General features: G+C 45.7%; 6 protein-coding genes across 6 annotated transcripts in view; 3 read left to right on the plus strand and 3 right to left on the minus strand.

The window, feature by feature from the left end:
- Positions 1-5,785: 5,785 nt before the first annotated feature.
- On the plus strand, positions 5,786-7,295 carry LOC119379041 (uncharacterized protein C2orf42-like). Its single transcript, XM_037648180.2, has one exon. It carries the CDS (start codon positions 5,827-5,829, stop codon positions 7,021-7,023), a length of 1,197 nt encoding a protein of 398 aa, XP_037504108.1. The 5' UTR covers positions 5,786-5,826; the 3' UTR covers positions 7,024-7,295.
- An 89-nt stretch (positions 7,296-7,384) lies between these two features.
- LOC119379040 (AT-rich interactive domain-containing protein 5B) lies at positions 7,385-79,962 on the plus strand. The gene is made up of 6 exons (XM_037648179.2): positions 7,385-7,776; positions 16,762-17,104; positions 27,388-27,834; positions 39,841-39,893; positions 51,391-51,488; positions 79,566-79,962. Exons 1-6 carry the CDS (start codon positions 7,516-7,518, stop codon positions 79,792-79,794), a joined length of 1,431 nt encoding a protein of 476 aa, XP_037504107.1. The 5' UTR covers positions 7,385-7,515; the 3' UTR covers positions 79,795-79,962.
- Positions 79,963-83,954: 3,992 nt separating this feature from the next.
- LOC119379042 (E3 ubiquitin-protein transferase RMND5B) lies at positions 83,955-85,483 on the minus strand. The gene is made up of 3 exons (XM_037648181.2): positions 85,128-85,483; positions 84,919-85,064; positions 83,955-84,853 (listed from the first exon to the last, which is right to left on the minus strand). The coding sequence occupies exons 1-3, from the start codon at positions 85,261-85,263 to the stop codon at positions 83,981-83,983; spliced, it is 1,155 nt and encodes a 384-aa protein (XP_037504109.1). The 5' UTR covers positions 85,264-85,483; the 3' UTR covers positions 83,955-83,980.
- A 1,432-nt stretch (positions 85,484-86,915) lies between these two features.
- On the plus strand, positions 86,916-97,560 carry LOC119379043 (ectonucleoside triphosphate diphosphohydrolase 2). The gene is made up of 7 exons (XM_037648184.2): positions 86,916-87,026; positions 94,771-95,390; positions 95,449-95,608; positions 95,665-95,868; positions 95,925-96,065; positions 96,180-96,323; positions 96,814-97,560. The coding sequence occupies exons 2-7, from the start codon at positions 94,792-94,794 to the stop codon at positions 97,258-97,260; spliced, it is 1,695 nt and encodes a 564-aa protein (XP_037504112.1). The 5' UTR covers positions 86,916-87,026; positions 94,771-94,791; the 3' UTR covers positions 97,261-97,560.
- LOC119379044 (E3 SUMO-protein ligase EGR2) lies at positions 93,018-94,611 on the minus strand. The gene has a single exon (XM_037648186.2). The coding sequence runs from the start codon at positions 94,040-94,042 to the stop codon at positions 93,101-93,103; it is 942 nt and encodes a 313-aa protein (XP_037504114.1). The 5' UTR covers positions 94,043-94,611; the 3' UTR covers positions 93,018-93,100.
- The window catches only part of LOC119379045 (uncharacterized), a 58,863-nt gene continuing 11,484 nt past the window's right edge, over positions 96,801-144,179 (minus strand). Inside the window, exons 6-8 of the mRNA XM_037648187.2 lie at positions 134,498-134,622; positions 97,699-97,818; positions 96,801-97,348 (exon numbers count right to left, since the gene is read on the minus strand). Coding sequence (XP_037504115.1) covers positions 97,257-97,348; positions 97,699-97,818; positions 134,498-134,622 — 337 coding nt within the window. The 3' untranslated portion in view covers positions 96,801-97,256. The remainder of the gene's footprint in view (positions 97,349-97,698; positions 97,819-134,497; positions 134,623-144,179) is intronic.

Below are 144,179 nucleotides of genomic sequence, written 5' to 3' on the forward strand. Positions count from 1 at the left end.
TTATCCTTGATCCCCGCTTTCTCTTTTCGCGGTGGGCAGCGCCGACCATATTCTGTTCCTTCGATTAAAATCTCTCCTTGCGGAGATTCGGACATTTACTGCAACCGATTTATGTACAATTTTCAATGAAACTGCTTAAAGACATAGTATAATTGAATATATTCTCTCCAGGCTGTAGACCGTGGTGATCGATTTGTGTTGTTATTTGTGAGAAGTGTTTCTATTTTATAATTTTATGTTTGCATTTTTCTTGTCCGCGTTTGTATTACGTTGAAACGAGGCTACGCTCGATTAAGGAAGACTTGAAGAAAAAAAAGGGTGGTGGCGATTGGGGGGGAGATATCCTAGTTGTTGCCAGGACGACTTTGTTTTTTGTCCGTGAATTACCGGGCCAGCAAAAATATTATATAGTCCTTGAAACATTAGTGAAAAAAATAATAACGCTAGTACAAATTGGTTGGTGCGACTTCCTTCCTCCCCCCCCCCCCCCCCCCCCAAAAAAAAAATGAAACCTTAACGATTTAAATTTTGCCACATAGTGACACACTGACCCGTATTGCTGCGCCCAGACTGGAAAAGGGGGAAAATGGTAGAAATAAAAATGTAGGGACTTTTTCTTTTCGCTGTCGTGCTGCTGTCTTTCTTCGCTTTGCTGACCTATATGATTTTTGGCCGGCCGCCCAACGAATAAATTCTGCAGCGCGCAACACTCGCGCGACGCCTTTCTTGCGCCAGCAGTAACAATTCTGAGCTCAGCGCTCTTGATGCGCTCCCTAGGTTTGCAAACGTCACGCGCAACGCTGTCGCAGGGACGGATTACGAAATCGGCTGCCCAGGGCCAATGGCGGACTGGTGTCCCCTCGTCCTGACTCACGGGTAGCCCTCTCTTATCCCCACATACTGTAATCTCAAAGGTCAGGGCCCGGGTGCTTTTCCTGCCTCACTATAGGTTCGTTCAATGGCTTAAAAAAAAAAAAAAAGAAACGAATGAATGAGATTAGAAGTGCGAAAATTGCGTATGTATTGGGTGAGAAATAAAGGAAAGCACAAGTTTTATATATAGTGAATATCAAAAATTAAAGCGCTAATTGTCATTATCCGGCAATCATGCCGAGCGACGAGCGCTCGCAGTGAGCCCGTTACTTTTGCCAGCGCAGTCTTTTTACAGTTCAGCATGCCAGAACGGAGACCTTCGCGGCCCAGTTGCCGTATTTTCTTTCCTTCTTCAACGGCGAGTCCGGAACTTGCATATGGGTGATGCCGCAATGGAAAATGGGTGCCCTGGCTGTGCAAACCCGCGCAGGTTGCCCTCGGTATTGCACGTGAAGCATGACATGAAGTATGCAATCACGTGACCTGCACTATAAGCTCCAGACTCCTTGTCCAAGTAAAAAAAAAATTTTTTTTTCTTGGTTCTGGAACACCCAGGTGCTCCTACGACCATGCAAAGGACACTGTCGCGGAGAAACAAAGATCGAAAAAAAAAAAAAGGTTATCGAAAATGATGATGTACCTTCCGCAAGAGCATTTTCTGCATTTACTACAAAAAGAGAGTGCGAGTGGCGCCACAACCAACGCCACCTTGAAGTTCCCGCACAAGTCACCGTGAGGTCACAGATTTTGACGGCGTACTAGGGCCAACGTAGTTCCTAGTCGGCAAAAATGAAGTGAATTATCTTCTGAGGGGGCCAGAGACTAAACATTCCAAGTTTCAGGAAATCTCGTCGAGCCAACGTGGTCAAAATGCGAAAGAACACTTTGAAATTCGTGACGTCAAGCTGACATACATTTCGGCGCGAAATTTAAAAATAAAACTTCGACCTTGATTCTATTTTTAATTAATAAACCTTTGATGGTGAAATTAACGATAGTGAATTAACGAGCATATAAATACGCATAAAATGTTGGCCAGGTATACTGCAGCCTTATAGGTCTCACTTCTTCAAGGAAGGGCAACATAAAGCCCGAGCGCCATACCTGTGGCACCTCCACCACGCATGGACTGCTTGTACGTATTTATATGTGGATCTGAGAGATGGAGGGGAGCTGGGTAAATGATGATGATAATGTAGCGGTGGCCTGCCCCTTTGCAACGGGGGAACACACCCAATGTCCTGGCCTCGAAAAAAAGAAAAACAGAATCAAAACACACGACAAAGGCAGGAGACGCGCACATAGTAGCCTATACTCGGGGACAACTTTCTGTGACAATGAAGGGAAAGCTACGGGGGCGGAGCGTCTGCACATGTACTGCTAAGCGAAGTAGTCCGGTTTGGCGCGCGTCTCGTAACGCCGTGGAAAGTGATGGCTAGCGTTGCATCCATCAAGGTACGAGTAAAAGGCGCAACTTTTTTACGCACGCAAAAACGCAAAGTGACAACGTATAAAGTAAAAGAAATACAAATATCTCGCTTGTGTGCGCTGCGTTCCGTCTCAAAAAGCTACATGTAGAAAATGAAGGAGTATTTTATATATCTCACGCAGAAAATACGGACGTGGGACTACGTTTATTAGCGGTAGGATACGTGCATTGTGGCTCTGTAGCTTTCCCTTAATTGCCACAGAAAGTTGTCCCCGAGTTTTTTCTTTTTTCTTTTTTTTTATAGGTCCTAGGTCCGTCGTACAGTTGCCCACCACTCGGAAAGTTGCTTTTTCATGACTGCCACCGAAAGTGTTAGAGTGCCTCGATGTCCTCCTCAGCGGTGGGCGAGGAGGACATCGAGACACTCTAAAAAGTGTTAAAATCACTGGAACGGGAAAAGTACCGCGACCGTCCTGCCCGCCGCCATGTCCAGCGCGGCCGAAGCTGCGGCGGCGCGGCGTCGATTTCATGTGGAGTAACGCATGTTTTACGCATTGCGTGAGCTTTTGCAGCCCCGAATGAAGCGTAGCGTTGTTCTCTAACTGATTAGGACAGAAATAACGGCAGTTTTCACTTGCCTACACGCGCGCGCACGCGTACTAACGCGATAAAGAAATGCGAACTTCTGCGAATTTGAAAGTATTATCTATCTATCTATCTATCTATCTATCTATCTATCTATCTATCTATCTATCTATCTATCTATCTATCTATCTATCTATCTATCTATCTATCTATCTATCTATCTATCTATCTATCTATCTATCTAACCACTCACGACTATGTGCTCTCCTGGCAATTTCGTTAATGGGATGTATACCAAATTTGGTGTGGCATAGCATGACTGTATGACGAATATAAACTACAGGTGGTAACATGAAAATATAATGACATGTACGGCATGATTTACATGTCACGCTCATGGTGCGCTCGCGGCCGCTTCGCTAGCTTGATACACATCAAAAGAATATGGCGGGACAAGAGTGTATGAAGAACATAAGTCACTGGTCATAACATGCAAATCATGGCAGGCATACTATGTAAAACATTATATACATGACATGGTCTCGGGGCGCTCGCGGTCGTTTAATGAAATGCATATATACCAAAATTGATATGACGGGGTATTTCTTTATGACGAACGTTAGTGACAGGTGATAACATGAAAATCATGACTTGCATGTCATGTACAGCATCACTTACTTGTCATGCTCATGGCGCACTCGCGACCTGTTCGGTAGCTTGATATACACCAAAATTGGTATACATGTAGCGCGAGGTGACTGCATGACGAACATGAATGACAGGTGGTAACGTGAAAATCATGACATGCATGGCATGTATGGCATGGTTTACATTACACTGTCTTTGTGCGCTTCCGGCCGTTTTGTTAACTGGATGTATACCAAATTTGGTATGATATGACATGGGTGCGTAACAAACATAAATTACAGGTCATGCGTTGTATATACCAGACTCTACATGCATGCATGCATGCATGACAAACATGCGATATATAGTGAACTAAATGTCATGACATGAATGACTTCATCTGCCCCAAAGACGAACAAGGCGATATATGCAAGGCTTTGCTGGCTGCTTCGCATTAGATTGATTCCCACGATGCGTGGGATCTGCCCGATTGACACAAAAGGCACAATTATAGTCACATCACGCGCTACCAGTCTTGGTGCACATCAAGCCAGCGAACCGGCCGCGGGTGCACTATGAGCATGACATGTAAATCATGCCTTACATGACATGCGTGCCATTATTTTCATGTTACCACCTGGTATTTATGTTCGTAATACAGTCACGTCACGCAATACCGATTTTGGTGCATATCAAGCCAGCGAACCGGCCGCGAGTGCACCATAGGCTTGGTATGTAAATCATGCCTTACATGACATACCACCTGGTATTTGTGTTCGCCATAGAGTCACGTCACGCAATACCGATTTTGGTGCATATCTAGCCAGCGAACCGGCCGCGAGTGCACCATGAGCATGGCATGCCAATGAAGCCTTACATGACATGCGTGCCATTATTTCCATGGTATACACACTGTTATTCATGTTCGTCATACAGTCACGTCACACAATACCAATCTGTATCAGTCAGTTTTCATGGCGCACTGATCGTTATATCCGATCCCAAAGGCGTCAATTCCCGGCAATGATATTGTGCATGAACCTTACGGCAACCACGCGAAACAAGCTGCACTAGTGCGGGGGAGACGCAAACATTCCCCGAAACAACATTTGCGAATTCTCAAGGAAACGGTTGCCTCACAAAAGCGGTTATCAGTCGTGGGAAACTGGGAACAAAATTTTCGCGCCGTATTCTGTGCAGCCACACAGCCCGTCGCTTGGCATCCTTTTTCCCGTTGGGAACAGTAAAGAGGGCTTTGCCCATTTCCCGCCGGTTGTTGCACCCAAAAGCGCAGCACCCAGGCCTTCTTCGATGCCCCGACAGGCTTGCGATGAAGTGTTCCTGCACGCCTTAAGGTCCCTAGATAAAACTTGTTTTATCTAGGGACCTTAGCACGCCTTCCTTCAAAGCGCCGTGCGTCGGCGGCCGCGAGACACTAGGCCGGGCTCGCCTCGCTAGTGTCTCGCGGCCGCCGACGCGATGGAGGATGGAGGGGCCAGAGAACACCTAGGACCTAGGGGCTTTAGGGCTTTAGCCCGGCCGTGGGCGAGCGACGAGCTGTGGCGAAGCCGCCGAAAGGGCGCGGCGGCGAAGAGAAAACGAACGCGGTACTTTTCCCGTTCCAGTGATTTGAAAGTGTGGTTTGTGAGCGTCACCTATGCGTGCGAATAGCTACTATTCCGAAGCGCGGATTGAAGTTGTTTCGGCGCCGGGAGGATGTCGCTGCGATCGCCAAGTAGCATCGGTAGCATTACTGGCATTACTTGTGCCGCCACTTGTGCAACTGCTGTTGCCGCTGTCACCATAGAGTTTCCTACAATACTTACTAGAGGGAACTCTGGCGCTAGTGTCTATGGGAGCTGCAACGCACGACGCTTCAGCCAGCATGGGAATGATGGGTAGTACACAAATTTGTCTAAACTTCGTACTTTCGGCTCCGTTTGGCTCCGCGTCGGCTGCATCCGCTTTGTCGCAAAACGAAGTTCAGCAAAAGTCAGCAGTTTCACTTCGCCACTTTAACTTCTTTAGACTCAGCGATTCAAATCTGGTCACGAAGTTCACAACGACCCATTCTTTTATCCGAAACAAAAGCCAAAACACACAATAAACAAAGCCACAAGTACGTTTGAAGCCGCAAGCACGAAGACTAGGCAAATTTGTGTACTACCCATCATTCCCATGGTAGCTGAACGACCTCAGCGCCAGAGTCCCCTCTAGTTAATTTTAGGAAACTCTATGGCTGTCACTACGCGAGGTGCGGGGCGGCGGAGTACGTGCCTTCGCGCCTTTAGCAGCCTTCAGTTGCTGCTGCAATGTCCAACATAGGAACGGTTGCATCTCGCGGGTCGCCGAGTGCAATGTCATCTCGCAAAGGGCTGTTCAGTGACCTTGGCAAGGCCACTCTTCGCGGCATTCGAAAATGTCCCAAGTGCGGCACCTACAACGGCACGCGCGGCGTGCGCTGCAAGAACAAAGCGTGCGACGCAGTGTTTCGGGAGCGTGGCGCACGCAAACGGGCGGCCGACGCTGTGCGGCTGCACGCGCCGGGCCAGCTCTACTCGGTGCGTCTGCAACGGGGTGAGGCGCGGACGTTCGTGCAGCTGTCGGCCGAAGGCAGGGCCCAGTGTGAGGGCTGCCAGGGTGCATCTGGCTGCGCGCACGTGCAGGCCGCGCTGCGATGCGTCGTGCAAGCCCAGGCGCTGCCACTGAAGGACTCGGTTGTGGAAGCCCAAGAGGAGAGCGTGCGAGATGCCATCTGGGAACTGGCTGCAACCGAGGGCCCGCCGCTCGTGCAACGTGTCTCCAAGGCAGTGTTGGTGGCGCGGAGCCGTCAGGGCGGCTTCGTGCACGTTCGAGTGAGCCCCCGCCGCGAGCTGCGCTGCGGTGATTGCGGCGGCAAGGGTGCATCGCAAAATTGTGTCCACTCGTACGCGTGCATGTGTGCGCTTACTAGCGCCGACAAACTGCGTGTTGTGGCGCCCAAGCACCCCGAACCGTCTCTCAGCTTTTTGCAGTGGTTGGCGGGCGTCACGGAGCGCATCAACCAGACGATGCGCTACGATCGACCGGGAAGGCCTGACCCGCTTGTTTTTCACGTGCCTCATCAGTTTTTTGAGTGTTTGCAGCAGCGGATATGTGGACGCCGGCAGCCTACGCGGAAGGACGGCGCCAAGTGCTCGTGGAGCATCACCAACCTTTTGCATGTGCGTCACATTTTTGAGACTCCTGACGTGCCGCTAGAGGAGAGCAGAACCTTCGTAGAGAATCGCGATGGGACTTTTGAGCCCTACGAACCTCCTTGTTTGTCCCAAGAACTGCACTCTGAAGGCGTACCAGTCATCAGACCTCTGGAACTCAAAACATTCTTGAAGGTGGGGAACCCTCCCCAATCGGTGCCGTTCATTATTGAGTGGACTCCTGACGTGCTTCCCCGTAGTCGGGTTGGCGAATTGCGTCTGAAGTTTGAGTATGGACACCTAAGAAATGGACTTATTGACATAAGGTCGTAGGAGGCACCTTGTTTCTGCGTGCTGATGCACTTTGAGGTGCAGTGAAACATTGTTGACTTTTATTTTTAATTCACCTCAGGGTAGCGTTGGTTGTGTTGCTACCATGTGCACATCTGCTGATTACAAATTCCAAGTGCACCGTTGAAAACAAACGACCGCTTAATATGTGGCGAAGTGTGTGCTGTAACTGTGCACATAATAAACTCTGTGATCATGTAGGTTCTCGTGTTTTGATTTCCTCTGCGTGCTGAAATAAAAACTTGGGTAGCGGAGACCGTTATGGTAATTACTTGGTGTGGGACGCGAAGTTCGCGCATTGGGACGTTGCCGCCATATTAGCGAGCGCAATGCACGATGGGAAGTCAATTGTGATGTTTATTCTCCATAGTTGTAGCTGCAGCGGTTGCAGTGTTTCTTTTTGATGATTAAGCTAGTGTACTACAGTGTGCTTTGCACGTTTCCGTCTGAACTTTGACGTTCAGCGCTGCGGCGATGTCGTTCGTTGGCGATCCTCGAGGACGGAGCGGCAGCTGCACGTTTTACGGCGGCTTCGAATATAAGAATCGAAGTGGTCCTGCCACCCTCTCCGTGGGCCAGTTTGTATACGTTCGGATTTCGCCCAACGACGACCCTTGCATCGCCGAGTTGCAGCTTTTGTGGAAAGACCACCAGCACAGTGCACAGTTGGCCAGTGTTCAGCTCTATTTCTTGCCCGAACAGACTCCTGACGGCAGGTTACCCCACCAGGGCCAGGTACGTCTTTGTTTTCGTGATTCTTGCTGATGCACCATGTGATGCAGTTTCGTGTAAACATTGCTTGGCAATAGTTAACGCGGCTCGTTTTGGCCGTGTAGCGCAGTACATGCCATTGCTGCACAGTCTAGAAGTGTCCGGCGAGCTGTTAATGCTAAGCTACATCGCGATTTCGAAGTTAATTTGTACCTCGCAAGCGGTACAAGTGCGTCTAAATAGAGCCGCTTGCGTCGCACGTTCGAAATGCGACTATTTCGTGTCCACTTTTCGGACACAGTTAAACAAACAAAAAAAGATCTTGTGCATTGCAGCGAGTTGCACTACTTTGTTCTCCTTGTAGAAGTAATCGCGATGCCTTGCATTTGATGTCGTTATGAAAATTTGGGACAAGTAAACATAACAAGCTGACCCATATACGAATTTCAGGTTTTGTTCATTGTTTTTAATGTAAGTACATGTATCTCTTAAGTCATTAGCTTGGATGTCACCATTGTTCGTGAGACGAAATTTTGTAGGCTTCTTTAGGTGGCGTCGTTTCATTACCTGTAATGGGCGATACGCCATCAAGGGCGTTTCGCTTCACTTTAATTAATTACTTGCATCTGCTGTTGACGTCTATCCGTTTTCATTGTGTTGTGAAATCGGACCATCGCTAGCATTAATGTTGATGGTATTAAAAATTACATTACGTTAAAAAGTAAAATTTCAGTACAAATTAACTTTGCAGCTGAATATGCGACTGAATACGTGTTATCGTTTCTTCCTTTTTTCTTTTTTTTCCCCGCACAGCGCGATTCGTATTGAAGTGTGCGCCGCCAAAATTCTTGTGCCAGAACTTGAATAATAATAATAAAAGAAGTACCGGTTCCCTGCATGTTTTCAGAAGCCAGTTCATGTCCATATCGTAGGTTATATTGCATGCAAATAAATAGGGACCCGTGGCAGTGTCGTTGTATGGCCCCTGACAAAATAAGTAAAGCTGCAGGGGTGTTGCCAGCGCAGCCTTGAGTAGTGTGGCTTAATCTCTCCATAATAACGCTGACATTTATTTTACTGAGTATCGAAGGGGGTGCGTAAAAACGGGAATCGACGCTTTTCTGATCTGCCTGCGGTTGGCTTTGTGTCACAGGGTGCTCTTGTTGCTTGTTTCGCGTTCGAAGAGCTTCTTTTTTTCCCTTCCATTGTGTTGCCTCGGCTGCAAGGGAAGGTCACTACACTTCATTACGCAAAGGGAAGAATGGCGCTTGCGTACGTTAAAATAATCGACGTGTGTCTTGGGTAGAACGTAGAAAATACACTTGTCCGAGAGAGCGGCGGAGAAAAAAAATGTCTCAATGAAACACACATGAAGGAGTTTCGGCCGGCGACGCAGTCTGCCCATGTAATTGTTTCCGTTTCTGCTGCGTCATAACGTTTATTATCGCCGGTTTATTAATGTTCCTGTATACACGGGAACACTATCGCCGATGTTTCAAGGCTGTTGCTAGGGTTACGTCCAGACGTAACTGTAGTCACCGCTATCGTTACGTCCAGACTAAAGTCCCTAGATTTTTCCCTGTTGAAGAGCAGGGAAAATCTAGGGACTCTAGTCATGTGGCTTTCCACAAACGTGAGTACATTATTTTCCTGTTGCTCAGTGAAGGCACTCTGCGCCCTTCGGGCGCGGCAACCTAATCGTGGCTTCGCCCTCGCTTCGCGAGTGCGGCCATTTCGCTAACGCTCAATGGCCGGTTGGCAGGGTCACGGTCACGCGCTACTGGCCGCTGTCGCGGCCACGCGCTGTTTAGCCCGCGCAGCCTGCCCCTTCGGGGCAGGCGGAGGTGTACGTAACCCAAGAGCCGCGTCGCGCTTCTCTGGCAACAGACTTCAGCAACACCCCAGACAAAAAAAAAAAAAAGAAAAAAAAAACCCAGCCCACCAGCAGCGAGGTTCGAACCAACGTCCTCGCAGTTCCGAGCACGACACGCTAGCCGCTGCGCCACTGAGGCCAATCGGTTGGGTAGGTCTAACGGGCTGTATTTGTATTTCCACGCTGGACGTAACTTTTAAGACTCGTTGTTCTTACGTCCAGACGTAACTGCAACGGCTCGTATCGTTACGTCTAGACGTAACGCTAGACACTGCCATGTTTCAAAGCGATGGTACACATAATTAAATGTAGGGCATATTTTTTTCTACATTTTATACCTGCTATTGTAGAGGGGAAACACCTGCGAATTTGTATTCATGAATTGAACTTTAGTCCAGGATGGTAAACATTCATGACATAATATATGCATAAGTATGGGTGACCAACCTTGGTCGTGCTGCCAATCACGTGAGCTGCAAGATAATAGTTAAGGGGCATAAAAGATCCACCGTTTTGGTGCCAGTGGAGTTTCAGATACTGAAATTCTCAACAGAACAGCATTTAGATGTTGGTATAAGTTATGCTATTCATGTGTGAACAGAACTTTCTCATGTTCAGAGAAAAAAAATTTTTTTTCAACAATATTGGCACTTCTCCCACTTCTCTGGAGGACTTCTGATAACCACACAGAAAAAAAAAAAATCTTGCTCATTAAATTGCTGTTCTGGGGCAGTCTGGGATATTTCAGTTGTTGAACCTTGCTCTCTTTATGTGCTTCCGCAGGCGTTGAAATTGGAATTGCAAAACGTTACGAGGGGTCACATTGAGACGGTCGGTTTGGTGATAAAGTTGTTTGAAAAGATGCTCTAGAATGGCAGCCTAAGCATTACAAGACGTACGAACCGGTGGGTTCTTATGCTTTCAGTCATCATCATCATCATCAGCCTGTCTACGCCCACTGCAGGGCAAAGGCCTCTCCCATGTTCGGCCAATCAACCCGGTCCTGTGCTTTCTGCGGCATCGTTATACCTACAAACTTCTTAATCTCATCTACCCACCTAATTTTCTGTCTCCCCCTCACGCATTTGCCATCTCTTGGTGCTTTCAGTCACCAACTGTTTATTTTTCCATGATGACCGCACAGGATTTGAAGAGAGTATTGGTGTAACATTCACTTTTTATGGCCCTACTGTGTGCCAGGTAATCAAACTGCAGGATCCCCTTTGCATCCCAGAAAGTGGTTGCTATAACATTTCTTTCTGTGTTCTTGGGTCTTAAATATATGGAAAAAAAGGCGGACCCAAATGCTTCCACTGCATCGACGGTTGCTTTGTTTTTGGGTCCCACTGGTAAAGCCATGGCTCATCTCTAGTCAAGGGCCATATAAGTTGGTTTGATGAATGCAAGCACAGGTGGCAGTCTTTTGTAGAGTTTCGCGGCACCCCTCATGTCAACACCTAGGACATGCTAAAGGCAATTCTTCACGATGAAGTGCTCTGCCTAGAATGAATTATAAAACTAGCTGAAGTGGTGGGTCGTCTTGCACATCCATACAGCAGCATGTAAACTTGTTTAACTAAAGCATATTCACCACTGTACACACTCATAATTCTACTCAGAATTTCCATAGCTGAACGGATTATTTGCTGAAAACATTATCACACTCTGGCACTCAAGCTTGAAATCATGGGAGAACACCACTTTTGACTAGCTCATGCAGAACAGTGGCAATACTGTCTTGGTACAACTATCTTGTTTGGTTACATGTGTCGTTGACCATGGATATAAAGAGGCCTTTTGGTTTAGTCTAGTTGTAAGACTTGGATTACCCTTTGTACTGTTTTAGATCGTGTGTAAGACGTGAAGTGTTGACATTAATGTATGAGTTCTTTTATATTATTTTGTATATTTCATATTATTTCCAGACTCCATTGTTTTCTAATGCAGCAGTTTTATGGACGAATATAGAAAATTGACCTTTTTTTTTTATAAATGTAACAACAGACCTGTTGTCTCTGAAGCACTAACTGATGCATCACCTTTGTATACCAGCGAACAAGGTTTTGCATGTGTATTAATGTTAAGGGGTCCGGCATATATACATTTGACATACCACTGATACTTTTAGCTTGCAGTTATTTCTCTTTGCATAATAGAGTAGTGAACATTGTGTGGATCAACCTTGGGTCTATCAAGGGACCTGGCTTTCATGTACCTCAGGTCTTTCCCACGTATTCACGCTCTGATCATGGGTTTCGGTACATGTTACCGGAAATCTATGTGGTTAGTATTAGGGCATTTTCTTACTTACCATTTTTGCATCACAAGGAAAAAATTTTCAGCATGTGTCAGAGGTTGTTAGTGATATTGTAAAAGTCTTCACCATTTCCACATGCACAAACTGCTAAATGCACGGAATATCTTCCGAAGATAATAATGAGTTTTAGTGGATAGCAACACTACTAAATATTTATTGAGGTTGCCCATGCTGTGTGACAAGTTTATAGTGTAAATTGGACTTGATATTCACGTCTTGATTGAATCTGGTTGATTAATAATCTGTATTGCCTCCATTTCAAATCACTCAAGTTTATGTATATCACTATATTTTGTATAACTAGGGCCAGTTATTGCTACATTCTATGTGTTCTGTTGCCACCACTACTCCTGCTTGATGTAACTTGGGGGGTGGGAACTTAGTCAAGTGGCTAGTCGCTTTTTTTCTCACCCCCTCTATTAACACTGTATTGGTGGGAATAAATTATTATTATTATTATTATTATTATTATTATTATTATTATTATTATTATTATTATTATTATTACAGTGAAACCTCGGTGATACGATCACAGCTCATACGAATTTCGGGGTGATACGAATTTTTCGTTGGTCCCGGCCAAGGCCCATTGGCCTGCAATGTAATTGAGTACGGTTGTTGCGAACCGATCTTCACCCAGCGACGTTTGATACGAACGTTCGCTACCACCCAGGTTCGAAGAGGTGCTGTCGCGGAAGACGCGCCAAACACGTGCGAGCGCGGGAACGCAAGCGTGGGCATGCGCGCCTCACCGCGAAATCGTCAGAATCTATGGTGTAAGAAAAACACTTTTCTTACAGTCACAATAAACCTTCAGAGACGCGTCACGGCCTCCGAGTGTCGCGGGTCACAACGCACCTGGTTCATTAATTAAATGCGCGCATACGGGCCGTATATTTATGAGTGCAGGTATGATTGCCGACATCTAAAAACTTAACTGACAATCATTCAAGATTGTTCCTGACGTTGCCGCAGCCCCGACAAACAATAAATGAAAATGTACGCCAGCTTTCTTTTTGTCGCATGCTAATTTTCCATGGTTTCTGGTGAAACGAATTTCGGATCATATGAATATTTTTGGTAAACCCGTGACATTCGTATCACCGAAGTTTCACTGTATTATTATTAAAAAAAGGAAATATTAAAATTGTCACCTTTAGGTATGTGAGTGCCACAATGTTGCTGTAGCTGGAACTGCAATGTCCTAGATCCTGACAGCAGTACTACGAAGTCTGACCAAAACTTGAGACCATTCCACTCGGTGAAGGTGGCGGAGCTTATGGGTGCACTCCCGTCTCTGCTCTCATCGCCGTTCTTCATAAGCGTGCTGCTCCTCAGGCGTTCTCGCAATACTTGCTACAGACAACTGTGCCTACACAGCGCCTCAACTTGACTTCCGTGGCAAAACAGATACTGACTGGTTTTTGTCACTTTAATGCATTACAGCTAGGTCGACAGCTGGGCTAGTTTGTAAGGTTCCATAATATTTAAAGCAGCGCAAATGACAGGACAAGAGGACAAGAAGTTGAAGCGCTCATTGTGTCAACTTCTTGTCCTCTTGTCCTGTTGTTTGCGCTGCTTTAAATATTAATGCATTAGTTCTTCCACCAATCCCCAGAGGGCACCAGGGGTTTTTATCAGTTTAATGCTTCAAATACAAATTTGAAGCATTCAAGGGATAAAATACCTGCCACCCTCTAAGCAGTGATGGAACTGATGCATCAATGTCGGTTCTTGCACTGCTCCCTAAAGGGCACTGTTTTTTTTTTTTCATATGGACAGCGACAAAAAAAAAAATCAAGGAGGTATGGCATATATAGCTCCACTGTAATATATATCAGATAATAATAATCACAATCTCCTGATTGTGAACATTGGGTTCTGTTTGTGCTTTATGTCAATGCCATTGTGTTGTGCCTGTCTGTTGGAATATTTGCAGCTGCATCTTGCATGTGTTGAAGGAAGCAAGAAGGAGGGAGAAGAAAACTGTCTTTAACCTGACTGACTATTCTGACAATGCCGGAATAAATTTTCAGTCTGAAACTGACTTTGAAAGCTTCAATAGTTTCTTCAGCACTTTGCAGGCTAAGGGCAACTGCAACCAATTAGGAATGTGAAGGCCTGGAATGTGTTCACAAGAGCATAGTGTGGAAAGAGAATTGTACGCTTGCCCTCATTTGATAGTTTAGAATGGTACTTTCATTGGCAGAAACATTATTCTGACTGATCATGCAGAAGCAGGCAGACTGCTTGCTTTCTGATAATGTAAGATTGCACCCATGGGTGTCACATGCGCAGTTTCCTCGCAGTGCTTCAATGCATACAGAAGTATGGGCACTTGTATTGTATCAGTGTCATGTTGGGATAAGTTGCAACCTGTGATCTCACTTACCAAGCATTCATTAAATTGTAGTTATGATGTACGTGCTCTGCGTTCTCGTCACCCAATCAAAGACTGTCTAATCCATTCATTTGACGCCAAAACCATTGTCATAAATTACACCCACCAGTTGAGTGTTAACATCAAGTCTCTCAGTTTTTTGGATTTGTGCAGAAAGGTTCACTTTCTTTGCCTGCTGCATAAGCTAACCTTCAGCAATAATTCATCACCTTACCTCTTTCCAAACCATGTACTTGATCCTGGCTGCACAGTCCCTGATGTTTCAAATACATCTTTGGACATTTGGACATACAAAAGCGTTTCATTCATCAGCACTCCCTCATGCTGTCAATTTGTGGAACAACCTTCCTGATGTCGCTGTCTACACTTTTGACTTGAAGTTTTGATCAGAGGTGACTGCTATATTTTCTTGATAATTTTTTTGTGTCAATTTGTTTACCTTGTACTAGTGCTTGTAGCTATTGTACTGCTGTTGTTTTTTACATTTTTCCAGTGATTTATTTGTAAGCACACATTTGATCTTTGCTGTAAAAGAATATTGCTTTTAATGTAATCCCGTCTTTTCCAATATCCTTCAGGTAGCTTGTCATCCTACACTTGTTGGTTTAGTGGTTTAAAGAAAGAATGGGTTAATGTTGATTAAGAAAAGAGGTGTTTGCATTCATGTGCAAACACGTTTAAATGTGTAAGCACCTATATGCTGACTCGGTGAGAAAACTGTCCATCCGAGAAAACTGCCTGCCTGACCCTGTGTCATGCAAGACGATCATCACCATAAAGAAAGTAAAACAAATTTTTTGGTGGGGTGGGGTTAGAACCCGGGCCCCCATGGTCTGAAGGTGAGTGTCTTAACCACTGGGCTAGACACCCATGCTTGCTGGATATATCTGAACCATATGAATGCGTTGTACCCGCGATACAAAAAATAATTGAAAAGCAGAACACTTGCTATGGATGCTTTGTTGAAATGCTTTGTGTTGGTGGAATAAAATCCTTCTGTAGGACGACGGGTAAAGTCAACATAGAGCATTGCACATATCAGGAAAATTCCAACTTTGAGAAAATATAATTCCAAACAACCATTTCCATGGTCATGATATGGTCCTTTCGTTGAAACCGTTCCAGAGGTTGACGAACGCTCATAAGAGCGTGAAAGACGTGCCGATGCTGACCGAAAACAGCATTCTAGGTACGGCCGCTACCTACAATAAAAGTCAACAGTTACACATCACTTGGACAACTCCCAAAAGAGATTCTGCGTGGATTCTTTTTTGCTCTTTCGTTTCGAAGGTTCTTCAGAATCAAGAAAAGCAATATGAATGTTACCACCATTTGGCCTACCTATATATTAACAATTTTTATGTCGCCAGTGTTTTGTGCAGAAAATCTTGCTGTAATAGGTGTGTAATGTTTCCCTTTTTTTTTCTGCTAAGAACCTTTGCTTTTAAAGTAGCCTTTTCTGCTTGGCAATACATTTACATGAGAATTCATTTTATGTGAATTCTTGTGGATCTTTGAAAGCAATTGAAAGTAGTGTAGCAAGGTACTTTTATTTTGTGGAAAAGACCTGCATGGTGTCTTTCTTAGTGCCTTTCCTTTTATGGGCCAGTAAACAGGCTACAAGTTTTTTTTTTTATCTCCCAAACAAGCTCACTAATTCATGCAGAAAGCCGTGGTGATCACCTTTTATGAATATCACAGCGCCGCGTAGATGCTCCATTTCGAAAAACGCTTCCCGCTCCCTTCTTCGGTGCCTGTCCAATCCTCCACGTACACGAAGGGATGTAGGCAACTTTACTTAGCACCGACTTCGTCGATTAGTCCTGTGCACTACGAAACGGCGCATTTGGCCGCACATTTACTGCGCTTCATTACTGTGCCGCTAGGGTGACCCTAGCGCTGCTCTGACACGAGTGACACGGGGAAAAAGCTTTGCTCGGTTGTTGGCTGTGGAGCGATGACGTAATCGCTGATGTCTTGTTACATTGCCGAAGTGGGAGTGGTCACAACAATGGGCTTACCGCCTCTTTGCTGCTGAGAGGGGTGGGAAGGTCGAGTGAGAAACCGAAACCAGCGTAAGCGGGTTCTTCTATATCGTGTAACTCCCTTATCACAGCACTTATTAGCAAAGTTCTTGCGGCAGCATGTTCACATCGTACAAGTGCGCAGTTATTGCTTCGTCACACATTTTGGACCACGGGGTTGTTTACTGGCCCTTTAAGACAGCTTTGACTGTCAGCCTTGTTTGGCAGCCTTGGTTATTATGCAGCAGGACATATTGATTCCAAGTAGCCAACTTGGAATTAATATATTGATATTGTTCTTGCGAGTATGATGGTATGGCTGCTGAGTTAGTTTAATGAGTTGTCATATCTTGTTAGTTTGCTGTGGAAATAGAAATATTTGATGCCTTTGCAGCATGAAGTGCTGGCAGCCTCGGAAAAAGCAGTGCTGCGCCTGGAGGACTTGGTGGGCTGCATCACAGATGAAGTGGAGTGGAGCCACGGCCTGCTGGCAGGCCCACCATCCGAGGGCACATCATCCCCAGCCGTGGTGGTTCTGTCGTATCCACGCTACTGCCGTTACCGTGCACTGCTCAAGCGCCTTGAAGGCCACTGGCCACCTGAGGGTAGCCTCGCGCTGCTCCTCGGGGCCGACCAGTTACTGTCGCGAAGTGGTGGGAGCTGCCGCCTGCTGTTCTGCCGTGACACCTTCGATCACGAGGCACTTGCACACAATGACCTCATCTGTGATCACTTGGGTGGGTACAGCAGTTCAAGAAAAGGACACAGCCAAAATGTTAAAAGTGACCATATGCAATCCAACTTGTCAACTGTGACAACGATACAATATTTATTGGTCCTGACAACTGGACTGCCATGCTGTAACTATCCACTCTCCATGACAATGGGCTTAACCCAGCTAAACAAGGAAAGAGTAATGTTTGTACAAGTTATATGTAAAAAAAAAGCTTGCTGTGTAAAGTGTATTAGTGTCCTAGTACAGTAAAATGGAACATCTTGAAAATGCACTAATATCGTAAGAAAGCCTCAACAAAATATTATGTGGAGTATGTGCATGAAGTGGCAGCATGTGAACAGAGTGGAAATACTGGGGCCATATTCTCAAACGATCGCAAAAGGCGACAATCGCATAAGTATCGCCTTCGGTGCGCGCTGATTGGCTAGTGAGCAAAACCGGAAAAGTGAGGGCGCCATCTAGTATTTCCGTCGACGTGACGGCGCTCTACGGCGCTCCTGACATGCCTGGAATAAACGAACACACCTTATCATCGGTTGGTGGTGAAGTCTAGCATTTCAGTGACATAGACGGTAGCTTCTAGTATTCAATCCTCGGTGGATGTGCGCAGCATTTTTTATGCTGAAGCTTTCAGCGAGCATTACCTCGGGGTGTTTTCAGTGCTCATTATTTGCCAGCACCTGTTTTTTTGTGGTTTGAACGTTCCAGGAACATGAACCGTGCGTTGCTCGCATGGTTTACCGCGCGCCGGCAACATGTTGAGATGTTGAGGCGATATCGCTGCGGCTGCACACTACAGCTGAACTCTCTGAGTACGCCGTGTTAAACTCTCAACGAAAATACATTTCACACAAAGTTGCATTCTTTAAGTATTGTACTGTGCATTAAAAAATTGCACAAAAAAATATTGAAAGCACTTTCAACACGTCCTATATTTCAAGCAGCTACAGCCAAGCCTGGCTACTGCGTAGAAGCCAGCATACGCTCGAAAATGCTGCACTCGGGTCGCTCTGCGCTCGTACGGTACGCTCACTCCTGTGTTGTGAGACATTCGTAACGCCAACGGCCAGTGCAACAATGAAGTCACAGGCATGTGTTCCTTCAGTTATTGAACGCATCAGATTCTACGTCGCCAAACACGATACTATCGCCTTTTGCGATCGTTTGAGGATACGGGCCCTGACACAAATAAGCAAAATATGATGAAAGCACAATACACACAAAAGGTCAGAATTAAAAAAAAAGTGCAAAAATGTAAATGAAAAGCAACCTTCAGTACCTCAAGGTCAGCTGCAACAAAGTTCTAGGCCACATAGAAAAGACTAGTTGAGGTTTGTTTATTTATTTGCACCTACTAGGCTATGACAGCTGTGGGAGATATAGTGGAATATAGCAGTTCGAGATTACAGCAAGGATTCAAACAAACCATGAAGAAAAAAAGCTTTGTAACTTAAAGGGACACTAAAGGCAAATATTAAGTCGACGTTGATTGTTGAAATAGCGGTCCAGAAACCTCGTAGCGCTGCTTTTGTGCCAAGGAAATGCTTATTTTGAAATAAAATCACGTTTTTAGTGGTCCGCATCGCGTTAGCGCGCTTCAAATCACCCGCCTGAAAATACGACTCTCATACGTCACTGCTGTCATGCCCAACGTTGCCCGCTTTTACTGCGCGGCCGCCGACACTAGTAGCAGCCGAGCGGAAGTAGCGGGACCCACAGTAGCAACAACGGCGCTGCGGCAAAGACTTGCTCGGATGGGCACATTCAAAGCCGTCACCAAGTTGCGGTTGGTCTCGTAATCCTCAGTACGAAAGTGCAGCGAGCACACACGCAGAGGTTTTGACTGTTTAGCACACTGGCGCAATGGCATGACACTAAGCCACTTCGAGCGTAAGGGTTCATTCCGCGGCACCCAGTGAAAAGACACACCGGTTTCCTTGCTGCAGCACTGGCGTTGTGCACCATTCGGGCATCCGGCAATATCACACGCATGCGGCATTTTGTCGAACTTTCTGTCAGAGCGACCTTCACGAGCGCGCAAAACACGCACGGCAGTACGCGATCCCGAAACTACCACTGAGACGGGCGAGGCACAGTTCAGCGAAAACGGAACCTTTGAACCACGCGCGCCGTTCCCCATGGCAACGCCACGGAGGTTTTGTTTTCCATGAATCAAGCGGAAACGAACAAACATCATTTTATTACGTCTTTTGATGCTCGGAATGTTCTTTTTTTACTGCTGCTAGTTTGATTACTAGTGATTTATTGTAGGCCGACTTCCCTACGTCATCGGGATCACTTCGAAAATGTCCCACTCGTGGCGCTCGTCATGTGATACATTTAGCTTAATTTCTCGGTAAGTAGGGCACTGCTGTTGATAATATTGCCATTTTAGAAGTTGTCATACATTGGGCTTTCACTCTAACATAAATTGTTATTTGCCTTTAGTGTCCCTTTAATAGAGTCTTAAAACAAACAAACAAAGAAGGCAGTAAAGGAAGCACATATGTGAAACAGAAGAATAATTGAATCAATACCATGAATGCAAAAGAGCAGAATAAAAAGAAAGGCATAAAAACATAGGTGCAAATTTACTCCAGAAATATTGTTCATAACTTTTTAGAGCGTGAAGAAACAAATCGGTGGGTAATAAGCAGATGACACCAGGTAAAGCATTCCATTTTTTAGTTATTTTATGAAAGAACTATACTTCAAGGTGGTTGTGTGTGAAAGATAGTGCTCGGGGTTAATGTCTTGGCAATAGCATATGGATGATGAAGTGGCAGTACACAGATAATGATTACATGAAGACAAAGGGTTAATATTAATAATTCAGTAGAGAAGTTTGAGTGAGTCACCATCTTTAGCATCTTTAGATGCTGACAGATGCGAAAAATTTAACGTTACTGTTGAGGGAGGAGAAGTTACAGTCAAACTGTTGATAAGCAGAGCAAATGGCCTTCTTTGGGCAGTTTGTTGATGTTGACTTGTTTATGTGGGTTTCAAACAGCTGTGCCATATTCTGAAACAAGATAGACAGTCAAACCCATATATACATTGAATGTGACAAGACTCTCAAAACAGTTCAATATATTGGTACGAATATATGAGATATAGGCCCCAAGCAGTACGCTTCACTGTGTGACAGTTCGTTACTCTATTAATATGCTTCACTGTATTACATGGCTGTGTTGCTGTGTTGCAGTGAAGCATATTAAAGACAATTTATCACTGTGGTGTGGGAAAAAAAGGCAACCTCGCTACACAAATCAGTTATGTCTTGAGATGCATGCTTTTCTCATTTTTCTTTCGTAGTATGCAGTTTTCTTCAGGTTCAATCCCTTGTTTGACAGCATCTAACAAAATAATGCTGTTTCGTGGCAGTGATGTAAAAAATGAGAATGATACTGTTAAGAGCACTTTCAGGGGTGCAACGCAGCATTGAAAGTAGCAGTGAGCATTTTCATTATACATGTAGCCAACATGAAGAAATTGCATTATGCTGAACAATGAGCCTCCAGGTCTGAAGGCAACTAACTCGCCTGCTGCTGGGGAATAGCTCGGGGCTGTATTGAGTAGGACTGTGGCATTACGATAGTCCAGGTACTGGGGTTGCCAATTCCAAAAGGAAGGCCTGTAAATTGAAGAGCTTCAGAATAGGTGCTTGGATTGTTATGGGTATGTATCAAGGAAAGTTAAATATATTTAAGGGAGAGATGGCAAGAACAAATACAGTACCGTCTCGTTAAATGGAACCTAAAGGGACCAGGAAAATATGTTCCATTTAACCCATATATGCCGAAACTCAGAAAAAATGACAAAACAAATATTTTTCTTCTCAGAAAGTGTACTTCTACCCTCAAAAGAAAGCACAAGTTCTTTATTTACTGTCAGGTAAACGCAATACTGTTTTTCAAGCCGTCCTATACATACAGGGCCCTGGGCATTAGGGGGGCTGTATGCAGGTGTGGTAAGCCTTGAAACATTTCACATGCACACCGACATTGCACTTGTTCCTCTCCATGACGTATTTCATACAGAGCACGCGTTTGCCCGGAGAAAGTGGTCGGCATTTCACGTGCACTTCTTTCTCACCATGTCTTTCACACAAAGCACGTGTTTGCCTGGAGAAAGCGGTCGGCACGTGGCAGCATGAAAAGCAAGCAATGTCTAAGCTTGCACACGTTGAGAACGAGGCCTGCTTGATGCGCTGTAGGTGGTGCTAGTCATCAGCTAAAGAAATAACGATGTTAGAGTGCATCAAGGAAGCGTCCTATATGTAGGACACTGGGCATATATTGGTTAACAGGAGTTCCATGTACTTATATACGAACAGGGGTGGAGAATTCAAGTACGACACCAATCATATTAGAGGCAGTTTTTAAATTTAATCAGCAGTTTCATTTAAGAGATTTTTGTTTTCTGAGAGTCTACTGTATTTATGTTCATGAGATCAGCGAACTGAAATGGACGTCACTGGACACTTTAAACTTGATTCCTTGATGGATCTTTTACTCCAGGCAGGAAACCAATGAAAAGGGATGGCATAGCATTTCTAGTAAGCAAAGCAGTAAATAATTCAATACTAGGCTGTAAACCAGTCAGTGATTGCATCATTTCTCTCAGAAAAAAAAAACATCCAGTACACTACACCCCAATTCAAGTACACTCCACCTCCGAAGCAAATTAGAAAAAAAAAAAGAAGAAATATATTGCCAACTGCAAGATGTTGTAGCGTAGTTAGAGCACCGCACAGGCTTAGGCCTACCTGGAAAGCCAGGCGTGGCTAAAGTAGTTTTCATGGTGGGCCCAGGCCTGAAGCGCTGGGCTCTGTGTTGGGCCTAGGTTTGAGGCTATGGGCTTGGGTCGGGCTGAGCCTGTTTGTTAATAGTATCTTCTATGGGTCCTGAAACACTTTTTCAAGTAATCATAGAATGACCTCAGTATCTGAGTGTATTGCCGCACAAATCGATTGCTGCAAAAAATTTTTTAACCCTTTCAGCCCTGGATTTTTTATTTCGGTCGGGGAATCTTTTTGTGCGTGTTTTCCTAATAGTTATGACCTCAGAAGACCAAAAACGAAAAATTGAGCCAGTGGTGCAAGTATTAATGGATTTACAGACATGACGTCAAATTAGGTCATCAGGGCTCAGCGGTTGCGAAATGAGAAAAATTGCATCTTTTTTCCTGCTATTCACTAGAGTACACAAAATGTGAACCACGTCTCATTTTTCAGTGTGATACTCATTGAAACAGTTTCGGTACGTCGATCCGAAAATGGCGCTTAGCCGCCTCAGCTGACCCGCCTCGGCGTCACCCACCACTTCGGTCAAGCTTCTTCTTCTTTGCGGCTCCCAGCTCCGCAAGCATGTCGCAATTTTGATGTCAATCGCAGTGGGGATCATTGAAGAAGTATTTTCCCAAGAATCGGCAGTTTTGGTTTCATTTCCAAGGTGCTAGGGCAAGTTTTGTGTGATGGTGTCAATTGACACCGCCAGGGCCGAAAGGGTTAATCCCTCAAGTACAAGCAGAGTTACAAGAATTTGTAGCACGCTTTGAATGCTTTTTCTCTTCTCTCATCCTGATGAGCACACTGCAAACTACACAAAGAGGGGGGAGTTAAGAAGTTACATCAGCACACGTCATGAACTTGAGCGCGTGTTATGAAATGCATTCGCTCACTTCTGGTGTGATTCTGGCGCATGCTAGTGTTGCTATTGTGTAATCTATGGAGTGCAGCACTGGCACTTGACAGCACCTCATGGCAAGACGTGCATCTGATCCAAGTGCTGCTCTTGATTTATGTCAGCTATTGGCCAATAGCTGCATTCTGCTAAATGATGAAATAGAGCTGCCTCCATCAGCTTCGAAAAAAGTGAGTATGGGCCTCGGTATGAAGAGAGGTGCTTGAGAAAGTATTTGCTTTGCGCTTCACATGTGAACTCTACATGCTGCTTATGAGTACAAAATTTGGCAGACATTTTGGAACTTAGTGGCGCCATTATCATGAACTTAAAAAATTGGTCAAGATCTGTTCTTCCACCTCCTGCTGTTCCTGCCCACGTACTCTGGCAGTCACCTATAAAGGTACAACAACGTTTGGGAGGCCTTCCCTGTTATAGGAGAAGGAAAAAGAACATTGCACAAAGCATGGGCATTGATGCACCTGTTCATATGGGGCTACACTCACATGGTGTTTGGTAAATAAGCACCCTGGGGCTGTATTCTGAGATGATTGCGAAAGGTGACAGTGTCGCCTTATTGGACATATAGCTTGAAATGTTGAATAACTGGATCAACTACTTGCCCATTACGTCATCGTTGCACTGGCCATCGGTGATTTCAAACGTCTCAGAATACAAGAGTGAGCGCACTCTACAAGCGCAGAGCAACTTGAATGTAGCATTTCCTTCTAGTGTACTGGCCTCTATGCAGTGGCTAGGCTTGGCTCTTACTTGAAATGTAAGAAATGTTGAAAGTTCTTTCAACGTTTACATAATTGTTTAAAGCGTAGTATAATTTTTTAAGAATGCATGCTTGTGTGAAAGGTATTTTTGTTGAGAGTTCGACGGCACACTTGGAGAGTTCAGCTGTGATTTGCCGTTGCAGGGACATCATCTCAGTATCTCAACATCTTGCTGGCATGCGATAAACTATGTGAGCAATGCATGGTTCTTGCTGCTGGCATGTTCAAACCACAAAGAAACACATGCTCGGTGAAAGCTTCAGTGCAAAAAAATGCTGCACCAAGGAACAATACTGAACGCTACCATCATGTAATTGAAATTCTAGTTGCTATCACTAGCCGATGATGAAAAGGTTTGTTCGTTTATTCCAGGCATGTCAAGAGCACAGTGATGCAAAATTTACATCGCTGGAAATACTAGATGGTGCAATCAACCTTCCGGTTTTGCTTACTAGCCCATCGGTGCACATCAGAGGCGACAATTTGGCAATATCTCCTTTGGCGATCATCTCGGAATGCGACCCCCGCACAATTTTCTTGCTTTGCACATAAAATTAGAAACCGAGTGCACATACAGCTGTGAAACCATGATCACTATGACATCTTGCTACATATTTCATGCACCTGTCTGCGCGATGCGTTGTTTGGGCAGAATTAAACTATTGTTACACCTTTATAAACTTCAGCGAACACAACAGTGTGCTGAGAAAAGAGAATGGGAGGTTTATCATCCTAGCAATGCACATTACAAATACACTTTCTGTTGTTGCTTGGATGCTGTGTGCCACGTGTAGCACACCAACCTTCTAAGGAGTAGCGGTGCACCGTGAAGAAGCACACTTCACTAAGCATGGGGAGCCACATTCTTCTCTGGGCATGTATATTATCACCTCGTGCCTAAAACAAGATGCGATGGATGTGCGCCATGAGAGTACATATTTTATTTGCAGCTAACTTTCAAGCAGATCAGCTAGCTTAGGAAAAAATTGCTGAAGGAACCCTTGAAGAGAACATGCTGGGTTAAAGAGTGGCCTCTGGCTTAAGGGTGGCGAATACAGGCAGCCTTAGCAACTTCTGTGGTGAACATATCTTGCCCATCTTCTTGGGACAAAAAGAGGAAGAGCAAGGTCTGCACTATTTCATGTTGTTTGCCAAGTGATGCCTCCCCTGCTTCACCTGGAAGAGGAGCTTTGTAGCTGCTGGCTGAGGGTGCTTCACCATTTTAATGACTGCCTCAGAATACAGGGTTTCCATTGAAATCTCCCACAATATTGTTTGAAGCTATGAATACAGTAACATTGAAGATACTTTCCCACAAGTTACTTGGCATGTAATATAAAAAGATAAGGACATGGTTCTTTGTTCCCCCTGCTCTCAGATGCACAGAGCAATGCACATTCATATGTGTATATGAAAAGAGCTGTGCACAGGTGCTAAATTCTTTTCTATGTTCTCATTGCAATTTCAACATTTTGTGTGTCAGTCCCTCCCTTACTTCTTTTTCTTTAACGTGTACACTTATTTCAGTGAGAATGTACAACAGTGCCATACAAAACATGGGCGCAAACTATGGGCAACATTGTTGAAAATGTTTTCAGAAAGCGATATTGCAATCGGTGTGCTCACACTTAAGTGAGTTCTTGGCTTACTGACAATACATTTTCAATTATACTTGCTTACTGATGGTTGTTAAGAACCAGCTGATGCCACTGAAGAAGATAATTGTAGAAATCAAAATGGTGTAAGAATTGAAGCTTAAGAGAGTTCGTAAGGATCCATTAAGAAGGTATTAACAGTGCATAAATGCTGTTTGCCTCTACTTGTCCAGTCCCGTTTCCTAATCGTGTATGCACTGTTAATACCTTCTTAGAAGATGGTGTGTTTGTATAGTGACTGCTGGGAATCTTTATGTTTAAAGTTCAGAACTGTTATTGGACATTTGAAATGTTGAAATTAGTTTTCCGTAGTTTTTATAGGATTGTCACACACTCCTCTTGAAAAGAAATGTTTCTGGTAACTTAGTGGAGAGAAACGGATGGCTGAATGTGTTTTACCTATATCTTTAAAAATTTTATTATTGCTTTCAACAACTGGAATTGGGAGCCGCTAGTGCTGCTGCTGTGTGCTATCACCACGAATAATTTCTGTAGTGATGTGAATGGCTGGATGGTTAATAGTGTATCTAGCATTAAAATATTGTTTTATACAATGTTCATTATAGCCATATATTATTGCATGATAATATTGACTAGAAAAAATGTTAAACCTACTTTATCATATCGAATAATTTGTTGTATCAGTCTTTAATATATTGAGGTGTTACTGTATTGCAATGTACAGTGTTGGCTGTCTCAAGCATTAACCCCTTAACTGCTTTGGACGAGCAGAGCTCGTCCTGCCCAAAGTGTCCCCAAAGTGCTTTGGACGAGCAGAGCTCGTCCTAGCGGAATAGGCACTCCCCTCTTGCGTTCAGGACAAGAGGCGCTCTTCTATAGCTTAGATTGCGTGTATTCCACCAGATGGCAGCATTTACTTGACAATTTATTTTTCTCCTGCGGAAAGAGTGTGGTTTTTGTATGAAAAGATTGCTTGCGGTGGCAGCCACCCATGCATAGCTGGCTCGTCAACACGAAAAAGAAGCTTTTCATTTTCGTCATCTTCTTCGAGTGATGATGATTCGGATACAGATGTTTATCTTGTGTCCGGAAGTGAAGACAGCAATGGCGGTGAATTGAGCATCTCCTTCGGTGATGATGAAAACAGCTCGGAAGTGAACATCGCGAGTGCTCGTCAGTGGATCCTGCGTGATGCGGACAATCCTCCTGTGAAGCCTCCTCGCTTTCCATTCTTGGCCATTCCAGACAAGACTTTCAACTTGTCATCGCCAGATGACCATATGGAATATATTCAGCAGTTTCTTCAAAAGTGCTTCATTTGCTCTCGGAAGCGAGGAGAAAACGTGAAAGAGTTGAGAAAGCAAACTCGCTTTTGATGCAGGAGCTGCAACAGGCCCCCTTGCATTATTCCGTGTTTTGATTTGACTAAGTATGTGGTACAAATATTTTTTTCAACATCGACTAGCTGCTTTTTAGTACAATCAGATTCGAAATCAGCAATAAAAAAAATGGGCACTTTTGGTTGGGAAATTTTTTTAAAAATAAAGCACATAAGGGGTTAAAAATATTGTTAGTTATATCTTCTGCATTCTTTGTCTAGCAGAAAATTAGCTGTAGCTGTTTGTGTGATAATTGCTGTGCCGCCAGTACACATCAGTTGTTATGTCTTCCTTTAACACCTCCTCCCTTTTTTTTCCCGTACAAGTTAACGCGCTAGCTCCTCAGAACATTACGTGAAGCTGATGCATGTTTTTCTGTTTACAAGTGTCCACATTTTGCTTTTTTGCATTTTCATGCAGGGGCGTAGCCAGGGGGGTGTTTCGGTTTCAGAATACTCCCCAAAATTTTCTGAATGCTGCATACCTCCCCCCCCCCTTCTCCTCACCCTCCTTTCCACTCGTATTTTTATGTAGATATTACAGTGAACAAAACAACTAACCCTTCGCATTTTTTAAAGCAGAAAAATGAGTAAGATATTACTTGTGCACAGGCTTTCTTTCTTGTTTATTTTTTGCTGGTGGTGTACGAGGCCCTTAGAAAAATATTTCTGGCTACGCCACTGTTGTTGTGTGTAGGTTGGAAAGTGCTTTGTTCAGTTGAGAAGTAGAGGGGTGACTTGGTGTGGCCGCTTTCACAAAATAACAAAAACTTATCGTAAACGTTCTTATATGAGACTTATAAATCCTGTGCATTGCTTTGCAGCTCCAGTGGAGAGGGGCCGGCAACGAAAGCGCATCCGTAAGGCTAACTCTGGATCCGAATCCTCTGAAGAAGAAAGCTCGGAGGTGACAGCTGCTCCTAGTACACCATCAAAACCTTCAGTGCATCATGGCAAAACAGCCCAAGACAAAACAGCAGATGTCAAGTTAGAGAAAGTGAAGTCAGAAAAAATGTCACTGGACAGCGTCCCAGAGGACACCCCTAAAGAAAAAACTGCGCAGGACAAAGTGCCTCTGGACAGAATGCCTCAGGGTAGGACGTCACAAGACTTGTTGCCTGACACAGTGTCACAAGAGAGGAAGCCACATGACAAAATGCTTTTGGACAAAACACGAAACGGTGCCGACGAGTTTCTACGACGCCTTTTCCAGTTCATGAAGGAACGCAACACCCCCATTCAACGTGTGCCTCATCTTGGGTTCAAACAGAGTAAGTCTTCTTTTGGTAGTCCCCTCTTTCTCTTATTTCTTTTCTTCTCTCAGTGTCAAATGTAATTGGGCCACAGACACATGTAGTATGCACAACAGAGTTCTCAAACACTACTACCTCCATACGTTTAGCAGTGTGCAGAGTATTTCTTTTATTCATTTTCTTCTAAATATGCACATTGTTTATATTTCACAGTGCAACTGATGGGCACATTTCTCCTGGAGTGTGTAATGTTCTTGTAGCATTGTTGAGGTGTGCATTTCAAGGCATATATCTTTGACCTCGGTAGTAAGAAGAAATAGATCTGCAGATATGGAATTATGATCGTTATTCTGTGTCATTATGGTTACGGCTTCAGGCTATTGATTTATTGTGTGGCACTGACATTTAATGAACAGGAGGAATAAGGGCAAATTAGGGGCTCAATTTTTGTTAGTTGCAACCCCAGGAAGCATAGGGTTTAAAAAGACTATTAAAGGAAGCATAGGCTATAAAATGTAGAGGGCAATCTGGCGCTAGTATCTGTGGGGCCTCCTTGAGTGGCACCTCAGCCACCATGGGAATGATGTACAGGCTTCAGATCTGCTTCAGATGGGTTTTGTTGTTGAGATTCTTGGTGCTTGTTTACTGAGATTTAAACAAATTGATATGAAGTTATTTCCAACTAAAATTTCCTTCATTCTTCCATATGTAAAACTTATTTCAGAAAGTTAGTGTGACCGTAAGAGTAAAGTGATGCAAGGACAAATTTTACCCCCAGGATATGGATTGCTCCACGCTTGTGTTCTAGATTTGGTGCTATGAAACGATAATTTTTTTCAAAAAAATTTTTTTTTCAATGCGCTCAAACACACCACTTTAGTGCTTTGTGCCACATTTCAACACCCACGCCGGAGAAAACCGCGCACATTGCGGCAGGATACAGCCGCTGCGCACGGAACGAAACCAAAATGGTAGAGGTAAGACTTGTAAAGAATTTGCTAACTAAGACATTCTCATCTGATGCCTGTACTTCCCATCATTCTCATGATGGTTGAACAATCGCAGTGCCAGATAGCCCTCTAGTTTTTAGTACGAAACTCTATGCCATGAAGCAAACAGACAATGAAACCAGGGAAACTGTGGGGAACAATAACTGTTTCATTTTAATAGAAATGTGAAGTAAGAAGGAAAGAAACAAAAGTGAATAAAAAGACAGCTTGCTGCAGGCCAATCCGAGCCCAGAGCTTCTGAACTATTACTGATGTTCATCCATAGTGCAACAGCAGTGGCCATTGTCCTGAACACTTTTTTGAGTATTTGTGTATGTGAACTAGGTCTTGTCAGCAAAAATAATAATGCTAAGCTTTGTCGACGAGATAGCACCGAAAGGCGAGTGTTTTTCGGTACTGTCTAGCCGAATAAATTGGTTTATATGCAGGGTGTTTTTTTAAGACAATGGAGATTTTTAATAAAATTCCTATGACAGTAAGGCTCCTGTCGTTTTCGCACATGAACTCTATGTCGAGGCAGAAATACGTTTCTGCAGCTAAAATTACATTGAAATTAACAAAAACTTCTCAATTAAGTTTTTAATTATAATTAAAAAGTTGATTAAGAAGTTCGACTTAAGGGCAGTTGTTTATATTGGAAAGTTGTAGTGCGCGCCAATTTACAGCATACTGTTTTTTAGAAATTACGAAAGTTGCACATAATTAGAAATATTCATCATTGAATTTTAAGGGGAGATGCTACCCAAAGACTTTTTTTTTTTTTAATATTCAGCTTAGAGCAATGAAACTTGCGCTATTTGTAGAGAATTTTTATGCTGATTCCAGATATGTAATTAGTTATCTTGCAAGTTGCATATTTTTTGTTCTGCACCATGACAAAAGTGTAAAACATAGGCCTTGTGCCCACCCTTTTTCGATTCTTAAACTTCTACATATTTTGACAATTGATGGCTCATATTGCTCCAATTGAACATAGAGTGACAAGAACTAACCAGAAAGTACATACAAAATATTTACTAGACGTGAAAAATTCAAACATGGGAAGTCCATACGTATTACCCAGACCCCGCTCAATGTTTAGTTGCAAGTTTTCTAATATACATTATTAATATTGAGATTTGGAGGATATAACTGCACTCCTCACACCTTGGAGAAAATGTGGGCAAAATTTCATGCAGATCCAAGCACCAGAGGTACCAATAAAAAAGAGGGGCAAGCTGAAAAAGTTGCCAAAAAGTTTGTTTTGAGAAAAACGAAGTTTAAAGTTAAAATTGAACGTTTATTTATGAAAGAGGTCGTAAAATGCGATCAAAATTGCACACGAAAGAGGTAAATTGTTCTTCTAGTAGCCACTGCTGCTAAAATGAACCAGCGCCATAAGTTTCTCCCTCACAGCTCTTTCGAACAGACTCCTTGACAAGAGATTGCTTTCTCAGTGTACGCCGATGTGCCCTTGCTTCTTCTTTAAGTTTGCCAGACATTTTTTTTCTGGAGTGCGCTGTCTCGTGATGTGCCAAGTGCTACCAGGTCAATAGACGGAAGCACACCCAGCTTCACATTGACAGCCAAGTCATTGCGCGAGCTCCTGCTGTCGTAGGTTCTGCTTGCGATCGGTCCGTCACTCGCCGCACTTATGCTGGCTTCCTCACTCGAAGCAGCTCGCCGCGACGTACACGTCGCCGAAATAATACTTTCGTAGCACTCACTGTTCTCGCATTGTAGTTCCAGAAACAACGCCTTTGCGTTTGTCAGCTGGTTCCCGGGCGCGTATTCCCGAACCGTGACACGTTGGACACACTGCACCGATCATGAGGATGTTCAATGCTGTTATGTCAGCGATAAAGGAAGACTCTTCCTCCCGTGATCTTTCTTCACCGTCGAAGAGTCCAATTTTCTTTCTGAGAGGCGCTGACATACTCAAAAGCCGTGACAAACTCGTCTGAAGCACTGGCGTGGCTGTCGCTAGGCCTCGCGGCAGCCAACGCACTTGCTCTTGGGCGAGTGTTTGGTTTCGATTTACGCCGGCGTCCTTGAAATTTGTTCACTGAGCAATACTTCACTGGCCAGTGACCGCCTTTGCTTCGACTTTCTTCGTCCATAATGAAGATAAAGACACGAGAGAAACATTGTTCAGCTGCGCAGCTCGATGAGACAAGGACCCTGCAAGTAGCTTCGCAACACACAAGGTGCGCAATTGCCAATGGCGTTTTCCGATCCGTAACACGTGATTTAAAAGCCACTCGCAGCGCTCGAAAAGCGCGGTAAAACATACTTTTTTAATTATTTCTTGCACTGCAGCAGCCCAGGAAACTGGTTATTTGGAGAGCGAGGCTTGACTGATCTCCTTGTGTGTTCTGCAGTGGTGATCGGCCGTGCGTTATCGGTCGCAAAGCGCTAGAAGACTGCACACTTTTGGTCTTTGAATAGCCACATTATGCTCTTTAGACGCAATTTTAATGCATTTCCAGTTGCGTCTTGACTTTGATTTTTTATTTTTGGAACAGTAGAGATACTAATCTTCACTAAACAGGTCAAAACGAAAAATTGATAATTTCTGAAAAAAATTGTGTTTTTCGAATCGCATCTCCCCTTAAGGCCGGTACCAAAACTGACCGTGCCCGGCGCGCAAAAAACGTGACCGCTCTGTTACATCAGACCGGAACTACACGTGACAAGGGAGTGACGAAATATGAATGAAGGCCCGTTGCGGCCATATCTTTTCGTGAAAAGCGGCAAGTCATCTCACTTGCGCCAGGGGATCGCCTTAACGTTTCGTGTGGTGTTTGGTGCTTATCTGTATCTTTTGAGCTGTGCACAAACACACACACACAAAAAACGCAATATCAACCTTTTCTTTCCCTGTGAAGCATAAAACTCGGAGATAGCCACTGCGGCGCTTCTTCTTGCAGACAGGTGAAATAGATTTTTGCGCTTGTTTATAGTTTAAGAAAGAAACAGACAAGCACCACACTTCGGATGCAAACAGTAAGCTGTTTACTTGTGTATTCCAGAATGCTTGCCAGTTTTCCTGAAGAGATTCCACTTCGGCATGCCTTGTTTTAAATTTCGTCGCTTCCTTGTCGAGGGTAGTTCTGGTCTGACGTAACAAAGTGGTTGCGTTTCCTGTGTGCCGGGCGCACTCAGTTTCGGTATCGGCCTTAAAATTCGATGAATATTTCTAATTACGTGCAAATTTCGGGATTTATCAAAAATGGGTATGCCATAAATTGGCGTGCACTACAACTTTCTAATATAAACAACTGCTCTCAAGTCAATAATTCAAAATTTAATTAATGAGTTTTTGTTAATTAATCACATCGGTGTAAGTTTAGCTGCGAAAAAGTATATCCGCCTCGACATGGAGTTCATGTGCCAAAACAAAATGAGCCTGGCTGTCAGAATTTTTTATAAATAATCTGTATTGTCTAAAAAAAAACACCCTGTATGTGTCAATGTATGCTGAGACTGCCAAAATGATGCCAGTGAGTACATCTATGATCTGTGTAAAAACATTAAATTGTGCTGTGAATTCTGCACGTTATGTCGTCTCCCAGATCGAGATCTCTAAAGCATAGATATCTCATAATGAAAGATCAGTGTGTGTGTGCATGCACGTGCGAGTGAGGGAAGGAGTGAGGGAGGGGGAGGGGCTTGAATGTAGAAGAGCCCCTAAAAAAAGCCCTTATAAGTTTATTTTGTAGCTTTGTACTATGAATGGGTGGATGACGGCTTGCCCTTTCCAGAATCCTTAAACGTTAACTAAGTGAAACATTTAAGGATTCACTCAAGGAGGACAGACTCTCTTGTAATAGTATCAGCTGTTTTATGTCTCATCTTCCTTAAATCCTACCATCACCCGCTCATACGTCTGCAGAAATAAATTGGGCTGGGTGAAAAGATCCATAAGTTTGGTAAATTTGTACTGCAAAGGGTTGCAATACTATAGTGCATCTACCAAAGAACTTGTAATGGTACAGTCAAACTCCATTACAATGAAGTAATACGTGACACAAAAATACCTTTGTTATATCCCATATTTACTTGATTTATTTTATACCTACATTTTGCCTGGGGGCATTACATTAGGGGATACAACATTAAAATTCACACTTTGTGTCAAAGTGGCACAGATCTAACCACACTGTTCATGGAGCATAATACACAGTCTGACTATTAAAAACATTTAGTGTGTTTCTTGTTACTCTCTGCTACTTGCCACTTTGCTTTAAGCTTGTGTGCTAGCGGTAGCACGTGTGTGTGTGTGTGTGTGTGTGTGTGTGTGTGTGTGTGTGTGTGTGTGTGTGTGTGTGTGTGTGTGTGTGTGTGTGTGTGTGGTGTGTGGTGTGTGTGGTGTGTGTGTGTGTGTGTGTGTGTGTGTGTGTGTGTGTGTGTGGTGTGTGTGTGTGTGTGGTGTGTGTGTGTGTGTGTGTGTGTGTGTGTGTGTGTGTGTGTGTGTGTGTGTGTGTGTGTGTGTGTGTGTGTGTGTGTGTGTGGTGTGTGTGTGTGTGTGTGTGTGTGTGTGTGTGTGTGTGTGGTGTGTGTGTGTGTGTGTGGTGTGTGTGTGTGTGTGTGTGTGTGTGTGTGTGTGTGTGTGTGTGTGTGTGTGTGTGTGTGTGTGTGTGTGTGTGTGTGTGTGTGTGTGTGTGTGTGTGTGTGTGTGTGTGTGTGTGTGTGTGTGTGTGTGTGTGTGTGTGTGTGTGTGTGGTGTGTGTGTGTGTGTGTGTGTGTGTGTGTGTGTGTGTGTGTGTGTGTGTGTGTGTGTGTGTGTGTGTGTAAGTAGGTAGGCAGAGCTTCGAACGTCTCAGCTAAATTTTGTAGCCATGCCAGATGCGTGAATCTTGCAAGGGGAGCACAAATTTGACAACACCCTCTTTTCAAATGGGGCAGTACAACAGTAAGACTGATAACTGGGAAAGTTGGTGTGCATCCATATTTAAACTTTTTTAGCGCACACAAAAGAGTGTGTCTCTATCTTTCTTGTCCTTGTCTTTTGTGCACGCTAAAAAATGTTTAAATGTGGGCAGTATAACTCTTCGGCCACCATTGACTGTTCCTTGATACCAGCTGTCAGATTTTCACAGAGAGCTGCCATTGGTCGATAGAGATTTCATGTCCAGGTAGGATGATTGGATCAGTGTGCTCCTTCCAATTTTACGAAAAATCATAGAAAAGATCAGTTATCTGAAAATGGTATCTTTGTAACCTACAGGCATTGCTGCAAGTGCTAGCCAAGTTTCTCACATCTTGGATTGCTATTTTGGCCACAATATCAATTTATATCACCAATACAAGCTATATTCTGACTGAAAAAAAAGCACAAAAAATGGACTCTTTGAATGCCATGCTGCTTTGAATGATGTATGCTGCAGCACTAGGCACACAGTTTATGCCCCTGGTGGCAACTACTGATCCAATGAAAATATTTCAATATATTGTGTTACATTTGGTTCAAAATCAGCTTTATCTCTTTTCCTTCATTTTCTTAAAACAGGCCTTTACTTACCCAGCTTGTTTGGCGCAACAATTGCTTAAGCTCTAGGATAGCTACAACTGTAACGTTTTTTTGCTGTGTGAAGCTAAATGCATAAAGCGTGCAAGTGCTTGTAGCAGATTCTTTCCTTTCTTCCTCTATAATTTTTTTATCTGCTTTTGTTTGTGATCGTTACTAACTGTACTGTAAAACTGAACTTCAGTCGCCTACTAATTGCTAATTGTTCTTGGGTTTGAAAACTGCTTGTAGCATTTCAGTCCTTATCCATTCTGCTTTCCACTCATGCATTAGACATAGCTTTCTACCCAGTTTATTATTATTGTCACTCCATGTAATAGTAATTAACATCCGTTTATCTTAATAATTATTTGAGCCACCAAAAAAAAATGATAGCATTTTGAAAATCAGTACAAAAAATACATATATATCGGTGCTTTTAAATTGATTTTGGTAAAAAAATAAACAAGACAGATCCAGGTACCGTGTCCCCCCCCCCCTTCTAACTGAATTGGCTGTAGTAGTTGGAAATGAGAGTTTAGAATTTTGATGATAATTGTGCATTTCCTTAAATAACTGTTTGCTGTCTGCTCACACTTAGCATATGCCAGCCAAATGTAAATGAAACGGAACACCATAGGGAAAGTACTATCCCACTCTTATCAAATGGAGTAACTTCCAAGCAGGTAGGAAAGAGGAACATAGGGATTATGATGCCTCTGCTAGCACAAGGTCTTTTTAAATAGATTTTTTGGTACTATAATTCTGGAAGGCATTTCACTCATTCCGAAGTATTTCTGAGATTTCAAAAATAAGGTGGGCAAGAAAAATGTAGCCCAAAGCTCCTTTAATCCAAACTGGAAAATAAATTAGCTTTAAGAAATATTTTGACGGCTTCCTCCGAAGCAGGGGGAAAAGAAAAAGAATCGCATAAGAAGTAGAGTGCCATGAACAAATAAATAGATGTTTTCAAAATTTTTAAAACACAATGTTGATAAATATACCATAAATATAATTATTAAGATGTCAGTGATGAATACAAACAAATAATTATTGCAATACAAAGATATTGAATGCTTCTTGGGTGGCTGTTAACAACATACAGTGCATCTCTACAAAAAGTATAATCTAAAAAAAAAGACTGGATGTATGCATGCTAAAAAACCCTGCCTGCACGTGTGCATGCATATATTTAAGTAGGTAAATATGGAAATTTATTTACACTTAATGTCCATTGTCCAGGCAGCTCTCTATTGCTGTCCATGAACCAGAACATGTCTCCCTCCATGCAGTCTGTTGTGCTCAATATTTCACGTTCCTTGAATCATTCTACTGCAGTTGCAAACGGATGGCGTTACACTTTGTCACTGTGCCTATACAAGTCTTAGGAGCATCAAAAATGTACAACATGATTCTGTTGTTTCTAACTTGGCATGTTAAATAATGTAGCTTTTGAATGAGCTTTCATAAGTAAAGCCTAAAAGCCACGCATGGTCATTGCTGTCTTAGGGGAAAAATTCTTTTGCAACAGTGATGTGATGACTGGCAATGCCAGTGTTGCTTATGGAAGGTTGTTGCTAATGCTGAACATGTGGTTTTGGTTTCATGTTCAGTCGTAATTCACATGCGACATTTCGAAGTGTTGTTGTGGAAGAAAATGGGTATATTAGAAACGAACAAATACTAATTATTGTGAGCTGCCTTTTTTTTTTGCTTTTAAATCAGCAGAAAGTTAGGATTTCTGGTGATAGACAATCTGTCTTCAATACATTATTTGTCCCCTAGCAGCATTGCTAGGTTGCTGCAGTCATTGGGGTAACAACTGGGGCCTCAATCATAGCTACAATTGGGGCCATAATTGGGATTAGGTGCAGGCATGCTGTCTAGCTTAATTTGAATCGTGGGGTGATGTCAATTTTAGGACTGAAATAACGAAACTTTTGCTCATAAAATTGGACCAAGTGTTTGGGATTTAATTAACAAAAGATTGAATTAGCCAAAAATCAAATTAATGAAAATATATTGTGTATTAGTGTTGACCATGTGCACCTCAAACTTGGACAGTTGTGGTATGCTGCAGTGGTGATTGATATATGCAATGGGTAATTGAAGATATAAAATCTAACCTCTAGTCACATATTGTTTGTCTGGGACCCTAAACTGCTGTTTACAGTATGCTATTTTCGTTTCAAAGTGTAACCCTCTATGGTTTAATCTGAGAGCTGTTCACTGTATTTCATGATGTACCAACCTTGTCACCAGTGCATTGTATTGAACAGAACAGAGTGCATCTCTCATTAAGTGAGTAAACAGTCCACCTGTATATATCCATGCCATTTCCCATATTATTAAGAGTGACAGCTTTGCTGGCTCCCTAGTATTGCTTTTATGAAAACAAATCTTGCCTCCCCTCTCCTGTTTTATTTAGTTCTGTCAGAGGAATGTCGTTTGTTGTACATCACAACTTTTAAAACTTTTCAAAGCATAGGCCGCTTACTTACAGATATGTAGTTTGTAAGTGAACTAGACTTGACATTTGTGTGTTATCTCATGTCAGTTTAAAACATGTCTGTTACTAGGATATAATTTATATGGCTTCATCGTTGTAGAGTAAGGTATCCTAACTACTTCTGGGAACAGCGATTGAAGTGTGGGTGTTAAGAACATTGCTACTGATACTCGAGGTCGGCTTGAAAGAGAAGAGATCACTGATACCTTTATTTCCTGTTTAGAATGTTCTTTAGGTATTGACACAATTTTTAAAATAATTTTTGACAGGTTACCCATTGCCAGAGTTTCCCAGGATAAGGCCACAAATTCCTACAAATTTGTGATAAATTGTTTTTCTACAATTACTAGGCATGAACTGTCATTGTTATGAGGCCTTCTCATTTTCTCTTACAGCAAAGATTGAAATTAACAACAAGGGCAATGTCAGTGGGCTAAATGATGATTTTTGTCATGTTTGGAATTCTAGCTAGCTACTGTATCCTCTTTAGTTGTGCAACAAGTGAACATGCACTGAGCTGCATTTGTCCGAACACTCTCTACTGACTAGCAGTAACAAGGGTTGGATGGGAAGGTGATCAATAATCTTCATTGACAGCAGGCCACCTTCACAGGTCTCGTAAGCGTATGGGGCAAGTGAAGAAAATAGAAATGCTTTAGGCGGAGTAGCATTTTCTTTGGCTTGTCAGCTAGTCAATGTAATGGTATTTCAACTTATCTATGGGGACAGATAGCATGGGATTCTTTATGATAGGCACACTGGCATACATGTTGATCTTGATGTCAGTCATTAATAATGATGGTAACCACACCAGGAACAAGTTATGTGAAGGTAAAATTGACATTCTGAAGTTGTATTTATTCCTGCTGGCTCTTTGAATAAGTTGAATGTGAGGTAGTTTCACGCGCAGACAACTGTTCAAGACTTCTTTTATAATCACAGATCTTTAAGTTCAAAATGCAGGGCTGTTTGTAGCTGTAAAGCTCTTCATGAATGCACATATTCTTTCTCATCTGTTGTTTCGGCAAGTATGTAGACAGGTTACTGACGCTAGGTGTTAGTCTTTAATTTACAGGGGCTTGCACGCTCTAGCATGCCAGCTCCTGTATGTTGAAGTAGCAGTCACTTCCCTTGATTGGTAACATGGTTACGGTTCAATCTAATTGCAGATGAGCTGGCAAAAGTAATAGCAAAAATAAAAGGATCCAATATGCCATTCACGTTTTCTTTGTACCTTGCTCCTCCTTCACTGAAAAAATCTTGTAATTGATGCTGCTCTCTCACTTTAAATAATGGCTATCGTGAAGTAGAGATCTTGGTGCTGTCTCACAATGCCTTGTAAATTGAAGATATCTTTCCTTTAGATAGCCTAAGGAGTGCATAAAAGCAATAATGCCATTTAAATACCGCATTGTTGTTTTTGCCATTGCTGTACAAGTATGTCTCATAGTTTGGATCATTTATGTAGTCTTAACTTGTAATAATGAAAAAGCTATACAGTACATGCACATGCATTGAGGTACTGCCAACAACAGCAGAATATTTTGCAGCAGAATAGCTGCAAATGAGCACTATGAGCACTCGCCGACAACTTTTCTTGGCAAAGCAGGAAAGGCTATGGGGAGGAGCTACTGCACATGTACTGCTCCGTGAAGTAGTCCGGTTCGGCGCACGTTTTGAATTTAGTTTCGGTTCGGGAACCTTTCGTATCTCCTGTGATGGCTGTTCGATTATTCGAGCGGCCATGCTCGAACAATCACATTGCATACCATTTGCTTTGTCTGCTTAGACAGCCATTTCTTAGTGAAATTCGTTGCAAGCTCCATCGGCGAGGCTTCGGAAAAGCTAGAGGGTGAACACGCCATTTTGGCTGTGAGGTGCACGTAAAAGGTGCGACGTTTTCACACGTGTAAAAATGCGAAATGACACTGTATAAGGTAAAACAAATATAAATATCTCCTTGGTGCCTGCTGCGCCTCTTTCAAACAGTGTCCTGTAGGAAATAAAGCAATGTTGTTTTGTTTAATTCTCATGCAGAAAACACGGACGCAATTGTGGGACTATATTCTTCAGCGGTAGTACACGCATAGTTTGGCTCTTTAGCCTTCTCTTCATTGCCAAGAAAAGTTATCCATGAGTGTAGTTATTTCAGTTGTCTTTTCGTGTCAGTCACTTTTTGTTAATGTTTCAGAATTCAACCTGTAGTTGTTAAACTCTGAGCTTGGAAGCAGGGCCGTAGCCAGAAATTTTTTTCGGGGGGGGTTCAACCATACTTTATGTATGTTCGTGCGTGCGTTTGTATGTGCGCGCGTATATATACGCAAGCAAAACTGAAAAATTTCGAGGGGGGTTTGAACCCCCCAACCCCCCCCCTGGCTACGTCCCTGCTTGGAAGCCATAAGCTTGCTCTCTCCCGAGTGCTGTTGATGTGGTGTGTCTTGCCAGTGATTCTGCAGTGCCATTTGGTGCAAGCTTTTTAAAGGAAAAAAATGCTAAAAAATAATAACTCAGCATACTGTAAATGCTGCTTTAAAAAAACAATGTAGAAGGATTTTATTATTTATTGTGAAGTCTGGAAAGCGTGCCAAATTGTTTTATATTAAACCACCTTGATTTTGGGAACTTTTTTTTTAATGCGTGAAATACATTTATTTTCTAGAATTGTTATTCTGTTTATGGCACTTCTAAAGAAACTGTGTGGTTTAACGTTACAGTGCTGTGCACTGGACAGTGAGGGACACAACAGCAAGAGTGGTGAGGAGTGGGGGTGAGTTTTGACTACTTGAGGCTTTCTGGTGCTCTGATACTTAGGCATACAACCATTTTGGCATTTCTGCCGCCATCGAATCGCCACCACTGTAAAAGGGGATTGAACTTGCAAAGTCATGCTCGGCAGCAGAACACCATAGCCACAGAGACACTGCGTTGTGTTTCCTTGATTTACAATGCCTCTGACTATTCATTGATTATTTGTGTTTTGCTAATGCTTATCGCCCTCCTTTTCTTTCTCTGCATAGTTGACCTCTACCATTTCTACCAGTTTTCTCAACGGCTTGGTGGTTATGAAAAGGTATGGCACCCATATTGCGATTGAAGGTTTCTGTGATTTCATTCTTCCTGTCAAAATAAGGCTTCTTTGTGACTTGGTAGCCTGAACTTTCAGTTAATGTGATGAATCCTAAGGAAAGCTGTTACGGTTTTGTCTTTTGTAGCTGACCATTGCACCTTGCGTGCTTGTTTTGCATTGTGATACAAGTGCTGTTGCTTAAAATTGCTGAATCTGTCTTTATATCCAAAGGTTGTGTGTTGATTTTGAGGGCATGCCTATTAAGGATTTAACTCTTTTCCTACTGAGGTTTTTGGCCAGAAATGATACAAAAATAGCAGTCTTTTTTTATTTGCCTAATTGATTCGACGTATGTTTGAACAACTGAAAAAAAAAAATTACGTACATTTGCAAGATCACGCTCGACTCGCCCCGTCCGTGAAGAAAACTGCCCGCTGCTAACGGCTTAACAAGCTCAATTCTGTGCAGTGCAAGTAACAATTGCAGTACAACACAGTATGTGAAATTTCGCGAAAGTGATAAGCGTCCCTGAAAGCAACAGCTGCTCGCGGCTATCACGTACTACGTCGCACACACGTACTGATCAGTTTGCGTTTTGTCTCAACTCGAGATATGCGGCGGTACATTGGCCGCCACTCGTAATTGCACCATCTGGCACGGCGGAATGGGCTTTAGAAGATAACGGCAGGCGTAATGGCAATTGAAGGTGAAGTCCCCAAGCGCCCGCATTGCAATCGGTCGAGTCCTCACAAAATGGCGGCAAGTGTGCATCATCTCTTGTTTTTGTCTGATAGCCAGAAACCTTCCAGATATCTTCCAGAACAAATTTTTCCTGGCAGGTTCTGATGACCCACTGGTAGGCAGAATTGTCTAGCCAGAGCAAAATGAACGCCGACTGGATGTGCGCCGCGCGATGAGCGGAGCAACCTGAAAACGAACGCGCTCCTGGAAAAAAATGTGGAGGAAATGATGTCTTATCGGCCATATCCACTGGGCACAATGGCGGCGTTGCTATGGTTACACGTAGTGGTGGCGGTGCTGCGCCAGCATGTGCGTTTCCGTAGGCCTTGTACTGAACCGTGGCGGACTGGAGGAGCGCCAGCCTCCATTCTTCATGCCGCATTGTTAGCTCCGCAGTGTTCCCCCAGCTGTTGTTGTAGCCATGGGGTCTGAACAAAAGTGTGGGGGACGAGTGTGCATCTATGTACTGCACTACAGATGAAGGATTTGCAATGCTCAGCGAAATACTTCAAGTGCAACAGAAAAGACATTTTTTTAAAAGCCGTTTGAAGTTTGACAGAGAGCAGCGATCAAGCAATTTGGAGAAGACACGGAGGGTACGAACGAGTAATTCGGAGAAAACACCGAGGGGACAATTGAGCAAAGCAGAGAAAGCGCGGAGGGGAGAAATTAGGCAGTGCGGAGAAGCCACTGTCGCTATGCCACGGCTGTCTGCCACTTACCACTTCACAAGTACACGAACAGGCCCTTCTTGCACACCTAAATGAGAGTTTCTGACTACAGAACGTATCATACGACCGCAGTTTCCCGTGGTGCTGAACATTGCTGCCGAATAATCGTATTTTCCGGGAACACATTACACACCGCTCCATTGAGTTATTTTTAGTTTTTGCGATTGTGAGCGTAGGAACCGGGAGATTGTAATAAGCGGGAACCTATCAACGAAGTTCTACTGTATTTCCGTGCCTATGATTCTAAGCTATTCTGCAGAGCATGTGCAAAGTAAAGTGGTGGAACTTGCACGGGTTCTTTCTCTGTTGTGCATAACATTCCATGTCCGCAATACCGTTCTGTGGTTCTCCTCAAGGTACACATGAAGTAGCACATCACTAGTTACTGCTTGTGCATTGAGATGCTAACGTATTCCTCAAGTTCTGCAATTTCACTGGCTTCAGTGAAACTGTCTTAGTGCAATACAGTGAGACTTCACTTGAACGAACTTTAGGGACCCCAGGGAAAAGTTCGTTAAAGTGAAAGTTCTCTGAACTGAAATAGCTATGTTGCAACTTGCTTTGTTGCAACTCGCGTCACCACACATCTGTTTCCATGAGAGTCCATAACGTGCCCGAAAACGATGTAACCATCCACTGCTTGCGTCAAAGCCAGTGACATCAAAAAGTGCTGCGAATTCCACAGCCTTCTCTTGAATCATGCGTCCTGAAACCGGAATGTTTCTGGATCGTCAATTCTGTAGCCATGTGGCAACAGCATTGTCTACTTTTCTGAAATATCCAGTGCACAGTCTCTTGCACGTGGGCCCGAGCTGTGCTCGTTTTAATGCGGCCGTGATTGCTTGACACTGGCTCTTAATTGTCAACAGTGACACCGTCGGGATCTCAGATGCCTTCGCAATGTTGACTTGACGCTGCCCGGAGTCCAGCCTGCGCAAAACATCCATTTTTTCGTCTAGAGACAGGCACTTCCATTTGACACTTATGATAACGAGTACGTGGTTGCACAGCTAAGGCTGCAGCTGTCACTGTGGCTGTGGCTCCGTTTATTTTAAAAAATACATTGCCAGCAGTGGCGTAGCCAGGGGGTGGCTGACCGGGCTACAGCCTCCCCCCCCCCCCCCAAATTTTTTCGTACTGTCGTGTACGGCTGACCTAAACAGCCACTTGCACCTGAAGCCATCCTGGATTTTTTTTTTTTTTCTAAAATTGCTTTCCACGGTCGAAAAGACATTTTTGTGCGAACATTGCTGATTTGACTGGCTGTCCTCGCTGCACCTATGGCGGTCCGTGTAAACTGGCTGTGCAGCGTATGACCGTCAGAAATGGCCTGCAAACGGAAGGGTAGCGCCATGGATTGCTGTTTTGTGATGCAGGGACACGCTGATTAATGGGCTCTGCTCTCCCACGCTGAGCCGTGCTACCGCGAAGGAGTAACCATTGTTGACTAGCCGGAAGCTCGGCATTAAAGGGACACTAAAGGCAGATATTAAGTCGACGTTGATTGTTGAAATAGCGGTCCAGAAACCTCGTAGTGCTACTTTTATGCCAAGGAAGTGCTTATTTTGAAATAAAATCACTTTTTAGTGGTCCACATCGCGTTAGCGCACTTCAAATCACCCGCCTGAAATCTGACTTTCATACGCCACTGCTGCCGTACCCAACATTGCCCGCCTTTACTGCGCGGCCGCCGACAATAGTAGCAGCAGAGCGAAAGTAGCGGGACCCACAGCAGCAACAACGGCCATCGAAGCCATCGAAGCTTGCCGCAATCGCCGCAATGGATGTGGACGGAGAACTTGACAACGAGACATTGGCTCGCGACGCTGGGCTCCAATTCAGCTACTTGAGCCCCAATGAACGCGGTATGCTGCTGAGGGTTCGTAGTGCCGGCATCGTTGCATGCGGCATTTTGTCGAACTTTCTGTCATAGCGACTTTCACGAGCGCGCAAAACACACGCGGCAGTACGCGATCCCGAAACTACCACTGAGACGCGACCGCGTGAGCGAAGCAGGGCGCCGGGCGAAGCGCAGTTCAGCGAAAACGGAACTTTTCGACCACGTGCGCCGTTCCCCATGGCAACGTCACAGAGGTTCTTTTTTCCATGAATTAAACGTAAAGGAACAAACAACATTTTATTACGCCTTTTGATGCACGGAAGGTTCTTTTTTTATAGCTGCTAGTTTGATTACTAGTGATTTATTGTAGGCAGACTCTCATACGTCATCAGGATCACTTCGAAAATGTCCCGCTCGTGGCGCTCATCGTGTGATACATTTAGCTTAATTTCTCGGCAAGTAGGGATCTGCTGTTGATAATACTGCCGTTTTAGAAGTTGTCATACATTGAGCTTTCACTCTGACATAAATTGTTATTTGCTTTTAGTGTCCCTTTAAGCTATAGAGACGACATTGTGAATACACCATGGCGGAGGGGGACGTCTTGAACATGAAAGGATCACATCGAGCTAGTGGAGGACCCAAAAAGGGTGTGGTCATCTTCGACAGCCGGCAAGAGAACGAAACATCCTCTTGCCCCTGTGCAGACCTCGGCGACTCGTTTTCGATAGTATCGTCATCTATTTACCTAATACACCTCACGCGCGGGCCAAAAGTACAGTACTTTGCAGTAAGCCCATTTCGTTGCTCTGAAGGACAACTTGCCAAAAAGTTGCGCCGTTAGCACACGGCACCACTCTAAGTTCCTTAGGGGGTGGCCTCCCAGATCAGCTGCGGTTTCTCAAATGAGCGCCACAAAAAAAAAGTGAGAGAAAAGAAAAAAAAAAAAAAGAGGCGCTGCTCGTTAAACTAGTGGGAGAGAAAACATTAAATAAAACCACGCTGTTGTAGTTGGGGCTTTTGTTGACGGCGCCCATTGTGCAGACTACAACGCGCCACACTATTTACAAAGAAAATGACACTGCCGGAATTCAACATGCCAGCGCTAGCAACTTGATGCGGGTGCACAGAGGGTGACGTCACTGCCTCAGCAGTGCATTTTCAGGGGGTCTGACACACTGACCTCCGCTAGGTTTGCTGGATGGCGCTTCGAGCTCTCCGGCGCACGGTCACCGGAAGTTAGAGCACTCGTCCCGGAAGTTTGGCAAATGGCCGCCGTGCAAGCGTAGCTGCTGCTATGTTTGTGCCGGTGTCGTTCGCATTTCGCCCAAAATGCCTGCTTGTTGTGCCGTAAACTGTACAGCATTAGCTAAAATTGTCGATAAAAGCTGTAACCACTTGGCGAATCAAAGTAAAAACTGTCGGTTTCCAATAGGCACCAATGTGCAGACTGGATTATTGTCCCTCAAAACTAGCAGTGTATGTGTTCATCAAGCCATAAATTTCTTCCCCTAGAGCAAAACTGTCGCCGTGGTGGATGTGTGGCTACGGGGCTTGGCTGCCAACCCGAAATGCGTGGGCTCAATCCCGGCCTCGGCGGTCACATTCGATGGAGGCGAAATGCTAGAGGTCCGTGTACTGTGCGATGTCAGTGCATGTTAGAGAACCCTAGGTGGTCGAAATTATTCGGAGCCCTTCTCTAAGCGTGATTCATTATCATACCATAGTTTCGGCTCGTAACACCTCAGAAATTATTAATCATCCAGCAAAACTTACCCTGGGTAACACTGTCGCTACGCCCTGGTTACTAATATATTTGCATAATTTTGCTTACAGTGCTGCGAAGGGTTCTAATGTATTCGTTTTTTAAAAGTTGCAACAAGAGCAAGCAGCGCAATCACAGCAGGTTATTTTTATTCTCAGCATGCATCAGTCCCGTAACCGAAACTTCTGTGCCGGTCAGCTTCTTTCGTGTTGATATCGAACTCGCTTATCGTCTTTTCGTGACCGCTGGTTGATTGTCGGCTAATTGATTTTACGACTGTTAGTTTATTGTAAGACGTGCATATTTACACCGGTCGTAGTGTCCGCTCGCCAGCGTGAATTCCATTCGAGCTGCGCCTTGAGCGCTAAAACCAAGACACAGGGGACCATTTTCTTCCTTTTCTCTCCTAAATTCTGCTTCGTATTCGCGTCGCATGTTTCTGTAGCATAGTATTTGTGGTCTGGAAGAAAATTACGTCTTCAAAAATGCAATGAGGTGTGAACTACAAGCCAAAATAAGCGCTAATCGGCGGCTGTCAAGAGCAGCAGACGACCCACTTCCGGGACGAGCCCTTAAACTTCAGGTAGCCGTGCACGCGCCCGGCCGTGAGAGCAGCAAAGCGCCATCCAGCAAACCTAGTGGAGATCAGTGGGTCTGACATAATTACATCACAGAGGGGATTAGGCGGCACCTACAGAGCCTTCGTTAAAAGGCTGCACTGTTGAGCTGTGCACTCTGTGTGCGAGAGCCAAGCACACTTTACGTTCAAAAAGTCGATGCGGGATCTGCTTTCCAAGAAAGGAACATTGCCTGGAGAGAGGTAATCCTTTGTCGTGGCGTTACTGCATATGAACGCCTTACCTGAAGATGCCCCCTTACGTGAAGGACTTTAGAGTGCCCTTGTGTCAGGGCTATAAAGCGATGAAATGACCGTGTGCCACGCAGGCTGGGAACGAAGACATCGCTCAGTTTCCATGAGAAAATCGCAGATACAGGATACATACGTCTCTTTAGATAAAAAATGTTCCAAAATACGGGTGAATTCGTGATTGTAAAAGGTCTACTCCGAATTAACAAAATAATTATTAACAAAATGACATGGACGCTTCGCCTCATATGCACTGTTGTGCTATTGCCTTGGCGGCATCGACCGTCGACGCCAGTCGCCGTTCTCCCACACTTCTCAGCGACTGGAACCAACATTTCTGAGTGGGATGGAAGAGATAAACAATAGCGTTCCGTGCACCTGCAGTGTCGCCTCTCCAACGCCGTGCAGATTCTCTCACCATTCTGGCCTTATCCCGTCCAGGTGTGACTAAGTGGGGTCAACGAGCTGCCAATTCCCCAAAAAGGGTCATCCGAGGTCCCAATCTTCAACCTCTAAGCGCTATGTCGGCAACTGGACATTGTCTGTTGAGGTTCGGGCGGGCTTTTTTATTATGCACCTACCAGTGCTGCAGGATTGGTGGAATCATGGCCACCGCATTGAGAAGAGAAAGAGGAGGTGGATCCCAACCATGTTATTTAACTCGGCGCACAGAAGAGGGCAGGTGCCTGTTCACTGAGATCGAACGATGTAAATACTTGTGCATAAAGTGGATTCTTCCATCAATTTGTCCTGCTGACTGCTCCGGGCACAATGCCCCCTCGTGTCCACACTGGTCACGCCAAGTCGCAACAGCACCTATGCACACCCCTGCACAGAACATAGCTTCGACCTAAACGATGCGACGACGTTGGCTCGGAATAGAAAGTGGGGCAAAAGAAAACTCCCGGGATCGTGGTTCATTCATCTTAAGCGATCGGCTTTCAACAACAAGTGTGGCCCCCAACCGGGAGTTCACAAGGACGTATGTTACACTGGTCGATCTCCACTTATTTGTTGCCATGCATAGGTGGCGAAACTAGACTCCCAGGAAAAGACTGCTCTGTAATCCCAACCGACGCAAGACTCACTAGCACTCTGCGGGACTGCTCGACTCCTTGGCGCTCGGGACATACCACCGTCGCCTCGTCATACGTATGCCAGCTTTTGTTTACTTTTGAACTTTTGTTTTAATTAGCCACTGTTAAGCATATGCTTTTGAACTCTTAACAAATTGCGATTCGAGCCTTTACGCGCGCGCGCGCGTGCGCTCACACACACACACACACACACACACACACACACACACACACACACACACACACACACACACACACACACACACACACACACACACACACACACACACACACACACACACACACACACACACACACACACACCGAAGGGGTCAGACTGGCGCACCGCTGGCAGAACTTATCGCGAAGGCCGCAGTAAAGCTATGCTATAGAAAGTGTGATTGTACTTGTGATCAATATGACGGGGGAGGCAATGGATGGTGTCACAAAATGTTCGTAGAACTGAAATGTGCTCTGCACTTTATTTTGTTAAGCTGAAATGCGTTAGCATCGGGTCCAGTGGCGCTTTGGCGGGAGATTTAAAAAAAAGTTCATACTACTACTGATTAGTTCGTTTAACTCACATTTGTTCAAAGGATATTTTACTGTAGTTGGAATTACAATAGTTAAAAAATTTGGCTAACAACTGAACAGCCATGAGCTAAAACACTACTGGGGACATATTTTTGCTCTCTAAAGCAAAGGTTTTCGGGGGCCATTGCCGCTGGTGAACTTGAGTGATGCTAATGACCGTGTGAAATCTATATAATGATCATTGCCATTAGATGCAGGCTAAAAAATAACATTATTGTAAATCTTCTTGCCATATGTAGCTGCTAGTACTCTGCTTTTGTTGTCTTTTTTTTTTGTTTAAAGGGCCAGTAAACAACCCCGAGGTCCAAAAATTGTAATGAAGGGAAATATGCGCACTTTTGCTATGTGAACATGCTGCCGCAATAATTTTGCGAATGCGTGCTATAATAAGGAAGTTACAGGGGTTAGAACATCCGTTTCAGCTGGTTTCAAATTTTCGCGCGGCCTCGCCACCCTTCTCCGCCACAGGGAGGGGAAGGCGTAGCCCGTCGTCGTGACTCCGCCCACTTCGGCAACGTGACTCGACGTCAGCAATTGACGTCATCGGCGAGCGGGATCAGTCGCAATGTACTTCCGCTTGCTGCAGCTCCTGGTTGTTTATTGTTTACATTGTCGCACGTGCTCCGCAACTTGACGGGCAGTTTTCGGCTTTTCGGTATTTTTGAACCTTTGTGACAGTTCACAATGCAGCAGGAATGCTTGCTTGCTTTCCAAGACGACGAAGGGGCGCGAGAAAAAAGCGTTGAGAACCCCGCTTGCCGCAAGGGCGACCCGTCCGAGCTACCGGAGATTCCCCCTTTCTCGCTTGATTTGCAGCCGACCACTGAAGAACGCTTCCTCCACATGTTGCTCATGTCGAAGGCAAACTGCGTGCAGGTGCCATGAAGTGCGGGGAACATACGCATGACAACTGCATTCTGCGCGGCCGAAACCGCATCACCGCAGGGCTAAGAAACAAGGCGCAGTTTCGTAGCGCGGGGTGGGAACAGGAACTGACGTTAACCTGGCTTAGACCAATCGACGAGCTCAGTGCTACGTCAACTCACCGATCGCCGAGTTGGCGTCACTGCGCGTACGATGAGGATTGGTCAGATGTAGGAAAGAAGCGCGGGAATTGTTTTTCGAAATGAAGGGTCTGCGCGGCGCGCAGCGCTGTAATATTCGGAAAACGTGATCGCCGCGGTCTACTGTACGAATTAGCGAACTTGTTTGGGGTGTGTAAAAAAAAAGTCGCAGCCTGTTTACGGGCCCTTTAAGGGTGAATGTGGGGCTAAAAACACGATTTTCGAGAAAAATATGCATTTTTAAATTTGAGTTGCTCTGGATGGATGGTTCATTACAGAACATGCTCACCAAGTTTGGTTGTCATCTCTACAGCAAAAAAGAATGAAAAAATTCCTTTTACTAGAGGGTGGCGCGAATTTGCTGGGGAGAGCTTCTCTGAAATGCCCCTTTCAAGACGTGGCTGCAAAGCGGGCAGGAAGCCGAACACGAAGTGAATGCCCATGTTAGATTGTTTATTTTTCGTGCTTTTTTGTCACAGAAGACCTTCTGTCGAGATTACATCAGAGGGCAAACATATAAATTAAAAAGGCACATTTTGAGCCGTGCGCCGACAGTAGAGTCTGTGGAAAACTGGAACTGAAGCTGAAATTGGCGGATACGTATCACATGACCATCCGCCGCCGCATTCGCGCCAATTCTGAGTTACTCTGGCTGTGTTTGTGTGCCACTCAGCTTTTCAAATCAAATCAAACTTTGTTTCATCTCAGCAAGGAGAAAGGGGGTGGTGGAAAAAAGCTGCATTGCTGCAGCTTTAAGCCCGGTCCCCTCTGTTACAGTTTGACAGTGTGTAGCATTGACTATAGGTACATGACATGTTAACACAAGTCAAGACAATTTGCAAGAGTCTTTGCAAAAGTATGGAAATTAAGGAAAGTGTGCAGTACAGTAACGTACATGTAGTAAGTTGAGTCTTTTTTTTTTTTGTAAATGTAACACAAAGCAACTCAGCAATATCATACAGATATACACAAAATAAATTCAGAAATGAAATGTGACATTGGAAAATCGTATTGTATGTTCATTTTCCTGGGAGTTCATTGTGATCAGCGCGTGGTCCGTTTTGTGACCAACACGTGTTGTGAGCAACATTAACAGCTCGAAAGCTGCAAAAAATTGAAGACGATTCCATGAAATTGTCACAGAAAAGTGTCATGTTGATGAGGAAGGTCGTATTTATGCAGGAAGTTACTTTGGTCAATTTTTTTGGACCATTGAAAAAAATAGCATGTTGTGAAACCTTTAAACTCATTTTGTCAGTTCGCATTTTTGGGTGGAACGAGCCTCTTAGGAAAACTATCATTTCCTTAACTGCTTCGCCAAAAGCTGCTTACAAGGTTGTTTCTGGACTGAAATTTTGTCAGGAACAAGATAAGGTACTTTCTTCATCCTTAAGTAGTTCCTAACACACAAAAAAAATATTCACTACCGTAAAATGCCGAGTAAGTGCCCCCCCCTTACAGTGAAGGATAGCCCGACCAGATTTGGAGCGCGGGGGGGGCTTGCTTGGTCCCGGACCGAAGGTCAAGATGGCGGCAAGAGAGCCGCTAAAAGTAAAAAAATGGGCATCCATGTTTCCAATGAAATGCTTTATTTATTTACTGTTTTTATTCCCCCTCGTCACTGTCAAACCATTGAAGCAGCGACTGGTTTGACCAATATACGACCGGCCACATGACAACTGAACTTCATAAACAACGTTAGATACGCATTCACTGTACTCATTCTTGTGGTTCTTATTACACAAGCGATGCTCGTCTTGAAAAAAAGTGGCCACAGGGGAGGGGGGAGGGGGGCGCTTGCTCGGTCATGGAGCTTATTTCAGGCCCCCCGAAAAAGGGAGGGGGTGCTTGCTTGAAATTTTATGGTAGTCTGACATGCAGTGACAAAGAAAAAAAAAATAATCTTAGCTTTTAGAGGGATGGCATTTTTACAGAAACATCATGAAAAATACGTGCTGGCCTTATCCTACACTACAAACTTTCTAGAGGACTTAAAAGGATAAATAACACGTACATTTTCATTATTTTTGAAATGATAATTTTTCCAAGTTAGCATAGATGATTGATCATTATAACAACTGTAGGTTTTTTTTTTGTATTCATGCTAGGGTCCTGAAAATTGGCATATGTCATAATATCAAGAAGATGAGCCATCCGTGAAATTTTCATCAAAATTAGTGCAGCAGTTCAAAAAATTGACATTTAACCCTTTTTCTTTATGATTAAATAATAGTCTACTTTCTTGTAAAACTTCCTTGTAACAAAATATTTTGTTTGTGCATGCTACTTTGGAGAAAAGTGTGCTGAAATATGTGTGTTCTTGCTCTACAAAAATTCTTTCCAGCAAAATACTCTCCATGATGTGTCGAAGTCTCTACCTTGTATGTCTTTTGGAGCTGTTCCTGTTGCAGTGAGGGATAGGTGATTGAAGGGAGCTGTAATGGCTGTCTTGTCTTGCACTTGCATTTTGCAACTTGAGTGTTAATATTTATATGTTACAGACAATCACAGTATGTAATCCTTACTCTGTGCGCATGTTTCCAATGAGTGGGGTTTTAGGAAATGCAGAGCATGAGCTAAAGGCCAAATTTTTATGTTAAATGAGTGCCATCAATCAGGCCCATGCACACATCTTTATCTGCACCTTCAATAAAATGATGACATTGAATAAAGCTTTACATTTTAAATTAGGTGCATCCTGTCTTCACTGGTGTGTAATCGATTCATATGTTTTTAGAAATGTTTGTTGTTGTATCATCATTGCACAAGGTAAACTGAATGCTGTGGTGTAAATGTTATTTTTATCATACGGTTGCTGCAGATCACGGGACGTAAGCAGTGGAAGCAGGTCTACGACCAATTGGGTGGTGACCCAAGCAGCACAAGCGCAGCAACCTGTACCCGTCGCCATTATGAAAGGTATGGTGGTCATTGTTTATTTCAAAAAAACGATTTAATACAGTTGAACCTGGATATAACGAAATTGACAAATTCCCGAAAAAAATTTGTTTTAAACAGGTTTTCATTACATGCAGTTTCAGCATGAAAATTTGGAAAAGAAATGCACAAATAAACAAAAGGGAACGAAAGGCAGGGCTCATCCAAAACATTTATTTAGTGGCAAAAAACTGCATTATTTTGCTCTATTGCTTGTTCATGAAGGATGGCAATACTGGACGTTTGTAGGGCATCAATACAACACTGCTCCGTCATCATCTAGATGATTCCGAGATTGGCCTCCAAGATAGGCTCGGCGAGTTAATTGCGGAGACCACGGTCTAGCAAATCCGTGGCGCGGCGCAAGATGGCAAAGCGCGTGACGAGTCGGTCTCCGAATATCAGTCGTTTCGGACAGTTTCCACTAGCGTCTAATCTGACAGCTCCTTGGTAGTGAAGCGCGGTGCTCCGAAAAAGAAAAAAAAATCGTGAAGCTGCACGTCGTCAGGGGCTGCTCCATGTGCGTGCAGTGAAACCACGCATGCGCACACAGCGTCAAAAACAAAGAGCGAGCGATACAGATACCACAGAATATTCAGAAAAGTGCTCTCCATATGCGGCGCGAACTCGAAGCGTAATGACACGGAACCATGCAACAAAGGATTTTTTTTTTTAGTGGCGTCACCTGCTGTCACGTTAAAGGGCCCCTAAACCACCCAGACGTCGAAATTTAGTTGTGCTGGGGAAGTTGTGCACGAGTCCACAACGAACACATAGCCGTGAAAATTTTTCGAAACGGTGCCGTAATAGTGGAGTTAGACTCGTTTGATGATCGAAATGCGGCTACCGATCCTTTCGCTCTTTCCATCGCTACCCTCCTCTCGTTGGCTGGTCTCCTCTCCCAAAGCCGCTTTGCCCTCCTCGCCAAACGCCCCTTCCAATCTCATGTGCCATACCGTCATCGCTGACGCGCTCTTCGAAACAGCATGCACTTCCGGTCGGTCGCCGCGACCGCAACTCTGTCAACTTCGTGCTTCTCGGCTAACCGCTGTTGTTGCCGTGCCGGCCCATGCTCCTATGAATCGTGCCAGTATGAACTCTGTGTTGCATGCATGCCTTCAAATGATCACCAACATGGTAGAAAACCGGAGCCAAACTCCTGAAGCAGGCGTGGGTCGTAATGGTAGTCTTCGGCAGCGAAGTGGCGTCCACAAACATGTAGAACACTGTTGCGCTTTGATTGTGCCGTAAATCTTATGCGCTCAAGCCAGGCATTTCGCAAGGTGACATCACGAGGTAGCACGTGTTGCGTCTTTTCGTTTTTCCACTCGGCGCTTTTGCAGCCAAGCACCGCACAGCGATGCGTGAAAGCCATCGCAAAACACTGTCAGATTCAGTCCGTGTAGCTTATCAGACCGCTAGGCGTGACTGTGCTGGTACGCTAGCGATTTGGCAGTCGCATTATGGCCCGCTCATGCTAGTGGCACGGCAGCTCGCAGTTTGCTGTTCTCATGCTGCCGTGCGCAAACGGTTTCGGCCACTTGATAAATTCGAGGTGGACGACAACCGCCTTTGGCAGTGCAGCCATGTTTTTCAGAGGCACGAATGCTTCGCCGGCGAGCCTCTGAAAAACGTGGCCGCAATGCCAAAAGCAGTTGCTGTCCACCTTGAATCTACCAAGTGGCCGTCGTGCGCTCTGTAACGTGTAAGCTCCAAACTGATGCTTCCATTTGCTTTAGATTCATGTCCTTAAGCTTCGACAGCAAAGTATTCGTGCCGATTCGGCGCCGTTTTTGAGAGACATAGTCAAATAATTGATGCTGTAGGCTTAGCGAGTCAAGATGGGCGCTTCCGAATGCTCGGAGGACATAGATTACACGTTTGTTAGTTGTTTCTGGTCCTCCATAGGTGGTGCTACTTGACCTGGCGCCAGCATGGGGACACTTTATTTGGTTTTATGCGATGCTTTTTTTAATGCCGGGCAGACTAAAACGCTCTATTGACTGCTGGAACCATGCCTGGCAACGACATGGACGACATCCGCACTTCTAGCATGAAAAACGCGGAGCAGAAAGCAAGTAGCTTGAAGCGTCCCGCGGCAGACGACGCGGCGCGCCATAGTCATGGCAACCGCTCCTCCGTCACTGAATGGCCACGTCGCTCTCCGGCAGACGGAGAACGGCGTGAAAGTGGGTCTCGGACCTCTTCTCCAAACAGCAAAGAACGGCTGACGTGTGCGAACGAAATCGCTTGTGCACAGCAGCCTGAGAACGTCAAACGGCAAACAGCGAGCTGCCGTGCCGCTAGCGTGAGCGGGCCCTTACGGGCCGCAGTTGCCAATTCGAAAGCGCGCACACGCGGCCAGCACGACGAAGGAACAGCAAAGCGCAGGCGGCTGCTTGCAGACTAACCAGAAGTCGTAGGTTCTTGTTCACCAATCACAGCATTGCCTGCATAGCGCATCACAAATTGAACACACGACGTCACACATGTCACTAGGGAGACCGGAAGGGCCCGGAGAGGAGAAGGAACTGTTTCTTGGAATTTGTGGTGCGCCCGTGGCTTGTAGCGCTGCCACGTGTGGCATCATTGATCGTAATGGCTTTCTGCACACGATGTGCATGTTTACTTGAAATGTATGAAAAAATATTGGAGGTGGTTTAGGGGCCCTTTAACAAGGTGCGGTTCAGAGGCCTGCAACAACCGAAGAGTGACGCTGCGTGGCGGCGCCAGCGAGCGGCTGGATGAGGGCACGCCCACGCAGGCCCGCCTGCCCGCCTTGCGCACATCCGCACGCACAAACGAGGGCTCGCTCTCGCTTCGCAGTCGCCAGGGTTTCGAGTGCACCATGCGCGACACTGCCGCTTCATGCTCTCATCGGCGGGGCAACTGCAGAAGATGCATGCGGCTCCTGCTTGTGCCAAAATGACAGAATTCGGGGCAATATCCCTACGTTGTCGGTGGCGAAAATTCGTTATATGAAGGGTGTCTTCGCTGCCACTTCGTTACATAGAGGTCACAAATACATGTCCTTCTATGGAGTAACGGTGGGGAATAGAAAAACTTCGTAATATCGAGGAATTCGTTGTATGGAGGTTCGTTATAGGCAGGTTTAACTGTGTATGTAAATGTGTGCACACTCCTGTAGTAAGCTTTTTGTTTTTCCAATCCCACACTGCTTGGTGTAATGACGTAATTCTTATCGACTCTTGCATTTCGTTCATGTTTCGGAAAACAAACCTCAGTAAACTTATTTCATCATTTAACCTGAAGTAGAATAATATTGTTACGTCTACAAAAGGTTTTATTGAGCTGCGACGTACCGGTAGACGCGAAGGTGTTGCCCAGACGCGTACCGGAGGCCTCTCTCCCTAGCCGAACGTCCTCTTCTACTCTAACCACCCTGTTTCCCACTACACAGATGCTCATACCCAAATCACGTATGTAGTAACATTTTCCTCCGCGCAAACGAAGCCCACCGGGCGAGTCAAACAGTCTCTCGAGGAACAAAGCGCTTGAAACGCGCTACATGGACAAGTTCAGTCTTTGCAGACCGTCGGCCATTTGAATGGAGACGCGCTACGCGGTAAGTTAAATCACTTAGACGGTCTGTAACAACATAAGGTCCCGCATAGTGCGCCAGCAGTTTTTCGCACAACCCGCGTTTTCTAGTTGGCATCCACAGCAACACTAGGTCACCGCGATTATATGTCACGTGTCGGCGTCGACGGTCAAAACGTGCCTTCGAGCGATCTTGCGAAGCAAGAGTGCGCAAATAAGCAAGACGTCGGGCTTCTTCTGCACGGCAGACGATCTCGGATATACAGGGATCATGGTAGTCCAAGAACGGGAAGACGGTATCGAGGGTATGACGAGGCGGCCGAGCATAGAGAAGGAAGAACGGACTGTAGCCGGTAGTTTCATGCTGTGCGGTGTTAAATGCGTAAGTGATGAAAGGTAGAACGCTGTCCCAGTTCTGGTGGTCTGATGAGACATACATAGATAGCATGTTCGTGAGAGTCCTGTTAGTTCGTTCCGTTAGACCGTTTGTTTGCGGATGATATGGTGTAGAGTGCCGAAACGTGGAAGCACACACACGAAGCATCTCTTCCACCACGTCTGCAGTGAATTGTCGCCCACGATCACTGATAACAATTTTAGGAGGTCCGTGTCGTAGAACCACAAAACGGAGCATAAATAAACATACATCGGCTGCAGTTGCCGATGGTATGGCAGCTGTCTCGCAGTACCTTGTTAAATGATCGGTGCATACGACTATCCACCGATTTCCATTAGAAGACCGCGGAAAGGGCCCAAGAAGGTCGATCCCAACTTGCTCGAATGGAGTTCTAGGGGGCGGCACAGGATGTAGTCGCCCTGAAGGAGCACTTGTAGGGCGCTTGTGACGTTGACACTCGTTGCAACTAGAGACGTAGTGTTCCGTCGTCTGGCGCATTCTTGGCCAGTAAAATCTTTCTTGAAGCCGGCTAAGAGTTTTCGCTGTGCCTAAATGACCGGACGTTGGATCATCATGCATAGCCTGCAAGACGGAAACGCGGAGACTCTTCGGAACCACGAGAAGATATCGTGAGCCGGTCGTAGCGTAGTTCTTTTTGTACACTAGCCCGTCGCGGATGCAGAAGCGAGTCGCCGATGATTGTGGTTCGGTAGCAAGGAGCTGCTGTATGGTGTCGTCCCTTTGCTGCTCAGTCCTAAAGGCATTGGTATCAGGAAATGGTAGGTCCAATGGTGCGATGTAGGTGTCGAAGTTGTCCGCGTCACAGTCCGTCGACGGGAGCGGTAATCGCGAAAGACAATCTGCATCAGCGTGACGACGACCACTTTTAAAGGAAACCGTAAAGTCGTATTCCTGTAGACGGAGTGCCCAACGCGCAAGGCGACCAGACGGGTCACGCAGATTGACCAACCAGCAGAGAGAATGATGGTCTGTGACGATGGTAAAGGGGCGTCCGTACAGGTAGGACCGGAAGCGCTGCACTGCGAAGACTACTGCGAGGCATTCTTGCTCTGTGACGGTGTAGTTACGCTCGGACTTGCTGAGCGACCGACTTGCATACGCGACGACGTGTTCTTTGGTACCTAAGCGCTGAACCAAGACGGCGCCTACACCAACACCGCTAGCGTCTGTGTGGAGTTCTGTGGGAGCCAGAGGATCGAATTGTCGAAGAATGGGATGGGACGTCAAAAGGAACTTCAACTCAGAAAAAGCGGACGTACATTCCGGTGTCCAGTCAAACCGCACGCCTTTCTGAAGCAGGCACGTGAGCGGGTGCGCGATATTGGCAAAGTTAGGAATGAATCGACGGAAGTATGAGCAAAGGCCCAAAAAACTGTGCAGTTCTTTAACCGAGTGAGGTTGCTTGAACGCCTCAACTGCGGCCGTCTTCGCGGGATCCGGTCGTATGCCTTCTTTGTCCACTAAGTGGCCAAGGACGAGTGTTTGGCGCTCCCCAAAACGACATTTCTTTGAGTTGAGCACCAAGCGTGCCTTGCTTAGGCAATCCAGCACGAGACCAAGGCGTGTGTTGTGCTCAGAGAAAGTGCGCCCGAAAATCACAACATCGTCCAAATAACACATGCAGACTTCCCACTTTAAACCACGCAGAATGTTATCCATGAAGCGCTCAAAAGTTGCAGGTGCATTGCACAGTCCGAACGGCATCACATTAAATTCAAAAAGTCCATCTGGTGTAACAAATGCCGTTTTCTCCTTGTCTTCCTCGTGCATTGGAATCTGCCAATACCCTGACCTCAAATCAACGGACGAAAAATAAGAGGCTGATGAAAGACAGTCTATAGCATCATCAATCCGTGGTAGTGGGTATACGTCTTTTTTGGTGATCGCGTTAAGGCGGCGGTAGTCAACACAAAATCGCCATGTTCCATCTTTCTTCTTGACTAGAATTACGGGAGCGGCCCACGGACTACATGATTCTTGAATGACATTTTTCTTTAGCATCTTGCAAACCTGTTCATTGATCACTGCGCGTTCCGAAGGCGACACACGGTATGGTTTCTGTCGGAGAGGTCTATGGGATGCCGTGTCTATGCGGTGCTTTATACGAGAAGCAGGGAATGATGACGGAGCCTGTAGCTGTGCGAAATCGAAAAGACCGGCATGTTCGCGCAGAATACTCACCAGTTCATTACGCTCGTTGGTGCGGAGAGACTTGTCAATCATAGCCATAATAGAGGTGTCCCTGGCGTGAAGATTATCGAAATCGGGTTTATCTGAGGAATCGCTGCTCTCTGCAAGTATGGCAAGCGAGAATACTTGATGTTGACGAATCTCGGCCAATTTGAGACCCTCCGGCAGTACCGTAGGTTCATCGGAGCAGTTGACCGCCCATAAACCAGTACACCCTTGCACAACTGACAAGGTACAGTAGGGTATTAAAACATTCTTCTTGATGCAACTGAGGTGAACAGGCTCCACGGTGGCGTCAAATGTCTCCTCGGTTGCAGGGGAACAGGCGACAGGAACACACTTGGCAGACAAGGGTGGCACAGTTGTGTCCATGGACACACAAAGGGTACTTTCCTGACAAGGCGGGTTTTCTATAAACGCAACTGGAACAGCTGAATCTACTGTCATCTCTCCTGTGCGGCAATCGACAGTGGCACCACAAAGCTTCAGGAAATCGAGTCCCAGAATTACATCATGCGTACTTTGAAAGAGAACAGCAAACTCCGCAATAAATTTCTGACAACCCAAACTAACAGCCACAGTACAGACTCCAACAGGTTGTAATACATCTCCACCAACTCCGCGAAACGTATCAGCACGGTCCCAGCGGAACATAATTTTTCGTCCAAGGAGGCGTTTAAACACAAGACTCATCACTGACACGGTTGCACCTGTGTCCACTAAGGCCATTGTTGAGACACCATCGATAAGCACAGGAACCTTGTTTTTAAGCATGCAAATTAAAGGAGGTATTTCGGTTGAAATCGAAGACTGTCCAGCGACCTCACCTCCAACGGCCGCGCCGACTAGTTTTCCGGAGGAGGCGAGGGATACCGGCGCCGAGGAGACGGTGATCGGTTGGCACGAGGGACCGGTGGTGGTGTCACACTGCGGTCGGAGGCCGGAGAACGGTTTCGTAGCGGTCTTGGTATCTCATGATATGCGCTCCCCGGGAACGTCGGGGCTCGTGCAGAGTCGGACCGATGGAATCTCGATGATCGGTCGTACCTCGGCGGCTGCTGGTAGTTGCAGTACCTGGCGATGTGGCCTTCGACGCCACGGTTGTAGCAGACTGGTAGTGGACGCTCGCCGGACCACTGCTGAGAGCGCTGTGCTGTGAAGTGTCGTCTAACCGAATGCAGTGGGCCAGCTTGCTGAACGGGAACTGCCCGCCTCTGTGGGGCGGGGCCGGAACGAAAGCGTTGGTCGTACCGCTGGTCAGACGTGAATGAGTCCTGACGTGGCCACGAAGTGCGAGCTTCGCTGATGTCCGTCACACATACCGATGGTGGCACAGGAGCTAACGGCGCCGCGTAGTAGGTTGGACAGCTAGGCGGACGATGGATGGTGTCGTCGACCAATACGTCTTGTCGCTGTAGCTCTTCGCGCACGATTGCCCGGATAGTAGCGGCGAGGTCGGCGGGCGGGCTCACGTCGACGCTGGCGACCGTTGTTACATTGGCCAGCCTACCAAATTTCGGGGCAATGCGACGAGTCTTCAACTTTTCAAATGTACGGCAGTGACGTTGGACGGCGGAGACGGAGGTGAGGTCTTCCCTACCTATCAGAAAATTGTAGACGTCTTCTGCTATACCCTTCAGGAGGTGTCCGACCCTGTCTTCTTCAGACATCTGCGGGTTCAAGATCTTACAAAGCTTCAGGACTTCCTCTATATAGGTGGTGCACGTCTCCCCAGGAGTCTGAGCTCTTTGAGCCAGCGTTCGCTCCGCGCTTTTCTTTTTCGAATCAGAGTCGCCAAAGCACTTCTTGAGTTCATCAGCAAAAAGATCCCACGTCGTTAAGAACTCTTCGTGGTTTTCGTACCACATCAGGGTGGTCTCCGTGAGAAACAGCGCGACATTTTCCAGTTGGTCGGTGGAATTCCAGCAGTTGTACCGGCTCACCCTTTTGTAATGCGTCAGCCACGCGTCTACATCTTCTCCTGCCCTGCCCGCGAACGAGCGGGGTTCAATATAGTGGTGCCGAGGAGCAGCCGGCGCTGACCTTTGCGTGGTTGAGGTTGTTGAGTCTTGACCTGCGCCGCTCTGGGCCATGACGAATGTTGTCGGCGGCAGACCGGCAAGACGACGGCTCCGGCGAAGTTCAAGCAGCTGTGGCTCCGTGGTACGTTGACGTGCTGTACCCAGCACCTCCACCACTCTGTTACGTCTACAAAAGGTTTTATTGAGCTGCGACGTACCGGTAGACGCGAAGGTGTTGCCCAGACGCGTACCGGAGGCCTCTCTCCCTAGCCGAACGTCCTCTTCTACTCTAACCACCCTGTTTCCCACTACACAGATGCTCATACCCAAATCACGTATGTAGTAACAATATTAAGACAACAGACATAAAAACCAAGGAAAGCATCAATTACTTGGTTTATTTAATTGAAGTTATAGAAACACTCAGTTAACCCTTTGAGGGTAGATTTTTCTTGCGAAATGCATCCCTCGGTGTGTATTTTTTTTATTGCTGAATTAAATTCTTCAGACAAATCTATTTAAGAAAAAAATTGTCTAAAATTTTTTTGGGTGACCGTATAGTGACAAAATAGTCCTTTTTATTGTTACGTACACATGGTTTATTAGTGAGTAACAGCAAGATAAATTCTAGAAAGAAACCTATACTAGTGTTAAGAAATTATGCATTTAAATAAACGTAACTCAGAAGGATAGACTGTTGGGCGAGTTGGTAATTCATTCTGGAAACAAATAGCACGAAAAAAACATGGGACTAGTAGAAGAAAGCAACAGGACAAGCACATCTAACAACTGTGTAGTTGTTAGATGCGCTTGTGTCTGTGTAGTTCAGAGACATACAAAAATAAGTGCACGAAGTGGCGTTAAGTGGAAACACTGGGGGAGAAAAGCCACTTTTTATCCAGTCAGCATTGTCTCGCTGTGCACGCCTTTGAGATGTCGCTCACTCGTCAACATCTGAATCTCAACTCGTAAGTAACTCCTCATATGACGGGCTGACATTTGATCCGGCAGTCGAGTGGCAATTCGGAGGAATCGCCACTAGACACTTGCGACAGAGAAACCGGCGTGCACTTCCATAGCGCAAGCAAACTGCGCAGGTGAGTGCACTGAGGAAAACTGTGTAGTTGTGAGCGCGTCCGGAAAGCAAAAGTGAATTCGAAACCTATAATAATCGTTCGTTTTATTGCCAACGTGACAGAAGTGGTTTTTGTGAGTCCCCGAAACAGGAAACGCAACCACAGCAGCATCGTTTGTGTCAGTCAGTGCCTGCACAGAAACAGGCGTAATCGCGTACGGGGAGCAATAAATGAGAGAGTAACAAATTGGTCGCCTTTTGAAAGATTCCAAACCGGAAAGCCATAAGTTTTGCCGGCACAAGCAGAAACCGGCCAATAAATGAAACCGAAACTAGCCGGCGCACCGCTGTAGTAAAGCATAAAAAAAATGGAAAGACATTGGCGCAAGAAAACAATTCCACTTATTTCCACAATGTGGCAGCACATGCCAAGCAAGAGAAATTATCGAAAAAGGCATGCGTTTTAAATATACAGGAATGATATACATGTACGTCTTGGACTGTCTTGTGGCTGTTAGTGGATAATGTACATGTACGTCTTTGACCCTCAAAGGGTTAGCAAAAAATGAAAGTGGATGAACAAACAACTTGTGATAGGTAGAATCCTAACACATGTCTATGCATTATAGGTCCAACACAGTTAAGCTACTCCGGTGCCATTTTCTTATCCTTCTATTAGGTATTTATGCATGCGTTATAGATACAACCCTGGATGTCTGAGCGAGTGCCACCACTCATGGCCATGGTAGTGAGGGGTGGTGCTAGCCATGTTTGAGTCCCTTACTTATTTGAAAATTTCAGCAGGACTCAAAATTGTTGAAAATACCATTTGTTTTGGGAGATCGCTTTACCCCTAAGCTTTCACATTTTAAATTAACAGTATTGTGCTTTCAAATGCAAGTTGCTCTTGCACTTGTTTTGGCTAATATGAACGAAAGAAACTAAATCACTGTAGTGGCCATTTTTGGTGCGGAAGGTTGCCACAACAGTTAGACAGTTCAAAATTTTAATGTGACATACTTAGCATGTTGGATGGTTTCGAGCGAGGTGTCTTTGGCCATAGGCCTTTGTTTTCTTTTATTTAAGATTAGTAGTACTTGTACTTTCTCTCTTACCTTCAGGTCCTTTGCATTCGTCTTTTTGTCCTAGTCTTTAATGCATTGTTAGCTTATTGTCTAAGGCATGTTGGCAGCCTAGTTTATGGGGATTTATGAATAAAATGATTCATTAAAGAAAAATGTCAAAATGCTTGCATGCTTATGGTGCGCGTTGATGAACCCAACTTAAAATTAGTCGGGAGTCCCCCACTAGCGCACACTTCGTAATTGAATTATGCTTTTGGCACAAAAATCCCCAGAATTTAGTATTGTTGTATAAGACTAGTTTCTTTAGTGCGTAGTAGTATGTTTTGGATTCATTAAAGCGAAATGCCAAAATGCTTGCATGCTTATGGTGCGTGTTGATGAACCCAGCTTAAAATTAGTTGGGAGTCCCCCACTAGCGCATACTTCATAATTGAACTATGCTTTTGGCAAAAAAATCCCCAGATTTGCCGCTGTATAAGTCTAGTTACTGTATTGCTGTATAAGTCTAGTTACTTTAGTGCGTAGTAGTAGGTTTCGTGTTCAACTAAAATTTGTTTTTCTTTTTACATGTCCAATCCTCTTCCTAGCATCAGTTCACAAACGCTTCTCACTTATGATTTTATTTTGGATAGGTCTGGTTGTGCTACATTTTCACATAAAATATAGGCTCATGTGGTAAATTTTTTGCCTTGTGCCAGCTCTATTTTGTGACATGGTGATATATACTCTATGGTCAGATGCTTTTCTGTAAGTGTATTGTAATGTACATGGCTAAAGCTTTATTTTGCACATTGCCAATGCTTCACCTAGTAGATTCTGCAATTTTCTTAGCCTGATGTTGTGATTTTCAATGTGCCTGTCATAAAGAATGCACTCGCAAAGAAAATAAAAATTCAGTATGTATTTTCGCACATCAGGGCGTTATTAAAATTAAATTCTTACTGATTATCAGATACTCCTACTTACTGGCAAACTTCAGCAAAGCAGCATTCACCGGCTGTTTAAAATGGAAAAATCTTATAATTATGTCAAGGGGTTTCGGACAATGTTAAGGGGGCAAGCAGACTCATCTTATTCATTTTTTATTTATTTATTTAGTGATCATGATGAAACTGCACTGTCCTGTGCAGTTTTTTCTGCTGGTTTCAAATATGTAATTACTTTTCCTGTAACTCATCTTTTTCCTGAGATACCTTAAGTTCACCCCCTATTGTTTGAGGCCTCGATAGAAAAAAAAAAGTGCTTAATTAAACACAATATTTAAGATACGGCAACATAGACTAATGACTAAAGATTGAAAGTATGCAAAAAGTTTTTCTTTTTTTTCCTTTCTTTAATATTTTACAGCAAAGTGAACTTTCCATTCTGAAAAGTAGTTCGCATCCTGTTACAATTTTGATCAGTAATTAATTAATAAGGCTCGTGCTCTAAATTCTGCTCCCAAACTTGGATTCTATAGACATACAGGTTTCCATTCCAAAAAGAATTATTGTTGTAGCTGCCCTAGCAGCCGAGATATCGAGGCCTCAAGATTGAACAGTCATAAACTTACATTTTGAAAAAAAAAAAAAAATGAATAACATACAGTTTATTCAAAAAACAACAATCGGGATGTGCATATTTTGCAATGCGGACGCTAACAGTCACCAGAAATATAATGTGAGTGCTGCTTAGCATTGTAGTGGCCCTTATTTAGTGCCAGCTGGACACTAGAGAGTAGACTGGGCCGCTTGCTGTCTGTCCTCACTCATCCATCTGATGCTTCGGAGGCTTGGTTTTGGATTGAGTTCCACCAAGATACCTAATGAGGTTCTTAATTTGTCACAATTGAACTTCATTACTGCCTTGGCATCTGTAGTTTCAACCGTAAATAGTGAAGCATGCTGTTCCTTGGATGCCAAAGCCCAAATAAATGAACAAAGGCCTTTAATTATGCCGTTGGCACATTTCTAGAAGCTCTCTTTTTGACAAGGTGCTCATAAATTGGTAGCAGAGTTTCGAACACAGGCGCTGGCAAATTATAAAGATGCCTCGAAGTAGGCTCCCCATTTTGCGGATGCTGTATTTTGGCGGCACCAAGGATCAGGGCAGTCAGAATGACATTACTGAAAAATTACCGCTTCCTGGGGTGTGAAATTTTGCAGATAGATAGAAAAGTGATTGCAGAAACAAAAGATGTAATTGAAAAAAAAAAGTGGAATCTTTTGCCACTTTTCGGTCCCAAAGACCAATCTGCCCCCTTAAGGAAAATCGAACAGATATATTCAGCAAGATGCTAATTGTATGCATAGTTTTTTTAACACAAAGCCCACAATATATAAAAAAGTAATATATTGCCTACACCATAAATTAACAGTAAAATGACTCACACACAAAAAACAAAATGGGTGAATGAGCTACTATTTTATCTACCATGCACCACCTTTAGACATCTCGCCACCCTGATATTTCTTTGTATTGAGCAAGTGCCAACAACTGTTGGGAGACTGTGAAAAAAAAAAGTGTCAGCACTTGTATTTTGTGCTACATTACTTTTCTTGCAAAAGTTATTGGTCAGCCTTGGTCAGATTGTATTTCTCATGTTGCTCAAATTGGCCAAGTGGTATTTCTCATGTTCCGTGGGTCTCTTCAGTAAAAAAAAAAGCATGCAATTAGCATATTACTGAAAACAATCCTGTTTGATGGTTCCTATAATTTACTGCAACTTCTTAATTTGTATAGTTCATAAATTACGTAATCAATCATAATTAAGAAACTGATTGTCAATAAAAAAACTTGATGGCGGATGTTTGTCTCAACTGTCAACAATCTACACTTATTACTGCCTGCATAATATGATCAGCATTTAAAAAAAAAATCCCAGTACATGTGTTTTTACTCTTGTGGCTACGACCTTTTAACTGATCCGTAAACTATGACAAGCCACACACCCAGTTTTCAAAATTGGGCTATTTAGCTAAATAAATTACTTCATTTATTTCTTCATTTTTATTTCGCTTCGTTGTTTTCTTCATCATTCCTTAATCCTACATTTATGATGATATAGACCTGGGGTTGGCAACCTTTTGAGGCGGAGTTGCGTGATGCCAACACTGTGGGGTCCGGATGGCAAATTGGAAAGCGGAGAGACGGGGGAGGGGGGGGGGGGCGGCTTGGCAGACAAAGAGAAAAAATTTCACAAATTGACAATGACATAAAAAACTGAAATATAAATCATGTTTATTTTCAGCACGCATGTCACAAGGTTGCAATCGACAAACATAGGTTACAAGCAAAAAGCCCCATTTGAAATCAAAACTTCCGTGTCTGGCTTCACATAGGAAGTGACAAGGGGAGATTGGGGGCTCTGACGCTGTGCCGGGGGCCGCAGGTTGCCGACCGCTGATCTAGACTGCTCAGCATTTCTCTTTTGTCACTTTTCCAAGTGTGAATGACTAAAAAGGCATAAATAAGGTTCTGAGATGTGCCTTTTCATAATATAAGTTTGCTTGATAGTAATGGCAGAAAGAGTGGATCAGTAATGCACTGCCTGAAAGTGCTGCCGCTTCTTTCAGGTAGGAGAAGCGACGGCACGACTAGTTTTATTGTATATAGCACTGGAGGGAGATTTTTCATATGTACACTATAATCTGCTCAGAATAGCAAGAAGGAACACCCTTTTGAGACACTCTGGTTGTATGCCTTGCGTATGTCATACGGAACAGATACTGACCCTGTGCTGAATGCACATAATTAGCATAACATGCACAGATGTCAGAGCAGGCTCTCCATGATGTCACCAAGAATCATTCACCACTCAAATGGAGCTCCATCTTGCATGGAAAAGGAATGGGCATCCTGTGTGTGTCAAGGCATTTTTATGTATTATGTGATCTGAGCATTTGGACACAATCCTGAGTTGACTTGCTCTGACACATCAGGCAAGAACGTGTGAGCTATAGTCCCTCTTTATTGTGCATTTATATGGATGCTGGAGTTATGTTTACGCCGTTGCTGCTGTTGTGCGCTGCTACTATTGATGGCACATTTGCAGCAACTGCGTGGAAGGTTAGAGGGTCCCCAGAGATGTGGAGTGCATTTGGCTACAAAGATAATGAAGCGAACTGGTTGCACTGCCAATTCATTTGCCTTGGTGAGGGAGGACAGTGTTCTGCCATGGCCAGTACATACAATGCACAAGGTGCATCATGCTGTGTTGCACCGAAACAGTGTCTTGGACCTAGTTCTCTATGTGCCCATTGTGGCTGCACTGCCTGGGGACAGCTGCTGAAGGAGAAGTGCTTCCACAGCTGTGTTGGTACACATGACACTGACTCCAGTCAGGCTGTAAATAATGCGCTTTATTGTTACACATTGCAGGTGGAATACTTAAGTCATTATTAGAAGTGTCGATTACGTTACAGATATAAACAGTTCGGCAGAGTTGTGGAAATCTTTTGTAGGTTGGGCCTCAGTACTCCCCGTCATGGTTGCCATCGTGACCTGGTCATGCGATCCATGATTGGGTAACACATTTCCATTGAGAGCAAGGTGTGTGACCAGGCTAGTTGGTATTCCATGGCGACATGAACAGCGTGTGAAACAGACAAGGATGAGTAACTGATGAGTGCTAGTCTTCGTCGGTTACTCGTCCTTGTGTGTTTCACGCACTGTTCACATCTCCATTGAGAGGTTCTGGCTGAAATATTCTGTTGGTATTTTATTGCGATAGCAGTAATATGGATAGTCTCGATAGGTTTTTGCCATTGCCGTCATGTTCCATATAAAGTCCAAATTGATAACATCAATTCTACCCGCGAGTAAAAGTGCGTGAGCAGGGGCGACGAATGCAGCTGAAGCAAAGATGAAACGAGCCCGCCATCTCCGTCGCACGCAGGGCACATGCAATAATGTCACCCTGCATGCGAGGCCTGCTGTCAATTGCTGTTCAAGCAGAGAGGAAACGCCCCTCCCGTCTTTTGTAAGGAGCATGAAAGGATGCCAGGGGAGGAAGGGGGGGCTGCATTGCTCGAGCAGCAAGCGTGAACTTTGATCATAAGGGTGTGGTCCCGGGCGCTGGTGCACGCACTATCTCGGCAGACATTACGAAATTGCTCGCATACCCTTCTACATGTCATGCTCTCATTGCCTCGTGTTGAGACAACAGACTGCACGTAAACTGCTTCTCTCCCTGGAGTGGCTGTTTAACCTTGCACCAGCATTTTACAGCGGAGCTGTTAAAGGGAAGCTGAAGCACTTTTTAACAAAAATGACTTTGGAGTGTGTAATCATAGTTTGATCCCTGCTGAATTCGAAAACCAATGTAAGAGTTCACAGAAGTGAACGCAAATAGCATTTCTTGGCAAAAAGCAGTGGCTGCAGCCGCAGGGCTTCTTGAGATGCTGAGCATGACCTTCACGATCAGTTCCATTAACGCGCTCAGCTGTAACTAGTCATGGAGGCCACGGTTGAAGATACGACAGTGCTGCATGGCTCCGCCAAAGCTATCAACAATGATGTAGTTCCGGTTAGTTCATTTCCACGCCCATACTTTCGGTGCGTTCGCGTGGGCGGAGCAAGACGAACTTTTCTTTCTCGTATTTTAAAGCTCCTGCTGCCACAACAGCGGGAAAAATTACGCCATCGTCGATATTAATGTTGGTCCTTGTTAACAACAAAGTTTTACCAAATTCTAAAACCACTTCAGCTTTCGTTTTAAAGCCAAGCTAAAATCTGCGAAGTATCACCCAGCAGACATGTTTAAACTGCGCAAAGACGACAACACATAAGAACATAGAAGCACGCACACACACGAAACGCAGAAGTATGGCATGTTGTTCGGCTAGTTGGTTCATAGATTCAGCAGACAAGTTTAAACTGCCAAGAAGGCAAACACGTAAGAACATAGAAACATGCACATACGCGATGCGCTTGGTGTGTGCATGTTTCTATGTTCTTACTGTTTTCTTCATGCAGTTTAAACTCGTCTGCTGAATCTATGAACCAACTAGCCCAACAACCTGCCATACTGAAGTATCGTCCCCAGCCTAGCGAAAAAGGGTGAGCAGGAGGGAAGAGAGTGAAGCATAGCATAGCCATGTATAGACGATTTTTCTGCAGCTGGTTTGCGCAATTAAAGTTAGAAGGCGCCATTGGCACCCGGCCTTTCAGTCCCAGAATGTGGCCTTTGGCAACGCTGCTCAGTATGTCTCCATCTGCACTGCATCGTCTGCTCGCATGTGTTGGGCAAGTAAAAGCAAGCAGATAGCAGCGCTGGAAAAAAGTCAATATGGTGGCACCTGTGGATGCGGTTTCCCTCCGCCTCGAATTTATGACGTCGTAGTCGTGCACTATGTAGCCCGTAAGTTCGAAACTTACGCTTTTATTTGGTTTACATTTCCATCCTGAAGCTTCGAGAGCAATGCATTCGTTGGTATTTTGCAGTGTTTCCCTGATCTGCTCTAAAATCCTCGGAGACAAGGCTTAGCAAGCGTGGCTAAATAAACACAGCTGATCTCAATAACAAAGACAAAACATACCTAACGCTTTGTCCCCAGTGTGAGATGACACAAAGCGATAGCCAATTTCACCGTTTATTTATTGATGTCAGGACAGTGGGCAAGCAGCAAGCGCAAGTTTGGATCGAAGTTGGCGGTTGCATCTGCATGGGTGCTGCCACGTTGATTTGTAACCACAGCTACTGGCGGTTGCTGATACAACAATTAAAGTAGAATAAACATATCACTTATTGCTTTGGCGTAGTATGTGCCAAACAAATGAAAATGTCTCAGCGTCGTCAACTTTTAGCGATTAAATATTGAACTATGTTTTGCTGCTCAAGCATGTGACTCGCTTACACCGTGCTGCAACCAGCTTGTGTGGTACGGCCACGGCCACTTCACTGGCCGAAGGCCAGTTACGATCACGTGATCAAACATGGCTGTGCCCGTGTGCCGCTGCGGAAAATTGTCTATAGTATAGTATAGCAAGAAGGTGGGAAAGGGAAGTAAGGGTGAGGAGGATGGCGAGGGTAAAGAATAGCATAGCCATGTATACTATAGTATAACAAGGGGTGGGAAAGGCAAGTGAGGGTGATGAGGAGGGAAAGGTAGAGAGAAGGTACAGCATAGTATAGCGGAGGCGAGTGGAGGAGGGAGGCTATTTGGCGGTTGGGGACATGCTGATGGTCTAGTGGAGAGGAGGTTCCTTCAGTGCTAAACCATGTCCACGTTTGCCTAGCTTGCATCACATTGCATTTCATCAGTGAGGCTTCGCCTCAGCTCCTCTGTACATTGGCCTTTACGATGTTAAGTCAGTTATAGCCAGTCGTAAAATGTAGAGTTCTGCAAGATCAGATCCAAAAGAATTAGCTACTAGCCTTACTTCGTATAACATTACAATTTGTTGCTGTTGCATTCATTGCTTCGCCCTTGCGGCAAAACTGTGATGTTTTTACTTATTTCATGTGAACACATGCGTCCGCTAATTGAGAACTACAGGAAAGATTGGATCCAGTTTCCCAAGAAATGCAATAACTCGGCTGAAATCAAAAGAACTGCTCATTATTATGAATTATCTACAGTAGATTTTCACTTCTCATCGAGACAAACCATTCAGTGATGCACACATGTATGTGAGAAGGGTGCCCGAGAAATCCGACGCCCCATTTCTTCTGAATTCCAACTTTTCCTTTATCCCTTCACTCTCTTGCCAGTGTTCCTGATGGGCATGTTCCTCCCAGCAGCTCACCTTCTGTGCACTTGGCATACCACTCCCCCCCGCCCCCCACACACACACACCAAGAAAAGTTCTGTCTGCATGGTAAATTTACATTCTTAAGCCATGAACTGAAAACAAAACATTCTTATATGCAAAGTTGTGGAAAGTTCATAGGTGTGGCTGGAGCCGACAAAAGTGAAAAATGATTTGATTAGCTGGTTTCCACTCTTATGTCAATGTCATGGAAAACAAAGAAGGATTTATTTACAAATGGGAGAACTTTCCTTGGGAGTCGCTCCACAGTTGAATTCACATTCCCAGCCTAGTGGGCTAAGAGAGGCAGCAGCAACTTCCTTAACAATATTTTGCAAAGCTTCTCAGTGTGAACATAGTCATTTCTTCCATACATCAATTGTTGACACTGTGCGAAGTGTGGAAACAATGCTGACATCAGGAGGCGGCACAGTTTGCTGCCTTTTCTGATCTCATCTGCTTCCATACATATCAGAGACCTGTCGCTTGGCTCTCACTTGCTTCCTTTGGCTGACAGTCTTAGAGATATTCTTCAATAGCACTTCTTGACGCTGTAGGTCGCAAGGGGACTCCTATCTTACAGTCGAGTTTTTTCTGGCATTTGTGTCATAAAGCGGCGCACAACAGTTTCGCGGCATCATACCGCATGAAAGAGGTTGGCTGCCACATATGTGCACTCCAGAGAGCCCTAGCCAAGCATGGGAAACACGAACCAAACTTGCTCACACACAAATGCGCATAAAAAAAGCATGATGCGAATGCATAAATCACAAAGCAAACATGTTCTGGCAGGAAACGGCATCCACCTCGTGTCTTCAAACAGCATAGGTCGGCAAACTCACTCACGAGTCGACTTACTCAGACTCACTTAGGCTCAGATCGAGGTCTGAGTCTGAGTGAGCCTGGGTGAGTAATAGTTTGGTGAGTTTGAGTCCGGGTGAGTTCAGTTGAGACAAATTTTGGTGAGTCTGAGTCCGAGTGAGCCCTACGCACAAAATATATGTCTTGAGCGAGTCTGAGTGAGCTCCAAATTTTTTTGCCGACCTATGGTGATAACTGCTCAACTTCAGCATTACTATCAGCCTTATGACGGCTCACGTTGATACTCACTTCTACTCATTGATACTTCAACGCACTAGCGTTCATACGCCAGCTCAATATTTATTGATCAGAGGTGTGCATTCAGACATACTTGACTGCACACCAAGAGAGTGTATTTTCTCGGGTATAACACGCACAAAATATACAGAAAATTTGGAACTAAACTTAGGATGCGAGTTATATGCGAATTTCGGTGTGCAAGTTGGCTTCACGGCACACCTCCACGGTAATGCAAGGAAGACGGCTTTGTGTCAGTACGCGGGCATATTTTTCCTTTCTCCTGCGGTTTGTGGTGGGGGGTGCCAGTTATATGCAGGGGCGGGTTATACACAGAAAAATATGATATTCAGACTACCCTCGGAGTGTGCCGAGCGTACAGTGCCAAGTGTTCAGCGCCGTGAACGAACATGCCTACGCCTTGCTGGAGGCCAACTAAAAACAAAGTACTGAAGCTCCGAACTACCATAGTGATAAGCGAACGACAGCAGGAAAGCCGTAATGCTTCGTGCTGTTTTATGACTTTAGGGCCTTTAATCTTCTGCTGTATTATCTGCGTACCCTTGGCACTTATTCGATATCGATGATCGCGACGATAGCGACCGCAGTTTCGTGCGCGGTTGCGGCAAACGGTAGTTCAGTTTTCAATCTGTGCGTGCTGGCCGTGCACGTGCCTTCATAACTGCGTCATTGCTATCTGTGATCGCGTCTACTATGGTTTTGTCCACAACGTTGCAGCAAGCAGCATTGCTTTGAGTCGGTGCGCATTGGATGCATGTGTACTTTCGTGGTCGCCCATGATCCCATTGACACGACTGTATTTGTGTTCACAGCGGTTGTGGTAGTATGTAGTTACGCTTGGATAGGTGCACGCTTGCTGCATGTGTGCCTTCACAATGCTGTAGTTGTCATTCACAATCGCAGGGCTAGTGACGACAAGCAGTACTTCTGTTTTGAGCGCTACATCAAAACCATGGCGGGAGTTCTTGAAGAATGATTCTACCGTGGCCTGCACGCGCGCGTCAAACCTACTGGCAGCATCATAGTGGATGGACGATCTCTCGCCGAGCATCTCAAAGGCGAAAAATTACCAGGATGTGTTTGTGGTGGCAGAAGCATGTCTCCAACGAAGACACGGATCTTGCGATGCGGCCTCACAACTTTGGAAGTCATGAGCCAAAGAAAAATTGTCGAGTTAATTGCTAGCAGAATTTCGTGGCAATTCTCCTTTTCTTTCCTTATGTGGTAGCACTCACGAAGACTTCGTTGAAGTGGAAGTATCCAGGAAAAGTATTCAATGTACTGAGACATTTTTCGCATTGTTTTCTATGGGTGCCGACGGGGAATCGAAAATTATTTGTTGTGGCGGAAATTTTGTTGTAGCGGAGTTCGTTATAGCGGGATTCGACTGTATCAAGAAAACAATAAACTGATGTCTGTTACATGAATACACCTTCATTTTCTTTAATAATACATAAATCCAGTACACTTATTTTGCTTGAGAGCAGTGTAAAAGCCACAATTTTCATAATCCTGTGACTTTGTTGACAATGTGACTGCAGCGCCATGTTTGATTAGCCCGAAACGTGCTCTGTATCCCTCCCTATTATGTACCGCCACTACCAACACCATGCGCACTTGATTGGTTTCTTCGCTGGTAAAATGTCCGGCAACTCATCATTTGTCCATGGTGATGTAGCAAACGAGTTTTATGCCAGCATGCGGACTGTGGCTGAAAGCTCTTCATCTTCAACAGCTTCCGCAATGTTTGAGTTTTGTGATATTGCGTGCTCATTGCCTTAAGTTGACTAAGCTGCTGAGTGCCGGATCCATAGTCACTAACTGATGAAGATAGCGAGGTCTAGTGGTTATGGCACTCAACTGCTGACCCAAAGGTCGCGGGATCGAATCCCGGACGTGGCGGCTGCATTTTCTATGTTACCAGTGTGAATGGATACTCTAACTGGTAAGATTTTAATTGCACTGAAGGAAATGGGTGCCATAAAAAGTGGTTGTAAGTTCCATTAATACAGTAAGCACACCAGCTGCTGAGCTGCTGTGTGCACGCACTGGTTTTATTCGAAGGGGCAGCAAATGGTAGGCTTATCTGATATTAACCAGTAGATATTAGGTAATGTCAAGCATTACCTAATATTTAGTGGGCATGGGCTAACACCGACTAATTTCATGCACCATCGAGATGCTACACCTGCAATACTACTAGTAGCACTCCTGCCTGGCAGGAGTTGCCAGATGCTAGCGAGCTAACAAGCAAATAATCATCACAAAAGAAGCCCAAGAAAAAGCAGCACAGCTTTCGCGAATTTTCCCATTCTTGAAAATATTTCTAATTATAATAAAAAATGTCCCTCATATACCAAGAGGAGTTGAAAAAATCGCTTTAAATATTTTGAACAGCAAAAATATGCACAACTATGAATGAAATAATGTATTTACTTTTTAAAATTGTCTCTAAGGTAGTCTCCACTCGGTTGAATGCACATTTGCCAGTGCATGATTAACGTTACTTGTTGGTTCCCCCAACGTATGTTTGACTTCAACACTCAACTACACAAAGTCGTCGACAAATGTGCTATTGGTGAACATGATCATCACTGAAATAACTATATTTTCTGGAAAAATGCAAACAAGCCCAAAAAACGCTACAAGCAACTGGAAAATTCTACAAGCGACTCGGTGAAAAAATAAGCCCAAATCCACTCATTATAAGCGGAACTGGCAACTCTGGGAGTTGCCTTGCATTGTATGTCGCGTCAACACCTCACAGCTGCACATAAAACACAGTTCGAGGAGTGCAAAGACAACGCTGAATGTCGCTATGCTTTTCACCCTACGAGCGGAATTGCCCCATGCCCCCTTATTTTTTCTTCCATACTTTGTCTGCACTCCAGCTGATTAAGGTGGTAGTCGGCTATCCCCTTCAGGTGCTGTGTGCCCAGTGCTCATGGAATGAAATGCAGTGTGAAAACGTTTTAAGTATAACAACTGATACACACAGTTGCTTGAGATAACCACATCATGCTGCTACGCATCTGGCCACTACTAAAGGTGATGTGGGCCCTGATGTAAGTGTACAAGCCAATATTACACCTATGTGACACATTTATGCAAAGTGAAAACAAAAATATGTGTGTTAGATAGCCCTAAATAGATTGGTTTCATTCCGTCAGTGCTGTACAAAACTAGATAGCGCATCAAAAGCACCAATAAACGTTATTTTAAAACTTATACTTAATCAAATAATTGCACTTTGACCTGTGCTGCAAACTTGAATAATATGTGGAATGTGTTTTAGTAAGACCACCTGGAGAGTAGGTGGCTGTGCTTTTTGCATTGTTTTACATCGGGCATATTTTTCATGAAGCTGGATAGGTGCTATGCAAGTATGCCAGGCATGAAATAGCTGATATTCTCGTATGTGATATTCTAGTAATGTAGATAGATCTTGCATGGAGTCCACATTCTGTAAACTTGATGAAATTCACTGAGGAACTGAAAATCCCTAATGGGTTGTTCTGTGTTTGCATGATTTTCACTATTCCTATGATAGAGGTGTGCTGAAACAAAATTTTCAGTGGACAGGTTTAATTGGCACCTGGAGAAGTTATTTGCAAAATTGCATCACTGCCATGCCTTTTCCAGTAAGTTCAGAGCACATTTTAGCAATAAATTTTGAAAGTGATGGGATTAAAGTTTTATGTTGAGTGGCTTGTCTTAAACATTGATTGTTCCTAATTCTGAGCAAACATGTGCCCTCAAGTCTCAGATTAAAATCGTAATTAGAATAATTTCATGGTTTAATCAGTTACACTGCCATAAAAACCCGAGTAAGCGTCCCCCTCCTTTTTTCGAGTGATTTGAAATATGCGCCAATGACAGCAAGCGCCCCTCACCCTCACCTCCCGCCATTTTCACTGTTTTATACACTGTTTTGGAAACAGTGAATGCATGCGTACTGAATGGAGCATTTCATTAGAAGCACGGGTGTGCATTTTTTATTCTTAGGGGCTCTTCCACCGCCATTTTAAATTTTGATCCGCGATTGAGCAAGGGCCCGCCCCCCCTCCAAATCTTGTCGGATTATCTTTCACCGTAGGGGGGGCGCTTGCTCAGGATTTTACGGTATGTCATTTTTGTACAAGTAATGTCCACCTCTGCAATGTGCAAGAATTTTCGTATGCGCTTAAGTAATTTTAAAAAAAAAGTAAACATTTTGTATCCTGATAAGGAACGATTTTCTCAAGCGCGTTCTCTTCATACAGAGGCCCATCCTCACTCTCTCCGGTTGGCGGGGCGCCTGCTGTTTGGTGTTAAACAACAGATAGCATCCTATTGCCCAATAGCTGACATAAATTAAGGGCGGTGTTTGGATCAGATGCGCTCCCTGTCATGAGATACTGCCCCGTGCTGGCACTGTGCTCTTTATAGTGTACTGACATTACACAGTAGTCGCACTTGTGCGCGGAATAATCACAGCGGGAGAGAGCGGTAGCATTTCATTACACGTGCTGAAAGCGATGAAGCGCACTGACGTTACTTCTTTCACATATGCTATCCCTCCCTGCGTAGGTTCCAGTGCGCTCGTCAGGAAGAGAGAAGAGATGCAGTGCTTAAAGCATGCGACATATCCTTGAAACTCCAGTCGTTCTTGACGAATGCGGGAAATTTTTGTGGCAATCGATTCGCGAGACAATAAACTCTGATACTGAGGTCATTTGATGATTACTTGGAAAAGGGGTTCAGGACCCCTTTTTAAAGGGGCCATGAACCACTTTTCCAAGTAATGATCTAATGACCTCAGTATGGGAGTTTACTGCCTTCCGAATCGATTGCCGCAAAAATTTCTCGAATCCGGCAAGAACGAGCGGGGTTAATGGGGTTTGGCGCACGGTCTCAGTGCTTTTCTCTCTTTTCTCGTCCCAACGAGCGCACTGGAAGCTACACAGGGAGGGATGGCACCGGGGAAAGAAGTTACGTCAGCGCGCGTCGTGAAACGTGATCACTCTCCGGCTGTGATTCACGTGGCGAGTGTGGCTACTGTGTAAAGTTAGCAGACTGAGGAGTGCGGCACCGACAAGTGATGGCACCCCGTGGCAAGAAGCGCATCTGATCAGAACGCCGCTCTCGATTTGTGTCGGCTATCAGCCAATGAGGATGCTATGTCCTTTGTGACGCGGAGAAGCACGCGACATCAAGCGGCAGGCGCTCCGCCCAATGACGAAAGTGAGAACCGGTCTCTGAAAAGAGGGCGCCTGAGAAAACAGCAACTTCGCGCTCCACTTGCAGCCTTTACGCGGCGCACACGACTGCAGTAATTGGTTGAGCAGTTCATAGCCGTGTCAGCTTTCTGCAGGATGTGTTTTTTCAACAAGCCTAAGGGGTGCTTATGACCCCTTTAAAAGAGTTTGCATAGCGTACAGTGAGCCATCTGTCATGTGGTTTAGGCGGCATATGTTTGTATTTTTGTCCAGGAACTTTGTCTTGTGTTGTTTTCAATTTTTGACTGCCACTGAGGCCACATTGGCCTCAGTGAGGTCGCTTTCAGGCTCTCGGAATGCGACATTCTATACAATCGTAAGCTTATCCCGAAGCTCCATAGTATACAGTCAATACTGGTATGCATGCTTGTTTTGGTCTATATTTGTGTGCTTGCTGTAAAAGGTCGCTGGGCTGCACTAAATGTAACTGGCTTAAGCTTTAGTTCATCGACTTTAGCTTGTTGTATTAGATTCATGCACAGCACCATATGTGAACATTTTGTTCAAGGCCTGTTTTCACAAAGCACGGACTATAATGTTCTTGATGGTGTTTGTTGTGAAAAAGTAAAAGCATCTGGGCTGCATTATGTTCTCGTGGCAAATTGGATAAGAAATGTTTGCGACGGCATGGTACCAATACTTGAAAAATTGGGCCATTTCAATGGGATACTAACAATAAGGCCACTACGTGCACCTACCAAGTTAAACACTGACCAATAGAGCTGGTTTGCTTGCAGATTATGGGATGCGCATTGTGTGCTTATGTCTATTATAGTTTCTTCTTTTTCAATAAACTTCGAGTTGTCAGTTCAGTGTCTTGTTCGTTAGCTCGCTTCATCCTTGTTCTTTGTGCTGCCGCCCATCATGAACCTTAAACAACTTGCCCAACTCACTGCTCTTCTGAACGGTACAGGAGTTGAAAGGCCATGTGGATAATCGGCACATATTTGAATGGGTACCTAGGCACCATGGTGTATGTAACCACCTGCTTGCTCATGCAGCTCACACCAGTATAGGCCACCATTGATCCTGTTGGGAATGTGGCATCTGCTTCTGCATTGTTATGGTTGAAGGCACCAGATGGTGAAGAGATCAGATTTCGGAGGCGGCCAGTGGGTTTATTGTGCCGAAGGTGAATAAGTGCCATCGTGACAGAAGGTAAGGCACGCGGACACGGACACGAAAGAAGAGAATGCGACAACTGAAACAATGGCTCTTTCATGAACTTGCTTTCATGATGAATCCCTACTAGCTATCTCAACTTTCTGTCGTTGGAAGGGTGTCTACCGAAGATGGCAAGATGGAAACTGGGCTGTCCATGTATGCCACCAAGTTAGCAGCAGGTTGCAGGCTTGTGTACAAGGCATTGATGGATCGAAGGGTACTTATTAAGCTTTCGAACGAATAATTGCACAGACTTATGTAATAACTACCACAGGTAAAGTCATCGGAGTTCATGAGTCTCTGTGATGGCAGCGTTATTTACCGCATCAGTTATGGATCTCAGCAGTGCTGGCCTGAGACAACTGCTCGACTTCTCAACCAACTGCCTTTGAACCTATTTCTCTCGTAAAGCAACTTTATACAGATAAGTATTGAAGCAGCCGAAATTGGCAGCACCAATGTTGCCGAAAAAGTTGTTTTAGTATACAAACAGTGATGCTGGTCAAATAATGTTTAATAAGTGCATATGCATCCCTGAAAACGCTTGGGGCGAGCTTTTGAAAAAAATGTAGGGGTGTGCAAATATTTGAACTTTCGATCGAATATTTTTCGAAGTGTTTGCTATTCGATTCGCAGCGGAATTTCACTATTTGAAGCGTTCGAACTTCTGGCTTATAACAACGGAAAATAAATATAACGACGATTAATCGGCGTGCAGCGTGCTTGGTATTGCGTTTTGGGGCGCCGACGTGCGAAACTGCAAGCCGCTTCCGCCGGTGCTCCGAGGTGACGTCCGAGCGGTCGCTGCGCGACGAGCTTGGCCGGGGGGGTCCACTACCGATGTGTAAAATACCCACCCATGTTTCCGAGGAGCCAGCGGGCGATGCGATTCGTTGCTTGCGACGAAATACATTGCAGCTTCTTCGCTTTCGCATGTCCGCTAGCGTGATGTTCTTGCCCGCAAAGTTCGGATTCGTCTGATACTCCGGCACCGTGAGCGGAGTTAGGCCAAGCCACGAGTCCGAGCAGTAAGCTCGGCCGCGGTACCCGATTTTTCAAAGTATATACGTCAAGCACGATCGCGAGTACAAAGAGTCGTCCCGCGATGGTCTTCGTCGCGAGGTGCGAAGTGCTGATAAGCAGAACAGTCGGTCACGTCTGTAGTGTTCGTGACGAGCGCGGCGCACTATCGTAATCTGATGCTTGAGCTTCCGCTTGCAGCTGCCAAACTAAAGCTTAATTATAATTGAAATGATCGTCGACCCGTCAACACAGAGTGCGAACGCGTCACTAAGTAACGCGATTTTAGACAGCCGTGACCTCGCGACACGCAAGCAGCAGACGACGCTCTCCCGCAGCGAGGATCGGACCAATGGCGAGGCATGCTGGACCAACATGGCGGATGCAGCCAATCGAAGGCCTCGAAACGAACTTCAAAGATTTGCTTTTTGTACACTAGTTTCTGAATGGAGGATTTAGCAGAAGCGGGAAATTTGAAGACAGAGAAATGTTCTTTCCGACGAACCCAAAATGGTGGTGCCCGGTTTCGCCGTTGCGGAGCTATAATTTTTTTTAACACAGTTTTTTTTTGCGATTTCCGCAATAATTTTCGCCGTCTTCGCAAGCACAACAAAGTTTTTACCGCACTTCTTCGTAGTTTTCAGTGAAGATATTTTGGAATAAAAAAAGGGCTACAAAACTGAAAATGTGATTTTCAAAAAATGTATTTTTTTTTGTTATTTTTCGCGATACGAAAGCTGCATGCCCCCTTACGAATAAATCCGTCCTTTGACCGTGTTTTTGACTTGTAATTGTTCCTGTCTTGTAACAATATACATGGGGATTCTCTCAACTTTTTTCTGTAATTTCACTTCGAATTATTAGAAAAATATTCGAGAAGTATTCGAAAATTATTCAATTCGATTCGCACTCAAACTTTATTATTCGAATTCACTTCGCACCCAAAATTTTGCTACTTACACAGCTCTAAAAAAATTTATACCATATCCTCCCTTTCACCCTCTTTGGTGGTTCTGTTGGCAAAATCTTAAAAACATCAATTTTCACAGGTTAGTGGGCAAGGAAATACTTGTATACAATTGGTATTGGTACTACCGACATATCATCAACATTATCACATCATGGAGCACAGCAAGATATGCAACAATTATGCTAGGTATGGCGATATTAAGAAAAGGTTACTTAGAGTGTTGTGAGCATTTCTCGTGACTGCTGCAGCAGTTACAAGAACAGAGTGAGCCAATTTATTATGGCATGACACATCACCCTTGCGACTACAAAAACTGGTTCGTAGAAACACTGTGAAATCTTTAGGCAATTGCAATGCTTGCCAGTATTTACCCTGCGGTGTAGACTTTCGTTTATCATGAAAAACCAATATCACTTGACTCAGAAATTGTGCGTGCATTCCATTCAGACTCCTGCTGCCGTTTGAGCTGCACCTGCGAGGTGAGGATCGGCCACCATGCTGGCGGCTGGACGAGGCGCCCTCAGACTGCCAAGTGCTGGACCTGAGCATGCGACGCGAGGCACCGACGCCACCCCAGTGCCTCGACTTGCGTGTTCACCGGCGGGGCGATGAGAACTGTGGTGCACTGCAGGGCAGCCCGCTCTACTCTGTGTATCGCCTTGAAGATGCGTGGTAGCCTACCAGTGCAACGCCACCTGTTTAAGGCTGGTGGCGCCTTCACTCCCCTTCCGTTCCACCCCTCCCACCGCCACAAAAACAGATGCAACGATGGCACATCCCAGCAAGCCTCAGGGGGCACAGATATGCCATGCTTTCTAAATAAATGGTTTTTCTGCAGATCATATGCATTTGTAACAGATGCAATGGCTACAAATATGTTCAGGAAAGTACACAGCCAAGGAATCAGCAATGCATGGTGTTGTCACTTGCAGGCTAAGGTGAGCCAAAATGGTGATGTCGCATGGTTAACAATTAAGGTGATTGAATCCATTGTTTATGGTACCTTTGAAAATAGTTAAGCATGCTTGTTGTTGTGTACTGAGAGTAAACGTAAAAACAGTGGCCAACAGAACCTGGATTCCCATTATATATTTTGACATTTGTATGTTTGTTTTTTAGCCACCATGTTTCACTGGCTTAAACTGTTACATGCATTATTGGCGCAAGCTATACCTTCATGCATTCTTGAATGTTACTGGGATTGTGTTTGTATGGATTTTCATACATACACATACATACAAATTAAATATTTCCAGCCTTGAAATATTTACAGTACATTATAAATCTTTCAGGACACCCAGCAATTGCGCTGGAATGCATGATGATGTGTACATACTACCCATTGCTTTCAGACCTTTTCATAGTTAATTGGGAAACCATCTTCATCTTGAGTATGAAGTAGGGTGCCTGTAAAACTGGTTTCGTCTAATGGTTGCACTTGACACTTGAAACAATTTACATAGACTTTATCGAGATCACCGTGTTGTCTCAGGTGATGAAAATCTGGTGGAGTCTGCCCACGAGTGCTGCAAGACGACAGTAAAATCCGAGAGGTAGTATCAGTGCCTTAGCCCTTGGATCTCCTTGCCAGTAACAAATTCTAGCCCTAAACAAGATACTCCAGCCTTGACATAAGACGTTAAGGCAAACAGGTATATGCACACCTGCTGAAGTAGGTGTTCGGTCCTTCCCCTCTCTCTCTCTCACCCTTCCTTTTTTCCCCTCACTGTACTAGTTGAAATAGGCATGTAGTGCTTGCAAGAAAAGTGAAGCTTTTGAAAAACTCTTTCACTAATTAGTGCGCTGTTAAAATTGTCAGTCCTTAACTGTGGTTCTCTTACCTTGTATGCTGTCAGTCATTTGTTGTATATTGACGTTACTCTTGTTTATAATTCCTTACCCTAGAAGACAAATGATTTGAAGAGGGAGTTAATTGCAAATCAGGAAATCAAAGGTAGGAACTGAAGTGAAACAGTGAATCAGTTTAGACTTATAAATTTATATTTGTTGAGCACTTTATTGTTGTTAATTCGATCATTATACATTTATTAAAACAGAAAATGAAGGTCAATGTTTTGTTTTTAAACTTCACACCAATATCCTTGCACATGAGTTGTCAGCGTGATGATCATGAATTAAGAGGTGCTTTTAAAGCGCAGCTCTTAGGCGCCCGCTCCTGCGTTAACCATCAGCGTGCTTCGTCCCTCGTTGTAACCGAGCGAACAAGCACATTGAAAGATGAAACAGTGAAGAGGAGCGCCTCGTGTTTGTCTCCGCCAATCAGAGTTCAGAATTCAGTTGCGTGTCATGACATTTTGTTTTGTTCCGATTCCACCAGATGGCCCTGCCCTCCGCGCGTCTCTCTAGAACTTTTTCTTAACGAAGCAGTGCGTGCTTTGAAACCTTTAGATGAAAAGGCATACTACTTAATGTACGTTTATGCATTGTGCCCACCTTTCACTCAAACACACGACAATCATTCTTGTAATGTTCAGTAATTTAACGGCTACGTTACTTGTGCGAAAATGCACACAAGTTATGCTGTTGGGATTTACGTTGTCTGGTAAACTGAAAAACATGCATACAGCTGTGCTCAAGTTTTGCATTAGGGCATGTCAAAATCATCGGTAATCTTTTTTTCATATTTTAGCCAAATTTGCTCAATAGAGTGTCCTGAAACTTAACATTTCAATTCTGCAGCACCTTTAAGGGGCAATGTGCAGTACTCGCGCATTGAAAGGCGACAGGAAAACATTTAGTATATCGACAAGATGGCAAGTTGGGCTAGTTGGTAGACTGGTATGTGCTCTTGCTCGAGATAACCGTGTCATATTGCTACGAATCTGGCCACTAAAAGTGATGGTGGCTCTGATGTAAGTGTAGGAGCCAATATTACGCCAATGGGACACATGAACTGATGATGGTGGTAATGAAAGCACAGGCACTACTTTGCCACAAATTGTCATGTTTCAATCCACAAGGACTGTCCTTCACTCTTGCCAATCAAGGGCTACGTAGGCCCTAGTAGACGCCATCAAAATCTATTACGTCACGACGAATTGGTGCACGACCTTCAAGGTGGTGTTGTCACTTGCATTTTCTTTGTTTTCTGGCTTACCAAGCATCTTCTCACGTCAAGAGTGGTGCTTTTCATATTGTCAATGGTCCAATGGAGGCAAAAATGTTTCAGGCCCATGTACTTAGATTTAGGTGCACGTTAAAGAACCCTAGGTGGTCAAAATTTTTGGAGCCCTCCACTACGGCGTTTCCCATAATCATATCGTGGTTTTGGGATGTTAAACCCGAGATATTATTATTGTGAATGGGCAATTTACAAATACTAGAAAAATTGTTTTTTTTTGTTGCCCTGTTGGTTGACATTGAACTCAAGAGGGGATGAAAAAAGAGGTCAAGTATTTAAGCAGCTGTACAGTGATCACGAATTAAATCTAGGATATTGCACATACTTTCAGTTTCTGTCATATTGGCATAATTTCGACTTGGAACACTTAAATGAGAACCAACATTACCTTTAGTGGCCAGATTCGTCGAGACATGATGCAGTTATCTCGAGCAGTTGCGCATACCAGTTTTTATACTAAAAGTTTTGATGTCACATCTCTATTTGTGAGCACTATACATGCCAAACAGTTGTCTACCCACCGGAAAAGTGCAGCCACTCCAACTCCACCCTAAAGATTTAGGCTTATTGTACTTGGGACACTTGCCACACAGTGCAACATTTGCCTTTATGCCTATGGTGCATGCTAAAGATAATTTGCTTCCAGGTTCTCTATACAAGCACAGTTGTTGGTGTCGAAGAGAGGTGATATGGCCAATGTCGTCTTCACACCTCTATGTGGCACATATTTTTTTTCATGCAAATCTGAGAATTGAGCCAGCGGTTTGGGATAGTGCTTTTTCACTGACATACTGCAAGCATTTGCAAGGAGCAAAGTGTTGTCTAAATGCAGGCTACCAATAATAAGCTTGTAGCCTAGTGGAGAGAACCACCACCTGGCATCTGCAGGGAAATTGGCTTAATAGTTAACTAGGCACTCCAAGCCAGCGATGTAGCAAGAAATTTATTTTGAAGGCATCCAACGCCCTTTCACGTAGATTTATGCACATGTTTGTATGTGTCACACTGGGGGGGGGGGGGGGGCTATGTTTAGCGAATTGCTTTTTTCCTGGCAATAATTTTATCTGATTGAATGGTATTCAGTCTGACTACCAACCAACTACCAGTACAGCATTTGGTATGACACTAAGGGACGCGTTAATGGTGCTTGCCAAAGCTTTGCTACAAGATAGGTGAAACTGACAAGGCACAATGCAGCTACAAGAGACTCGAAGACCAACACATACAGGCACATCATAGTTAACTTAACAGAAACACCACAAAGTATTACAGATAACTGAAACAAAAAGGCTATGTATACATAATGCACTCGCACCAAATTTCATATAGAGCAGCATTTGGGGCCTTGTATCAAAAATATGGCTCACTGCACAACCTTTTCCACAGTAAGCGAAGAGAATTCAGAAAAATGCATGGTAGGTTCAGCATACAAGAAAAGAAACAAAAATGTACTGCCAAATTAAAGTTTGCCTGGAAAGCATAAAATTGTGCAAAAGGAATGTGAGCAAGAAAACGGTCTAACTTTTCCAGTTAAGTCAAACATGCCAAAATGGAAAATGTTGCATGTATTTTGACTGCAAAATTTCATGCCATCACAGCACATTATGAACAATTTCACAGCACAGTGCGCCAGAATCTTTTATGGGGGGGGGGGGGGGGGATTATTTATCGGAGAGCCATCGATCAGCCACGAGGAGTAGGTAGATAGTTTATTTCACACTCAGAAATGAATAAGCCGGGCATCTGACGGGTTCTGCTCCACAGGGCAGTAGGGACACTTGAGCTTGCTGCCACTGGCCAGCTTGTGAAGGGCATCACGCGAAATAACGTGGCCGCAGACGAGCCTCATGGGTGGGTTGGCGTCGCTGCTCTGCTGGCGCAGTATGGGGCAGGCGAACACGGAGTGGAACTGACAGCCCAGTCGGATCTCGATGGGGAGCTCGTCGCGCGTGCTCCACACGCCGGCCACCTGGCGCTGCATCATGACCTGCTTGATGTTGAGCAGCGCAGGCAGGGCCAGGCTGCCCGCCTCGACGCATACCGCCAGTGGGCTGCGCACCGACAGGCCAAGAAGCGCGCACGCGTCGCGCGTGAACGCCTCGCACGTATCGCTCCAGAGTGCTGGCTCGAGCAGAAAGGCGTACGGCGATCGCGCCAGGCCGCCGGGCACCCGTAGAAATGCTAGGCTACCCATCAACACTTGCAAATCGCGTTCGTGTTGCCGTGCTAACGGCGCGAGATGCGCGCGGGCGTACGCGATTGCCTCGGCCGCCGCTCCGCGCTGCAGCAGCCCCACAAGGTGAAGACGGTGCAGCTGGAAGTGCAGGGCCGTGCCCTGAAGTTCGTGCTGTGCCACCCAGGCCAGCGCGGGTCCCAGATCGCGCCGCTTCAGCGCGTCGAGGACGTTGTTGAGCTCGGCAAATGGCTCCTTCTGGGCAGACTCGAGACGTGCCTCGCGCGACAGCTCTTCGGCGATGTCCAGCATGCCCTGACGCAGCAGGTGCTCCGCGATCACCTGGTTGAGCGCCGCCCTCTTGTCGCTCCCATCGAACACCTCCTCGCTGCTTGTGGCCCAGAAGTCGGGCACGAAGTTCTGCAAATGTAACGTGCACCCCAGTAAAGTAACGCCGCCGTAAATGTAAACCTAAACTGACTCACCTTGTCTATGGCTTTGCCAACTTTAGACACGGTTCCGTGCAAATCTCGGTGCTCTGTCGCCAGCGAACTGCTCAGGTCCTTTATTTTCTGAGCGCACTGCGTGAGGGCTATGCCATGCGAAGTCGTCACGTCAGCGTCTGCTGGTACTGCGCAAAATCAAAACAAAGACGTTGCCACCGTTTCAAAAGCGACAGCCAAGAGGTACTCACCTTCGCCGAGCTCTCGGTACATTTCTTGTACGTAGGCTATCAACTCACTCAGCGTGGTTTTCGTGTGTTCGCTTAGAGTGCCAAATTTACTAAGAACTTTGTCGATCTCACGTTCAACAGCTAAGCACGACTCCATCGTGACTCAGTAGAGAGGTGTTGTTGAACGCAGTGCTTTTGCTACTCTGTGTCTGCGCCGATGACCGTAACCGAACTATACACACTGCGTTGCCATTCTTTTAAAAGCTCCAGGAGTGCACCTGCAAAGACATTGCAGACATCACGACACAAAACTTTTGACCCAAGGCTCGATACGATAGTTACAAGTTTACAGCATTTACAGTCCCTGACCAGCTGACTTGTCGATGTCGATTGCAGCGGCCTGGCTTTACACAACCCACAGTAGCGTAAACACAAGTATTGAAAAATATGCACATATTAGCTTGCTTAAACGACAGTCAAAACGTGAGTTTTATATATGTATAGTTACTTTTCTGCTTACTAAAATGTTATTTTGTGCTTTTTGATTCGCAGCTAATTATACCTGCAAACGGCGTGCGGCTTCTTGGACGGTATTGGATTGCAAGCGCGCAAATTTCGCGCAGCTGGCCAACAGCAAGGGAATCTTGGCACCTTGAGTGCATTTTTTTCCTTGTTGACCTTGTAAGATATTTTATTATTTAATTTTGTGCTTCTAGTAGCACAAACGTTTTCGGGGCCTATGCACATGTTGCACAGCTTCTTGAATCGCTGCACTAGCTGTAAACAGTGCAGGTGCCGCCTCGGTATCTGCAGCAAGCACCCGAATCGCACAAATTAATGGTAAGCGTTCTCTTTTATCTTGCTCATCGTGTTGTTGTACTCGCAACGTGACTGCATTAATCTCGTCTGGCCTTCAAGAGAGGTCAGAGATCGATTGTATGAGATGCGAGTGGTTTCCCGGTTGCGTAAACAGCTCCGAGACGTGTGAGAGCTTTCGGTGCGGGTAGTCACCCAGGAGACTTTGCTGCTGCAGCGCCGGCGCGCATAGGTACGTACTGCTGCCGCATCGTGTCTGGTGGGCGGCCCGCATTTTGGGGGAACTTTAAAACGTGCGGCAGTTAAACGCTTTTATTGCCGTTGAAACCGCTGCAGATTGCATCCAAAGTTCGGTATCATTAGTTGATATTCGTGTTAAATGACTATATACTGGGTCTTGTTTTTGGTTTAGGTTAGTTACGAATCGCTAATGACATATTTCATCAGTGAAATCGTCAAATAGTTATGTGAACAAGCTCAAGGCGGATCGCGTTTTGCGCCGTGATTTTAACGTGCACAAAAAGACTGCGTGGTGACCTCCGATTTAATAGAATCGTTCGCCGAATGCAGTACGGCGAAGTGAGGGGAGTTAATGCGTACTTGAGCGAGTTGTGAATATCACTAGCAGAACAATAAACGGCGATAACTCGTTGTAATAGCATGTAGCTAGGGGAGGGAGTTTCTCGAGAAACTATTTATTGCCTAGAGCAGCCTACACGGTTGCCTTTCGAAGTGGATGTCTTGCTCTGGAATATCTCAAACCAAAGTGTATATGTCGTTCAGCTCATCTATGTAAACAAAATATTTCGTTTGCCCTCCCCCCCCCCCCTTTTTTACTCTCGAAAATGCAGTCTACGATGGTTTTGGTCATTAACCGCACATTGTTATCAGCGCCAATGCTGTAATATGCTATTCGGTTTCAGACGCAACCCCGAATACATGCTTCAGTGTAACCGCGCCTCTAGAGCCTCTGATTACCCGAAGGAGGCGGGGCATCGTTGGGCCGCGTCAGATTTGTCGTGCGCTCGGCAGATTTATCTGGTCGTCGCTCCGGCCCATCGCGTCAGTTCTGCGCGTTTTAAAGCAGTCGACGTGGAGGACTTAGTAAGTACTGGCCTTGCATTTCTGAGATTTGCGTGCTGACTCGCGACTGCCTTTGATGTGTACTCTCGTGTTAGCCATGTAACGAAACATTTACGAACTGAGCGACTGTTTGCGTATGCAATTGGAGCGCCCAGTAGCTCTCTAAATTAAACGATGAGCGCGAACTCTCCATGTAATGTGATTCTGTTTAGCATAAATTGAACGCAGGCGCAGAAACACTAAAAGCGAGCGTTTCTGATGCGGGGCCCATGCTTCAGTTCGTTGCGGAAAGGCAGTGATCTAGCCATATTCAGGGAAAAAAAAAAAAAAAAAGGGAAAAAATATGTGCCCTCTGTTCTGATTATTAAAAGAGCAATCCGCACTGCTGCGTAATTCACATCCTGTGCATTTTTTTCGAGCGTAGGTTCTGCGCAAGTATAGCTGGCTTGACGTTTTCCTTCTTTACTTGCCCCCAACTGTTCTGGAATGCGAGAACGTAAACACTCATTCGCAGCGGCCGCGCCCTTAGCATAGCTTTCCCTACATTATTCTGACGCAGAGCCGTGCGTGTCACTAGAGATTGGAAGTCCGCCGAATTTAATTAAGCTTCCAGCCAACCTTAATTAAGTTTCTGAGCTTTAGTGCTAGCATGCGCGGGCGGAGTAGTCTATACAGAGATATTTTCCGGTGACTCTAGAGTAGTCTGAGTAGTCTAGAGTCGCTGGAAAAATTTTGACTCTAAAGTAGTCTAGATTAGTCTACGCTGCGGCGCCCTTTTTTGTCGCAATGCAGCGTTAAAGATGCTTTTCACAGCTTTTGTAGCAGGGGCGTAGCCAGAAATTTTTTTCGGGGGGGGGGGGGGGGTTCGACCATACTTTCTGTATGTTCGTGCGTGCGTTTGTATGTGTGCGTGTAAATATACGCAAGCAAAATTGAAAATTTTCGGGGGAGGTTAATCCCCCCCGCCCCCGCCCCCCCTGGCTACGCCCCTGTTTTGTAGCACAGTCAGACCGCTGCTAAATGTGTTGTCCATGTTCTGCTTTTCAGCAGCGGTGATGTTTTTAGTCCATTCATGGCACATAGGGTTGGAGGCACGTTTTCGTGGCGCATAACTGGTAACTGAAAAAAAAGGTAAAAGAAAGAAAAACGCAGCTCGTTTGAGCGACTTTCCATAATCACCACCAAATTTCTAGCGAAGCTGTTGCAATAAGAAACGGTTGCCTCAGTCGCATACGCTTAAAAAACCTTGCTCGCATATAACACTCTCTAGCACTTGTTGAAACTATTTTACGACGACGCTAATTCATCTACGCAACTTTTACTTCGCGCTACAACGTTGACCATTGTGTTTCCCACCCCTGTTTGCATTTTTTTTTACAAGTTTAATCGGTTGCGTTTGGAGTTCTCTCAAGGCCGCGGCGTCCATTATGCGTTGTTCGCAAAGCACACCTATTATAACGTTCCGGATCGCTTGCTTGCATAATTTACGGCTAAAACCGTTATTCTCCCATCCATTTTCCCCTTTGCCTGCACGTCACGCATTACCTGGTCCTTACATTTGCCAAACATAAAGAAGATGCTTCGTTTAGGGACTCCATTCTAACCTCTAATGCATGGTAACAAAGAAAAAAAAAACGAGGGTTTTAATCAGTATTTCTAACTCTCCCAATTAAATCAGAAATGTTACAATTTCGCGAGGCATTGTACTTAAAGAGACACTAAAGAGAAAAACTATTTTTCTCGCATACAATCACCGCACTTGCCGCGAGAACGCTTGGTACATGCAAAGAGAAACTGAGGGTGGCGACGCCACCTTGAAATTCCCGCATTAAACGCCGTGCCGTCATGAATTTTCCTTGTCGGTAAAAATGAAGTACATTGTCCTCCGAGGCGGGCAGATACTTAGCATACCAAGTTTCAGGAAATTTTGTTGAGCCAATATTACCAGCATACGAAAAAAAAAAAATACCTTTAAAATCCGTGACGTCACCTGCGGAGATTACGGCGCGAAATTTAAAAGTGGTACTTTGACCTGGATTTTCTCTTCCTTTAATAAACCTATGGTGGTGAAATTAACGGCAGTATAGTTTTCAGAGTATATTTTATCAGTTAAACTGATCAGTTGTCTCACTTTAGGATCCCTTTAAGGTGGCCCATATTTCTACAAAATGTAAATATCTTGTAATATGAACGTTTGGAAACGTAGCGGGACACTTTCGGACACATTATTATTATTATTATTATTATTATTATTATTATTATTATTATTATTATTATTATTATTATTATTATTATTGCTAAAGCTGTATTTAATACAGAGGCATTTAACTTCGCGCACATATTTGTACCATAGTAAGCCAGCCATTTTTGTTAAGTTTAATCTCGAGGGTATTTTATTTTAATTTTGCCCCCACGTGCGCCGCTCGTAAAGCTCAATGATTCATATCTACTCTCTTACAGCGTTGGAATACGTATTTATTTATTTATTTATTTATTTATTTATTTATTTATTTAAAAGTACCTTACAGGCCCCTGGAGGCATTGAGTAAGGGGGTAATGCAAGAAAATGTTACACTTGAACAGTGTACAAAATGAATGGGTATAAATACATGAGACAGCAAAAAAAAATGTTACAGTAACATATGCGGGAACGTAGTGATCTTTACGTTATGCAATAAAGAGAGGCAAGGAAAAAATACACTTTCAATCACGACAGCGCATTCACACAACAAAATGTGGCACATTAAAATACGAGCAATGTAATAAAGAACGCGACATAACTTGGCTATTACAAAAAGACACTTAACGTAAAATTGCTCACAAATAACAATAGGACTATGAAAAGAACAATGTAATAGGTATGGTGTCAAGCATTATTTTAACAAATGCGTGGTAAGTAGATGCTTGAAGTTGTCTTTTGGTTACTTACGGAAGCTATAGGTGCTAGGAAGGTCGTTCCACAGGCGAATGGCTCTTGGAAGAGCGGAATAGTTAAATGAATTAGTCTTCCCATAAATGCGCATGAAATTAAACTGATTGTATGAACGTTGTGACCTATATTGTCTTATATATGGGCTTTGATAAAGCTATACAATTTGAATTTTGCCTGCGCATAATCAGTATAACGTGCCTCTTATTTCCGCCAAATGGAAGTCCCATCTCGACCACTGGGGAACATAGCGAAAAATTGGCTTCTCACACGAACACACGACAAAGGAATTTGTGTGTGTGAGTTACGTGGCTTTTGTTTTCCTTGCTTTTTCTTCTCCCTTGGGCAATCATGAAGATTCACATATATAACATGTCTGAGTGAATAGGGTGAGGGGGCGGGGTGTTCAAGTCTGCCGGAACTTCGGGATGGTACGGGGAGCAATTTTTTCAATGACATAAAACTACCATTTCTCTGAATATTAGGGAAAGAACGGCACTTTAGCCTGATGAATGAGTGCGCATGTGAAATTCTGTAGCACTTTTATGCAGGACAGTCGGTGATCTATAATCGCTGTCTGCATGCTTGAAAGAGGCGCTACGCTGGAAGAAGTATTCGTGTCTGTCAATCATCACTCTTATACTTGTCTCACAGTAGGCGCGACTCGTAATAGTGAAGACGACAGTCTTTCTTTCTACCCGCCGCGGTTGTCTAGTGGTCAAGGTGCTCGACTGCTGACCAGCTGGTCGCGGGATCGAATCCCGCCCGCGGCGGCCGCGTTTTAGATGGAGGCGAAAATGCTTGAGGCCCGTGTACTTAGATTTAGGTGCACGTTAAAGAACGCCAGGAGGTCGAAATTTCCGGAGCCCTCCACTACGACGTCTCTCATAATCATATGGTGGTTTGGGGGCGTTAAATCCCAACAATTATTATTATCTCTTTCTTTTTTTTTTTTGTGCGTGTGTGTATGTCTTTGTGCGCTGTTGAAAACGTAGCAGCGAAAGAAAAGCATTGTATCAAAAGTGCTCGTCAAAAGGGAAACATCCCTGTCAGTCGCAGCGCTAAAACGAGGCAGGTGCTGTGATTTTATGGTGCGCTGCGGTGTAGTCGCCCTGACCTGGGCCGTGTGCAGCCGGAAAGCGCACAGCTGTTCCGAGCAGTCCCCCTGAAGTATCGGACAAACGCTTGCGCCAGTGCTTATTCGCGGTGGGATCGAATTTACGACGCAGGGCAGCAGACTTTTCTCACCGTTCGGATACTGGGTAATTGGCATGTTTCTTCACTTCCTTGCGCAATATGTGGAACTTGAAACGTGAAAATGTCATTTACGACATTCTGCTGAAGAAAAATTAATATAAAAAAATATTCCTCCTTAGATGCTTCGGCTCCAAGCAGCCGCGCTTGTAACTAACTGGAACGTATCAGAACGAAATGTTCTATTCGTGCGCATGTGACTGCTTTGCGTATCAGCTTTTGTTTTTGGTTGCAAAAAAAGCAGACACTGCAAGAAAACGCGGGGTCGACTGTATCGGCAGTTTCGATGCCCCACCCCTCTATTTTTATTATCGCTGTTATTGTGGTTGTTGAAAGATTGTAGTGAACGACTGTAGATGATCTCTCGACCATCAGTAATTTATGGTTAGTCCTCTGGCTGTCTGGTTCAGTGCCCTGGTTGAAATATGAATGACGTAAGGTTTGAATCCACGGCCTGGACCGCAGGGCGCCTTGTCCAGCACTGTGCGGTCGCAGCCGAGGATCGGATTCCGCGTTAACTCACCTTGTTGCGTGTTGTTAACGCTCGTCAGTTCCATCGCCGCTGCCAGTTGGTGCTTCGTGTACACCGCTCATCCTGTCGAATGTCGTTTCACCTCTCAGCAGCGCACACGCGAAAACAAGCGCGCGCGGAGAGGACGTCACCGCCGCAATCTGCTCCTGTCGCTCGCTTAATTTTCGTTTTCTCCCTAGGTAACCTCAGAAATAACTCCATTAAGTGTCGGTTTATGATGGTGGAAGAAAAATTTTGGTCACGGCAACGTCTAATCGCGGTCGGTTGCTGCGCGACACTTGCGCAAATCCACATCTGGCGAGCGCTTGCCCTGTGAGTCATGGCTCCACAATGTTACCCAACTGGTACAGCGAAACGTGCCAGATGAAAGTTCGCTGCATGATTTACTGGCGGACGTCGCGAGTTTCGTCGAAAAGTGCCAACTAAAAGTGGCACTTTTCGTCGAAATGCGCGCATGAATTTTTCTTACGACCAAATTAACGGGGCATTTCTTAATGAACCGGATGTCAAATTCGTCAACCTGGTTAGTGTTCCGAGCGTACCAAGAGCTCGGTGCCGATTGCGCAGGAAGATTTCGATCAACCACCTCTTACCTCCATTGTGTTTCAGGATAACATAAACATGAAACCGAGTATTTTCATAAAATTAACCGGAACCGTTCTTGCCGCTTTTGAGTCTAAGACGAGGGATTATGGCAGCAAATTTTCACGAAAGCGTAGCATTCCCACCACCACCGGCACATAGGTCGCTGGTGATGAGATTGCCAAGAATAATCAGATTTCCGCAAACAAAGCTCCAAGCTCGCGGAGAGGCGATGTATGTCAAGCACACGGAGAAAAGCAGCAAGTGCACCTGCAGCGCAAACGTCGCGATGAATTCGCAGCTGCGAATGCGTCGCAAGCAGCAGCGAACGCGCGTCGTTATGCGAACATTCGCGCATAGCGGAGCGCTAGAAGCCACTAGGCGCAGCACCCCCCCCCCCCTTCCATCCCGCCGCCACTTCGATCACCTGTTGCGCGCGCGCGCGCTGTGCCTTGCAGCCACCTGTTCGCCGATTTCTGGCGTTCGCGCAGTGGTTGGCGCCGGTGTTCGTGCGAAGACGAACGTTTCCGGGCCCTTCCATGACCTGACATGGTCGCCAGCGTTCCTAGGCGCCGTAGGTCCGGGCCATGGGTGTTCGCGCGACCAGGTGGCGAACAGGTGGCTGTCGCGCGAAGAACGGGGCTGGGCGTTTCACCCCGGCGCGGTCACCAGGTGGTGCGCCGAAGTTCGCGCCTCAGCGAGGGACAGCCGAGAGTCGATGCGCACTGTTTTATTCGGGGAGATGAGAGATGGGGTCGGGTTATGTACAGAGCACTATGTACAGGGGTGGCGCGGCGTTCACGGGTGGTCCTCCTTCTTGAGCCGATGCTTGAGATGCACTTTCCCGTGTCGTTTTCGCTCGTCGGAGCGCGCGAACTTTCGGCCGCACGCATCGCAGGTGAAGGGCTTTTCGCCCGTGTGAGTCCGAATGTGCGTGTTGAGGTGGTCGGATCGAGAGAAGGAGCGCAGGCAGATGTTGCAGCGGAACGGTTTCTGTCCCGTGTGGATGCGGATGTGGCGCGTCAGCTCGTCGGAGCGCGAGAACCGCCGGTCGCAGCCCTCAATGGGGCACGCGTACGGCCTCTCGTGCACTGGCGTTTTGCTCGGCCGGTTGGGGTACTTTCGGGGCTTCACGGGCACCAGCTTGAGTGGCACCGGGCTGTTCTGGTACGCCTGGCTCAGGATTTCGTGGCCCTTGCTGGTAGCCTGGTTGTACTCTGCCAGTGTCGCCGACGGCTCCTCGGGCTTGGCCGCCGCCGACGACGATGACGAGGAGGGTGGTGCCGGGGGTGCGGCGTGTTCGTAGGCGAACCAGGGGTACTTTGCCGGCTCGGTCTCTGCCGTGTACGGGGCGGCTTTGAACGAATCGAGCGGAGGGAAAGGCTCGGGCTGCTCGAAGAACGGCGCCGCGTCGGGGCCAGGCCAAGCGGTGGTGAAAGTGCCGCGGTAGGCGAGCCGGCCGTACGGGTCCTTTGGCTGCTCCGCATCGCGAAGTGGGCTGGCTGGTCTCTCTGGCCAGCGGTGGGCCGGCTCACCTGAGATGGGCACGGGGTCGGGGATGACCGCATCGGTGGCGAAGAAGGTGATCAGCTCGGCGGTCGTGGACACGGGCGTGTTGAGCGGGTCGTCGGAGCCCTCGGGTGGCGCGAGGCCGCTGGCGCCAGTCGCCTTGAACGATTCGAAACTCAGGTTGAACTGGAGGCAGTCGCGAGACAGCGTGTCCAGGCCGTCCATCGTCATGACGGCTAGGGAGTCCCCATCCGTGTGTCTGCGACGTACGCACTCGCGGGCCGCCGCCGCCGTATGAATGGGCCCCGGGGAGCCCCGCTGCCTTATTTGGCGAGCCGGAACCCCCCGCAGCCAATCGCGGCGCGCCAAGCGCCTGACGTCGCTGTGACGTTGGCTTCATTCACTGCGCCACCTTATGATGTTTAAAGGGTCTCCCGCGCAGCCGCTAGCTGCTCGGGGTCCGCGCTGACGGTGCCAGGCGGCACTTTCCGGCCGCAGCCGCCGATTTAACGGCCCCGATTCGAGCTTAGAACCCCGGGCAGCCCCCTGGGGCCAGCGTAAATCGCATGCTGGCCGCAGCCGTGTCTCCCCGCCGGAGCGCTGCCCATATTTGGTCAACGAGAGTAGCCGAACTTTTCCGAGCGCGACGTCACGCTGACGTCGGGCCGCTCGAGCAGCTTTCATTTACGGCGCGTCGCCATGGCGACGGAGGCCCGGCTGCGGGAATTATCCGGGCGCGCGCCGCGCACCTGCCGTTTCTTGGACACGTGGCTCGGAGCCGCGGCTTGCGATGCTGCGCCGTCCCCGAAATAGTAGGTCTCCATTGATCGGCAAACAGGCGCTGACGCGTTGCTACGTCAGTGCGCGTCAGCGTGCGTGGCTGTGGACCGCGAGCGCGCGGCCGGCGGCGCGCCGCGGGCGCCGGCCCGTGGCCGCAGAATGAAATGGTGCATTTGCAGGGCCGCTGCTAAACGTCGAGCATGGAAGTGAAGCTCAAGAGCGCCGCGGCACCCGACCGCAGCCCGGTGACCGTGCGCACGCATGCGGGTGCCACGGCCGACAGCCTGCTTGGCGCTTTCTGTCACGACCTGGGCCAGGACTACGACCCGCGGCTGGCCCTCTACACGCGCTCCAACGAGCCGCTGCGCGGAGGGGCGTCGCTGCATGCGATGCGCGTGCAGCCCGGTGACACGCTGTTCGTGCGCCATCAGCGCTCACCGCACCTGTTCCTTGCCAACTGGGGACTGCTTGGCGTCATCTGCGCGGTGCTCGGACTGCTCGGCCTGCTGCTCGTGTCCATGGCGTACGGGCTGACGGGCGGCCGTGTGCCCTTCGTGCATGGCGTCGTGGTGGACGCTGGCTCGAGTCACAGCCAGGCCACGCTTTACTACTGGGAGGGCGCCAAGTACTTCGGCACCGGGCGCGTCGTGCAGGTGGACTTCCGCGAAATCGACGGCGGCATCAGCAGTCTTGGGCCGCGCAAGACGGGTCCGGCTCTGGAGCATGCCGTGAATGAGGTGCGCGGAGAGCTTGATGCACCTGTCTTCCTCGGCGCCACAGCCGGCATGCGGGTGCTCAAGTAAGCTCCCTCCTTCACGCCTCGCCAGCATTATTACTGAGCTCTGATAAACTTGCAGCCTCACCAACCCGATGGAAGCCGATGCCATCCTCATGGCTGTGGAGTGCGCACTGAAGCCACTGGGCCTGCAGCGAGCTACCATCCTGAGCGGCCACGATGAGGGCCTTTTTGCCTGGCTCTCTACCAACTACTTATTCGAAGTGATCCCTCCGAAATCGGTGAGATACCTGCACATCTCCCACTGGCATGCTACTGCCCACTTGTCTGTGTGCAGGGAAATCCTATGACCCTTGGTGCCTTGGACCTTGGAGGAGCATCTACGCAAATATCTTTTGCTGTTGATGGTAATAGATCAGGAAACGATGTAAGCAGCCTGCAGCTATATGGCCGGCGCTACAACGTGTTCTCTGTGTCATACCTCTGTTATGGAGTGAACGAGCTGCATAGGCGGTATCTGGCCAAGATAATAACTGAACAGGTGAGCTCCAAGCTGCCTTGGTTTCTCTTATGCTTCCACTGGGGCTGCTATTTCAGGACTATGAATATTCAACACCTATGAAAAGCCCATGTCACAACTCCGGCTTCAGCTTCAATGTAACAGCAGAGGAGGTGTTTGACAACTTCTGCACGAAGACCTCTGCAACTGAGCAATGGCTGAAGGATCATCCCACTGCAGTAAGTCCAGAGATGGAACTTTGCAGTTTCTCAAACAATGACAACAACATCGTATCAAAATATTTTTTATTTTGAGTGAAACAATAGACAACTCTCATTATGTTTTTCTTTTAGGTTTTCACATTTATTGGCGATGGCACGAGTGCTGGATGTCAAAATTTTATTCGGCAGCTGTTGGACCCCAACGAGTGCAAGAAAAACTACACTAGCTGCATGGAGAAGCCTTCAGTTCCTGTACCTCATGATATGAAGTTTGTTGTAAGTTTATCGCCATTTCATCTCCTTCGGGGTGTGTTTCATGCACCTTGTTTTTTCAGGATATTAATGAGAACTAACAGACAATAACGCCAAGGAAAGTACAGGGGGTGTTATCTGTAGTATTTAGAATATAAATGTGAAGAAAGTAAAGTGGACGAAAAGATGACTTGCCGCCGGCAGGGACCGAACCTGCGACCTTCGAATAACGCGTCCGATGCTCTACCACTGAGCTACGGCGGCGGTCATCCTCCCGTCCACTTTCTGGGGTATATATGTTGATTTAAACCTAGGAGTGTTAGTCAGCGCCAATCGCAGCCATGGCGGCGAGTGTGGAACACTCTTTTTTTGCCTGTTGGCGTCACGTAGCACGTGATCTTTTTGCGAGCTGGCAGCTGACCAATAATCCCTCGCATACTACCTGAAGGCATTAAGTCTGCCAGGACGAGACCCTCGCTATGAATGAAGGAAAGCAAATCATTTGTTTTTTCAGGGTGTTTCTGCCTACTACTATACCCTCAAGGCGCTCAACTCTACAGGCAAATCCCTTAGTGCCTTCAAGAATGCCTCCGACTGGATTTGCTCTGTACCCTGGAATGAAGCTGTGAAGACTGGCATCCCCAAGCGATTCCTCTCTCGCTACTGCCTGCAGGCTATGTACATCCGAGATCTGTTGCTGGATAAGTATGGATTCTCCGAGGAGAGCTGGCCCAACCTGTCATTTGAAAAGACAGCCAATGGCTATGAATTGGGCTGGTCACTGGGTTTCATGATCAACGCTACAAATGCCATTCCTGCTGCTGAGCCATCAACACCCAGCATTGGCCTCAACCTCTTTGTCTTGCTCGTGGTGCTCTTCGCTCTGCTCCTGGTGCTGGCCGCAGTGTTCCTCCTGCTGGCACGCAAGCAGTCTCGGGCCCGGCGCAACCCTCCGTCCTAGGCCGCCACCAGGGGCAGCAACAGCAGCAGCAGCAGTAATGGGAGACTCACTGCCACGCTGACGGACTGGTCACTCAGCTCTTCGTCCACTGCAATTCAAATGAGCTTCCTGATGCATACTCTTTGTCACGCAGCACTCAGGCGTGGTGCACAACGCTGCACCTTATTGGTGCCGGTTGCTCAAGTGCGCCACTCCTTTTCTCAAGACATCATTTATTCACCTGTGCCTTTACAGTGGGTGGGGCCTTTTATACAGTTTACACATTTTGATGGAATGGATATCTTTATTGACTGTTGGTAAGAGTCTCTCTATTGTTAAGTGGTAAGACCACATCATACTCAAAGCAGTAAGTGAGTTTATACGAAATGTTATGAGATTATTATTTTATAATTCATGCCCTTGTGTATATTGGTTCCCTTGGGAACTTTCATTACTCACGTGTTTTGCAAGGCCGGTAGAAGGTCTTGATTAGCTTCAGCCCAGTACGTGTCTGTCGACGAACGCTGCCAAAACTGATCAGATTGCCAAACTCAATTTGGAGACGATGTGCTTCGGGACCTGGACAAGAGAGAGTCAAGTCACCAACTTATGGAAATTGGAGCCAGAAATAGCGCTGTTCTGCTATAGCATCTACTTAGTTTCTGTCAGTTTACTAGAACAGTGGCCTCGCCAACAGACTTCAGGTGCATGATCGTGTTTTTTGCTTTCTTTGGGCAAACAATGTGGGATTAACGGCACACTGCTCATTATTTCTTGATTCTTGCTTGTGGTAGCATTTTGTTGCTCATGGCGTAAATAAATAGGGCAATTACCTGCTTAAAGATTTCATTTACAAGCATTTCTGGTGTTGTGCATCGTCTCTTGATTGGTTGTATAAATAAAGCATGCAAGTACAAAACAGAAGTTGTATGTTGTAGTTATTCCGTCTTTTTTTATACATTATTTAAACGTTTGTATGGCATTGACTCTTTGTATGCACACGTAAGCCGTTAATTGAAAAACTCGCCGGACTGCAAGCGTAGTGCAAAGGGTACTGGAAACCTGTGCGGTGCAGATACAGATATTAAGTGCCATTACGCTTGCGAGTGGTTCATAAAAGTACCCTTACCAGGCGCTTACCACCGCGGTCTAGTGGTTATGGTGCTCGACTGCTGACCCGAAGGTCGCGGGATCGAATCCCGACCGCGGCGGTCACATTTTCGATGGAGGCGAAAATGCTTGAGGCCCGTCAACTCGGATTTAGGTGCACGTTAAAGAACCCCGGGTGGTCGAAATTTCCAGAGCCCTCCACTACGGCGTCCTTCATAATCATAACGTGGTTTTGGCAAAGGCAACAAAAGCATCTGCATTTGTGTCGCAATCTTAACATTAAGCTTCCTACATGCCCCTGGCATTACTCTTTGTGCTAAACGAGACGTGGACGCTCATTCCGTAGCTGATAGTGTTTAGTGTTTATTGCTCCATGCGATCAGATATATTGTGGCGTTTTTTTTTTTTTTTTTTCAAAAAGAGCCAAATGCAGAAACCGAAACTGTGCTAAATTTCACGGGAGCGTAAAACGCGCCTAAGTATATTTTAACTTCTAAAACAGTTAGAATCAAAATGGGGCAATTGTTGATTGTAACGTGAACTCAAAAAGGCAGTTTCTAATTAAAAAATGAGCCAAATGCTGCATCTGTTTCAATCAAACTGAGCCAAATTCATTAAACCACCGCTGCGTCAACAATCGTGACCAAAAAGAACCAGCATGGTCTTATCCAATCTGTTTAATTTGTGTCCTAGTTGCTTTACTATCGTGTTTACGTTCCACAATTAGTTATTCTAGGGCGAGATGGCACTTACTGAAGGACATGATGTTGTAGGGCAAAACTCGAATATAAAGAGTAAAATGCGGACTTCACTATTTCTTTTTGACTCTTAGCATTTCATTTCGAGTTTAGCTCTACAGTAACATGTCCTTCTTTCGCTCCAAGACGTTATATTTGAAATAAAGATATATGAAATGAAGATATTGGGCACCGATCTATTCCTTGAAGAATAAGAAGTGATCCGAAATGGCACGGCATAAAATGAGCTCAGAAGAAAAAGAAGAGCTGGGACACTTTTCAAGGCCCCCGTGGTGGGTTGTGCCATTCCTCTAGGATCAACCAACCAACCTTCATTAGATGCCAAGAACAAGAAAACGCTGCGGACAATCCAGAATAGTGCGCCTTTTGCCAGGAAGGAACACTCGCTCTTCAGGCCTAGTTAATCGCCATTACGACCATGCGACGGAGGACGGCACCGACGGAAGCACAAGGATGATGTTAATTTTATCGCAGAATATTGCTATACCGTACATTCGAATCGTTTTAGACTTCTTTTATGAGCTAATTCAAGCCCAAATGAAATGTTCCTATCTATAAGAGCCAAATAGAAAGTTTACTCATGAATACCGACGATAGTGGGCTATACAGATTTTAGCCGCAGTATAGATTTGAGGTATTTAGGGGACAGGAACACACTGGCAAAAAATTGTTGGAGCAGGCCCGACCATATTGGCAGTATCAAAAAAAGTACGTTTTTCTCAGTTAAAGTGCATTTGGCTGGCTCTTCTAGAAAAAAAAAAAACGCTACATATTTCAGCAACGGCGTGCGTGACGTGATTTTCGCTATCGCAAAGCGTTCTTTCTCTGATCGGTCGAGGAGGAGGGCGACAAGTGTCAACCGTCGTCGGGGCGCCATGTGCGCGCACGCACGCACCGGCGCGTGCGTAAAACAGTTGTACGCGCACGGAGATGCCGAGTCGGTCACTGGCGATAGGTTGTACTACACGCCGCGGTCTCGAGCCCACGCGTTCGGTGGGGCCTCGTGGCGTCGATCGGGTCGTGTAAGTGGCGCCGAGTAACGGGTTACTTCACAGCTGGTGCTGCGGTGGGCCCACGACGGCGTGGCGGGTGCCCACCCCCTACTGTATGTAGCCCCGCACTACCCGCACGGCGCGCGCGCCCATTCAGGCCGCCGGTGTTTTCGAGGGGGAGGAGGCCACGGTGCGTACGCGCTTTCGCCACGCGGTCACGCCGAAGTTTTACGTCACGAACGACGTCACGCTCGACAAGCGGGGCGGGGCTTTCGGGAGGCCGCGCGTCGCAGCGCGCAGCAGCGGTGTTGCTCGCGCATCGGTATCGCGCGCCGTTCACCCTAGCCAGTTGCTGCCGGCCCTGCTGCTTTTTTATCGCTGTGCGGGGAGCTCTTGTCGCTGATATTGCGGCACCCTTCAGCGAGCAGAATGAACGAAAATGCCCAGATTAACGCGGCTGCTCCGAGGCCGCGTATAAGATGCCTGGCGTGAGGCCGTAACGTTTCATTAGGCAGAGAAAAGGGGGAGGACGATAGAGCAAAGACCAAGGGAAAGAGACGGTCGACCTCGTAGTAGAGACAAGGGCCAGAGGGCCGCGCCCGAACTGTGACATTTTGTGTGCGGTTGATGGCGCGCTTCGTGGGTATCTTGCGAAAGACGCCGCGTGGTTATCGACGGTGCACCTCCACAACCGCGTATACAACAGTACAACAATACGCACTACTCGCTAGAGCAGCTGCGTGAGACGTGTTTGCCAGCTTTATTTAGCCCCTGTACTAACCATTAAGCCGTAGGTGCTGCCAGTGATCAATCACACGGAAGTGTTTCATGACGGACGTCGGCACTCGCTGAGCTGAACCTGCGGTTCCTCTAGTTTCTTTTTTTTTTTTCTCGTACTGGCCTTTCTCGCTCCAGCTGCCATTTTTTTTCGTCACTAATTAGTTGGCCGCCCGCTAGGAAACTGTCCACTTCCCGTTCGATGACATGACGCAGACGAATCATGGAAAAGGCAGGCTACGTTGTAGTCGGCTATCCCATCATCACAATATGAATGTTGAAAAGAAAAACATACACAAAAACAAAACAACAAAAGACAAGATAGAATAAAAGAATATGAAAAGAAAAAAACTCATCAGAAGCTCTACGTACACATACGATCTCAGGCATATGAAGAATACCTCTAAGGGCAGTGTCCAATACATACAGCGCTGTCACACAGATTACCTCGGATAGGGTCCGTACAGATAGTTAGTTTTTCATGCATTTACATATAACGTGACTATGAGATATGTTCATTTGCAACACAATATGCTGAAGAGGAACAATGCTGTCAATTACAAACAGCTCATTACACTTGTGAATGCGAGGCCGTTCGTTCCGTTATTCCTTTCTCCACAACTCCGCCCTGGCTGCATCTGAGGAAAACATGGGACGTCCGCCACAGTGTCACCGTTTTCGCTGAACTGAAATTACGTGTGAAAAGAGGAACCACGCAGCGGGCCTGCGCGGCAGTGGATCACAGCTGTACGGGTCTTAGGCGATCGAACGCATGTTTGCTGCTGCAAATCACATTTCCCCGCCACCCTTAGAAGAAACAGTCGACGATGATGATGTCCTCTTCCTGGTGGCGTTCACCCACAACGGGAGATGGGCCAAGAACGGGCGGCAGGATGTAGATCCTAAAGTTTTGGCTCACACCCACCCTTGTCTAAATGTAGATGCCGATATTTCTTAAACAGTAAGTGTGCACTGTGTGTACTTCGAATCTCGTTGGGTATCGGAGTGTGCTTTGCACCGAAACTTTATAACATTGAGTATGTAACCTTTTGCCTACGTGACAAGCACGGCTATTATTATTATTTTTTTTTTTTGTTTTCATTGAGGCGCATGTGACCCCGCGTTACCCGACTCCAAATCGGTTCTAAGTGCTCTCGAACACTCCTGGAATCTTACCATCACCTGAAGAGCACGTTCTTTGACCCGACTCGAGAGTATATAATTTCTGCTGCCTTCCACAAGCTAAGAAATTAGCTGAATAACAAACTACAAATTACACTCCCCGCGCTTTCGTTGGCTTCATATGACCATATTGGCTTAATCGTTCATAAACGTTGAGTATTTATGCGCTAGCTTATATCTTTGCTTTGCGGTACAATACATGCATAGGACAATGACGAGATTGGACACGGCCGCCAAGTCCTTTTTTAATTATACACTCGGTCATCTTTTCGTACTTTCTCTGATTCACATGTGCAATGCTGTACTTTCTTTTTCTCTCTTTTTTTTTTCTTGTGGTGGTATTGTCGGTATGACACGTCACTGAACTGCCAGGAACGTAGCCTACGCCGGAACTTTCTTTGGAATTATCGCAGCTTTAAAATAAAATCTGGCCTTTTTTTTTTCACGACTTAGTCACCCTCCAGAGCGCCGTACGGGCAGCTGACCAGTTCTGCCTGGGAATACCAGTGAATACTGATTTCGAGGTCCGAATGTGCTGCCACAGCCGCTGGGGTTCTGCACTGACGGCTCCACCCAAATTAAGGACACCCCCTGTGTCCCCTTAAGATAAAGTGCTTCTGTAATTTTTGTTTCTCACGTCATGTGTCTCCGGCTCCACGTTGGAGAGCCCGAATGGGCGCATCGCGCCTGGCCACTTTGTCTAAGATCGGGTTTAGTACCCAAGTGCTTTCGTACCGTACTCTTTCTTTCCTTTAAATATATTTTATTAAAAAAAAAAAGAACGTCGGGCTCTGTACAAAGCTCCTATTAACCGTATGCTATCTGCCACAGGCGGTATTTAAATTTTGATTTCCACACACACACACACACACACACACACACACACACACACGCGCGCGCGCGCGCGCGCGTGTGTGTGTGTGTGTTTTTTTAATGACATGCATGTTCCTGTGCGCTGTTTCTACTCGAGTCAAAATGCGTACCAGTCCAAATGCGTGCGCTTTTACAATACACGGAACTTTTGGATTTTTTTCCGCTGTCTAGCGTGAGTAGCCGGAACACTATTTATACCTTCTCTCACCTGTACGTCGGATAAGCAGCAGTGTGCGCAGGTGGCATGCTATATAATAAATGGGTACAGGAACTCTATAGGTACATTCCGTCATTCGAGTGTGGCAAACCTGCACGACGAGCACAGCTCGCGGGCTGAAAGAATAATCGATCCGAGCCACATAGGAAAGCGCCTCACGCGCGGTCCTGTCTCTCTTAGCGAAAGAAGGCTTGAGACCTTTTCACAGGAGAGAAAGAACGCCGCCATGCTGGGGTGCGCGCGGAAGTACAAAGGCTGAGATCGCAGCCTCGGCAGTGCATTTTTGGGGGATCATTTAGCGCAGCCGAGGATTATGGCGGCGCCCAGCGAGATCCGTGAAAAGGTCTATAGCTCCGGCTGTTGCTCGAATCTGAAAACTCAAAAGGCCACTGACTCCCTTGCTCGGGTAAGAGCGAGTCGCGTCCGTGGACATTCTCATCTCCATCCGAATGAGATGGATTTTTGCGCGGCTTCTGTGTATCCCGAAAGGTGCCGTTAGCATGCACTTGCACTACGGAGACCACATGTTGCATACGTATATTGCTTACGTAAGAGCTATCTCTTCAGTTACATATATCGACATAGCGAGAGAAGGAAAGAGCGGCGTGCAGCAAAGGGCGCCGTCTCATATATCCTATGTTGTACATTAAGTGACCCGCAGTTACGTAACTCCGTGCAAAATCTTGGAGACTGTTTCGAAAACGTAGACGCCGTTCTTGGCTTTGGGTTCATTTATTCAGTTCTGACTACTTTGAACATTGATCTTGGTAATTCCGAATCGCAGGTTTTGAAACCGCTGAACATGTCCATTTCTCGTCCCTTCAGTAGTTGGCCCTGCAGTTGCGCGAGTAACTCGTGCGACCTTCGAGATTTTCATTACCGGCCCGCAAACTCCCCGACTAATTTGTCCCCGTTCAATAAGAGCGATCGAAAAACGTTCTGTGCTCTTTCACTCTCGGTGGTTCCAGGCTTCCTCATGCCGAGCAAGGGTGATGATCCTTAGCTGGCCGCGACACGTACACAGTGCATAAAAAACAAGAGAATACCACATATGTTGAAGAGCTGCACGTGGCGCGGAAGTTAGTCCGGAGCCCCGCATAATCTGCCTCAAATAGGCCCTGTGTTGTTTGGTCACGCTCAGCTTTGTCAAACCACTTATATGTGAGACACATCTGAGGTGGATGCGGCTAACATTATGCGGCCGCTCAGGAGCGCGGATCATCGCGCCTTGTACGCGTGCGGATCATGCGTGCAATGCGGCACGAGGGAAGCGCCTGCGTTGAAATGTTTTGACTCTCCATCAAAACGTCACCCGCGCATTCAGATCCAATGCGGACATGTGTCGCGGTCTGTCGAATGTTGTTGTCGACGCGCTGCTTTGCTGTCAGTTTGCCAACAGCAATAGTTGGTATATATCGAGAGAGTTGCGCAAGCATGGGTCAAGTGAACACACATGTCACGCGCAATCATTTCAAAATGGCGGCGCGTCCCCGCCGACCGAAGTTGGCCTTACGCAACGGAACTATTTTACCTTGAGAGTAATTATGCGGGGCACGCCTGCTGCTGGTGATGTCGCGCGCGCGCGTTCTGCAACAACATTTCGAAGCGAGCAAGTCGGCGGCCTTGAGCACTACACATCTGAAATCGCGCGACGCTTCATTGTAGACGTTCTCGATGGATCACTTTCTGGCCTGTCGCGCAACGTGCGACATCCCGCGAGATGTCGGTGGGTTTTGGGCGTCGCGACGTTGCTGCCGTGCCAGTCAGTCGGATGCGCTCGACGCGGCTTGAAAAAGTTTGCCCGTGCGGAAATTTCTCTCACCGCATTCGCTGCGCAGCAAGTCGGCGCGTGTATACACTGAATGTGACGCGTTCCGAAGCGCGGTCGATCGTGTACGTGGTCACACTTAGTCGCTGCTGGCGAATGCGAGCTTATGAAATTATGCAAGGCGTATCGGCTCTTTTTCTTTCGTTTCCACTCGTTATTCAACATCTGTTTTCCAAGCCCCGAAGAGATTTTCTTTATTATTCCCGCTGAACTTACGCACTTGCTTCCGGCAAACAGAGGGGCTTATAAATATCCGATATCATATGGCCTTATAAATATCCGATAATGCTTATCTTTTCGGCTTTCTCCGTAACCCTTTCGAAACTCTATTCAGACATGCGGAGCGAGTTATTCACTGAAAGAGTGGTCGCAAAAAGCACGTGTCCACATGGTCCAAGCACGAAATATTGCCCCCTTTAGTCGACCGACTCCGAAAAAAAAGTCAGGACAATATATAACGCTGTGGTAGCACAATAGCCCAGCCGGCGAATCCAAAGCTATAGATAGATGATATTTTCGTCTCCGTTCAAGGGCGATGTCATTCCGAAAACACACTGTTACGTGTGCACCGACGTTTTCCGCAATGCCATGTCCGACAGCACATCTTATATATAGCACACGCGTGCACAGTGAAACACATTATGGATAATACCTCGGATGTTATAGCGATCGGGACTCAGCCCTTACACAACACAAGCACGCACGCAGGCATGGACGCACAGTTTTTTTATGCTAGAAATGTTCGTACAAGGGCAGGTGCCCTTCCGTGGTTACGTCTTTTATGTCGTTTCTGTGACGAGCGTGAAGATAAACTAGCCTAACCTTTCTTGATATTTATAAAGGAAGATACCTCTCGATCGCTTTGGCCTAGCTGCATGCCACTTCTGCAGCCCGGATATAGCAGTTCACCGATACGTACAGTTGCACAAGATTCCCAGATGGAATAAAGCATGCACCCCCCCCCCCTTCCTCCCGCCCCTTTTTTACCCACCCGAAAAAAAAAATGATCACGTTCAAGTATAGTTTACTAATAGCATTTACAGTTGGGACATCAATTTCGCATAATCTCCAGAATGTTAATTACGCGTAAACCACGGCTGGAAGCAAATGAAGAATCCTGTAATAGCTTGTGCCGAACTCAAGAAGCTTTTAATTCGTACAGTGCGTTTTTCTTCCATTGGCCCTCCGCTATTGGCTGAGGCCAGCTCTTACGCAAACACTTCACTGAAGCGACAACGCAGGCGAAACATTACAATCTTATGTATAGTCGCTCTGATTTGATTTATTTCTCTTTTTTTTACCACACTGCACACTATGTAAACAGTTTTCCTAGATTCAGTTAATGTTCTCTTCCTATATCTTCCATTTCTCCCACCCGCCGCGGTATCGTGGCGTTGTGCTCGAGGTCGCTGCTTCGATTCCGACCTATGGACTCCCCCCCCTTTTTTTTTTCGTTCCTTCCGTGTGCATCTCTGCTCTGCTGGATTTGTGCAGGCAAGCCCACTCGGTCCAGCGGCCCCCTACGCGCTGTGTCGACGGCGCAGATGAGTGTGCGCCCAATTAGCACAGGGCCAAAGAAGCGGCCTGGCCCTATCCCAAGGAGCGCGCTCAGCGGTGACGACCAGTGCGCGGCGACGCCTTTCGTCCCTCGCCTGCTGATCGCACAATTTGTAGGCTTGCGAAATCGCGCGTATAGATATACAGCCGGCAATGTTTCACATCGGTCTGCCTGAATCACCGTGGCTCGTTCTTCCGTCCGCAAAATTATGTTTGGCAGCCCGGCGGAGACGCGTAACGTGCTCTATACATTTAAATTGAAGAGAATGAGATAACGAATGTCAGCCGGAAATCTCACGAAGGAAGGATGCCATTCGCGTGTTAGGAGTTGGCTGAGCCCGAGATAGTGCTAAACATTCCTGCATAAAATCACTGTATGCTAAACCGCTCTCTCCGCTAAATAACGTGGAGCTGAATTCGTGAAGCTCTTCGTTTCTAAGAGCTGTCCTGCAAGTCCAACGTCACTGTTGGTTGACTCTTTCACGTCCCTCTATATACGAGCAGTTCCATAGTTCTACAGCGCATCGAACGACTTTCTTACCCGCCATGGTAGCTTAGCAGGCATGCTGTCGCGCTGCTACACTAAGCACGGGGGCGCGGGTTCGATTCCCGGCCACGGCGGCCGCAAATGCAAGAACACCCGTGTGCTTAGATTTTGGTGCACCTGGAAGAACCCCGGGTGATTGAAATTAATCCGCAGTCCCCCACTACCTTTATCCACCACGGTGTGCCTAGCAATCATATTTTGGTTTTGGCGCGTAATATCACAGCAATTATAAAACAACTTTCCTGTGAATACGGGATCATGTCGTTTATCTTATCCGATTGTATTCGGTCTGGCATTCTCTCCTTTTCTTACAGGCCTTTAGACTGCGTCCTTAAGTTTCAATTTCACAGTTTCTTTTTTTCTCGATTGCTTCAACATTTTCCACATCTGTTTCACCAACTGGTCGAAAGAGTAACATGCAATGCACTAACTGGTAAGTTGAAGATGTGGCAAGTTTGCAGCGTGCGTTATGCAGGTGACGGAAATTGGGACGACCCGCTTTCCATTTTAGGCGGAAGAAGAGGAGAAGGCACAAAGAAAAAAAGAAACAAAGAAAAAAAAATAAGAGCGAGCTCAGCCGGCATCCGGTCTCCCGGGCAGAGGACACAGCCTTGACCGAGCGGCGCGCGTCATTGTGCCGCCAGAACACCCGAGCTCATCGCGGTTCCTCTATGGCGCGTCGGACGCTGCGCTGACGGGAGATGAGCCTTTTCGGCATGGGCAAGGCGGAAACGTCCAGTCCGGCGACCACCCGGCCGACCCAAGTGAGCGGCCATCACTCGGCTGGCCACAGGTGTTCGGCGACCGTGCAAGCCTACGCAAACTCTTTCTTTCCGGCGGCCGTGGTGCGAAGTCGTCGACGGCACGCGCCGCGCAGTGAACAGCAGCTCGCGATCGTGGGACGCTGTGTAGTACGCCCGCGCGCCGCTGCGCCCACGTCTTCCCGCGTTGTGCAACAAGGTTCGCCGGCCGAGACCGCGCGTCTTCCGAGTCGAGGTGAGGGGCCGCCTTCGCGGCCTCGATGGGCGCCCGTGAAAGCGCTCGCTGTCGACGCCACTTCTCACCTGGCCGCGGCGTTGCGCGCTTCGCGGTCTCCTCGATTCCGCCAACCGTTCGGGCACGCTCCGGATATTGCGCGCGGGCTCTTATAACGCTCCCAGTGGCGTCCCATCTTCTTCATTTCTTTCATGCCGCTTCAGAAACGTTTGCGGAAGACGCGATCCCACACGTGGGCCAACGCATGTGTTGGCATGGATCTCGACTGACATGAGAGAGAAACCGTTGGCGGACGACGCGCGTCCAAGCTTGTACCGGCGTTGCGGGCATGTGTATACATGCGCTGACAAGCAATGCACCTGGCCAAACCGACTGCGCCATTAGCGTTATTGTGTTATCCTGGGCCTTTAAAAAAAATGCACAGACAGCGGAATGCTAGCAATTCCTATGAGGAAGTAACTGCATTTCTTCTTTTTTTAAATAAAATATTCGCTTCTTCTTACACTCCGACGGAGTACTTGCTCTGAATGTATACGCTATGATTGAGATACTGCATAAACGGGAAAATCAGTTATTCTTACGAATTAATTCCTATCACTCCTTTCTTAACCTATACTCTTAACCCAACTAACCCGTCACAGCAGGCACTAGCGACCTTGACGCTGGCGTAAGTAACGCACCCACTATAGACGCAAACGTCAAGTTGTTATATGACCGGTGCTGCTATTCGAGTATTCGTCGATGGCTTGCAGGCGCGCGTCGCGGCACTTTCGTGGAGAGTCTTCAGAGGAGCTCTTAACGGTAGGTAATGTTTCCGGTTTGCGCGGTTACTTGTTGCTGATGCTGATGTTTCCCGTTTGCGCGGTTGCTTGAACACGGCAATGGGTATCGAAGACTGTTAACGTTGTAAACATAAAACCTCACTTGTAAACATAACAAGCTATCTCGTATTATTTTGCATGTTGCACGGGACGAGCGCTCCCTGAACAAACTTCAGTTTGAAGTGAGCGCTCGTCCCGGGTCTTATTTCCGTCGAACGCCGTTGTCTTAATTATGCAGCGCATATTGAGCAAATACACAGCACTGAACACCTGGTTGAACACCGCGGGGATATCTATTGCGTGCATGTTCATCTTCTGCCGGTATCAGAGCGCTCGCTTCAAAGACTTACTTGGCAGTTTTACAACGTAAACCGATTAATGTCATTCACTGATTTCCCTAACAAAACAGCAACTTTCACTGACCTATCTAAAGCGACGCGTGGGTGAATTTTGTCAAAGTGTGAAAGGTGCGCCGTGTCCCAGTCTGTTTGCTGCATAATTTGGTGACGCACCTGTTGTTGTCTTGTCGCCCCAAAGTGTTTAGGAGCTCTTATTCTCACTCTCCAGAGCTATAATACGGAACACTAAATTAAAGGCCGCCCAACCAAAAAGAGGCCGGCGGGAACTTCGGACTTCGCGCTTTCGACAGAAGACCGGAAGATACCAAGAAATGGGATTTTTGAAGTTCGTCACAGTATAATGGTCGCCTATCACGCTGTCATATACGGAAAGGTTTAGCGGCACCCTGCGAGCGCGTTCACCGAGCTATATAAGTTCAATAAAACTCATTGCTGGGCGACTTGGTTCATGATGCTTGAGGAGAATAAAAGGCGCAAAACTCGACAAGCACGGGGTCTTTGTTCTTGCCCAGTTTTGAGCATTTTATTCTGCTTCGGTGTGTAACTTCGCCGCGTCAAACAGTGTAGCAACGATATTGGTGTTTCGAAAATAATATAGCGTACAGTGCAGGGTCGGCACTGATCCTGAAAGCACTGTGATATCAAACATTTTGAGCCTCACAGAAAATTGCTATTGTTTCTCCCTACGAAAGCCGTACTCGTTTTCTCTATATCACCGACACTGTGTCATTCTCACCACTTCCAAGAATAATGTGCTCTGTACAACGTGCTGACTGATTTACTGACCGCATGCTGTCTCATTTCCAAATCACTGTTTCATTTTCCGTCAGAGCGCCCGCCGTCAAAGCGCACGGCATTCGCTGCGGCGAAGTGTAAGTCACTCGAAGCGTAACTAGAAATTGCCCGTCTGATAAGTCAATGTACGTACATACAGCCGAGCGCTGCTTCCACATAGCAACCCTCAGGCCAATTAGCTGGAAGCGACAGACTCCGCTGTACGTGTCATTTACGTGAGCTGTGAGCATACGCTGATCCAGAGGGGATGTCCAGATGTTCTGATACCCCTTTTAAAGTTTGTGAGCGCAGCGCCAGCGTACGGCGTACGGCCCGTAACAAACATCATCACAAACTTCAAGCCCCCTCCTAGAGGAATAAAACAAACAAACAGTAAAGGCCGGATCCGCGGATTTGCGTCCAGCAGTGATTCAGTTGCTTTCCTTCGCTTTCTCTTAAACAAAATGCCCGCTAGTGAAGGGAATAACGTGCGTTCAACGATGTCAATCAGCATGTCACGTGCACAGGCTTGGTTATGAAAACCTGGAGCTGCTTTCGGCACTTATAAGACCTAAGTCTCTCATATTTAGAAATGATTGGGTTTCTCATCGGAGAAGTGAAATTTGGGAAAGCTCGTGTGAATTCAGTATCTAACTTGAAGCGCAAAAAAAAAACAAAAAAAAAAACACGCCAGGCCTGCGCGGAACGCGCAGCACAGTCGCAGCGAAAGCTGGAAGGGCGGCCTTTTTACAGCCCTCTAAACTCTCTCGGGGCGATTCAGAGCCTGAATGTCCAACGAGACGGAATGTACAACGAGACTGAATGTCCAATGGGTCACGTGACCGGCGAGACTGAATGTCCAACGAGACGGAATGTCCAACGAGACGGAATGTACAACCGAGACGGAATGTCCAATTTAGAAGAGATAAACGTGCCCTCGTTTGAAATTTCTCAGACAACTGATTCATTGGGTTAAGATAGCCTAACGGAAGATCGCATTTTTTTGTGTGTTTTGCAAATATTGACTGTCTGTGGCGTCGGGCGTCGTATTTTTGTTTCCGTATTCGCTTTACTGCATTTATCATAATTTCAAGTTTTGTTAGTTTTATTTCTATTTTGTATTTTTAGTTTTCATATGTATGTTGAATATGTTACTTTATTGCTTTATTTTGTTTGTTTGCATACTTTGCTGTTCCTGTTTATCTTTGTCATAAATCTGACATCACAGCCCCTTAAAGGATTACGAGAGAGGGCGCTCCCTCGTCCACTCTGCGCGGTATCTATCTGCGTTTAATCCCTGAGAGTGTTACCAGCGCCACTCGTAGCTAAAGCGGCGAATGTGAAACACTATTTTTGCCAGAAAGCGTCACGAGGCAGGACGAAGCCCTTGCTATGAAAGTGCGAAAGAAGAATAGTTCGAGAGACGTAGTTATTTGTTAGAAAGCCAACAGCCAATTAAGCCAAATAAAACATTTGGGACATTATTTGTTGCCTTTTTTAAACTGCGATGTAATAATTATAACCGATATTAAAAGGAATCCAAGTAGACGAAAAAACGCCCTTTCCATCGGTGGGATCCGAACCCGCAACCTTATAATTACGGCGACGATTTGCGCTTGGTAACACTCCCAGGGATCAAGCTCACGTAAATACCCACCAAAGTGGACGAGGGAGCGCCCTCCATCGTAGCTTAATTGTTAGAGCATCAGACGCGTAATGCGAAAGTTGTGGGTTCGAATCCCACCGAAAGAAAGTGTGCTTTTTCGTGCCATTTAGGTCCTTTCAATTTAGGTTATATTCGTTACACTATAGTTAAAAACATCAACAAATAACGTACCTATGCTTTCCTTGGCTTGATTATTGGCTTTCTACGAGCCCCTAGAACAATTCTTCTTTCCTCTTAGAGAATGCGGGTCGAAGAAGCTAGGGAGGAAATTTTCCTTTAAAATAAATTCTGGGGTTTTACGCGCCAGATCCACGAAATGATTATGAAGCATGCTGAGTGTGGGATATCAGTTTTAATTTTGACTACCTTGATGGAAACATGTCATGGCATTTCGGCTACAAGGGAACTGCAGGCCGGTCTAGGAAAGACCATGCCGTTAAAGAGGTGGTGTCACCAAATTTTGAGGCTATAAAAAGCCTGCTGTAGGCTTTCTATGTAAGCAAGGACGCTCAGCACGAAGTATTGCACGCAGCAAACGTTTAGAATATATTTTAATTCACTTCCAAAGTCTGTATAAATGCTCATTCTCGCGATCGAGACCCATCGCTAGCGCGACTGACATCGACGTCACTGTGTAGGAAGCGTAACGAAAGTTTCAGTGACGTCCCACCACATTACAGTGACGTGCAATGAGCGGTGACCTACAGCTCCGCTGCACCGGGCCAGTCAAGAGAGCATCAGGCCATCCGCTGCGAACTGCTCTTTTTTTGCTGAGCTTATTGCCGAAGTAGCCAATCTTGCTCGCGTTTTGCAAAGTGCTTCGCGTAAATAATTTTTCATTACAACACATAGCATCCAACGGCTAGCGCTCCTCGCCTTCATCTTCTTCGCCTTTTCCGGCTGGCCACAGCATGCTGGCTTAAAAGACCAGGTGGCAGTATTCCCCCTCCCAACGTAGAGTTACTGTATACATGGAGGAAGGAAAAACTAAGGAGAGGCCCTATCGTATCCCAATGCATTGCGAAAAGTGTGGCGGAAGTGACGTCAGATTTATGGGGCAAACAAGCCGATATGGGGCAAACAAAACAGCAGACGCCCCGCGGCGTGCTCTCCGCGGTGGTTCGCTTCTGTTCGGATTTGTAGTCCCGGCGTAAACTTAGCGCGTATTGTGCGGTTCGCACGCAGTAAAATGTTGCAAGCAGACGTTTACCAGGCTGTTCGTGCGCGGCAGGCCCGAGCGTTGCGTGCTGTAGTTCTTCGAGGAGCGTTTTGTGCAACAGTGCAGAAATTACCGGTACGTGCCGTAATCAAAAACATTCAGCCCCTGCCTCATCGTATTCGAACTCACCTAGCAGTCACTTACGCGTTCTGCTGGGCGTTAGGCCTTCCCTTTCTCGTAGCCCGATTTCCCGATCTATTGCCCGATTAGCGGTTCTTTGCTCGTGTATATGGAGTGAGCGCAGTAGCTATTCGGCGCAACGCCAACCTATAGTTGACGCAACTTCACGTCGAAAAGAAGACACCGCTGTATTGTATACGCGATCGTGCACGTAAAGTTTGTAATTCCAGTGCGCACACAACACAAGCACGCAGCGAGCGCACACCGCACGATACATACATCACGTAGTCCGATAACAATAACAAAAGTTTATTGCCCTTTCGTTTGAACGACACAGGCTCTAAAACGTACGATGCCTTCAGCGCATGGTATGTACGGCGCGTCAGACGCCAAAAACAAAATTTCACGTGTGTTCCGAGTTGACACAACGAGTAAGAAGCAACAGAGCGCACATATGAGTGCTCCGCATGCAAATACCATGCCTTAGTGATCAGTAATGAAGCGAACGTATACGTACACATGAAAAGTGACACCCGGTACTGTTCGCAGTACATACACGCGATTTGCACAGGGTATACGCAACAGCTGGGCATTGCGTAGCTTTCCTAAAGAACACACACAAAGAGCAGCATGCGTGAATCGGCTACACTGCTTGAACGGCGAAAAACAAACAAAAAAAAGGCTACAAAGTTTCGCGATGCGCGCATGCGCTTGCAAACGTCGCAACGGAAGTCGCGAAATGTTTCGCTGCGCCTTCGCTAGAAGGCGATGCAGGTGTTTGCGATGTGGGAGCTTCACGAATGTGACGTCAGGGCCTCTCCTTAGTATTCCTTCCTCCATGCATACAGGTAATCGTTGGCGACAATAAAACCGTTTTTATGATGATTAAAATCATTTGAGGACTTTTCAGAACAGGCCTGAACACGAGCTTTTCTATTACTCTTCCAATGACGTCGATATTAGTGCTGTGAAACTCAAGTGAAAAAAAAAACTGGGTCTGGAACAGACTTGTACGCATTACAGTGAAAGAGCGTCAGCGATTACAATTACTTTTTAAAAAAACTAACGGATTACGAAGAAAAACTGAAAGCTAATCGATTAGTCAACAAGGTGAGGTACTGGGCTATTTGGTTTTGCATATTTGTTAAACTGTGCTAAAGTTACAGGCACATATTTTTAGGGAGGGCGCACTTAACAAAGGCATGAACAGCGCAAACTTTCAACTCGATTTGTTGAAAAGGCATCAAGTTATATGAACATGAGCAAACGGGTGCAAAAAGGAGTCCTTTAAATATTTTTTCTGATTTTTAAATACTTCTTTTGTGCGTCTTGTGTCCTTATTTTATTCCCTCGTGTCTTTGTGCTTTCTCTCGCTCTCTCTCTCTCCATATATATATATATATATATATATATATATATATATATATATATATATATATATATATATATATATATATATATCCCTGCCATTTGAACAAGACTGGGTATCGAGCAGTATTACGCGCCGTGCGTAATACGCAGTCTCAGCGCCACGTCCTATCACAACGAAACGAATTTTCGCGCACGTCGCAAATGTTAGGGCACTTTCGGAAAATTTTCACAGCAAATGTTGGGATGTGTGGAATGAAAACGGGAAAGCGAAATTTGTGAGCGGGACGGAATGTCCAACGAGACGGAATGTCCAACCGAGACTGAATGTCCAACGACACTGTATGTCCAACGAGACTGAATGTCCAACCTAGACGGAATGTCCAACGAGATTGTATGTCCAACGAGACTGAATGTCCAACCGAGACGGAATGTCCAACGAGACGAAATGTCCAACGAGACTGAATGTCCACTATTGGACATTCAGTCTCGTTGTACATTCCGTCTCGTTGGACATTCAGGCCGCAAGCGTCTCGGGGCGACTAATACAAGTACATATGCAAGGTACCCACTACGCCATAAATCGTCATAATTTTGCGAAGTAGTGAAGGACCCACTACGCTCTTCATCATTTACCATTCTGTGTAGAAGCGAGGTAACCGCTACACATCTGTAAGGCATTATGCGCACTTTGTTGATGCTGTGGCTGATGACGGCGAAGAATTATGGCTGAGCCCTTTATAATGGGTGGCAAGCTCTAAGCCACCCACTCGCAATTCGCATCGCGTGACGCCTGATTGTTATTTCACTCTTCTACCACACTATATTATACATCTGTTAACGTGATTACTTGCCCGGAATGACGCCTGTATATAGGGTCTTTTTGCGAAGGAGTTTCAAGCCCCGACGTGGCTCTGCGATGAAATGGTCGACTGCAACGCAGAGGGTCTGGGTTCATGTCCCGCTCGATCCTGGGTATTTTTTTTTCCCATTGCGCGACACCGGTTACGGACACCTGTGGCGGCGGACAACTATACGGCACTAAAAACCGCTGTTGTTGTGATCTCATAACAGCTTTCGCTGTAAAATCGAGAAATTAGGAAGCGCTCGTCTTGCCTGGTCTTCCTTCTTGTGTCCCTGTTTCTCGCGCGTCAAGTTAAAGTATGGCTTTTTCATAACACGTGCCGGGTTGCAGCTCGCCAAATTTTTTCTTTCCCGTGGTGTTGAAATACTTAAAATACTTCAGGCCTCTGAATAGTGTTTCGCCTATCGTTTCGACCTGCCAATAATAATAAAAAAATTGGCGAAGCTTGCACTAAGCACTAAGCCGCGCAAGCCTTGAAACAGTGAAACTGGACGATTCTAAAGACTAATCTGGTTGCTTCTAGCTTGTTTCTAGGCCTTATCTAAGTGATGAGGGTTGTTTATAGGTTGCTTCAAGGTCGTTGCTAGGATTTAGCTAGGTGATGCTAGGTTGCTTCTACGTTGATTCTCAGCGCGAGGTTCGAGTTAAACCACACACAGTCACAGACACGACACGGATATCCAAACTCCAGAGACAGAAACTCGCGCTGAAACCAAGCGTTCGCACCTCTCATAGATCTACGGGCATTTCGTCGTTGGCGGCCTTCCCTTGCTTCGGGGTCTTCTCACAGCCGCCGTTGCCTTTCCCGTTCCCTAGTGTTGGGCTAACTGTTGTCTTCTTCATTTTTAGTGGACCAGCTGTGGTGAGTAGTGGGATATACCCAATTTCTGTGGCACATACCTGATAGGACACACAGGGAAGGCCGCACAAATGACGGCTGCCTTAAACAGATTCGCTGTTATCTTATGGTTATTTCCGAAGCTCTCGATTTCGCGTGCATGCATCTTTCTACGACGTGCACGTTTACGCACCGCATGCGTGCAGTGACATTTATGCACTCTGTACGCGCTCAGTCACGACACTCGAACGGAGCGAGTGCCAACAGCTGTAAAGGAAATTCGTATCAACACTGCGCCTCAATAAATCCGTGCAGTGAAGCGAAGCCCTTAAAAAAAGTTGTAGTACTTACTAACTTCGGTTTACTAACTACTTGTCACATATGTTACTACACTGTTAGTAAGTAACGGGAAGGTTAGTAACCGTCACTACCCTCGCCGTTGCAAACGTAATTGGTAGGGGTTACTACCCTTCTTGTTGCTAATTAGTAAAATATAGGTAGTAACGGTTACTACCCCAAGAAAAGTAGTAACCGCGATCTTTTCGCCTCACGAATCACTTGTTTTTATGACGGTCAAATTCGCGAGCATCAACATTACGATATATCATTAGGTAATTATGGACGGAATGTCACGAATGAGAGCAGCACACATACACAACGACAACGCTACGCGACGCGTAAAATCCATAAGCGGCTCCAGGAGTATTTATAGCCCTACCTCTGGGGTACGCAGTTGGTGCTGGTTAGCAGCTAGGCTTTTGGATGAATAGTTTAAGTTATGTGCCTATATTTTTATAGCATACAATTTTATTAGGCGCGTGAGGTAACGTAGCGTAGGACTTTTAATCAAGCATAGTAAGATAAACAATATGTTACATCTGTTTTGCGTAATATTGCCTCAACATGGCCTAATATACAAGACCTAAGACGGGGTCACGGGGGTTTACTAATATCGCCTCAATGAACTTGAATGGATCCCCGTGCTAGTAAATAGGTTGTAAAAAGCTCGTAATAATAACTTCTAAGATTCGTTTAACAAGTTCGTTTAACAGGTGCATGGCAAAAAGTTAGTAACGGTACGCAAAAGGTAGTAACCGTTGCAACTTTTAAGTGTCTGCTAACGTAGGTAGTAGTAAAAAGGCAGCAAGAAGTTATATATAGTAATGGTCCAAGAAAGCTAGCAACAGCTGCTGTTACTATTTGCTCGTGGTTACAAGCTTTTTCCTAACTTTTTTTTCAGAGTGAGGACTATGTCAATCAATCTCTTTTTTAACGAGATTCGTATGCGCATCCCTAATAGAGTAGGAGGAGGACTCGCTCAGTGTCCGTCGATGATCCATCCGTGAGGCCTGGGACGATCAGAGGCGGAAAATGGGGGAGCCCTTAGCTTGTGGTTTGCTCGTCTGGTTGGCTGACGTCACTCTCAATACCACGCGGGATCGGTGAAATGGCGTAAGTCTTTGAACATGTTGTGCTCGCTAGTTCTTGATCATGGCAACCGTGGCATTCGAATCATGTTTAGCGCGGACGAAAAGACGGCAGAAGAAGCGATCCGTTGTTTTCTGCCTTTCTTCGACCGCGCTCAACATGTTCAATTACTGTATAAATATGGCGTCTCGTGACAGCAACGTTCTGTTAAGTCTGACGTCTACATGAAGGAGCCGCCTTCTCCATGCAAACATTTAAACCGGGCTCCAAGTTGTTAAAAAAGAATAATAATAAAAAAGGATTGTAATCACGCGAGTGTGATGCAACATGGGACTCGCTGAATCGGGGAAAAAAAGGAAATCCTGCGATTCGGGGTTCTAACCAGCACTGGCGTTGACCATACATGTTTTCGTGCGTGCCATTTCATTCATTCATTCATTCATTCATTCATTCATTCATTCATTCATTCATTCATTCATTCATTCATTCATTCATTCATAAATTGTCACGTAGTCGTGCGTATTTGCCACAGATAAAGGCTTCGCGTGGTGGTTCTAACTGATCCCCCGTATGCAAGTGCATACGTTTCGCAGAGATGATCGCAGGCGGACCATCGGGGAGTTGGCTGGTGTAGCCTTCACTGTACTACACGTAGTCGATGAGACGGAGCACCCTTCGTTCAGGAGTAAGTGCTTTGAGGAAGGTTAAAACTGCGCTAAAAAACGAGGACAGGCGGAAGGAACGAACACCACGGGCGCAGGTTGCCAACTGCTTATTCTTGGTAGTCTATAGCATCTTCACGCAAGAACTACGGCACGTGACACAAACATGTTCAGATAAACACAGGACAGAATTCCACAGAACAACTGTGCAACAAAGACTCCGGCCGAATGAACATCAGAGAAACGTGAACCAATCTATATCTATACGAACGATAACCGTAGGGAATAAGGCGATGCGTGAGGGAGTAATTAAACCGCGTGAAGAAGCGGCTTCAAACAACAGTCAAGAGTAGGGCGACGGTGACTAGAAAAGGCGCTACAAAATACGAATATGACAGAACGATAAACAACAATCAACCGCAGTAAAGGGCCAAGACAACGAAGAATAAAGCTTCAGAACTCGTGAAAATGGAAACAAATAGGCATGAGGGGACAATTAGTAATATAATAATAATATCTGAGGTTTAACGTGCCAAAACCATGATATGATATGAGGCACGCCGCAGTGGAGGGCTCCGCAATTTTCACCGTCTGGTGTTATTTAACGTGTACTGACATTGCACAGTAACACGGGCCTCTAGCATTTCGCCTCCACCGAAATGCGACCGCCACGGTCGAACCCGCGACCTTCGGGTCAGCAGCCGAGCACCGTAACCGCTACACCACCGCGGCGGACGAGGGGACAATTAGTCTGCAGAATCCACCCCTATGTTTATCTGTACATGATGCTTGTGCCTTTGATTAACAAGAGTAAACAGTTGGCGGTCTGCGCCCGTGGTGTGTTATGTTCGTTTCTCCCGCCTGTCCTCATTTTTTCGCGAGGTTTTAACCTTCCCCAAAGTATGAACCAATTAGCCCGCAAGAACGTCCTACTAAAGTAAGTGCTTGCAACACTGCTGAAAGTTGCTCCCGCATAATTACTTGCCCACACCTCCCTGGCTATCAGCGTGCAGCACGCTAATGGTTAGGAAGAGGGTAAGTGTGAATAGGCGTGACCGAAAAAAAAAAAAAATCTGAGGCCAAATGAAATTCTCGGGACTGCATTTTTATCTAAGTACACAGCCTCTGAACTGTGGTAGCCAACACAGTCTCTTGTTTGTTACCTGCACAGTGACACGCGGGGCACGTTATGGGGCCGGAATAAGCTATACTAATTCTGATTTCATTGGGGGCGAAATGAAAAGAACACCCGCCGTGTGCTTAGGTTTTAGGTACACGTTCAAAAACCCCAGGTGATTAAACTTATTTCGGAGACCCCAACTACGGCGTTCCTCATGATTGTATCGTGGTTTTGGTATACTTAATACCTCAGAATTTCATATTTACGTACTTATATATAGTTTGGACTGGCTTGCGACGCCGCTTGTGTGCCTTCGGAACCTCCAAGAAGTTCGGTGACGCCAAACTTTACTTTAGCAAGCAAGTTATGATTAGTGTTTGCACCGGTTAGTTGTACCCTTTCTGAAGAAAATTCGTTTAGGGGGGGGGGGGGGGGTTCAACCACTCTTTGTGTATGTTCGTGCGTGTGTTTGTATGTGTGCGTGTTTATATACACATGCAAAATTTAAAGATCTCAGGGGGGGGGGGGGGTGTTCCAGGTATGCCAATGCCTGAAACAACCCCCCGTGTTTCCGTATCTGAGCCAATTATGGTTACCCGATGCTGCTGTCAGCTTATTTAACATGCGAAAGTAATAATACCGGCAAATGAAGGCCTCAGAAGATTACCTCAGATAATACGAGCGGCGCAGATGGCTACGGGGTTCTGAAAGCTGCAAGTAAGGCGCTTCGTGAGTTAGGACCGGCCGCTGAAGTTAAACCAGTTAAACTTACAAAATCCATATCAGATCGGTTGCCCGATATCGCCCACGGCCGATCTTATACACCGCCGCCACGCAAAGCCATCGGCGAGCCATTTGATCCACGGATCAGTCATTTGCCCCTTTGGTGTCCTGAAGGCGCTTACTATCCTGAATAATAACGCGTCGTTTACACTTTTACAATAAACAAACTGTGCACGCGCAAATGTTCACTTAACTCGAGGACTGCGTACAGAAGACAGTATAATCTCGTGTGCTCTCGCGTCAGCACCTGATTCTAATAGACTGCCAGTATTGTTTTTAATTTCGCGTGCTGAATGATCTCATAGTACCAGACCACACGAAAAAGTCCTTACTGCAGATAATAGCGCTAAACAAACAAGCGGCGCACGCAGCTATAGAGCGGAAAGAGATGTAGAATTTACTGCATGTAAATAATTGGACCCGTATTCACAAAAACGTTTTACACCGGGATTGCTCGTAAGAAAAACAAAACAGCAGCCAATCCTTATGCAGCTTATATAATTAGCGGAACCGGCAGGATAATGGCAACGAGCACGTTCGAACCTTGTGACCCCCATAGTCCTGCACGACTGTCCCCGTGTAGCGCAGTGACATTCGCATTGTTACGAAGATTGTTCACATGAAAATTGCCAACCTCGATCGCTTCGCTAAACTGCACTTGTCTTTATGACCATGGATGCCTCAAACTGAACTTTGTTAATTGCCTGCATTAAACTTGCCTGCCTACAAAATGGTGGCACAGATTGCGGTGGGATGCACCACAGACGAACGGTCAGTGCCCTTTGACTTCATCGCATGCCGGTATTGTTTAAGGCTTTTTTTATGATGCGCGAATTGAGGTTTCTAGATTCTTCGGAGCAACGGATACGGTCACGTGGTCATTCTAACCACGCTTACCATGAGCCGTGCAAGATTGTGGTTCGCGATGATGCCCATTCACAAAGTAGTAGAGCACCTCACCTTGTCTTTTCTCAGGGTGGGTTCATGCGGAAACAACCTTCAGTTAAGGTGAATCATGATGAGTAATAAGCTGTTTTAACTGTATGTGTCTTTTGAATTACAGTGTTCTGTACTTCCCGTATAGATGGGATCTTTCATGGAACATCTTTTTCTTACAAGCTTATATAGACCCCTAACACCTCTAACGTTTCAATCAAGATGGCAGATTTGAAACCCTTCTGTGAGACAATTTAGTGATAGGCAAGGTATTCTTTGTTAAAATCTCCATTCAAGTCGTTCATTTACGTTCTCTGAAACGACTCGTATAAATTCTACTAACGGATAAACTTGCCTCGATTTCCCCAATAAAAGGAATTGCAGCTGATAAGCACCTGCTAAATCTGGCGTGCGTCAATGTGCTTTAACTCGCCGACACTAGCACGTCGGGCGCGTATGCTGCACCTCTACAAAAGCGGATGGACGCGGGTTATTACATGTTGGCCACGTGCATCTCGGGCCGAAACTGAGCAAGAAATATTTTACAAAGATGGATGGCCATAGAACGTGTCAGGCTTCAAATCCGTGATTTGAACGTGAAGCCCTAACATCAGAATGTAAAGCGGCAATATGATTAAAACTTTCGTGAGCTGAAACTTGTCCGCGCGTTAACCACCGTGCAGCTTGTGCACGCTTATCTATGTGATAACTTCGCTACTGTCATGCTATCTGGTACGGGCCGACGAAGGCTAAACGCATAAACGCTCGTGTATCTAGATTTACGCACACGTTAATGAACCCCACGAGTCCAAAATTAATTGAGAGTCCTCCACTACAAGGTACCTGATAATGATATCTTCGCCTTGCACGCTAGATTCCGGACCTTAATTTCAGTCTCCCCCGGGCCATTTTTAAAGAAAAAATATATTGTTAGTCTTAAAAACAGCTGTGCCTAAAATAAAACTGATCTCTATACTTATGGTGCACACCTCTGCTATAGTGGCGTCCCTCAAAGCTCATATTATGGTCCTTTTTTAATTTCTAGCCTATATTCATGTCGTTCCGATCTTAAGCAGATTTCATCTCGCGAACAATAACCTTAGCACATTGGCAGCCAGTTGTCGATGGGATTTCATGTAAGTATACTTCCCAAACTAGTGTTGGATCAGGTAACGTGCCAGTCGACAAAGTGTTGAACTACTCGTTTGCCATCCGTACTGAAAGGAACGAGAAACACTGGCGAGAGAGCCGATGACAAAGCGCTTCCACGTTTCTCTCTGGCAATATGCACCTGTTTTATTATTTTTTTCGTGCCCTGGAAAGAACGTGTCAGCGTTCCTCAGTTGTAGCGGAGTCTGTAAAGCGATACGTCGACATGAAGGAAACTGCACGACAGGTGCTCGATACCCACAAGTGTCGCAGTTGGTGTGTCACCCATTGCAAGACGGGGAGAATAGGCGTTCATAGATGCCGCATCAATAAATAGTCAATAGAATAGCGCTGCATCCCCGCATAAAGAAGGGTCCGGGGTACGAGAGACAAAAGTGGATAGGAGAGCTAGAGAAAGCTTGTGCGAGCAGGGCAGCAGCCTTGTCAGCGAGGTCGTTACCGACAATGCTACAACGATTCGGAGTGCTCACTGTTTCAGTATGATTGGTCAACAGATAGAAAGACAGCAGCATGGATTAGCGAGAAAAGGCGAGTAATCGATAATTCTAGAACGTTAAAGTATAGAGTGGAGCTGGATAGGTAAAGTAATGCGTAGGATATATCCACGCTGGCCAGTGATGAATATACCATAATGGGAGTGCAAACGCAGTTGAGAGCAGATTAGGAAGACTCGCGGGTGTCGGCTGTGTTTTAGTGATGCAGGAAAGGAACAACCTGAGATATCTCGAAACGGCGTAGTACGTATATAGGCACATAAATCCATGTACGGTAACGGCGAATTATGGCAAGCAATACGTAATTTTTTTTTTCGTGTGTGTCTTCCTGGAGTGCATAATATCCGCAGCAATAAAACAATGTCATTCACTGCATATCCTCATAACTCAACTCAGTGGGTTCTCGTAAATGGTCAGTTTATTTTAAGTCAGTTTGCCTAGCGTATATACACATATGAACAGCGGAGCTGCTTAAGCTCTTCGTTAGGCCGTGCGGCGCGGACAGAAAACTGCGCCTATAGCTATGACGTCACTGAGCAACGGCAAGATAAGCTTAGCCAAGCCTACGCCTGGCTATTACGTCACCTCGCGAAGCCAAGTTAGGCATAGTTAAAGCGGTGTGAGCCTTTGGACAGAAGATGAAGAAGCACGAGAGCCGGGGCAGGAAAGAAGAGGGGGAGGAAGTTAAAAATAAAGCAGATTAAGATGGAACACAAATAAATTTTTATTTCACTAAATTTTTATTTACACAGGCCTGGTTTCGTTCCTTCCCCTAACTGTAATTATTGTAATCAAGCGGAAACAATAGAGCACTACTTCACAGAATGTCGAATATACCAAAACATAAGGCAAAGACTTCTAAAACCTCCTTTTCAAAAACTTGGCCTTGAGCTTTCCACATCAGCATTACTCTCCCTGGGGGCGTCGGCACTAGGGCAATGCAACAGGGGCATATATGATGCCATATTCATTTATATTAAAGAAACAAAGAGACTGCCATGTTAATATTATAAGTAGAAATATATCTTTTCATTCCCTTACTTAAATTTTTGTAATTGCTTATTTATTTAATTTTATTATTTAACAATCGTTTAATTAACATTTCATTAAAGAAAAAAAAAGAACCAAAATTGCCCAAACATTTTTTTTTCTTTACTATAAATTATCTTTTTCGCATATTCATTTTAACTTATTTTTTCACAAAGTCTACTGCCGCACGCTTCGTGGCCGATCCCCCGTAGTGGGTTGGGCTATTCCCCCAAGGAACCAACCAACCAACCAACACAAATAACATTTTCGCTTACCTAAAATTATCTCTTTAGAATTATCCTTCCCCCCCCCCTCCTTTTTTTTTCCCACTCACACATCCTACTGCCGCACGATTCGTGGCCGATCCCCCGTGGTGGGTTGTGCCATTCCTCTAGGATCAACCAACCAACCAACGCCAGTTCCATACTGAAGCTTTAATGCTGTTCCGTTCTTTTAAGTAGGAACATTACATTATTTTGGCGCAGCCGGCCATCGAAGCCATCATGTGGGTGACGTTCTTCATTGACGAGACCTCCGCGGAGAAGATCATCTTTTTGAAGTACCAAGTTCAAGATGAAGCAGCGATAGACCTACCTCGTGAGCTCAGCTCGGAAGAACTCGTGAACATGGTTGTGGAAAAGGCAGCCGTGGACACTACTGAACTATGACGGAAAGGTGCTGTGAGAGTGAACTTGTGTGTGGCGACCTTCAACGGCCTAGTTCTTGAACCAATGCGTCGAAAAGACTCAGGATCACGGTCTTCGACGGAAGAGGTGAGCCTCGTTTTGAAAACTCTTCAGCTGCAACAGGAACAGATTGTTCAACAGAACCAAATAGTGACATCTCTGATAAGCTATCTAAATGCTGAGAAACCGGTGACTAAATTCGTAGAACCTAATGCCTTCGACGGCGTGTCTTCAAGTTCAGAAAGTTGGCTTAATTTCTACGAATATGCCGCTGGAAAAAACAAGTGGCTCTCTGATCAGGCTAAAATCACCAACATGCGCGTTTACTTGAGAGGTGTTGCGCGCAAGTGGTATGAAATATGCATTCCGGAAGACAGTGACGATTCTTGGAGCCAGTGGAGGAAAAAATTTTTGACTGCATTCCGAAGCAATCCAGTACAAAGATGGAACACGGCGCTTAATTTCAAGTCTGAGCAAAGCTCCCTTGTCGAGTACTTCTTTGAGAAACGCCGTCTCTTAAAGCTGGCTGAGCCTTTGCTGCCATCTACGGCTGTAGTAGCCTTAATAATGCATGGATTGCACACGGAAATGTTGAAGCAAGTGCAAATACTGTCACCCAGAACTCTAGATGACCTCCTGGAGTGTCTTCAGAATATACCATTAGCTTCGGAAACAAGCATAGCCGCTAAGTCAAGCAGCTGTTTCAGTCGGAGTAAAGGGGACTGGTCAAGCCGCGATCAGAGAGAACCGAACCACCTCGCAAGTAGCAAGGATAACTTGACCTGGCGCGTTCCAAGAGGTCGAGTGAACAATATCGACACTGAGGCTCAGGAGTATTCCACAGCAAAAAACTAATAAGCGAGGGTGATCAGTCCCACCCGATGACTACAAATGAGACTGTTTATTTAAGTTGCTCTAGCCTACTTCACATTCCCGTCAAAGTAGGAGACAAAGATGTGATGGCTCTGGTAAACAGCGGTGCTTCTGTGTCTATTATAAATGCCAAGCTGGTGGATGCAAGTCGCTTGCATAGTGGAAGAATCCTACGGGTACAAGGCTATGATGGAAAAGTAACGTTGCATGATCAGTGGGCCTTTGTAAACATCGAGTTCCAGGGTCAGAAAATAGAGAGCGAAGTGTTGGTGATAGAGGGAGTGACGTACGACTTTTTGCTATCAAGACCAGATATAAAGAAACTAAAGATCAACGTGTACTGGGACGATGTGGTGCTAGTCGAAGGAGTAGCTAGGAACGAGACAAATCAGGGTAGAAAAGATAACCTACGAGTTGTCAAGTGCGCGGAGGATATCGCAACGCGACCTACCCTGAACTTGTATGTGTAGGAAGCTATCCTCAGGCGATGAAGTCACACAAGGTTCCTTTCAAACTCGCTGACAAGACCGTCATCCGAAAAGCACCTTACAATATGTCAAGGGAGCGAAAGATGTGGCTCAAGAAAGAGTTGCAGGGGATGCTAGACGCTGATATCATACGACCTTCGGTATCACCCTTCGCTTCTCCCATAACGATCGCACCGAAAGAAGACGGAACCTTCAGATTGTGCACCGACTACAGGGTTCTCAATCGTCAGACAGAACTCATACCATTTCCCATGCCGGAGATTGACACAATTATAGATGAGACCGGTGGTTGCCGACATTTTTCCCGCATCGATTTGTGCAAAGGTTTCTGGCAGATCCCACTAACCGAAGAAACAAAAATGTACACCGCTTTTATCACGCCATTCGATCTCTACGAGTACAGCCGGCTTCCTTTCGGTTGGAAAAACTCGCCAGCGTGGTTCCAGAAGATCATGAACGACGTCGTAAACCCATTCCTTGGTGTTTTTTGTAATGTGTACATAGATGACATTATAGTATTCTCCAAAGCAGAGGCTGAGCATCAGGACCATCTGTCTCAGGTGTTAAATGCCTTGAGATTGGCACATCTCAAGGTTAATTTTAAGAAAAGTGCATTCTTTCAACGAAAAGTTGTGTTTCTTGGAAGAGTCTTCGATGGGAACACCAAAAGCACAAAACAAGAGTCCGTCGAGAAGCTCTCGCAGTTGAAGGAACCATATGGCGTGTGTTTTTGGGATTGGCAGGACATTTCCGATCTTTCATAAAGGACTTTGCTGTCAAAACTAGATGCCTCACGCGCTTAACGCAGAAAGAAGTTCCCTTTGAATGGAGTGATGAATGTGAGAGAGTATACCGTGACTTGGTGCACATAATTTCTGCTGACCCTGTTCTACGCATACCAGACTTCACTTTACCCTTTGAATTGAACACTGACGCCTCACATTATGGGACTGGTGCAGTGTTGTATCAAAAATGTATTGAAGCATCCGGCCGAGAAAAGCGACACGTAGTAGGTTACTACAGTTACACCTTCAAGCCATCTGAAACTAACTACACTACTACTGAAAAGGAAGCACTGGCTGTTCTGAAGGCCGTTGAGTACTTCCGTACGTACCTGGAAGGTACGAAGTTCACTTTGTTCACCGATCACCAGGCCCTCACTCATCTCTTGAATATGACGCAAACTAAAGGACGTATCGCCAGATGGGTGAATTACTTGCAGCAATTTGACTTTACCATCTCGCACCGACCAGGACCGCTTTTAACCGATGCAGATGCTCTATCAAGATTGATGGTACAAAACAACACAGAACAATCCGAAGAAATCAGTGAAGTGAAGCTGTGGGAAGGCTCAGAACAACTGGTTTTTACTGAAGGTCGGTATCAAGTCCCACCAACTATTGTTTCCAGAGTGCTTTATTTGTGCCACGATAGCCCAGAATCTGGAGGACACGACGGATTTTGGCGTACCTACAACAAGTTGGTCAAGAGGTTTACGTAGCCTCACATGAAGAAAGACGTCAGTCAGTACATTCGCTCATGTCATGTGTGTCAAGTACACAAAGTCAAGTATGAACAGCCTACGGACACCATGATGCTACCTTGCCACTCGAACGTGCCTTTTGAAGTAGTTCACCTGGATTTCGCCGAACTTAATAAGAAACGGGAAGGAGTCAGAAAAACGCAAGCTTTTCTTCTGGCCATAGATGAATGCACCAGGATGGTCGCGGCACGAGCAGGAAAAGAAGATGCAAATAGCGTCATAACCCTTCTCGAAAGAGACATGTTTAGAACTACGAACACAATCGTGTGTGATAACGGCCCCGCGTTCAAGAGTGAAAAGCTAGCAAGATGGGCTCGAGATCACAATGTATCGATCAAGTTCTGTGCGCCATACCACCCTGCGGCGAATGGGCTTGCAGAACGTGCCATACGGGACGTGAAACAGTACATCAAGATGTACGATAGTTTTCCTGGTGGATGGAAATGTTCTTTAGAAGCAGCCGTAAAACATCATAACAGATCCTACACAAGTGGCTTGGGGTGCAGTCCACAGTACGCTTCTACAGGAGAAACTCCTATTCTGCAGGCAGAGTGTGAGTTGGGACTCTTGGAAAACCTCAAGATTGTCGAGGAGAGGCAACAAAAATCACAGGAGGACAGATACCGAAAACGAATGAAAAATAATTTCGATAAGAGACATCGAGCAGACATGCCAGACGTTCAAGTCACCGACCTCGTACTAGTGAGGAAATGAATAAGACACTCCAGTGCCAAATTTTACGGTCCTTACTCTGTGACCAAGACAGCCACCCAGAACGGAATTTTGAAGACAGTCTGGTACACTGGTGAACGTGGATCAGTTGAATGTGCTTCAATTGGAAATGTCTTCAAGTATTACCCCAGGAGGGGTAATTAAAAGAAACCTGGAAGAGTGAAACGGTATGAGCCTTTGGAGAGAAGATGAAGAAGCACGAGAGCCGGGGCAGGAAAGGAGAGGGGGAGGAAGTTAAAAATAAAGCAGATTAAGGTGGACGCCAGTTCCACACTGAAGCTTTAATGCTGTTCCGTTCTTTTAAGTAGGAACATTACAATAGTTAAGACTAGTTAAGCCTTGTTGAGCCAAGTTAAACATAGCTGAGCCTAATTACGCCAAGTTTAATTAAATCAAGCCTAAATACGACTAATTAAAACAAATTAAGCCTAAGTTAAGTCTAATTAAGTTACTTCTAAAGCCTAACAGAGAGAGAGAGAGGGAAAGAGACAGAAATAAAGTATAGCATAGCCATGTATAGTTACTGTATATAGTATGCAAGGGGGTGGGAAAAGCATAGGGAGGAGGGTAAAGCATATCATAGCCATGTATACTACAGTATAGCAAGGGGATTGCAAAGGGAAGATGAGGGAAAGAAGGAGGACAAGGCCACCAGCTCCGCTGTTTCCACAGTCTTCGCACCACTATACAGTGCGTAGCTGCCCCACTTTTTTTTTTTTTTTTGCTTTGGAGGATAGTGCTCCAATATGTCTGCTGCTACTGTCACGGCTGGTATTTTAAAAACCTGACATTTGCACTCGTTAATTCATTTTTGTTGGTCAAGGGGAAAGTTTCCGCATGCGGCTTTGTGCTGAATACCTCCTGCTTTATTTTGTCTCGTTAATTTCATTAGAACGCTTACGGTAATGAAACTTAAGTGAGCTGCAGCGCGTTTAATGTAATCTGGCTAAACCGCACTTGGCGCACCTCTGGGCCAACTCACTCGAAACTCTTCTGTGGAGTTTCGAGTGTCTTGAATTTGTATTCGAGCATCTGTCGGAGCTTTCATATCGTTTCATGCTTCAGGCGATAGGTATCCGCGGCGCAGGTGCATATTCCCATAAGTGGGTGCCTCGGTTTATCTGTCACATGTCCTATTGTTTCGTCTATCTCGCGGCACTTTCGGGTTCAAGAACCATGTTTCAAAGGGGCTATAAACCACTTCGAGTCACCCCGCCACTGTTGTGTAGTGGTTATGGCGCTCGACTGCTGACCCGAAGGTCGCGGGATCGAATCCCGGCCGCGGCTGCTGCATTTTCGATGGAGGTGAAACTGTTTGAGGCCCGTGTACTTAGATTTAGGTGCACGTTAAAGAACCCCAGGTGGTCGAAATTTTCGGAGCCCTCCTCTACGGAGTCCCTCGTAATCATATCGTGGTTTTGGGACGTTAAACCTCAGATATTATCACCACTTCGAGTGCAAAGACGAGGGAGCGGTTTCTTTTTCGCCTTCACTACCCTTCCTATCTCCTCCTCGCCACTTATTTCTTCGTAATGCACGTGGACAATGTCTGCGCTAAGCGTCGAGTCTATCAGGAGTTCGCGCTTTTTCGGCTACACGCTGTTATCTCCGCTTGCGCTGTCCATAACGCACAAAACAAAGTGAAGAAGTTGATTGTGCACGATAGTCACACGAGACAAGGCAGAACGGGCGTGCGACTGCATGGCAAGCCTTGGTAGGAGGCAATTCACCACCGATATCCCTAGTGTACGGACCAATCGTGAGCTTATTGCCTCATGACGTCACGTCAACGACTGCCGGTGTCACTAATTGTACCGAAAAAGACGGGAAACACCAGAAGAGAACAATTCGCTCGCTATTTGTACTTTCAGAGGTCGTTTAGGGGCCCTTTAACACTTAGCGGGATTCTTTCGTGTTGTTGAGTGCGCAGAGTTCATTGACTGCTCACCTTCCTCTGCCGCAACTATAGTATACATGCTCAAAAAATACATATTAACAATTGATTCTTGAACGAACATTTACGGTATCAACTACTTCGGCCAAAAAAGTGAAACCCCCTTATAATGACAACGATAATGCGCTAACTGCCTAGGGAGAGTTAATTGTAAGCACATATTACGAAAGCATAGCTTGAAAGCGTGATCAGAATTATTTCGGTGTTTTAATTTGCCCTGTCGCGCTCGCATGTCCGCGATGTGCACATACAGATGCGTTCCTGCACCGAATTGTCATCTGTTGATCCGAGTTTCATTTTTCGACTTCCTTGACTTGACAGTCAGCCACTTGAAAGTCGCGGGTTCTATCCTGGCCGTGGCGGTCGCATTTCGATGGAGGCGAAATGCTAGAGGCCCGTGTACGTAGGAGCACGTTAAAGAACCCCAGGCGGTCGAAAAATTGCCGGAGCCCTCCATTACGGCGTGCCTCATAATGATATCCTGGGTTTGGCACGTAAAATCTCAGATATTAATATTACAGTTATCCACTCGTCACGCTGTTTTCGAGGCGAATCTTCGTCAGTGCCCATAATCACAAAGCATATAGTGGTCATTTTAACGCAAAGCTCGAATAGACACGGAGATAGATTTGTGAGAAAAAAATTCAGCCAATCAGGGTGCTGGACATATTACTGTCGAAGGCGACCCGCCAATGCGAGAGAACGAACAAAAGGGTGTGTGAATTCGAAGTGCGGTTCCCAGACTCAGAGGCGAGTTCTACCGTGTGCCGTGTGTCAGTGTATCCATGGCATAGTGGTGAACGTCGCCCAAAACGCGCGCCATTATGCCCACATTCAGGGCATGAATGCCGGGTGGTTTTCTTTAAGTGACCGCAGAAGCCTCGCTGCCAAGCAGCCATTCTGACCTGTCGGTGTGTGTATACACAGTAAAGACGGCTCGTGGCGGTAGCCGCGGCGAGCGACTATTTCTGGCCGGGCAAGGGCGTGCGTGCTTTCTGTGTCGACGAGCGAAGTATATCGCGGCTCGCGAGGCCATCTGGAATTCTTCAGCGTGCCTGGGAGAACAGTCATAACAGCGTAACCATTAGCGGTGTAACAGATACACCGCCGTGGACACTCGCGTATAACCCGCTGCGAGCCGCTCGGCTCAACGCACAAAGAAGCAGGACGAATCTTATACGAGTGATCCTATACGTAGGTTATGAAAAAGTCTTGGATCACAGGATGCAGCCAACGTTTCGACAAGCGGACTTGTCTTATGCAAGGCTGAAACTTGAAGAAGACAAGCCCGTTTGTCGGAACGATGGCTGCACCCCGACGATTTTTCATCGCTTCCATCTTCCCCTGATCTTCTACCTTATTCGGATACGTGGGTGGCTTCATCAGTGTCACTATGCGGGCGACTGGCAGGCACCATAGCGCATACTGCATCAACACACAAACTGACGTGTTAAGTCTTCACATTTTGGCTTTGGGTAGTTTATATTCAAAAATAAACTTGCAGCCAGAACTGTGTGTATATATATGCACACAGTTCGGGCTGCAAGTTATGCAGTATACTGCATACCACATCTTAGGATGGTAAAGAATGCCAGTTCAACGGATGTCTTATTGATTAAAATGTACCTTATTTAAAGCCGGTTTTTCAAGTAATGAGCAAATGTCCCACACCAAGGAAGGTGGTTTCGTTAATTACGGTTGCCTGCAAGCTGTATGCGCATGCGTGTTACGTCTATGGCGCCTGACACGATCTTACATTTTTGCTTCTGGTTGGTATATGCACTGTGTATAAGCATGCAGCACCGCTTTTAAGCACCCGTATACCAGGGGCGTAGCCAGGAATTTTTTACGGGGGGAGGGATTCAGCCACCCTTCATCCATTTATGTGTTCGTGCGTGCGTTTGTACGTGTGCGTGTGCATGTAGACATGCGAAATTCAAAAATTTCGGCGGTGGATGTTCGACCCCCCCCCCCCCCACCTCCCTGGCTACGCCAATGACGCTTAAAGGGACACTAAAGAGAAACAATGAATTGGTTTAGATTGATAAAGTGTGCTCGGAGTACTCTTGTGTAGTTTATTTCACCACCATAGGTTTATTATTAGAGGGGAAAACCAAGTTCAAAATTTCATTTTTAAATTTCGCGCCGAACTTTGTAATTCGTGACGTGAAAGATTTCAAAGAGCATTTAACGTATTTTGGCGCCACTGGCCCGACGAAATTTCCACAAACTCGTTATGTCAAGTCTCTGGCCCTCTCAGAGGACAATGTGCTTCGATTTAACCGGTTAGGAACTACGTAGGCCCAAGCAGGCGCCGTCAAGAATACGTGACGTCACGGCAAATGGTGCGGGAATTCCATGGTGGCGTCGCCACCTGTATTTTCTTTTTGCGCGTTTTCTCGCAGCAAGCGTGGTGTTTTTGGTATCGTGAAGACTACTTTACTATTGTGAGAAAAATCGTGTTGCTCTTTAGTGTCCCTTTAAGCGATCCGGCTGAAAAACGGGACGGCGCGCATTCCTGTTCTGAACGCCGCAGCGCGCATTCTAGGATCAGCATTTTCTTCAGTTGCACCTTCAAGGGCATCTATCTGGCGAGCCTTGAAGACGGGCTTTTTTTTTTTTCCAGATTATCTCTCGGTTTCAAAACATGTGGCACCACTCTGTATTAAATTAAAAAAAAAACTGCCACCATTTCCTCCTTGACTCTCACTAAGTAGGAATTTTTATACCGCCTGTGGCTTCAGATAAAATCTCTTGAAGCGTCGCGGCTTAGCAATTCCCACGGTGGATAAAGCAAACACGGTGCTTTGTGACTTGCTTTCACGAAGCAGCAGATCGCGTTTAGTGCGCAGTAGCCTGCCTTATCTGTCACCGTAAAGACTATCGCTACAAATGTTCGCTGTCCGCGACTTCGCGCTTATGTGTACAAACGAGCGCTTGACTTCTCTGTATACTTGCAAGCAACTGGGACATACTAGTTTATTTCGATTTGGTTATTTAACACATAAGAACAAATAAAGGCTGATGCCGTATGCCGTAGTACTGTAACGCTCGAGGCCTCTCACGAAAACGTTGTTCCAAGGATCGGCAAAACGTTACGGGTCATATACGTACACTTTGCAGTGGAAATTAGGTCACTGATATTCTGCGAAATTTCCTGGAGCTGTGACAGGAATTCATGTACCTGTACTGATCCTGTAAGATCTCGTTCGGCACGACACGATAGTGTGCGAAATTTATGTATGCGATGGGAGGGCATGTTGCGATCGCAGGTCAGCTGCGTATAATAACATATTTTCAGTGTCACATAATGAATTCGCACGTTGGCATTTTTTCATTCGTCGTCTCCATTTCATTATTCCGTTTCGTTGAAATTCTTACTAAGTGAAGTATCCACGTTATCCTCGTTACAGATGACTGTTCTGTCGCGTGGTGGGTTACCGAGGAGTGAGCAGATTTTTTCCCCTGCTTTCATTTGAAGTAATGCAGTTTGCTTGACGCTATCGAATTCTTGCTGTTGTCTCGTTTGTGTGTACTGCGTGCGAGCGCAGGAAGCGGAGAGGGAGGCTGAGAATAACGAGGCTGATTTTCAGGGCTTTCTATATTTTTCTCGTTAGCCTCCACAACATACCTTGCCAACGAGCTGCTTATAGATTTAAGCGAATTGAAAACAAGCTTAATTCAAAAAGAGGTTCGCGTGTTTCGACCCCATTTACCTGAAGTTCTGTTTTCGCATCACTTTTGCTTATTTTTATTTGATCGAGGCAGAAGAACTTGCAAGACGGAAAAAAATTGTCATTCACCTGTAACGCAAGACTACAAAACATAGCCATCTGTTTTCCTCAGAAAGACAGCTTCGCTATTGAAGTGATCCCGGTAGAAAAATCGATTACACCACGGGGAACTTGTGAAGTCCACTGAGCGTAGTCCAACAGGTGCAAAAGTTACTGATTTCACTGCGTTGCTGCTGTATTGTATCTCAGATGAGGAGGACTTTTGTTTGCTGCAGCCGGATCTGGCCTTGCGAAGGTTGCCCGAAATTGCTCCACCCGATCGCCGCCTATCAAACGCGGCCTTAAGTTCATCACATTTAGTAGCAACACGTTGCGCGTCATCCAAATTACTTCGACCCACCATTTCGCTATTCACACTCCAACCCGGCATCACGGAGGAAGTTTAGGAGGAGCCGAAGCACCTCTCACAACACGCCGAGTACACAAGGTTTGGGAAGAATCAGGCGCACTCAAAACGCTTCTGGGGTTGTTCCTTGCATTCGGCGATTCATGACATTTCAGCGGTCTTGTACACATTTGGCTCACAGGATGCAGGCCACCGCGAGGCAGCACTGTGGGCGCCTTCTTTCCACGAAGGTGCAGGTAGCATGCCGTTACGTTCTCTGCTGTGTGTACGTCATGCGAATTTTTTTGTGAATGCCCTTGGGATACGAGTGAGGCACCCGTATACGCTCCGGCCGTGGGCAGTCATATACGTACCGAAAAAGTGCACCGTAAGTTGGGTGCACTGTCCCTCCAGGATGTCTTGCTCTGCCTGGGAGTCCGACATGACCAGCCAGTCACTGCCATTCAGCATGGTGCGCATATGATCCACGAAAGCCCCGCTGCAATTAAAGGGACCTCTGTTTTGGCGACATATCCATTCCCACAACGGAAATCGCTGGCGCGTACTGCAACATGCGACTGTCTGCTCCAGCATCAGCACATCACGTAAGTATCGCAAAAGTCTTTTTTTTTTATACCACTGGTCAAGTAAATGACTGAGCGAGGGTTTCAGAGACATGCCGCTCTCGATAGCATTGGCACACGATGTGCAGGGGTACCCATGAGTGAGTGAGGAGTCATGGCTTTTTCTGTGCCACATGTGACCTATATGCGTTTCTTGGTATAAATGAATGGTCGATCACTACTGGAATGCGATATTACGATCTACAATATGTGAATGGCTATTTATATCATAATTTCTACGATGTGCTGTTAATCGTTTGCACATATTATTTTTTATTATTATTCCCTGGATTTCCAGCTGTAGGCAGAGCTGACTACTCGTATTCTCTTAATCGACAGGTGTAAAATAAACTGCATGCATATGTTACAATAAAAGCTAGAACAAAATATCACATAAGTTACACACAAGAACAAGTGTTCCTGGACAGAAGAAAATATAAAATTTTCTGTGGAGGTACAAAATGAGCTTCTGGCACACAGGAGACACAGAACTATGAATATGTGTGATTCCACGAAGGCAGTCTTATTTTTGTATTCATTTGTGTTCCTCGATATGCATGTAAACGTCTGTAGAATCAAGCAAGAAGCCTTATTTTATTAAAGTTGTTTCTCTCTCTCTCTGAACGATTGCAGTGACACCGTTATGTTTTGTGCTTGTGTCGTATGCGCTGACGATTTCGGTATCTACCAAAGACAAGTCACAGGATATCGTGTTCTTCCGGATTCTTCTCCAACCCTTCGTGAAGAGCTTCCGCTAACCGTTCACTCAGTTGACTGAAACTCGATGCGAAACGTGAGCATACAACGAGTATCTGTGTATGAATAACGAGATTGAAGCCCTGGAAAACCGTGTTGCTGCATGGAGTGACATTTTCTGACTACTCACATTAACAGCGTTCAAAGGAGATGATGCCTAACCGCAGAGACTCTCACACCGTCATCAACACATGAGCGCCCAATATGCTACAGTATTTTCGTGCATCAGCATTTACATTATAGTATTAGTGGCAGGTTGAAAAAAAAAAAAAACTGGATGCACATTTATGTGGCGTTTTTGCGCGTAATGTTAGCATTCGCGTCTGCCAGCTCATTTTTCACGTCACCCATAGTGTCCTGGAATCCAGTGTTATGCGGTGACCAGTTGGCAAGAAAAAAGTCGTGTATGATTCGATGTGACAAAGTATAGCCCAGACCTGAAGCGGCTCCATCGATTCAGCCTCACGAATCACTACAATCTCTGCAGCCGTTGGTGTAGTTGCCTCGGTTGAAGCAGTTGGCGGCACCGACCCGACAGTAAGTACATGCATAGAAGCGGTATATATTTTTTAAATATCTGGGTTAAAGCAAATTGTTTATGCCCGTGTGATGGCATACGCGTTTCTTTTACTAACTCGGAGAATGGATAGATGCGGCACACGTCTTGGCAAAGTCCACGCTGACATATTCGCTACTCTGGCAGGGACGAAACCTGAGGGAATGATGCTCTCATGACGGAAAATAGCTGAAAAAAGCGCTGTCTAGACGCGAAATATATGTCGTTACAGGGTGACGTTTTCGACGGGTCACTAGACGATATACCCTCAGAGGTCCATGAGATAGATAAACGTCTATAGGAGGTGTATGCATGTTTCCGCAATCGCGTCATTTGTTCAAGTGCAGGCTAACCTAGACATTTTCGCAATGCTTGAGCTTGTAAACGTTATTGTATAGGCAGGAAGGGCGAGTGTTTGTCATAATCGGTAAGAAGGGCCAGAGTATAGGGGCTAGTTGGTTGTGCATAGTTGGTAAGCGGTAAGCTGTTACGTAAGTAGCTTACAAAAAGAAGTGCTTCGTATACAACTGTACCAGTGATCGCTCTGATGGGTTCCACTTCATTCCTGCTCTACGTTTATGAAACTGATTAGCTTAGCCTTTAGCATTTGCCCGTATCAGTGAGTGCGGCAGTTATGTTCGGGGGACGATTTCCCCAGTACGGATCAACGGTGACTAATCGCAGACGGCGCGTGACGGAAAAGGGGCGCTCGGAAGGGCCATTAGGCCGTTCGCCTCTACCCGCGCCTTTGTAGCCGAACCCCGCGACCTTTTGTCGACCGCTCCTTTCGCGGCGGAGTCACCCGTACGGCGGAAGCGATCTCACGGAGACTGACAACGTAAACAATGTGTCGCCGTCGCGACGGTCTTCACTGAAGGAGCACCGATGTGGTTTTGCAGCAATTGCAACAGGCGGCGGCATCTTGTCGCAGACAAGGTTCGAGACGGCATAGTAAACTGGGCGCGTTGGTGTGGTGCATTTCAGTGTACGTTGACTGTGTATGTGATTGATGGCGTTTTAGTTGGCTTGCCGCATAGTGAGGGCAGCAAAGCGTGGGAACGCGGAAGCGGAGACACGTCTCTGAGAGAAACAAAGTTCTCTGCTTCATTGGTGGAGTATCAAAAAGGGTTGGTCCCGTAAGGCGGTCTCAGACGAGACAGGGGGGATTTAAAGGAAGAAATAGGAGAGGAGGGAGAGCTTGGTGCTCGACGGAGCGATTGCGGAGGGGACAGAGGTCGTGCTCGGCGCCGACTCTGATCCAGGGACGAAGGACTTAGAGATTTTCTCTTAAGGGCTTGAACGCTTGGTGCGGGTCCAGCCCAGTTGTTGTCGCGAGAGCTGTTCAGTGGCCGCCCCGGCATTTGTTTTGTAAGCAACTGTACATATGTGTAAATAAACTCAAGTTTGCCAGGAGCTGAGCAACGGGCCTGTCCAGTCCTTCAATGTGTCGCCACGATCATCTGAACCATCGGGATCACTTCCATCGACCCCAATCATAACTGCGGCGTTTGGACGTAGCCGTTGTCTTGAGGTGACGAGTAAGCTTAGGTATTGATTTTAAGTGTACTCGTCAGAATTTTTTAATGGCGTCTGCAGGCAGCTAGGCTAGATTCGCTTTTTCATTTTCACATATGCCTCAGGGTCCAGGAACCCATTGGAATATTAGTGTGACCAGCGGCAGTGGCCATACACGGTGAATGTAACGAATGGTTACTGAGTGTTAGCTACTAGCCATGTTCATGTTCCATATCCTTTACAGGGCCGCCTCGAAGTACGTGATACATCATTCTGGTGGTTGCTTTTTGATGATTAAAGGACAGCTTAAAGCTATAAAGTTCATAGTTCATTATGCAATAAAGTTCAGCTGCTGCGCTTGATGATAACCGTTCAAGGCGGTAGGAGAAGTGCTGACCAGAAGACGAGACGTAAAAAAACCACACAATGAACTTTATCGCGGAGGACAAAACTTATCCGCAGAAATATGGGTCAACCCGAGTATTGGTGATATGGGAGAAAGGTCGATCTGCAGAATTCCACCGTAAGGCGTGATTATTTTCGTGCCTACGGAAGAAATGATCGAGAAGGGAAAGCGACCGAGGGTCCTCTTTTGTGTCACAAAATCACGTAAAGCCCAACGAAAGCATAGGAGAAGTTGTTTGTAGATTTAATTCAGGTCTGTCATTCATAAGGTAAAGGTCAATCAAGGTTGACAAGAAACAACTTGCCACCTGTGGGAGCCGACGGCATAGATCTACAGAACGTTCAACTACTTATTAAGGATTCAGCGCAGAAAAAGTAAGGCCTGCACACACGGACACAACACAAAAGAAACAGAAACGCAACGTAGCTATACTGACCGTGGCCTTATTTTTTCTACAATGAACACCGACGGCAGCCTGGTTGAGCTCCCACCGGTGGCAAGTTGTTTTTTCGTCCACTTCCCTTGTGATTTCATTGATTTCATTATATGTCGGCTTCATAAGGTTATACCAGGAATGTATAATATTGTTCACGCGAAATGAAGTACCTGCAAGGCGGAACATTCAAAGGCATGAACTGCTGTACCTATACGCAGCAAATGCGATCCAGAGAGCCATTTGACGGCCTGCTGAAAGTGCAAGCCAGCGCAGGTTTTAGTTATGCGTCATAGAAAAATGCTTCCTAATTTGGCAATGTCGCAGCAAATCCATGATTTCATTCGTGAGCTTTAGACGTCAACAGGTAGCCGTTTTGCTTCATCCACCGTTCCGACGCAGGATAATCCTCGTGCAGGACAAGTCATACGCATCATGGAATTGTTATGCGCTGCCTCGAGTTTATTTTTATTGGTTACCGATACTGGCGGCTGCATGACTTATTAAAGGACATGCCTGAGACATACTTCGCACGTTCCTCTCAACTTTTGCCTATCGTTTTCCTTTTAATGCATATTCCCCCTCCCAATAGGCAGGATACGTGAAGTAATTTCTTTCAATTACATTCCTTCCTCTCCTTGTCGCGCCTTTCCCTGTAGTTTTCGTAGCTGAACGCTCACATTCGATCGCACATTTGCGTCCAGCCCTGCGCTGTTATTTCTTCGTCTAATACAGTTCGTCGAACATTGCTCGACATGTATATGATTGCCTGCAGTTCTTATAAGACAACTGACGCGGTAGACGCAAAACTACGACGATGGAAAAAAAAATAAAAAAAGCCGGTAGGGGGCACGGGTAAGCGCAACACTATCAATTAATGCATCTTTTTATAAAGCGATATACTGTATTTATTCGAATCTAAGCTGATGTTTTTTTTTGAAAAAACGATGTGCGAAGGGGGGGGGGGGGGGGGGCTTAGATTCGAGTACAATGGTTAGATAATTATTTTTTTTTTCTGGCCTTGCGAATTTCGGGGGTCGGCTTAGAATCGGGGCCGGCCTAGATTCGAGTAAACACGGTATGTTCAACAGTGCGTCAGCTCCTCGTCATTAACAATGCACCAGAATGATTAAGAATTTCTTAGCTGGCATTTTTGAGCCTGCCATCATGTACCATTTTCCAATAGGTGTCCCCTTGTCCTGCCTGTTGAGATATTAGTCGAGAGTGTAGGCCTCTACACTGCTGCCTCTTTCATCATGTCTGTTGCATACTTCCACTATGTCTGTCCACCAACCAGTTTAGCAAGGAATTCAGCTAGGCTACAAACAGAACCACCAACTTGGCCATGCACTCTCAGACGGTGACGTACGTTTGTTCCTGTGCCAGATGTATGCCGCTGCTGAATCACGCGAACAATTCCGATAAGGAAATCTAACGTGACTTGAGCCGAACTGTAAGAAGAAGAAAAATAGTAGAGAAGGAAAGGCAGGGAGGTTACCCAGTGTAGGACAACCAGTTTGCTACCCTACACATGGGGACAGGATATGGGAGAATAAAAGATGCAGAGGAAAAAGAGAGAAAGACAGCATATAACACAAACTGTAAGACTATGTATTATGCCTATGAAGGCTTCACATTTTGATGCAATCAGAGATTCATTCGACTTCTTTTTACGGCAGAAGGGAATTTTAAGGGCTCGTTTGTTTGTTTGATACAACCTTAATGAAAACCAATAGACAATGGAGCCAAGGAACGTATAGGGGACGTTAATTGCCCTGTTTTAACTGTGTTGCAGTAATTATGGCATAAGTGTGAAGGAAGTAAAGTGGACGAAAATACAACTTGCCGCCAGCAGGGACCGAACCTGCAACCTTCGGATAACGCGCCCGATGCTCCACCAATTGAACTACGGCGGCGGTACTCCACTCGTTCACTTTATCGGGTATTTATGTGCATGCATACCTGGCAGTGTTAGTCAGCGCCTGTAGTAGCTATCACGGCTAGTGTGTTATCCAAGTTGCGAAACACGTTATCGCAATTATAATGGCGAGTAAACTGTCTTCTGTGTTTTATCGCGTATAAATGAGCAATCATGAGGGATATTCACCTTCGGAAACCTCTCTAATCGGTAAAAAGCGACTGAAAAACGAGTCTGGTCATTCTATATGGGCACGATGCTAATCCCTTTCGGCTTGAGTGTTTGAGTGTTTTGAGCGTCCGTCGTCACTGAGTGCTGCTTTGAGCTCTACGTTTAGAATGATAATTTCATGAATTATTGTCTCACAATACGTATTTTCTGAACGGCTGCAGAGTTTACGACATGGCTCCTAATTTTAAATCGTTCATCGTGGCACACAATCCTTGATCCAAGGCAGAGAAGGCCGTTTGGCCTAACGTGTGTTCCCGCATCGAAGGGTCCTTTTAGTAACGTGCTCGTGGTCTACATAGTGTATAGTCGCACTGCGGCACTTTTAAATGATGTCCTGCGCGATGAAGAGAAATGAGAAAAACATGGAGGTTAAACGAGAGGCAGCTCTGGTCGATTACCCTGCACCAGGGGTTGAGGATAGGAAAGACATAGGATTGGTTCACAGCGGTATATGGTATAGGGAGTAAAATCTCTCATTTCCCGTGGACTTTAGGAACATGATAAGTGCAGTTGTATACGTAACGTTCTGCGCGGAGGCGTATACTTAAATTGGGAGGTCTAAAACTTCTTGCGCTCATAGTGAATGATTGTCCAATCGACCAAGAGCTGTGAACACCACTTAGCCTCTCGGCACTGTCGCAGTCAGACATAAAGCAGATGCGTGAAATTCCGTGAATGTCTCGTCATAGTGAGATGTGTTGCATGTGCGGCTGTCGTTCGCTCTTATGAAGGAATAATAAGAGTAGAGGTGCGTTAAATGTTCTTGTGACTGCTTATTTCATACATGTCATGAATGACTCTCTGCCCGAAATCTTCGCGGCTCTCTTGCAATAGAAGGAAGGACATTACAGCGTCCAAGTACGCCGCCTTGCGTCGCTTCTATCGATGCAGCGCGTGTTTCTGAAAGGCTGTCTCGGATTTTAAGAAAAAACCCAGGATTCGAGAAAAAAATGACAATTTTTGTTGTCTAAGCTTCATAACAGTGGCGAACATGAAAAATCGCGCCACAATTGGTAATATGATTACGAAATAAATAAAATTTGCAAGTTAATATTATAACTAAAGAGTTTAACAGGGGTGAAAGGGGGGGGGGAGAGTTCGTGATGCAATTGTAAAACTGAAATTTGCTAGAACATTGAGAGTGAAAGCCTTTGCGTGAAACTTTGAGGCTTTCACAAGTTTTGAGAAATAAATGCTCAAAAGCTATAACAAAAAAAATCACAGCATATCCACGGGTGAATCATGAAGAGCTTGGGCGAAGCTCCTGAAGCAATCATGGTTACACCGTGACATCTTCAGTGGTTTCGCCCAGCAGTAATCAAAGCGATAGCCCAGTACATCATCAAAGACGTGACAAACACTGTATATATTTATACAAGAAATTTTATTAATCTTAAGTGGTAGCTAGACGTGGCTTCCGTTCCCCCTTCGTTATAACGGCTTTATGGTCGGTGAAGTGACGGATTGGTGATGGGTCGTAGTGGGATGTTTGCAAAGACGAAGTAGTGGGCAGTTTGCAAAGGATCGGTGATGGGTCGTAGTGGGATGTTTGCAAAGACGAAGAAGTGGGCAGTTTGCAAAGGTGGTTACGCCGGACAACGGAGACGTGACAAGGTTAGACTAAGAGGAGCTTCGCCCCTAAAATGCACTGCTGTTCCAATTAATATATTTCCGCGCTGTGATAAAACTCACTTTTGGAAACTGTTTACTGGAGCTGCAATGTGTGCGAATGCATGGCACGTTTTAAGTCCGCATTTCTCGAATTTGGTGCAAGGCCAAGAGTTTAGCAAACGGAACCTCATGTTCTGCGTACTATCTCACTTTAATTTCATAATCACAATGTGCGTCGAAAAGTCGTCAATTATTAATCAGCGAAGTTTTACTGCTGAAGAATAGCATTGGCCTTCAGTTGGGCTAGTTGGTTTACGGAAGCGTATGGGTGACAGCACGCACAACGGGACATTTGATTTATATGAAATGGACACATCCGTCCTGTTCGTATTACTTGTTCCGTGCTCGCGACTATCGCGTAAGCTCTGAGATTCTCTATGATGCTCGGTCCAAACGAAATTATCACTTTGTTTCGAAACTTTATTTTCAATAAAGATGCTCTACATTTAAACAAAATTATGCCAGAGTCAGCCAGGGCTGCAGCCAGAAATTTTTTCGGGGTGGGCGACCCCCTTTTATGATGTTCGTGTGTGTGTTTCTATGCACACGCGTGACATACACATACAAAATGTAAAAATTTCGGAGGGTGACCCCCCGAACCGCCTCCCTGGCTACGCCACTGGAGTCAACATAAGTTCTCTATGAGACGGCTTGATGTCCAGTCAGGCCTCTAGCGGCTTGGCCCGTGGCCTGGAAAGCAGGCTGTCACTGCGACTTTGTCTTTGAAAGACGCTTTGCGTTTCGCGTACGAAGAACGTGAAGCGCGAGAGAATACCTGTCCCAACACAAAACGTTCCGCCTTAGTTGTTGCGGAGTCTGCATAACTGCCCCAAGTCATTCACTCCTTTTAAAACAGGCCGCTTCGCGACGTAACGAAGGCGCGTAGAAAGCGTGAAAGCGCCGATCGCCGCCGGCAGAGTTGCTCTCGTTGCCTCCGCCTCTTTTGTGTCGCTTTCGCGAGGCTGTTCTTTCAGCATCTCGCGACGCTGAGCTGCTCCCGTTCCGGCTCTCGGTTTTTCTAGGCGTCGGCCCCTCGCTTCTTTGTTCTTCGCGGGCGAACATAAATGCGCCCAATTAGAACAAACGCCCCCCCCCCCCTCCTCCTCAACCAACAATTAAGTTTGTCACTCCGGAGGTTCAGGAGAACTGCGCCTGAAGAAGCCATTGAAGGAAGGCTTTGTCTAAACAACAACGCGTGCGGGTTTGCGTCCCCATTCCTGCTGCGACTGTGCGCGTCAGTTCGCGTATACGAGTGAAATCTAAAGCAGGGCGCCCCTATTTCCACTGCGTTCACGCGTGATGCATGCGAAGGTTATGGGGCGTGCTCGTGTGTATATCTTATAACAGCGCTACGTGGTGTATATATATATATATATATATATATATATATATATATATATATATATATATATATATATATATATATATATATATATATATATATAAGCAATAAGAGGTAAACACGTAGAAACCAAACACGGACGGAAACACGCGCGCTCATGCGAATCTATATATATATATATATATATATATATATAAATAAATATATATATATATATTATATATATATATATATATATATGATACTTCTCACGGAGGATCTACTTGACTATATATATATATATATATATATATATATATATATATATATATATATATATATATATATATATAGATTCGCATGAGCGCGCGTGTTTCCGTCCGTGTTTGGTTTCTACGTGTTTACCTCTTATTGCTTAAGAACGAAGCTGCTTGGTTAACATCTTGACCTCTTTAGAATCAACTAGCGTTAAACTGTTCTGCATCCAAGAAATAGCTTCTCTTTCGTTGAAAATGTACCGGTTTATTCAGATGGAACAGAAAGGGTGTGCGAAGTTTTCCGAGTGCAGGTCGTCCGGAACTGTGTTCATGTTAATGAGACGTTCGCTGTACAGATTCGCTAGTGTA

This window comes from Rhipicephalus sanguineus, chromosome 1 (genome assembly GCF_013339695.2).
Source record: "Rhipicephalus sanguineus isolate Rsan-2018 chromosome 1, BIME_Rsan_1.4, whole genome shotgun sequence".
In the NCBI taxonomy this organism is placed as follows: Eukaryota; Metazoa; Arthropoda; class Arachnida; order Ixodida; family Ixodidae; genus Rhipicephalus; species Rhipicephalus sanguineus.

What these genes read in the sequence shown, in the direction of transcription:
- LOC119379041 (XM_037648180.2), top strand. Translation starts at nt 5,827, where the DNA reads ATGTCCAACATAGGAACGGTTGCATCTCGCGGGTCGCCGAGTGCAATG.
- LOC119379040 (XM_037648179.2), top strand. Translation starts at nt 7,516, where the DNA reads ATGTCGTTCGTTGGCGATCCTCGAGGACGGAGCGGCAGCTGCACGTTT. An exon ending in CCTCATCTGTGATCACTTGG is followed by an intron (nt 17,105 to 27,387) that starts GTGGGTACAGCA and finishes ATTGCTTTGCAG; the next exon opens with CTCCAGTGGAGAGGGGCCGG. An exon ending in TCATCTTGGGTTCAAACAGA is followed by an intron (nt 27,835 to 39,840) that starts GTAAGTCTTCTT and finishes TTCTCTGCATAG; the next exon opens with TTGACCTCTACCATTTCTAC.
- LOC119379042 (XM_037648181.2), bottom strand. Translation starts at nt 85,263, where the DNA reads ATGGAGTCGTGCTTAGCTGTTGAACGTGAGATCGACAAAGTTCTTAGT. An exon ending in GTACCGAGAGCTCGGCGAAG is followed by an intron (nt 85,065 to 85,127) that starts GTGAGTACCTCT and finishes GATTTTGCGCAG; the next exon opens with TACCAGCAGACGCTGACGTG. An exon ending in TTGGCAAAGCCATAGACAAG is followed by an intron (nt 84,854 to 84,918) that starts GTGAGTCAGTTT and finishes TTACATTTGCAG; the next exon opens with AACTTCGTGCCCGACTTCTG.
- LOC119379044 (XM_037648186.2), bottom strand. Translation starts at nt 94,042, where the DNA reads ATGACGATGGACGGCCTGGACACGCTGTCTCGCGACTGCCTCCAGTTC.
- LOC119379043 (XM_037648184.2), top strand. Translation starts at nt 94,792, where the DNA reads ATGGAAGTGAAGCTCAAGAGCGCCGCGGCACCCGACCGCAGCCCGGTG. An exon ending in CCAAGATAATAACTGAACAG is followed by an intron (nt 95,869 to 95,924) that starts GTGAGCTCCAAG and finishes CTGCTATTTCAG; the next exon opens with GACTATGAATATTCAACACC. An exon ending in TGAAGGATCATCCCACTGCA is followed by an intron (nt 96,066 to 96,179) that starts GTAAGTCCAGAG and finishes TTTTTCTTTTAG; the next exon opens with GTTTTCACATTTATTGGCGA.